We start from the raw sequence: 144179 nt of genomic DNA on the forward strand, positions 1-144179 counted from the left end.
CCACTATTGTGGTGCTTGAATTGTGACAGTCATCATGTGTTAGCAAACTCTGAATATGAAACCAGGGAAGAAGAGAAACAAACCAGTCATATTATTGTGTCATATCTAGGAGGTTCAGCAGGAATACAGCATGAATCACCTAAACAGTGTGGACTTTGTTATTTACAAAGCTATTCCACCTCCAAATTATGATTGGTAACAACTAGATAGAGATCAGCTGTCTTCTCTCTACCTTAATTTTTCATATTGCAACCTCTGTTGTTCACTCAGTTTTCTGTGTTGAAATAATACACCGTGTCCCTTTTTCTAGACTGGGACCCAGAAATGGGTGAGCAGATTGAAAAAACAGTAAAAAGGGCAGCTTGCATGAGAACTGGTGCTACTGGGAAACTCTAGAAATCAGACTTGAGTCTAGACCCAAAAAAATCGTATCTGCAGGTGGCAAATCATTAATTTATAATAGTTTGTTTTGGATAGTGGTGTTGAAGAGATTTCTGCATGTGAGGTAAAAATAATAGAAGAGTTTAAGTCTGAGCTGCCTTTTTAACAGCAGACCATAAGAAACCATCTCCAGTGGTTATGAAAGGGTAAATCTGTCTTGTGAAGCTCAGGAGTGAAACTGTGTGCTCATAAGCATCATCCATTGGCTTTTTATCCATCAGATAGAACTATCTGGAGAGATCTGGAGCGCTTTTGTAACAATTGTTACCAGAACTCGTTTGGGAATGTCAGAGGATGCGTCTGGAGGTTGGAATTGTTTCCATGTGCACAGATACAGGCTGTGGGAGATGCTGTCAGGGGGCTGGGGTACCAATGTTTTAGCAGTGAGCGCTGGATGCCCACCACTCACTCTGCAAGGGAGGCCTTCCCTCAAAAAAGAATCCAGTCAAGGAAATCTCTGAACCTTGCTCTTGATGACAAAAGCTCTGGTGAAGGCAACTCGTTCAATGGTTCCAGCCATGATTCCTTTTCTCTGGGCTCTGGCTATTCCTGGTGCAGCTGTTCACAAGGGCAGTAGATGTTTGTCTTGGAGCTGATTTCCAGTGAGTATTCCTCTGCTTCACGTACTAGCCAATCATCATTTTGGATACTTTTTTTCCCCTCTTTTCCTGAGTAGTCATAAGAGAATTTCCTCTGTTCTCCTTCCTGAATGGTGTCCTGACTGCCCTCCGCAGTACCACCAGGTGCTGAGCTCCTGAGGAAGAATAAATAACTGTCATTAGAAATGGGTGCCAGGAAATAATGCACTGTGTTCCTTTTTCTAGACTGAGACCTAGAAATGGGTGTTCAGGTTGAAAAACCAGTAACAATGGCAGTTTGCATGGAAACTGGTGCTCAACCCCCTGATCTGGTACAGTGAGAGTGGAGCACCAAAATTAGGGTGCTCCCCAATTAGGGACTCATTGGCCTTAGTATTTGGTGGCTGTGGGATGGGTCAGAAATGATTCTCTGTCCCTCAGGCTGAGTAGCACAACAACTGCTGTCCAAAAAAAGGTAAATCCATTGTTCTTCAAAACAGAGGTGCTGCTGAGGGCCAAGTCACTGCTCTGTGCTCACACCTGAGCTGTGCCTGAGCTCTGTTCAGGAGTGCTGCCTGGTTTGGGCCAGAAGGTACCAATAACTGAGCACACTCTGTACAAGCTGATGAAGCTGGGAGTGGATAATTCTCTATTTCTAACCTTCTTGCCATGCTTTGGAGCAGGATGAGCACAGTGCAGGGGAGCTGTGCCATGCCTCACACACAGCCCTCCTTTCCAAGCCCTCAGCACCAGGCTGGCTGCTGAAGCAGGCTCTAGCTCTTCTGGCTTCATGCTAACAGGCAGCATTGTTTCCCCTGCTGGGTAATTAAATAAAGCCTGGGGCTGGAGAATAACACAGGATCTGGGCTGTTGCATACCGTCAATTCTTCACAGCAAGTGTTTGTGAAATAATGGCAAGTATTATGGAGCAATTTGATTTCATGAATTGTTCATACTGATGGCAAAGCATTCCCTAATTGTATAATAAACATCTGTTCTGCTTGATTAAGTACCCTCAGAACAGAACCATTTCAGAGAGTCTTCTTTCACTTGCTTAACCAATACAAACAACTCAGTCTTACTTTTTTAAGTGGTCCCTGTGACTTGTGCTGACCTTCATTTGACAAAACTAAAACGACAGCAAGGAAAACCAATTACTGAAATTAAAAGGTGGCTTTTAAACCCTTTAAGCTGTCCATTGAGCTCAAGCACAAATTGCCAGTAACAAGATTTAGAGTCTGCCATGCAGTCTTATGGAAAAATCTTATGTTCTTGGAGAACTACGGTTTGATTTGTATGCTTCAGTAGCCTTAGTTAAAATGGCAGCAATTCTCCAGCTCTAAATTCCCCAACAGGAGAAAGGGTCAATTCTTTGAGTTTTGAGCTTTTTTCTTTCAAAGACTTGATCCAGGAGAGGAAGGGAGAAAAACAAACAGACAAAAAACCCCAAAAAATAGAGGAGCTGTTAGCAACATTGAAATGCATCGCAGGCATCACTGGACTGCAAGGGGAGGAATCTCTCGTGTGGAAGAAGCCTGTAAGAGGACAAGTCACTGATGCAGCAGGATTGGAGCACTCACTCTTTTGTGTTTCACCAGCAAAGGCCTAAGTGAAAGCCAAGGGCAGTCAATAACTCATCAGGCATGACGTAAAATGAAACTAATGTTCAATCAATTAGGTACCATAACCATTCCATGAAAGTATCAATTGGGAATAAAAGCAGTTTAAGTAATTAAGCAATCTTTTATAGGCATCTGGGGATGGGAGCTGCTCTGTTTTCACGAGTGGCATATTCTAACAAGAATCTCTTGTCAATAGCTGCCAGAGATGCATGGCTTCAGATGCTAAACTGGGTTATTTCCACAAATAGTACCTCTAGCATATTGAGTTCACTGAGATAACGGAGAAATTTTTGTCATTTTAATTTAAATGCATTTCTGCTGTTCCTGAAGGTACTTTTTCATGTGCCTACATGTATCAAATAGACAATGAAGATAGAAGGTATACAAAGATTTATTTCGTAGAACAAAAAATTCTTGGTTTATGCCTTAAGTTCCATTTGCTATCTGCTTCATCTGTGCAATACTTATGAGAATCAATTAAAGATTTTTTTGGCACAGCTGAAGGGTGTATGGTCCTATTTATTATTCTTTTATTTTTTATGTTGCATCTGAGTGATTTTCGTTAAGAAGTTAAACTAATTTCCATTGTTTTCTTTCCTCTTTTTCTTTTAAGGAGAAATCTCCTAGAATTTCTGTAGAACAGAAACTAGAATTTGATCACATTGCTTATTCTGTCCCTTGGACAATTTGTGGCAAAATGCTGTTTTCATTTACTATGACATAAGTGTGTGTTAACAATTCTTTATTATCATTTCTGTGTATTAGGAAACAATTTGTTGTTAAAAGAATAGGATCTGTGGATGAAGTGCATCATTTAATCTAAGGTTATTACAGCTAGTCGAAAATATTCGGTTCAAGTGTGCTGCAGAAAAATGAGTGTTTTCAAAGTTGGGGATTTTTTAATTTTGTTTTTTTTTTAATATTAACTCTTCACGAGTGTCTGAATTTTTTAAAATCAAGAAAGCACAATGATAAATCTGAATATTTTTCTTTTTCATAAAAATAGTTTCATTTGATTGAGCTGTGACAAGACAGCTGTGACGTAGTTACCTTGTCTCCCTTATGACATAAATTACTTACTGAACTTCAAGTATGAGGGAAAAAAAAATCCTTCCTGCCTTAGGAATATCAGTTACTGTCCTGTGATATATGGGGGGTGATTAAGTTGTACTAATGTACTGAGCAGACTCTGTGAATTCAAAGTCCCCTGAGACAGGAGACTTTGTTGTTTAAAATGGAAAATCATGTGATGAAATGCGGCTCCTTTGGTAGTGTTGCCAACAACAAGAATTCAACTACATCTGCTTAGGCCAGCCAAGTCCACCATGAAAGGGAGGTTGCTGAACATTAAAAAAGGAAAATTTCAAGATAACAATCAAGTTCTTATTTTGCTAGAGCTATACTAACATTATATGTCTGTGTACAGAAATGATCTTTAATATCCTGTTCACTAAGTAGGCCTTGCTTAAGTATGGAAAGGACTGAAGGGACACATCTCATTCCTACTGGAGAGCATTATTTGAGTTGTGCAGCGTGGTTGAGCCATTGCAGGCAGTATCTTTCTTACAGAAAGGAAGAATGAGAATTAAAGTCGAGTTTAGCATTTCATGAGCACCTGAAATATTTGGAATGTGGGAGAATTGGGTCCCAGTCTGGGTCCTCAGAGAGGAAGGGCAGTAAAAACCATTTGGAGGTTTTCTCCTTCTGATTGAATACCTGTGTTGTGCATGGGGCATATTGGGATTGTCCTGCATTTTGGAGTAGCCAGCTTCTTAGAGAACATTGCTGGGAGGTGGAAGATAGGAGTCAGAACCCTGGGAGCAATCAGAGCATCAGACAGTGCTCTTCAGCTTGTGAGGTGAATATTTCATGGGAGGAGTTGTCCACACAAACTTTGGTCTCCCTTTCTGAGATGTCTGCTTTTCCTGATGGACTGCATAAGAATCCTGCATCCTATAATATTACAATGCTTGGATAGCTTCCTAAAAGGTCTCCTGTTTCTCAGCCAGAAAATACATTTTTTATGTTTCATGCAGTAAGGAAGATTGAATAACTGCAATGAACTTCAAAGGTACTGAAAATCTTGTATTGAAGAGGGTGGAGGATTTTTTTCAGAGAAAACTACCAAAATAAAAGCTTCCTTAGATGTATTTATTACTGCAGAGAAAATGAGATGTCAAATAGCCAGGGAGTTCTGATAGCAGTGTTTTATTTTTGGGAAGCATCAGAACTGTTATTGCTACTTTTTTTTTTTTTTTGTTCCATTTTTCCCCAAGGCTTAAAGAAAATTTGTTGCCCAGTGAACCTCCCCTTCCTAAACTATCTTTCCTGGAACACTGCATATCCCAGAGTGTGCGTTTGGTTATTTATGTAAAAGGGGCAAGGTGTGCTGTGTGGGCATATGGCTGCTATTCCTTACATAGAATATTACCCTCAGTAGTGTTAACATTCCAGCTGCAGAGATCACTCATGCATATGCATAGCCCTCCAGGTGCAGAAAAGGCAGGATTATTGCATGTGTCTGAAAGTCTTAATTAACAGACTTCAGCAGGGTGAATGGTAGGTAAAACTTATTACAAGCATCACTGTAGTAGTGTGCCTGTGAAAAGGCAGGTTCTGCAGGAGGTGGACTGAATAATTACTGTGGTCTAAAAACTTATGAAAAATGTTATCTGGTATTTATTGGGTAGAGATATATGACATGTGTTTGTTTTTTTTTTTTTTGAGCATGATGAATACCAAGCTGCACTGGGCTTCAACCTGCCTGGAAGCAGAATTTGGGCTTTCTTTTCTTCTTCTGATCCACTTGAATGAATGGAGTCAACAGCAGAGAATATGAGCTTTTTTTAACAGATGAAGTGCAGGAAAGCATTTAATTAAATTAAAGCTCTGGAAATGTTAAACCTGTGAAAGGAAATACTTTTTCTAGTCTCCATGTAATTTCTTTTTGTTGCTCCTTGAATGCTTTTCAGACATAGGTGTATGACCAAGGTAACCAAGAGACAGATTTGTCATCTGGTTTGCAGCAACCACAGTAACTGCTCAAGTGCTGGCAGACTCCTCTCTGGGAGATTTCCTTGCCAGACTTGTCAGATTCCCACAGATTTGTATCACAGAAATGGAGCTGCGGTGTGTCCATTCCAGCTCTTGCTGTGGAGGTCTGTGACACCACTCTGCTCCATTCCTTTTGGCCACAAATCATACTGAGCACCCTTCCATCCCACTGGGAGAAGAGCAGGACTAGCAGAGTCTGTGCCACTTGTTCTCATTTGTTGTCAGACAGGGCAAACCAAGCTTCCAGATGGGCTTTGGGAGGGCAAACAGAATTCGCCTCTCATCTACCAAGGTTCGTCAGCCAAAAAGCCACTTCTTGTGTCCCAAGGTTGCTGTCTCACTGCAGTCAAGACCAGTGCTGTAATCTCATCTATTTGGCAAGTTTTGGGCAAATCGTGTTTCCATGGTTAGGAAGGCCGGAGCTGTGTGGACATTCTGGATGTTTCCTGGCCTTTTTCCTCCTGTGGAAGGCTTCAATTTGAGCCCCTAACTCTCCTCTTTGTCGTTTTGGTTAGTTACTGATTTTTCTTTAGTTCTCACCATCAATCAAAACTGTGGCTTTGTAAGGAATTTCCTGCATCCAAACATCTGGTTCTGAAGGCAGGAAAACTTCCCCAGTACAATTCTTACTTATTGAGCACATGCATCATCTGACCCCTGATGTTCTGATATGCAGAAAATCAAGGATGCATGAATTTGACATGAGGGTAAGAATAGTGCATGTGGGACAGTCCATGCCCAAAGATCACTTGGGGGTATTTATTTATTTATTGGTTCAAAGTAGTCCAAAGCATGAGTGTTCTGTTATATGCTAGAAGATTTTCCCACCAGTTGGAGGTTTTCAAATTTAAGCTTTCATTTGATGTTTTTCCTGCCTGCAATCCATCTGTAACTCCCTTTGGACAGTGCAGATTTCCATGGAACTATCCTGAAAAGCACTGGTGAGGTCAATGAAATAAAATATGCTTTTGCATGCACGACTTACATTCTTTTATCTGACTGCATAATGAAATTCAGCCTTTTAGTGAAGGAGTCTGAAATGTTTCTCATCTTTTGAGCATTTTTCCTGTTCTTTTTCTAGTATGTTGTTAGAAAACTTAGCAGTGAGCAGTTTTTTGTCTTATTTAAATGAAATTATATTTTTCATATGATACTACACAGTTGATTACTGCATTTATCCAGGCTTCAATTTCTGAGTAGCTGGTGGATGCACCCAGGAGTTCCAAGTATCATGTATGTATGAGAGCACTGGGTCAAGAAAAATTGCTTTGAAATGCTGTACAAATAATGATCCCAAAAGCTATATTTCACTGGCTTTATCTGTGTATGTGACAACTGTGCTAAAATAATCTGAGAGTGCTCCTCCGAGTGAAGTTACTGCTCTCAACAGTCCTGACAAACAAAACAATTTCTTTCTTTAGTGGCATATACTCCTGTTTTATTGTGTCTCCTTCTTGGAAGCAGGAATGTGTTTGGAGGGCATGGCACCTCAATGAGATCCTGTGGTGCACATGACATGGTGACAAATGGCTACTTTGCAGAATAGAATATGATAGAGACTGTGTCAGAGTTCCAGGGCCAATTTTGCTTAAAAAAAAAAAGAAATAGACAAAAAGCAAAACAAACAAAAATCCCTTTCACTGGAAACAAACAGTAGTATAGTGCTCAGAGAAAAACCTAGAAAGCTTCAGGGGGACTCTCCATGCTTGAAAGCCATACAAAACCCTTTTCGTGCAACCCTGCTTCTTCCCCCACCCCAGGAGAAAATCTCTCTGTGTCAAACACCCTTCTCTCTGCTGGTGTGCTTGATTTTAGGTGGCACATTGCAAATGTAATGAAGAGGAGCGTTCCTGATGAAGAAATCAGAAAACAAGAGCCTGTGCTGACATTTGTGGAGCATCCTTGCCAATAGGCATATGCAAAGATTTACTGTTTATAGCAGTGGTAAGCTGTGAGGCTGTGCCTCTGACTCATGGGAGCTATATATTTTGTTCTTTAATGCTCGTTGGTGGTGTAGGAGGCTCAGATTTTAAAAGGGGTTGCCTAGGTAGGTTGTCACTTGGTGATGAACATAACTGGTGCAGTGAATCTTTCTGACAGCTCACAATCATCATTATTTTCAGAATATCAACAGAAGAGTTGTAATGCATGGTTTATAGCTTTTAGCTGGTGCTTTGTGCAGTGGTGGGCTTTGTTTTGCAGCTATATCTACCACACCAAAGCAATTTTCTATTCTTTCACCTTCTGTGGCATTTTCCCTCGAAAATCTGTTCCTATTGCACACAGCCAAAGCTATGGGATCTGTTAAGAGTGCATGGATGTAGCTGAAATCTGTAATTTGGTGGCAACATTTTCAATTATAAATTTCATAGCTGCAGCATCTCTCTATAGAAACCAAAAGTTTAATTACAGGAAAGCAATGCTAATTAGGGAGGGAAATACTGTGGCATGGCAGTAAATAAATGTAACATGGAAAAAGTTGTTCACTGTGCTGGCTGCTACCAAGTGCTCAGGAAGGTTTCCATTTTCTCTGGATGGTCTGTGATGGGATCTGGGAATGGTGCTCATGAAGGTTTCCATTTTCCCTTGGTGGTCTGTGATGGGATGCTGCTCATGAAGGTTTCCATTTTCCCTTGATGGTCTGTGATGGGATTGAGGATGCTGCTCATGAAGGTTTCCATTTTCCCTTGGTGGTCTGTGATGGGATGCTGCTCATGAAGGTTTCCCTTTTCCCTTGATGGTCTGTGATGGGTTCTGGGATGTTGCTCATGAAGGTTTCCATTTTCCCTTGATGGTCTGTGATGGGATCTGGGAATGCTGCTCATGAAGGTTTCCATTTTCCCTTGGTGGTCTGTGATGGGATCTGGGATGCTGCTCACGAAGGTTTCCATTTTCCCTTGGTGGTCTGTGATGGGATTGAGGATGCTGCTCATGAAGGTTTCCATTTTCCCTGGATGGTCTGTGATGGGATCTGGGATGCTGCTCATGAAGGTTTCCATTTTCCCTTGGTGGTCTGTGATGGGATGCTGCTCATGAAGGTTTCCATTTTCCCTTGGTGGTCTGTGATGGGATCTGGGAATGCTGCTGCTCCCAGAGCCACTGCTCTGCTCTGGCTTGTGCCCCAGAAGCCTGAGCCCTGCTCTGCACTCATGGCACTTGTTCCTTGTGGATGTTTCCTGGGGAATGTGGTCCTTGTGTGATGCCATCTGTGAGCCCCACAGAGACAGTGTGTGAAGATCACACTCAATACCTAGAAATGAACAGTCTTACAGGGCAATCTCACAGCTCCTGGAACTCGTGCAGCACTTGGGCGTGGGCAGACAGGTCCTGAAAGCACAAAAAAAGGCGTCTATAAAGAAGAAACTTTGTTGCTTTGTATTCAGAAGGAGGTTTTATTCCCTCCAATTTTATTGCTGAAGCCTAAAATATCTTTAGATTGTGTTTTCTGTCCCCAAAGTATACTGGAAAATACCTTTTTGTTTTTGTTTAGAACTGGATATAAAACTGATGTACTTTTAATGAAAAGCAAAAGAGACCACATAGAAAAAAAAAAAGTCAGACTATGAAAAAGCTGGACACAAAATACAGAAAATTTGCAAACTCATCACAATAATTTAATCAATTCTAGTCTCGTGGATTTTGCATTGATTCAATGGCTTAGCACATGACTTTTAAGGCTCAATGCAGAATGGAATTGGAGTGATAACAGTGCACACTGCTGACTTGAGAGGTATTTTAGTGGGCATAGCAGGTACCTGAGAGCACATTCTGAGGTGATATAATTTCTTGTGACTCTAATACATTCTAGCTCTGCTGATTTACATCTGCTGAGAATCTTATCTATGGGAATTCCTTGATGCTCAGTGCTATTATTCTGACACCTGCCAAAGTGTCGATGGAGAATGGACCATAAAAATATCACTCTGTGATGGAAATGAATGTAACTTTAAGATTAGTCATTTGTGCTAGCCAGATTTTGTTCTCATCTTAATAGAACTTTTAAATATCTATTTCATTGCTAGGATAAATGGCCAAGCTTTAACTACTGCAAATGAATGCAGAACTATAAAACTTCAGTATAATCATATAATTTATTTCTTAATTTTCCGTTAGTATAGAGTCAATCTTCTGTTGCAGAACATTGTGGTGTCAATTGGGTGCCATATATTTGACATGCAGAAATGAAATCTGTATTCCTGTGAATGCAGACTTACAATGATTTTTATCATAATTTTAAAAACTATCTCACAAAGAGAAGCTATTCATTATAATCTTTATTTCATAGCTCAAGAATAGGGTGTTTAGAAAGGTGAAGTGACTTTTTCAAGAAGTTCAGTGATGGGAAATAAAATATTGTTAACATGACAATGGTATTTTATTATAAATGTCATTTTATAACAAATGCCATTTTTATAAAATGACGAGATTTCATTACCTTCAGGGAGGCCAAAATTTCCTTTGGAGTCTCAGATATAACCCATATGTCTGGTTCATAACCTTATTTGCAGGGAAAGGTGTTCTCAATCTTTTGCCTAGCATGAAGCACACCTTTTAATAATAATCTCATAACTTCCCTGGGACTGCAACCGATGATTTCATTATAAAACAGGGTTTGAATTTGAGTTCATCTTTTTAGCTGTGAGAATAGAAGACTTAGGGGCCTCGTAACCTCAGGGCTCCATAATCAACCACTGGTTACTCTACAGCTGTTTGATAGAGACCATGCTGGAATTTACTACTTGCAGCAGCAAAATAAGTTGTGGTTTAGGTACCCTTAAAGATTCCCAAGCAGCTCTTGGCCTTTTTTCCCTTTTTTTTATCCCCTGGTGAAGTGGTTGTTGACTCTGCCACAGGAATCGTTTCTGTGTGCAGTCTAACCTGTGAGCATCTGCAGTCATACAAGAAGGAAGAATTTTTCCCTGAAAGGGTTGTCAGTGGAATTTGCTGCCCCAGGGAGGTGGTGGAGTCACAAGAATCCAAGAAATGACTGGATGTGGCACTCAGTGCCGTAGTTGACAAGGTGGTGATCGGTCAAAGGTTGGGCTCAATGATTTTGGAGGTTTTTCCCAACTTTAATAATTCTGTGATAAGGATGTGCAAATTGTGGAGCTATAAATGGGCCTAAATTCCAGCAAGTGTACAAGATGAAACATGGAAAAAGTGGGAAGGTGTAGTCAGCATGGTAGGTAATGAGTGCTCTGTTCTATGGCCAGAACCTGCAGTACCTCCAGAGAATGAGGAGGGATGTCGTAGACATCTTTTCATGAAAAATCCTTTCCTTAGGATTTTTCCTCCTGAGAAGCTGAGACGCCTCAGAAACAAAATGCAAACACTGATTATCTGCTGCTGTGGAATGCAACAGGTGCATCTGTGATTGGTCTCGTGTTGTTTGTTTCTAATTAATGACCAATCACACCCAGCCTGCTCAGACACAGAGCCCAAGCCACAAACCTTTGTTATCATTCTTTCTTTTTCTATTCTTAGCTACCCTTCTGATGAAATATTTTCTTCTATTCTTTCAGTATAGTTTTAATGTAATATATATCATAAAATAATAAATCAAACCTTCTGAAACATGGAGTCAGATCCTCTTCTCTTCCCCAGTCCAAGAACCCCTGTGAAGACAGTCACAGAGGGAATTCTTGCAAAACAATGGGAGAACAAATATTTGAAGGATTTCTCCAAGGCACTGCAAACAGCTCCTGAGTGAACACAAATGTGAGTTGTGAAAGTGTTTTTCAATCTAGTACTTGTACAACAGCCTTAGCCTACTTACTGCACGTTGATTAGCTCTTACAATATGATTTAACTATTCTGAGAAACATCTGACTCCTTGAACAGCTTCAATGCTTTAGTGTCTATAAGATTTCATTCTGAGTATCTGAGCTCGGAGTTTTGCTTTTTTAGGGTTTTTTTCCTCGATTAGCAAGTCTTTTTTTTTTTTTTTTTTCTTTTTAAGAAAAAGTTTCATAGCCAAAACTGAATTTCTGACAAAAATAATTATGAAACGGATACAAGGAAAATGCATCAAAATCAGCCACTTCATTAACAAACAGAACAGCATTAATTTTACAGGAGAATAACTCAATTAGGGAGGAAAGTCGCACCTCTGGCCATAATTAATTGGTGTGTATTGGTTGTGCAGTGCTGCTCTCTGACTATGGATTATTCAATACCATGGAATGATGGGGGTTTTTGAGGAAGGTGGAAGTGTACTTTTCAGGGTCCTTTTGGACCTTCCTTCCCACACTTTCTTTCCCTTCTACTTCATTATTCCTTTTCCTTGAGACTTCTGCTGCTTTTATTCCTTCCATTGTGGAATTGCCTGCCAGGTTTAGCATTGTGCACCTAAAACCTAAAGAATAAACTCAGCATGAACTACCTGAGTAAAGCTGAATAAATTTCTGTTTCATCTCCCCTTGGCTTCTGCATTTCAGAAGTCCTAGAACCATTAGTCTGCTTTGCACCAGACTTGAATGTGAGCACGGGGGAGGAGGAAAGAAAGGGAAAAATATAGAAGAACTGGAGTAAATATTTCTGCTAGTTACAAGTGAAAGTCTGTGTAAGGTATGGGGATCACATCCAAAGACACATAAACCCGTACAGCTCTGCTGCTGATCCACACAGAGTTTTACTCAGCTTTGGTTACAAACTCGTTTATTGTTTCTGCCTCCTGTATTATTTTTTAGAGCTACAGATAACATTGGAGTTTTTAGGCTGTTCTGTCCCTGCATCAGGTCAGCCTTTGTAAGTAAGGTGTTCCTCAGTGGGAATAAAGGAGACAAACATGGAAAATTTCATTATAAAGAAATTCTATGTGTCTGTTTATGCTCAGGTTCTTTAGAAAGAAAGAAAATAGAAACTGTATTTCTTTCTATTAATTGAGGAGAACTGATACCAGATTAGTTAGACACGCTTCTTTAATTACTTATTTTCCATATTTGCTATAGTTTACTGACTACTTGCACCCTCTACAGTGGTTTTTTTAATTTTTTTTTTCTGTAAAAGTTCTCTTTTAAGTTGCAGATTTAGTTATGCAAAAGGAATATAAAAATGTCATCCTAACCACGTTGATTTTGGTGTACTCCACACATCTGATTTTGCTACACTGCTAAAAATATTTTCTAGGAAGTTAGTTCTGTATGCAATGTACCATCTAAAGTATATGGAGCTCTAGAGATGGAATCAATATTAAGTGACTTGATAGTATCTTTATTATGTTTTAATAATTGGGATTTAATTTAATTATTAGTATTTACATTTAATTTCTTCATGTTCAAATTTAGTTGTTTGTTTGTTTTCATTCATCACCTCAGCATTTTTTTCTTACTAATGCCTGAAAATGTTCTTATAAATAATTTTTTTTCCAGGGATTTTGGCTTTTTTGGAGGGGCTGGGTTGGTTTACTTAATTTTCTATGGATGGATGGATGAAGTCTCTCAATGACTAGGATGTAAATTAAAAATAACTGCACTGAGGTCTGTGAATGTTGCATGAAGAGACAGGATGGATTTTACCATGTTCCTCCACAGCTAAGAAAGCTCAATTCAGTTATTATCAGAAAATTTATTCCAATATCTCTTACAAGAAGGAGACCCTTGAGACTGATTTAATTCGATGACTATTTCCTGTGGACTTGTTTGAGAGATATAGATAGATCAACATATATATTAGCTTTTATTTTAGTTTCTTCTCTTTAAGATATATAAGCCATACCATGTGATGTTTACTTTTTAAATGATTTAGACAGCTATAGTATGCAGATCAGAATCAAAAAATCACATCACATATATTCAGAAAAAACTTCATAAATAATCTGATTACAGCAGAGTTCCAGCCTTTTCCCAGGGGACTCCTCATCAGCTGCATTCAGAGAATGTGTAAACACTTCACCTCAGAGCAGGGAGGAAGAAATAACCCCTGGTCACTTGGCCCACAATCATCAGTGCACCATAAACAGCTGGTGGTGAATAACTCTCATCCTTACTGAGAATTGCAGCATGCACAGAACACAACTCCTGCCAACTGCTGCGTGCAGCCCTTTGTTAAAATATAAAATAGACGTTTTTCAGTTACAGCCGTGTGCCTGTGTAATCAGTTTCTCAAATTAAAAATGGACGGAAAAACACAAAACTGGAATGGGTCAAAGGTCAGTAAATATTCTGGCAATTCTGATTTTAAAGGGAGACATGAAATAATTATTTAAAATGCATGGAGGAATAGGAAATCAGAAATAAGGGTGTTATATTTATGCAGGTGGGAAAATTGGAAAGAATTAAAATAGCCTGAAGCACCTTTACAGTTGCAAGGAAAGGGAGAGTGAGATAAAATACTTTCTATGATATTTAATAAAGACAATCGAATATTTTAATAAAATTCTTGGTTGTTATTATGGCCAAATTATCCAATAATTTACTAAACATAAGGAGCCTAATCTACCCCATTTGGTCTTTGTTTGAACATTTATATTATTAGAGAATTAAATTCATTATTTTGTGTTTATGAATTTTTACAGGTGTCATTTTTTTTTGATTATTTTTTCTAATAATATTTTATCAATGTGGGTTTTTTTAATTGGTTCAGAGAAAGAACATGGTTTTATTTTACTGGAAGAGTGAAAATCATCTAAGCAGAAGTGATGTGTGGTAATGTGGTTGAAGAGGTAATTAGCCCCTGATAACTATTAGCATTTTTAAAAAACCGTTAGTGGCCTTTTGAGGTTTTGTTGTTTTTTTTTTTTTTTTTTTTGTTTTGCTGATTTTTGGTTTTGTTTTTTTTTTTTATTTTGGTTGGTTGGATTTTTTTAATTAGTTGGTTGGGTTTGGAGATTTTGTTGGGTTTTTTTGTGTTTTTTGAAATTCTGCAGTCTACATCTTCATGAATAAAAGTATCAGCGCATTGGTACAAGTCTGTTTTACTTTTAGACTGCTGCAGAAAAAGTGTCATGAAGGTGTATTTATATTTCATCTTTAATTTATGTGCTTCATGGACAATGAGTGTGATATGCAGATCTTTGACACATGTCCTAACTTTACTTCATTTGCTGAAAAAATTCTGTAAAGTGAGTAACTCAAGATGGGAATTAGTCAAGATGATAAGGTTCCCATTGTAGTTACAGTTTTTATCCTTCTCAATACATTTAGCCTATTTTAGGGCATTTATATCTTTCTTTTAGCGAAAAAGTGGCGTTTCTCAGGCAAGTACATGTGCAATTATATGTGTATTTTTATCCCTTTTTGTGAGGTGATAAAATATCTTGGGAAGAAATCAGTATTTCCCTCTTTCTACAATAACAATACATTTAGTAGGTTACTTTTCTTAGTTATATGTAGTCCTGATGACAGTCAAGTAAAATATTTTTTTAAATTTTTTTTCTAGCAGTAGAACAATCTGCAAATATGCCTTTCTAATTAAATTTCATTGTCCAGAGAAAGGTCTAGATAAAACAACATTGTTCCATATTATTAATGTTGCTTGTTTGGTCTTTAATTCTCTTGATTTTTTTTCGGTCTCAAACATAAGTCCAACCCCTTTGAAGGGCTGTTTATTAACAGGGATTTGTCAGCTTTTCCAGGTAACTAATTATGGTCAAATGTCTGAAAGGCTCTTTCTAGCAGTCTGTGTTCTCTTGGAGCAAAAGCTCATTACTCTTTGACAAAATCTTCCTGAATCTGGAGGAAAAACTCTTCACAGTCTCAATAAAAACATTTTACTGACTAGAACAGTGCTGTCATTAATCACATCTTGCTTCCCAGCCTGTTCTTGCATTCCTTAAACACGGTAATAGTAGAAGAGTAGAAAAGTAGAAAAATCTATTTTTTTTTTAACTTTTTCTAATGTAGCATCTTTTAAATCTCACGCTCCTGTTTCTTTTCTCTATGCTCCCCTTAATTTGGCCACATTTTTAAAGCATTATCCCAAAAAGACAGACAAGCCTAAGTGCCATGGCAAATAAAGGGAGCAGAATAACAAGCTTGTGCCTCTGACACCAAAAAAACCTATTTAATAGGTCACAGAATGAAGTTTGCTCACTTGTTTGCAAAACTTCCTGCTGCACAAATGGCATAGTCTGAACATTTGAAATGTGTGCTCTTTATGTGAAGCTAAGAGTTACCAGAAACTATTGATGAGGCCTGAACCCAGAGCAGATCTCTGGAGAACCCTGCTTCACGTCAGACTGAGACTCACCAGAGGATTGTCTATGCATATTTTGATCGTTTTTTGGTTCTTTTTTTTCCCCTTTATAAAACATGCAATAATTTCATTTTCACCACGTTTCCCCAACTTCATTAAGAACATCATGTAGTTTGTGACTTCTTCCCTGATGCACTTACAGTGCCAAAAGGGGAAATTCCATTGACTTTACTTCTTGTTATGCTGTTATTCTTTCAAGGCTTTGTGAATGGATTGTTTAATTTTCTCCAGTATCTTTCTGGATACTGAAGTGAGGCTGACAGGTCTATGGTTTTCTTGTATTCTTTTGTTTTGTTGTTGTTTTATTGGGTTATTTTTGTTTTTTTCCCCATCTGTTATAGACTAAGCTTTTTCTTCTCCTGACCTGTGCTGCATCAGCTACACTCCAAGTCACAGGAAATAATCACCAATGACTTGGAGACTGCTTTTACCACTCCTTCAAATTCTTGAGGAAGCCCTAGTTACTTAGATACTTCCATCATTCAGGTATTACTTAATCTCTCCATAAATAGATGAATACTGGCTATAAATAACCATTTAAATTCTATTTTCTGTGCTATGAATGACAGGGATATATTACTGAGGAAGCAGAGACTGAGTATTAAAAGGGTGTAGGGAGGAAATAATTTAGACTTTTAGGAATTACTGGCTCAATTAAATCCAAAGTCATAAAAGAGTTATAAGCTAAGGTCATATGCAAGAAGTTCTCCTTAATTAAAAAATGAATCAGGGTCATTGGTCTGAGCCTTTTTGAAAAGTTTCCTATTGGCCTTTTAATTCTTTTATAATTCTTTTAAGTTCAGTGGTGGATTTAATTTTGTTTAACTTGTTTCTACATGTATTGAATCATGAGCTGGTCTTTTACTGAAGAGTTATGTAAGCTGCAGATTTTTTTAGAATCATTTTGCACAATTCAGTCTGGGAAAAAAATACAGAATATTTTACTTAATTAACTGAGAATTAAATAACATCTTGCAATTTGTATATAATTTCTCCACTGAATTAATTTCTGTAGGCTTTTTCCTAGCAAATCTAAAAGGATCAAATGCTTAATTTGAAATTCCATCTAATTAAAGGAATTCTGTATTTTATTGATTTCTTACCAGAAGAGAACAATTTAAAAGCAAGCAATATTACACTAGGGGAAGCAATAGCCTTTAGCATATTTGATGCTTTATTTCAGTATTTCAGTTTTAGAGAGTTTTATATGACTTTACCTGATGCATTTTATTATCTTTTTTTTTTTTATCTCAGGTTTCACTACCATGTAAATTTTAATGGGAAAGAAAGAAAACTTAGGTTTAAAACCCAAGGAAAAATGTTGTACAAAGCTGAAAACCAGACTAAATAAATTGGACACCCTACACAGTGCAATGTGTATTTTAAACATGTACCCATGATGATATTCTTAAAGGTCACAGACGATCTCAAACTGCAAGTTACCTTTTAGATAAAAATGTTGATTATAATGAAAGTGATTGTAAGTTTGGTTCAGATTGTTCTTTTCCTTGAGAAGTGTCTCTTGCTCTCTCCTCTTTCCTGTTAATTATTGGGTGTAGAAGAGAAGCTTCTGCTGCAGCTGTGCAAGAGGTGACAAATAGTGAAACACTCTATGGACAATAGTAGTGAAACCACCTTTGTCTTATGCATTTATACCCTTGGAAAATGTGTTTGACTTGTCCAAATGCAGGCTTGGCTCCCTTTCCTTGTTAGAAATATCCCTGGAAAGATCAGTGGGCCGATCACCAGTGCCTGGCCTCTGACAGGACACTGCATCAGGCACACAAAGAACTACAAATGTAAAAAGCAGTGATACACTGATGGCATTTGCTGTAATTGCAGCCAGAAAGCCTCTGTCTTACAAAATGCATCAAAGCTTTGGGGAAGTAAAATAAATATTGAACGTGGCAGTCGTGTATAGTATACCCCAGACCTATTACTGTGTGATTTTAACACACAGTTTTTGTGCTTTTCATATCAGCGATTAATTATGAGCCCCACCTTTCGTCCTAAAGGGGAAGTTATTAATTATTACAAATGAGTCTTCTCAAAGTTACTTAAGGTAGGGCTGAGACTGGAATGAAAGATTTATAATTTAGCACAGCTTCATTTAAATTTTTTCCAGCACAGAAAGACTAAGAAGCATTCATATCTGGATGTTGATTATTCTTTTGTAATGACTTTAAAAAAAAAAAAAGAAAAGAAAAGCAGGGTAGAGTTGGAAATAAATTTTCCAGTCTTCACCTGAAATTTAATATCCTAATTTGAAGCCTTGCTGTTTTGGACCAGAAAATTTCTGTAATGTTGGACTATTTCCTATTCTGAGATGGGTATTTTATGTGATATTTGAAACCGTTCCAGGGACGTAATTTTTAGAAACAAAAAAAATTCCTTTGGTTGCCAGGTAGAGTTCTCTAGTATTTCATTTATCTGTACCACCAAAGTCCTCTCACTACAATAAGAATGAAAATAGGCATTCTATGCAAACTGACCATACTTATATGTTTTTTTCATATGGTCTTTTGTGCAAACCTTCCAGGTTTTCCTATATCTGTGCTAATCAGTGGGCATTTCAACTCATTTGTGCTGATGCCCTTGTATTATATCATTATTAAGGGATGGTGTAGAGTGCATCTCGCAGACCTGATGCACCAGAGGCATCCCCATTTTGGAAATAAATTAAATAAGTGGTAGTTGCATCTGTTTGCCTTAACAGTTGGGATAATTTTGGAAAGAAAATCTGAAGTGTAGAGCAGTAGTTATGCTTGTTACTCTGAATCAAAGGCACAGTATGGGAAGAGGAAGGAGCTCTCCACAGACAGAATCTATTCACTGTGCCATAAAAAATCCACCCAGGGTGTGCCCAACACTGCATAAAAGGGGAGCTCCCAGCATGTAAAGTTATACTTCCTATCTATGTTCTTTTTTTAATTCTTCTTTTTATTCTTGTTTTGATTCTACCTTGTTAAAACTGGTGTCACGCCATTTATTATCTGAGATCTAGGAAGAATCCTACTCCATCTCTCTGTTTGTTCCCTGGGATGGTGCCAAGGTGCAGTAAGGTCCTGGTTGGATGTTAGGGTTGTAGGGCATGCCCTGGAGCATTCCTGAGCAATAGTGCAGACCCTGCAGGTTTGTTGGTGTGGGTGCTACGAACCTGTTTACACACAGAAGGGCAAAGAAAACTGAACTCTGCAAATGCAATGGGAAGAACTTTGAAGGTTCAAAACACTCCCCAAAAAAGCGAGATAAAAACCAAACAAAATTAAATGTAGATGCCATAAAATGAGTATATTTTTTTTTATTTAATAGTAAGCAAGGCAAAGAGAAAGCTTTTTCTAACTTTTCTCTTTCTAAGGTTGCTTGAAAAGGCACAGGATGGGTTGCTGCTACCGCATGCTCCCTTTGTTGTTTCTGAGTCACTGTCTGCCCCTCCCTGCAAGTTTGTGCCAAATCTCCCTCCTGCAGGAAGGAACTCTGAGACTTAATGAATTTGTTATGGACTCTTAACCTAATGATGTTTTTGCTATGAATAAACAATGTAAGAGCTGATGGTCTGTGTGAGGCAAAGGTGTGCAAATAACTGAGGCGGGTCTTAGGAGCATTTTCAACTTTTGTTTTTGTATTTGCACAGAATGGTGGAGAACTGAATTAAGATGAATTTTAGAAGATTTGATGTGTGTGTGTGTATATGTATATATATATATATATATATATATATATATATATGTCCACCAAACTACTCGAATCTAAAAGGACTGTCTCATCTCTCCTAGAAACCCACATCCTGTTTCTCCTAAAATAAATAGCTAAGTAGTTGTAATTACGTTTAGGTTTCTGGTTTTTGTTTCATTCCTTAGGAGAAATGCAGAGGAAAATCAGACAGCTAGAACTAATTTAAGATGCCAAGTTTCTGCTTCTGTTCCACATTACTTTGCATTGTATTTTTTGAAATTAAGAAATCGATGAAGGATACAGCCAATATGGTGTTTCTGTAAAAACAAAAATCTCATCTGTACAATAATTAGAATATAGATAGATGTTCCAGATGGTACACATGCAAAAGAAGGCTAGCAGCAAAGCAGATGGTATTATGACCATACATAAAGCAACTGGATAATCATTGTAATATTGTGACATGTCATATTATAAGAATAAATACTTTGTTTTCCTGAGGAAAAAAAGGTAAAATCATCAGTAAATTAAACCACACAAGGCAGATGTGGCACTTATCCAGGAGTTACAGTTCTAAAAGGAGCTTAGAGGCTTTATTTCTTTAATTGATTCCCCTTATGAGAAGGAGGTGATTCTAATTTCAGTAAAACGTCCTTTACACTATTAATTTTAGCATAAGCAACTTTAAATTATTTAGATTATTCTGTATTTCCAAAATGTTGCCAATTCTTTTACTCCCCATGAGAAATCAACCATTGCAAGCAGTTGTATTCCTAAGTTATTTTTCTTTAAATGCAATAAACATTTCTAAAAAATGTGCAATAAGACATTGCAATATCTGGTAAAAGAATGAAAAAAATCCAGTAAAACTGGAAAATTCCTATGATAAGGCACAAGATCAATATGACAAAAAGTTTCTGCATATTGTTTATATTAATAACATATTCAACAACCTAGATATATTACTAAATATGAAAGTGGCCAGCACCATAACTAGAAAAAAGTATTCATATGTTGATACTGCAAAGAATTCCTAGAGCTAATGGAATTTATCCTTTGAAGCTTTTTACCGGTACACAAGTTGTTTCACAAGCATCAGTACAGAAATATGTATATATATCAATCTAACTTTGTGATCTGCAGTAGATCTTTTTATCTATAGTTTCCCTAGGTATACATGTAAGTTTTTTTCAAGATGGAAAATAAAATAGTTTCAAAAGGGAACAAAACAAAGCAACACAGAAAGTGCAAATGTGAACTGGAAACCTTTGGAACCATGAGGAACGGCAGCTGTCTTAACTTATTCTGATGATATTTATTACAAATCTAGTTAAAGAAAAAAGTCAAATTTCTCAGATGAATTGTCTGCTTCCATGTACTTATTCTTTCTCTACCTTTCCTCACTTCATTTGCTTTCTGTACTCTCTTCTAAGGATAATTGCATGCAGTGCACAAGTCACCTATCTTGTTTCTGAAGCTGAAAAGAAGCTGTGTTTCTAGCATTACTCATTGTTAGGAATTATCTCCTCATCTCAAAACCTTATTTCTAGACTCCTGATCTTTGTTTCAATGGCCTCGTTCGCAAATTGATTCATCTCATCGTGCATGGCTTTTTCTATCCTCAGTTATCTTTCTCCTAGCTTCTAGCACCTACCAATGTTCTCAGGAGTTATTCTTCATGCTGACTTGATGAGTGATGTGGTCTAATATTGATCTGTGTGGAAGATTTTAAGCTGCACACAGCCATGGTACCAGGGAAATGCTTTTTTGTTCTTGGTGTTTTTCCCCAGCATCTAGATCCATTGCCCCTGTGGCCACATCTGTAGGAGTGGCTTTGTAGGAGTTAAAAGAGGTGCACAGATAGGGTAACTTCAGTCACAATTCCTGTGTTTTTGCACTTTTTACTGGGTTTTACAAGATGAGTCTCACATAAAAAGTGGAAGTAGTTCAGCATAGGTTTTAACCTTTCCTGCTTTTACATTCAAATATGTTGTGTCCGAGGCACCTGGTATGCTCCAGAAGAGTTTTTCAAAGTCTGTGTTTGCCAAAGGAAAGAAATAGCAGAATTTATGAATAGCTCTGCTTGTTAATCGTAATGTTTCATTTCCACAAAAAGATAATATTTTTTATGTTTTCGCTACAATACTTATTATTACTAACTTGCCAACATTTCCAAGATCAAATTATATATTTTATTTTGATGTCTTAATAATGAATGTATCTGCCTACTATCATCTTTGAGGAACCTGGGCCTGTGACTTGCCTGCAGAAATGTTTATCATACTGTAACTGCTTGTAATCTGCTGATTCCTTATCTTGTAGCTCAGAGTTGATGCAGACTTGACCTACACAGGCATTTAAATTTCTGTTGGACACTACTGATGTTCTGAATCAGTAGGAGACAATAAGATTATTTGCCAGCTATGAGAATTAAGATGAAATGGGAGCCATTTGCTACATGATAGAGGCAGTGACCATCAGAGCAGTGAGGGGATAACCACTGTCTAGCACAATGGTCATTTGCTTTGGGCACAAGAAAAGATTCTTGAAGTCTACAGAAGGAGAAAGATACAACTATATATGAATTACACCTCGAGGAATTATGCCTCAGCTCTTCTGGGTTCATGATGTGTAAACCCACATATACTGTACCAAAAAATATAACATGGAAAACGGCTTATTTTAAGTTAAGAAAAGAATAAACAAAATATAATTAGTGAAGACCAAGGGAGAATGAATCATGATTTTGAAAGAACAATGAAAAAGTTCACCCAATGCTTCTCAGTTAATAGTAGATAAATATATGCATTTGCCCATCACCTATAGAAAATGGAATCTTAGTGCTTTGTATATTCAGAATAAATGCCATGTTACTGGTGCTTGCTCCTTCTGTCCCTTCACTGATATCTAATAGAGAAAACAAACTTTGTTTTGTCTAAGTCCACTAGCAAAAGAAATTATCTGTGGCTCAGCCACTTTGCTGAGAGTTTCCTGTTTCTGTCCACTTCCCTTTCATTACAAACGTTGACAACATCCTAATTTTTTTATATTGGCACCTTTTACTTACTAAGGGATTATGAAACAGTAACAAGCTTATCTACAGAAATAGATACTTAAAGATTCTTTACAAACACCCTTAATATTGAATTATCATCTAGAGAATGACTCACAAGCTGAAGTGTAGTATTGTTATGTGAAAAAAGCCCAATCTGACTCCAGAGCCAGTTAACTCTCAAGCCATAGATCAGTTGTTCTTTATCACAGAGAAAAAGGTACTGGAAGTTTTGCAAGGGATATTCAAGCTGTAGTGAGAGTCATGCAGTGGAGTTTGTCTTGGGTGGCTTTGTTAGGAAGTTTTGGTTGGTTGTTTGTTTCATTTGGTTTGTGTTTTGTTTCATTGGAGGCCTTTTGGGGGGTGGTAATTATGGTCTTTTGTATTTTTACAAGGAGAGTATGAAAAATATCCATCCTGTATTTTGGTTGCCCTTATCTCCTGCAATGCCACACAGGGCGATTTATCCCACTTTAAATGAAGATATAGCACATTGCAGATGATAACCAGGAGATGTCTTTAAAATACAAAGTAATTAGCACTGCCCCCATCCTCCCACCTTGGTGAGTGCTGTTTTTCCCTCGTGGGAGCAGAGGATTTGTTAGCTGTGCCCAGGCTGACAGAGCTGGGCTTTGCAGGCCCTGCCGCCAAGAGCTGCTTTCCAAACTGAGCAGCTGCACATCATTCTTAAGAATAATTCAACAGTTTTCTCCTCATTTAGGCCAAGCAGGCTCCAGAGTTTACTGAGACGCTCCAAGTGAGGGCAGAAGCAATTTCTGTGTGTATGAACACATATCAGACAATTTAGGGCTGCCTTCATTCCTAACCTGACCGTGAACCGCCAGTGCCGGTTCAAGAGCAGCGCGTGCAATGTGCTGCTGGCACGGAATAATCAGCCAGGCACTTACTGTAATAAGTGGAGGCTCGATGAGCACTGTGATGGGAACTCTGTGACAGCACTCTATTGTTAAGGAGGACAATGGAGTGGGAGCCAATGGAAAATTTTCAAAAATCGTTTCTGTGGAAGCTTGACTTCAGCGTTTTTCTTTCGGTCCGATATTAGTAAATATTTGTCGAGCAAAAGGTTTCAGTTCCTACATAAATCACTTGAAATAATTAGAGCATGCATATTTCATTTAAGCCTGAAGTAGTTGCTCTTAAGACCTTGCAATAAGAAAAAAGTTCATTTTTTTTTTTATAATAAGCATTTACAAAACTTCTTGCAAATGGCTATGAATTGAGAGACTTTTCAGAGTGACTTTATTCCCTTCTGAACAGATTACTTTGATAAACTGATGTTTCTTAATCAAACCAAAAGTTTTATTCCTTATCAAGATTGTGGCTGTCAAGTAGAGTTTCATGCACTATACTTGTTTTCTTTATTGTGATTCTCAAGTAGAGCTTCATGCACTATACTTGTTTTCTTTAGCTGTAAACTGATGGCATAGGCATTTAGGAAAATTCCAGTGTTTTACAGATTCTGCCACTATTGCACCAGACTCACCTGCAGTGAAACACAGACACATTGCTCTTGCCCAAAGTCTAAAGTTACTTATTCTGCTTTTATCACTGACTGATATCTGACAGAGACAAGTGCCAAGTGCATTAGCACACTCTATCAATCAAGATTTATAATATTTTACCTGTCCTGTGAACTTCCCAATCATGGAAGGCTATTTGAAAAAAGAAAAATTTTGGTAGGCACTAAAAATTGCATGGTACTAAGAAAAAAAAAAAAAGGTTGGTTTTTTTTTTTTGTTTTTAATATTTGTTAGACCTCATTGTTTTTAATATTTATTAGACCTAATTAGACCTCATTCCTCTGATAAGGAATGCTCCCATTCCAATTCTCTTTGTAGGCATCAAATAGGAAAGCTTAACAGGGTGATTACTAAAACCACCTAAAACTCAACTTTTTTTAAAAGAGACTTAAACTATTTTTAAAATATACTAGTAGAAGGAATTTATTTATTACTTCACTTTAAGCTCTTTGACTTGTAATTATATTCTTATAATTATTATAATTTGCCTAATGGGTACCCTACCCCCTTCACCTTCTCACCAAAAAAAATGATGTTGTCAATAAAATATACATTAAATATATAATTATCAGCAGATGAACACCTTCTGATCCAGATTTTTTTAAAAATTATCACTTCCACTTTGAGGTCACCTGGGCAGTATTACTGTACAAATGATTTTAACTTCTGAAGCACCTGTATTCCTGACTATTCTTCTAATAGGTACATTTTGAGGTATCTTCAACATCGTTGAAAATCTTACTGCAAAATTCCATCAGATGAGCAGTTAACCTCTAGAAAAGCATTCTTTCCATCTATATGTAGTTCTGTATGTAAACTTCTGAAATAATCTCCTGTTCCAGTTAAATATTCTGTCTAGGATACAATTAATGAGTTTTCTGTAAAAAGTATAAGATGAAAATAAATATTTATTTGTTCCAAGAAAAAAATGTTGTTTTTTTTTCCAGAGATTGTGTACACACACATGTTGAATAATATGGCAATAGACTGTCCTTCCTGAAATGAAATCAATGACAGATAACATTGACTTTTGTTCACTGTCAAATAAGCTGTTGGCTCTAGAAGGTCTGTGAGCATGTAAAAGGATATTAGTACACAGTGTTTGATTCCCCCCCCCTTATTCTTCAGTAAGTCAAACATAAAAGTGAAAAAAAAAATAGAAAAAGAAGGTATGAGCTTATGACTATATAAATTCCAGGAGAATCAGAATGTCTTGAGACAATTGAGAGCAAGCTCCTTTTTTCCTTTAGGGCTTAGTTCAGATTTTCCATTGGAAAAAAGGGAAATCTGGAGGATTGTTCCTGGGGGAACTCAGGAAGCCTGTCACATTTTTTGCAATATGTTTCTCTGCAGAAGGGGTGCTGATGCCTTCCATGAGTTATTGTTTTTGGTAAGAATAGCTTAAACTCATCAGAAGCTGTGTATGAATGTACAGCTTGGGGGGGCTGGGAAGAAGGATGTAATTACTTGCTTTTAAGACGTAGGTTAATTATTACAGATTTATTAGTAACTGTTACAGTCATAGTTATAAACACTTGTGTGTATCCTCAGGGAATATTAATTTTCCCTCTTTTACTCAGGAATGAAAAGCTTCAACAGCAAGGGTGGGAAGCAATGAATTCATGATAATTTTAAGCATCAAATTTGTGTGTTCACAGGCAAAAATACATCCCAAGCATTTAATTTTGAACATGCATTTGCCAGCTACAGCAAGCAAACAAAAAAACTTATTAAATTGCATCTGGAAGGCCAAGTAAAGAATAATTTTCAGTTTTTTTAGAAAAAGAATAGATCATTTGTTCTTCCTCTGCAGCTTTAGTTCAGCAAGAGTTCAGCTGAAATCTTCTGAAGAGGTTCTCAGGTGAGTGAATCATAAGGATTCAACCTCTTTAAAGCCTCTGGAAAAAAGAATATTGAAGCAGCATGACCCTCAAAAAAAGTCCACACGTGTTTGTAACAGAAACGTGGAGTATTATTTAGCACAGAGATGAAAAACAGGTGATTTGGGAGTTTTTTATTTTCGTTTGTTTGTTTTTTGATATTATTTTATTTGCATGTAAATATTTCCCTGTACATTTGTAACCTCTTATAATGTCCTATTGGGGTTTTTGGAATCCCAGACATTTTGAGTTACAGTCTCTCATACAGTAAGCTATCCTTACTTTGTATGAGGGAGGAGGGAAAGGGAAAGAACTTGGGAAAACATGAATTAGAGGAAGAAGCAAATTACCCTTTTCCAAAGGGAGGAAAAAAAACCCTCATGCTTTCTGTGTACTTTATCCCTTAATTTTGGCCACATAATATTGGACAACCAAAAGATTGTTTTCTTTTTCTTTATTGGATGTCTTTTGACATGTGGCCCACCCAAGAAAAATGTATTAAATTTTTCATTGCAAGGAAAAAGTACTTGTTTTTAAAACGGTTTGTTTGACCTAACTGCATTCTAACAGCCAAGTATAATGAACAGATTTCACTGAGAATTTGTTCTCAGGACACAGAATCCTTCCACAGCTTCACTCTTGGGAGAAACAAAACTGTCACCAATATCTTGGCCTGATACGTTTGACAAAGAAAAAGTATGAAGGGTTTTTTGAGGGCAGCAAAAAGGAATTAAGGAGACTTTGTCTAACTGGAATGGGTCTCCAAAGCAGAGGAGTGCAGCAAGTAATTCTGCCTTGCTCAGTGCCCTTTAGGCTGACAGACTCTAGGTTTTTGGGACACTGAAATGGCAGGCAAGTTATCAGAAAAGGCAAAGGAAGTAAATTTGCTGGGTTTAAGCTAAATGAAAAAATGCTTTCCAGTAAGTATGCCATGACTGGTTTTTCCAGCTGTGCTGCACTAATAATTCTGTCATGTACAGCAGGGCTGGTATAGAAGTGATTCATTCCACACAGAGAAGGTTGCATCATGACCCTTTCCAGCTCCAGCATTTTTTAGCTGCATTACCCCTACTGGCTGTGAGAAAATCTCTTCTTCCCATTGCTGTTTGATTTCCATGGAAAAGAGGAGCAATATGACTTGTACTCACTCTATGTCTGACTCTTAAGCAAATTATTTTAATATTCCTTTAGCAGCTCACCCCTGCATAATAGTGACTAAGTCTTATGATGAAATATTTATAAAGTCTGAAAAACAGGCTGCTACGTGTGCTCCCATTTTCTTGATCGTTCTTTTGATGCCTGTCTCTTAGTATTCAAAATCTGGTTTTATTTACACTGATGTGTATTCAGAGTGGCTTTTTTGAGGTATATGCTGCTGCTGAAACCCATGGCATGATTTATCTGAAAGGTTGAAATAACAACAAAAAGCTGTAAATATTTGGTTAGTTGGACTACTGCAGCTGATTCTTCCTCTTCTTTGGAATGCATGTAGTGCATAATGAGGTGCAGAGGGAAGACATGGCAACTATTCCCAAGGGATTTACATAAATAAGGAGTGCTGGCACTTTTCTCGGTAATATTAAGTTTCTGAGCAAAATGTTATTAAAAAAAAGTCAAGGAAATGGTGCATAAAATGTGTATGAATCAGGTCCTAACTCAGTAATCTAACTCCTGGGGAACAATTAAGGCATAACAGTCTCAAGGCATTTATCTGTCATTTTTATTGGGACACAGGGAATTTAAAAAAAAAAAAAAACTAATGGAAATCTTAATTATACATACCTAATTATGAAAACTTCACAAAATAGAAATGCAGACAAGGAAAGCTTTCCAACACTAATAATGCTGCTTAAAAAGATGCCATAAAAAAGAGAAGGAGCTTGAAAGGATCCCTGGTGAAATCCTTCTCTAGTCTTCCACAGGATTCAAAGGCATACTTGTAAGAAAAAGGAAAGCAAACCATCAAAATGCTGCAGCCATAATTTTAGTAAAAGGTAAATGTCTTTACCCATAATTGAATCAAACACAATTTACCTTTCTTTAATTGCAGACACTTAGAAGTGTTTATATATGAAGTATTTATATTTGCAAGGAACAAAGAGGTAGAAAATTACACTATTTCCACACTCCCCAGTGTGAGATCCTGGTCAGGTGCAATTGTAATCTTAAGAATTTGAAAGGTTTTGGGTTTTGCCTGTCTGTATAACCCAAAATATCTTGGGGTTGAAACTCTGGGGTGGCGGGTGGGAATGCACATCTCAGAGTAAAGGAATACTGTGGATGAGGGAGAGTAGCAAGAACACTGAAAGCTAGATTAAAAAATATACCTATTAAAATGGCATGTTCCTTGGCAAGCTTCAGTTCATGCAGTCAATATAGTTTGTTATATGCTACATTCCTTGCCTAAAGAATGGCCAGAAATCCTGGCAGGAATAATTAGCATGCATGGGATGTATGTTTTACTTTTTTAAACTCTGCTGTCTCTTGCTGGTTTTGGGACTGGTATTGTGGTAGAAACATTCTATTAGGGCTCAACTTCCATTTATGCACTCAATTATCAGTGCTTAAAGGGGGCATTTGTATTGAGAACCTCTCTTGCCTCTCTGGGATGGAAGGATGTGCCCTGCATAGATCCCTTCGGACAATGGGGCGTTCCCACCAGCTGTGGGCTGAGCTGGAAAGAGCAATCACTCCTCCCAGCTGGAGAGATACAGGCTGGAGGTCCTACAAGCTTTTTGGTACACTAAACTGTTGAGAAATTTGGCCATTTTTTATTGCCTGGCCCAGGAGGATTATGAGTAAATCTCTTTTAGCTCATATATTGAATTTGGAGGAGAAGACTTTGATTTTGGTTTTGTTTTTTTTTTGTTTGGGTTTTTTCCCTGGTTTTTCCTTTTCTTTTCTTTTTGTTTCCTTTTTCTTTTCCTTTCTCTTTTCCTTTCTCTTTTCCTTTCTCTTTTCTTTTCCTTTTTGCTTTTCTTTTACTTTTCGCTTTTCTTTTTCTTTTCGCTTTTCTTTTTCTTTTCGCTTTTCTTTTTCCTTACACTTTTCTTTCTTTTTTTCTGTTCGTTTTTCTTTCGTTTTTCGTTTTCCTTTCCTTTTGTTTTTCCCTTTCCTTTCCTTTCCTTTCCTTTCCTTTCCTTTCCTTTCCTTTCCTTTCCTTTCCTTTCCTTTCCTTTCCTTTCCTTTCCTTTCCTTTCCTTTCCTTTCCTTTCCTTTCCTTTCCTTTCCTTTCCTTTCCTTTCCCTTCCCTTCCCTTCCCTTCCCTTCCTTTCCCTTCCTTTCCCTTCCTTTCCCTTCCTTTCCCTTCCTTTCCCTTTTTCTTTTAGTTTTTAGTTTCATTTTTCTTTTCATTTTTAGTTTTCCTTTTCCTTTTGTTTTGTTTTTCTTTTCCCTTTTTCCCTTTTTCTCTTTCCTTTTTCCTTTCCTCTCCTCTTTCCTCCTTTAAGCATGAAGACCATGGGAGCATATGGTTCTGAATGTCTTAAAGCTCACTCATGGTGTCACCTAAGCACCATCTCTCCTATTGGGAAAAGTTATCAAGCCCTTACCTGGCAGAATTTAAATGTGAAACCCGTAAAGGACATTTCAGAAAACACATAAAATATTTTTGTAGATGAACTTTAAGCCTCATAACATCTTTTTAATAGTGTATGTAGCAAAGGACAAAAAACTTCTGATAACTGGTTTAAGAAGCAAAATTAATACTTTTCCTTAAAGAATTGGATAAACAGTTATCCTTACTCAGGAACTCTGTAGCATGAAACCTTTATCACATCAAACAATAATGAAGGGTGACATTTAAATCCTCAGACTTTCTAAACTGTGACTCTGAAAATGAAGCATTACTGATACCTTTGACAAGAAAAATATATGAAGGAAAAGGAGATGCAGCACAGAGATAAGCTATTTATTTTTACTGACCTCAGTCAATTTGTCCTTGTTTTTTAAATATTTTACCAGTCAACATAATACAAAATGTGTCATTCATTAAATCTGTCAGAGGCAGCAACTTGGATAAATGGATGTGATGGATTAACAAAACTCTATGAAAAAGAGAAATAGTGATAATTTTGCAGAAAAGGATAGACAAATATCGAAAAATTGGGTTTTTTCAGTGTGTCAAAGATATAACAAATTCCAGTATGCTTGATAAGTCTTCTATGAAGTTTAAAAAATTTTTAAAAAGGACAGGAGTTCTAGTGCCATTTAAATATTTCATACTTGAAATAGGATGTTGGTTGGGATTTATATTTGGGAGTGTTTTCTAAGGTAATATATATGTGTGGTAAAAGTATATACCATATGATATTAAATTAATTTTTAACTTTTTTTAGAATAATCTAACTGTATAACAAAATGTGTTAATGAAGATGTGTTAGGTGAGAAGCATCTTGTGTCAGTTTGATAATGCTGGCCATAAAATAGTTACATATGATTCATCTACCCAATAAATACTTAGGAATTCAAAGTTCTCAGTGCACCTAGCACAGAACAGCTCTCCTGCTTGTTTACATCATGGTGAGGACACAAATGGCCATCACAGAAATTACAGAATCCTCTTTTAAAATGAATTAATAATTTCTTATTTTTAATATATTTAAAATTTTATTTCGTTTACTAAATAACAAAAGAAATGTTTGCCTATATTATCCAAAAGACTCTACAGCCTCTTCAGAAACATTCCTTCACAAACAACAAACTTATCCCAGGCCATAGCTTTGTCATTTTATTAGGAGAAATGTGATGTTAGTAATTGATCTGTTGCCTAATTAAGCAATACATTGAAGTATGTGCTTAAGTGATCTCTATTTATTGGGAAGATTAGGCTGTTTTGTATTTTTATGAAAGTTAACACTCATTTAGGAGCCCTGAGAAATGGGAATGCTGTTGATAGATAGGCACCGCAGTGAAATACCTCATGACGCACCTTATTCGAGATACTTTGTGTTCTCTGTGATGCTTTACAACAAATTGTGTGGAGTCACACCAGGAGCACTGAAGGGGAAAAGGTGCAAGACTTCATCTTGAACTCAACTAGTGGTGAGTTCAAGGTTCCATATCTATGACTTAATATGCTTTGTGCTCTGCAGGTGAGAGGTCCAGCTCCTTTCTTCTGGAAACAAGGCTCCATGGATTTAGTTGGGCTGACCCAATGGCGGGGCACAGAATTTCTCCAGTATACAGTACAAATTCTATAGATTTAAATATGAGTCATAAATATGGAATGGCCTGGCTTGGAAGGGGCCTTAAATATTATCTATTTCAGTTTTCCCTGCTGTGGGGAGGGACGACTCCATCCAACCTGGTTTGAACACTGCCAGAGAAGGGGCATTCAGAGGTTCCCCTGTGCCAGGGCCTCACCACCCTCATGGTAAGAGATTTCATCCTAATATCTATTCTAAATTTACCCTCCTTCAGTTCAGAAATGTTTTCTCTCATTTTATCACCACATATATATGTGGGCATGACAAATATTTTCAAAATTTTTCTTCATTAATGTTTTCAAACTTGTTTAGTTCACAATATCCCATTTAAGACATTAAATACCTTTAATTGTTTCAGTCCTCTTTTTCTACTTGAAAACGACTTTTTTATCATTGTACTAAATATATATTTTAGAATGGAAATAATTGTGTCTAATATGGCAAAGAAGGAAAGATCCAAACTATAAAATGAGAAATTATTGCTTGCTGTAGAGTTGCACAGTCTTCAGGCACCAATAATAATAGTACTGATGAATTTCCATGTTTCTCTTGCACAGATAGCTTTAAAATCCATTATAGCATCAAACAATAAAACAATAAAATAATAAAATCAAATAATAAAATAATAAAATTTCAGGGAAGGAAAATACATAAATAAAAGTAAATTTAGAGGTGACTGATCTGGCAGTCAGAACCAATTCTTGGAGAAATTAAGAACTCGTGTTCTGCAAACAGTCTAATAGGATTATAAAGGTATTCTGAAATAAACATCGATATGTGAAGATATTTCAAGGTATTTTCAAACATTTCAGCAGTTTTTTAGGGTTTCTTTTTCTATTCTGCCTGCTTTTGAAGTTTGAACATTATTAGCTTATGAAATTTATTATGTTTCAAATGTAACTGAAGAATATTATAAACAAATTCTTTATTGTGAAAATATATTGGTTTTCTGGTAAGCAAAGCTCAACAGAATTATTTAAGTACATTTAAATATAATTCTTCAAATATGACTTCTATTCTTATCTTTTGGATGATCTGATCCCAAATTAATTGATGAGAGAAACTATATATAATGATCTGGAAAAGTTTCTATTATCTGGGTAACTTCTAAACTTTTTCTGCCTTCATTTCTGATTCATGTCTTGTAGAGAGTAATTTTTGCAACCTGAAGTAATCAGGAGCTTCGTAATTGACTTTGGGATTTGACCCAGCTAAACTTTTGGTTTTGTGTCTGGTATAAAATTATAAATAACTTCATGTTCAACTCTGGTAAAGAAGCCCTAAAAAAACAGTTCCTACATTTCTTGCTATCAGTATGATATTTTTATATAATGGTTTTATAAATAACAAAAATTATGTTCAGGCGTACTTTTTGAGAGTCCTTATCAAAGAGTCTACAATGAGATTATTATTTTCTCTGTGGCATATGAAAACAGTGGCAATAGCTTCACTACTTTTAAATGAATGTGTTGTTGTGGGTCTGCCTTTCCTGGCCTTCAGTTTAACACCCTGCAAGTCTCATTCTCCTCTTCCCAGCAGCACAGGGATGGGCACGCTTGAGGGTTGAGATGAGAACAGTTGAATAAATAAAGCAAAGGTCACACAGAAACAAAACAAGATGAGGAGATTTATTCTCTTATTCCCGTTAGCAGGCAGCGTCCAGCCACTGGCAGTCAGGGCCTCAGTATGGATAGTTGCTTTGGAAAATAATTGGGTTATTAATTGAATCCTTGCCCCCCACACTGTTTTCCTAAGTGTTTTACTGATGAACATGATGTTGTATGGAGTGGGTTATCCCTGGCCAGTTGAAGCCAGCTGTCCCAGCTGTGTCCCTCCCAAATTTTTGCTCATCTTTTCACACTTCTAGCCTGAGAGAATATCCTGGTGATGTGCAAGCACTGCTCAGCAGCGACAGAAACTTTGGCACTTTACCAACACCATTTTAGCCACAAATGCAGCACATGACACCACATAGGCTACCGTGAGGGAATTTAACTCCCTCCCAGCCAGACCCAGCACAGCCATCCTCCAAAGCTGTTCTGGTCCCTTTGCCAAGTACAGCAACGCAATAAAGATGTTTTATTGTTTGCTTTTATTGTTTGTGTCTTTAAAAGGCCATTAAAAATAGCAGCCCAAATGTTTCTGTGGTTTGTGGGATCTATATGTGTCAGTATTAAAGTGAGTCATACCATCACAGTCATGATGGGTTATTGGAATTTTATGTTAAAAGAAAAAGTATGGCTTGCTTGAAGTATTTTTTTCTCTCTGCTTTAGTAGCACCTCCATCCTAGGAGCTGTTATGAATGTTTATATAATAAAATGTTCACAAAGCAGAATTCCAGCCTTTATTAATCACTATATTTCATTGCAAAATTGGTTTTGCTGTGAATTCTAGGAAAATGTGTTCAAAGTGTTACACTGTGTAAACATGTTCTTGGTAATTGCATAACTGCATTGATCTTGGTGAGTCAAATATCAAACCATTTCCTGAAGACATTCCCTTGAACCACATGTATCTGAAACCACACAAGCAGTTCCAATATTTAATAATGTCTGTGGATTTGTTTCATTGCTGAAATGAAAGATAATTATTTTCATGGGCTGTCAGCAGTGTATTGGTCTGTGGTTACTTCTTCTCTTGGAAAGGAATAGTGGCTGGTACCTCCTTTAAACCTTCTAATACCACCAGGACAAGTTAAGTGATGTTAATTGATGGTTTAAGTGATGGATTAACAACTGTCCAGCTTGTCACCATTCATTTTTTACTTACAAAGCTCACTAAAATTTTCTGCATACATATCCCAAAAACTGAAATGCTGTCAAGGATGGTAGAGCCTTGTTACCAACCCTAGCTGAAACCTGAACAAGGTCTCTGGACTGATTCTCCTTGGGTTTTTTCTGGACTTGTCTTGACAAACTTAAAGATTTCTTTATTTTTGTGTAAATGAGAGTAACCACTGAAGATTTTTCTGCATAGAAAAGAAAAACCTCTGTAATCTTCATATAATGAAGTAATACAGAGTATGGGCATGGTATAGCAAGAGAGGCTTGAAATTTGGGACCTGGTGCAGTGGAGAGGAATGTGGTATATATATATACACACATATATATACATATACATATATATACATATACACATATACATATATATATATATATATATAAAAATATATATACATATATAAAAAACATGGTAAGAAAAGTGACACGTGGTGACCCTGGAGACCTCAGGAAACAACTCATTTGTGACTATTTGCTAACAAGTAAAGAAAAAAAAGGCATGCGGATTGGACAGTGCAGATTTTTAGAGTAAGTATCAATTACATGTAAAACACTCCATGTGTACTACATTGAACTGCCAAGTAGAATTGCAGAGCCAGGAAGAAAAGCAAGGTGTGAAAAGTGATGAGATAAAAAGAGATTAAAATACCCCTCATTGGGCCCCAGAGTGAGGAAGATGAAGTTATCCTCCTGCCACCAAAGAGGAGAAAGAAATTCCTGCCTTCAACAAATCTTCTTCTCTAAGGACTTGCTGTCAGATTCTTCCCGCCCCTAAAATTTAGCCAATAACCTCAGGACAAAGAAAAATTGTAGAAGGGTGTGCCATGACAGTAGGGAATGATTTGGCTCTAGGAATTCTCTGTATACATGTTTTATCTCTATTATTTTTGAGACTCTTTCTCTAATAGTAATCTATTGTTAGGGAGGATTTTGGGGTTTTTTCTTTCCTTTGTTTTGGTCTATAATTACTAGATTTGGAATTATTTGATTAGATGGCTAGACTCTCAATTTCACAAGCAATAGTTCTTGACTTTGCTCATTGGGAGTGCTTTCTTTTGCCCAAACAATTTTCTGAGCCTATCAATACCTTCCCAATTTCTATATTATCGAGTTCATCATTAAAGAAGATATTCAATACTTGTTGTAGCAAGTAAAAAATAGCTCAAATTATTACTTATGTGTAATTACATAGCCAAGGAGAAAGTGAAATAATATTTTTCTCTCTTTTCAATAATGCCAGCAACATTGACTTCTAAACAAAATTTTAATTATATTTATTCCAGATTATAATGGCAGCTTTCAAGCGTCTCGCCATGTGAATTTTAAAAAAAAAATAAATAAAAGAATTAAGAAGAAACCCACCCCACCCCAATATTCATAACTAAAGACTTGTGTTCAAAGGTTTTTCTGGGAACTTATTGTACCAGAGCTACATCTTGAGGGATGTAGGGACACAGCCAGCAGTGGCATTTAATGAATTAGTGGCTACAGGAAGTAGAATATAACTGCATTACACTGGGCTAACCAAGCTGAACATATCCTTTCCATTAATTTGCTGCAAGCTGAGGATATCTATGGTAGACAATAATAAATTGAACTCCAGACTTAGCTTCCTTTTACTGTAGGGGGTGAGATACCTCTCAAATTTTGAAGCACATTTTAGGAGGGATTACAGCAAAGGAAGGGAAATAATTGCACTGACTGAAAACATCACTATTTAAGCCTGTGTAGACAAACAGTTGTCATTGTGTGGCACTAAAGCTTTAGTGAGTAGCCTAATTAGAAAGGCAACACAGCCTTCAGTGAAATCCACTGCTTTCTCAGGCCTTATTTTGTTGAGTACTGGAGCAACATGGGTCAGTCTCCGTGGCTGCAGAAAATGAAGTCCTGAATCTCATTCTTCTATGTGTCCAGACTGAAACTGGCCCTCAAGTATTTTTTATTGTTAGGTCTCACAATGAAAAATGTGTATAATAGCACTGTCACCACTCATTTTTTGATTTGTTATTGATATGGTTTTGATATGGTATTGATACTGACCTATTGGATATTTTAGCATGACACCAATTTTTATATTTATTTGTATTTTATAAATCTATTGGCTGGCACAATATTGATGGGCATTACTAAAACCACTTAACTTACTGTTAGTCTGTTTGGTTTCATCACTAACTGCAATGCATGTATACAGTATAGTTTATGCACTTGTAGTTTTCTTTATTCATTTCCTCTGAATTATTACTGAATTAGATTTTTACCTATTTAATACTTGGAATGGAAGATGTATTATTAAAATCTGGTGCAGTGTTAACTCTCTGTCCAGTTCAGCGCACTTGTGGCAGCATTAGGTCATTGTGTAGCTAAGAAAGGTAGCTAGAAAATCAGAGGCACTGACTTACTGAAGAAATGTGGAGATATGAGGTTTTCTAGTGTCCATAAGGCCAAGTAATGCAAGAGATAATGAATTATAAATTTAGTTAAGAATTCTAAGCTATGAAGAGTTTACTGGTTAGCACCTTGAGAAGTGTAATCTCAGTGTACAAGTTCAGTACCCAATTCTAAAAGAATGAATTACTTCTTTATTCTTGTTTATAGTCTAGATGATATTTTCCACTCTTAAACACTTAGCACATATTCTTGCTTCTTCTTCCAATTTGCTCTACATCGTCTGCCAGCATTGCTGAATTGCAAGAGTAAGGTCTAATTCTAGAATGAATGAGAGCTGGAAAATATTATTTCAGTTTTACAGAAGGATAGTAGAGGGTAGTTAAGTGACTTCCCAGAAGTTCCCAGCACAGAGCAGAACAGAAACCTGGGCTGCAATGGTAAATTCTTTCAGTGCTCTCTTTATAAAACGTGCTCTGAGTGTCCAGCACCAAGTGCACCTGGAAAATCCTGAGCATTCATGGTGATTGATTGCATCAAACTCTGCCTGCTGTGGTCACAGTGGACTTCTCTGATTTATATCACTTTAGGATCTACTCAGAGTTCTAGGAAACATTTAGTAGAAACATCAGCTTATAAGCTTCATCACTTTTCTGGAGAAAAGTGTTGTAAAAGTCCTTTACATGCCTGTTTATCTGTTTCTGAGTAGTAGAGTGAGTTAATTTTTTTACCTCATGTTTGCAGGAAAATAGCAGAAATTGAAAATCAGTGGGAAGGAAAATTCTGTGACTTCTGAACTTGTTTCATTATGATTCCTTGAAAAGATAATGCTAATTGAATCCTAAAATTTTTTTTCAAGAGATCTGATATTATTATTAATCTAATTTTTAATTTCTGTAAAGGATATGCTTTTGAAGTAAAACCATATTAAAGCAGGAATCTTAATGCTTCACAATTTCTTTTTTGAATTAAATTTGTCAGAATCAGTACATTCTTGCAGAATATTTTTACTTTGGTGGAAATATGTCTTCTGACAAGAAAATATTCCATTATAAAGATTTTGACCAGCTCGAATTGGTTCTTAGTGTATACCTACTGTGAAGCCAAAACACTGAGGAGTCCTTTCTGTCTTCCCTTCACATTTGACATAACCAATACATGAGAGAAGTTATTAAATGCTAAGGCAAAGCTAAAGCTTGTGCTGTAGAGACATTGCCCAATTAATATAATTATTGTGTTTTCAGTGCTGCTAGTTTTGATAGCTCCTGAGCCTGCAAATCAGCCCCTGCTCTTGCTGTCATGTACATCACCAGCAGATGTAGCATTAGTGCCATAGGCACAGGCCAGATAATCCTGAATTTGGAAAGCAGAGAACGTCACGTAATTATTTTGCAGCCTAACATAATGCGGTCTGTTTGCAGCGACAAAAATACGGCGCGCATCTTTCCTGTTGATGTTTTACAATGAAGCTGACAGCCAGAGAGCAGTAGGGTGAGGGAGGCAGAGTGCTGGGCAGGATGTGCCCGTGCTGGAGTGACAACCCACAATACAGCCCATAGACACAGCACAAAGGAGCTCTAATAGCTCTTCAAAATAGACAAGTTAAGTCAATGGCATTAATGCACACTTGAAAAATGAACAATAGCATTATCCATCCTGTCAATCTTGCAGCAGAATAGAAAAGGTAAGGAATTGCTCGAGGGAAAAGAGTGGGATGGCCTGCTTCCTCTCTGAGGAATTCCAAGGTGGCCTCAGTGCACCTGAGTTCAAAAACATTGGAGCATGACTCCAAATGCCCAACTATATATTTTCAGGTTGAGGTTGGTGTCTCACTGTGCCTTGCCACATCCTCTTTAGTCTTTAACAGCACATTTTTATCCTTTGTTTTCCCTGTATCACATCATATATCATTAGCTTACTGTTTTTCAGCCTTCTCCCCCATTCCCCTTATATTCCCCTTGTTTCCAGTTTTCTCCCTTTACAAGGCCACTCTCCTCACCCCAGTGCTTACTTGGTGTATTGCCTACTTCACATGTAAAAGCCTTTTTGTTCTGAGAAGATTAATGCATCAACCAAAATAGCTATAGTGACTGACTATCCCAAATTGCTCTATTCCTTGTGTATCACTGATTCAGACATAGCTAATTCAAGAATTCTTTACAGGCTGCTTTCAAGTACAGACCATATTTAAATTTTGTGGCTTGACTCCTTGACTCATGTTTCTTCCACACTGGATCCTCTCTTGGCATCAGGGATAAATCTAATTGCCTACTTTTCAGGAAACAGCTTTGGTCTTTTATACTGTCAGTCACAGTTTGGATTCCTGAGTTGAATAAAATTGAGAGGCATAATATTTATCAAATATGTGATGGAGATTGCAGTTGAATGACACCAGGACTCTTCATGTTACCATTTTTCCTCATTTAAGTTAAAAGAAACTTAAGATCTTTTGAGCAGTTGATAATGACAATGTTGACAATGGTAACAGCTATCAGTAATCCTGTTGGTGTTCTCAGGGATATTTTACAGTCATGAATGAGAGGAAATGATAAAGGAAAAAAATTTCACAGAATCTTCTGAGCTCTGAAAAAATTTCAATTTTTTCTGAGTTGTATTTATGGCTTAGATGTAACCTTTCTTCTTTTAAATTCTAGATTTTCCATCTCACTATCAGTAGCAAAAGAAGACTGTTAATTAGGGGGCAAGTTGGCTTGTGCCAGAACCCAGAAGAGAGGATTTTTTTAAAAATTAATAATGTGAAGAATAAGACAGTGTCAGGCCAATAAAAATTATGAAAGAGAACTAAAAAAATCAATAGTACAAAATAACAGTTCTCCATTTTAATGAGATAAAGTTGAAGCATGCATATTGGCACAAAGTAACTTGCTGTTTTACTGCTATCAAATTTTATTTGAGGTCTATGGTCCAGGAAAGAAAAGGTTTAAAAACTTTTATTTTTATATTTATTTGTATTTTATAAATCTATTGACTTATATTCGATTTCAAATTTCTCCAAAAGCAACTAATTTCTTCTGACCTGGATGAGTCACAACAAGCTAGGTTAAATTGATGGTATAAATCGATAGTAGAGTTCAGATATTATTAGAGAACCCTTAAGCTAGACACCTTTGGTTAAGTTATCATCTGGATTCCACAATGATTAAAAACATAGTAACACATTCTTCCTCATTCATTATTTTACAGATAATAACCACATATTTGATTATGTTTGATTACATTATAAGCAATATGCTCAAACTTATCATGTATACAAAAAAAATTAGAAAATATTTGAATGTAATTAAGATGTAAAACAACAGCACAACAAATTTATTCATAAGTTCTAGCACTTTCTGTCCAACAAAAGAAAGGGAAACCAATCTCCTGTGACAGAAATTAAAAAGGGGGGCAGGAGGAACTAGGCTTAGTAACTGATGAAAAGTAATACAGAAACAGATGTCCTTCTTTATTGTTTATAATGCATTTATAATAATGTTGGAAAAAATCAGCCAAGCCATTTTCTTCATGCAGAAAGCCAATTCTTTATTCACAAAGCTCATATTTGTAGGAAATATCAGAAGGCACTGTGTTAAACCTAACTGATCAGCAACACAGTGAAACTCAGTTTATTGGTCAGGAAGAGCTATTGTGTATGTCTATCAAATTTTCTCTCTCTAGATATGTTTACATTTTTCCCTTGTGGGTTCTCATGGAACACATTTTATTGTTTACACAGGTGCATTTGTTTTTCACCCTCAGAACAGATTGTTGTGTTAAACGAACTTCTCATTTGCAAAACAGCTTCACATGGGAACTTGCAAATTGCTTGTTAGCTGCACTTGGAGGAAATGACAGGCCAGCTCTGGCAGTTTTAGCAGAGCAAGGCCTGATTCCATAAGGCCTTTCTTTTATAATTCTTCTACCTGTCTATGACATAATAATTTATTTTTTATTTTAGGGCACCACAGAAAGATATTGCGCTCTCTGGAAAAATCATCTGTTATCTCCTGGTAAACAGCAGAGCTGCTGATTCACAAGCACATTTTTGGCTTTCTCTCCCAGTGTTTTTCTCAAATGTATCTGGATATTTGTAGTACTTTGTATCTGATTTTCTCTGCTTGTTATGCACATTATTAACAGATCTTCCACAGCAGAGGAGGCAGAGAGTCCTGAGATCTACACCTGCCCATAGCATCTTGAGAGACCATTCCCTTGGTAATTCCACATTGAAGACATCTGTCTCACTTTGTCTGTAATTTTCAAAGAGGTAAAATCACAGTGCAGTGTCAAGGGGAAAATAAAAACAAAATGTGAGATTTGAAACAACAGGAAAAAAACCCAAACAGCTGGAAAAATGCTGGGAAATAGCTGAAACTCCTTTGTGAGTGTTAATATTTAAAAGGGTGTTCAGTTATCCTCTAGACTCTTCTGTTCTTTTAGGTCCACAAGCAACAGTAAGAGTGTTTTTACTGTCTGATCTGTGTTTTGCCACTCTCCATCATGTTATCTAAACTACAAACTGCTAGAGTGTACAAACATCTGAAAAGATTTCCCTGAAGAGATTCTCTTAAGTGGGGTACTGTTTTATTAGCTGGTGGTTGTTACAGCTCAACTTTTCTGTGGGGCAGATGAAAAAGACAGAATCTTTACCATGTTTGAATGGCATTATTCCAGCAATTCAAGATCTTTCTGGTAGTGCTTGTAAAAAGCTGAGTTGACAAGGCCAGGGGCTGTAGTGATATTTTAACTAGAAAGGAATGCTGTAACAGGCCTTTCACAGAAAAGACACACCAAGCTCTGGCATCCATCATTTCTGTATGCAATATTTATATTTTGTGTGTCATTATGGTATCTGAGTACTGTTCAAGGATTGAAAATACAAGTTATTTCCATAGCAGGAGCATTTTAACAGCACAGAGTACCTATTTACCATCTCAATAAATTCGGATGACAAAGGAAAGAGAAGTTCATGCATCATAATCCAAATCCTTAAAACAGGTTTGACAGGAACCTGTGTAGTGGTGAAAGTCTGATATCAAGTATTTTTTCACTGCTTCTTTTGAAGAGTTAAATCAGAATTTCCAAATGGAAATGTTCTGTGGTTTAAAAATGCTTTCAGCTGACAAATATATAGTTGAGTAACCTGTAGCCTGCACTAAGCTTGAAAAGTTGTTTATAGTTATAGGAAAATGTAGTATATTACAAAGCCTATCAATTTTAATTATTTCATTAATTTTCTTGGTTTGATTAATTTTACCTAAGAGATATCTGGAGTTGCATATAAACAATGCATAACTTGATAAATTCTTGCGAACTCTCAGGCAGAGAGTTCTTCCTGGTAGAATACATTTGTTACATGCTTGTTCTTTATTAAGAGGATTGAGTGGGGAGTCTAATCTCTGGAGAGGAAAGCTCACCAGCATTTTAAAATAAACAGTATTATATCTTTTTTCTCTCTGGGTACCAAAGCAGACCTCCCAGTTTTCATCCAACCCCATCCCTCTGATATGCTAAGTGGCTGGAAATGTATAAGAAATGATGCTGCAAACCACACATTTAAGTTGCAAAACTTTCCATGTGCTAAGAGTTGCGATGGCACTGAACCCTGAAAGATCTTGTTTGTCATTGGCATGACATGCTTAGGGTGCAAATGGTTCCTAGCATTAATTTTTGGGACAATTTCAGTGAATGATTGATGGCCAACTCAGTGTTAGCCAGAGCACATCATGTATGCCACATTCAGCACTCTCCTGCATGGATGTCTGGGTTTTTTTGCTCCAAGGTCACACAGATAGCCAGGCTGCTTCAGCTCATGGGCAGAGCTGAGCTAACAAACCATAAAAGCATTACACTCAGTGTCTGAGGCCAGCCTGGGAAGGACAAGGAATTTCTCTAAAAACTACATAATGTCTGTAACAGGCCGATATTATCATCCAAGGAGTCCAAACGATTAAAAGGTTGTAGGTTTAGATGGGTTGAGAGCAGAAAAATCTTTTGCATTTCTGAAAAATATGAGCATAACAGTATAAGCATTTGGGTTTCAATTTATTGAAACAAATCCCCTCTCTACTGCCAGTTCGTGTCATGGAACAGTCTCTCAGAGTAAGAAAGCATGAACTGGGTCTTTTTCAGCTGAAATCAGGGGAACAGATGCACTCCAGGAATATACCCAGCATGCTGTGGCTGCCAATAGCATGCAGTTCATAAAACCAGAAGGGAACTGAAGTGAAAGCTCTTGAAGCACAAGAAATTTCAATGTCTCATTGTCAGCAGAGTTGTTTTGCTCCTCAAAACTGCTTTATTTGTGCAGCACTACTCACTCATATAAGCATATTCATTGGCTATTTCCATGTGCAGTTTATTTCTATGTATTTTCACTACCTGTATGTTCAATAGATGCCAGAGCAAGCTGCAGCAGGCAATTGAAAATCTGACTGTGTAGACACTGCTGTAAATTTTCCCAATGACTTTGACAGCTTTTTTTAGTAGTGGGACTGGTAGAGGGTCCTGTAACTCTTGCAAGAAGTCCTCAGGGATTCTGTGGTATGGTCGTGACAGGCGCAGAAACCTGCCATGGCTCTGTCCGCACCTTTTGTTTTCAATTTCAATTCTAGTTGCCAGCATTCCCTAAACTGCTCTCTGTGCTGTGAAAAACTCCCAGAATCCTTGAGAAAATCTTCCCTTTCCAACACCCAACACTTGGCCGTGGGCTGGCTCTGAGAAAACTCCTCTTCTTTAAATTGATTCACAACACCCATGTGCTAAGAACCAGTTCTCAGTGTGCCTGCTCTTAAGTGCAGCTGGGGAATCAGATAGTAGAGATATAACCGTTGTCACAGCAGTTTCCAGGCTTCTTCTTCAGGGAATTCCTTCCATATGTTTCTTCTGCAGGGATTGTCCTTCTGGGGGGAACTTCTGGCAGCCTGCTGCTGCAGGTGAGGGGCGGCTTCTGGAGGCTTTTGCTTCCACCAGCTCTGACAGTCAGCTTTTGTTAGCAGCTCCTGGAAGAGCCTGCACTTTTTCTTTCCAACTGATTGCTGCTACAGGTTGTTTTTTTTTTTTTTTTTTTAATTTTATTTTCAAGGGGTTCTAGAAACTCTGCTGAAAGCTCTTTGAGCCTGCTCATCTGTGGTGCAGGTTTGGCACAAGCCAGCTGCTGTCTGGGAGCATCTGAGGCCCTGACCTGTTAAAACCCATGGAAATTCCTCTGGCTACCCTGGAGGGCTCAAGACCCTGACAGGGGGCTCAGAGACCTTGGCACGGAGTCAAAACACCTCTGCCTTGAAAAAAACAATTGCCAGCCTTATATGAGGATTCACAAGCCACAAGTTTAAGTAAAATGATAGTTTGTTACAAGGTAAAAATGTAGAATGTTGAGTTTTTAGAATGGGGTTCAGCAGCCAAGATGGAGGGATTTGGGCCTGCCTTGTCCTTCTTCTTTCTTCTTCTTAGCCTCATCTTCTGGGTGATGGTGGCACTTTTGGATTGGTTTATAGTAGAAACACAGTGTCTAACACAGGTGATAGGTGTTGGAAAATTGTTGTAAATAATGTACACGTAGTTTTTAGTATAAAAAGACAACACCACTTCTGAGGGTGGTCAGTGTGCCTCAACCTGACCTGCCAGACAGACCTTGGCAGGTTGGAGAAAGAATGTGATAGATAAGAAATAATAAACAACCTTGAAAACCAGAACTGAAGCATCCTGACTCCTTCTTCAGCTGCTGGGCTGGGAAAAGAAACTCCATCAGTTTTTTATGCTCTTGGGCCAGAGGTTTGGATCATTTGTCCTTGGTCTCCAGCTAGAGAAGGAATTGCTTTGTCTCCCTGCTCTGTGAAGAGAGCTTACCTAATCACCTAATATGAAGCTCAGAAGTACACACTAAAGAAGTACAGAATCTGAAAAATATAAAAGCTAAAACCTGAGGCAACACTGGAAATGGCTGTGCACAGAGGAGTGGGTGGAGTGCCATGATGAGGAAGATGGGAATGTGCGGTGTCTGGCAGCAGAGCTGCACTTACAGACCAGGCCAGGTTGGATGGAGCTTTGAGCAACCTGGTCTAGAAGAAGGAATCCCTGCCCATGGCAGGGGGTGTTGGAACTAAATGATCTTTAACATGGCTACTAACCCTTAACCTTCTATGAATATATGAATAATCTGTGATTTTCTTAGCTTTTTTTCAGTCAGAACCACTCTTGTTTATGCAGTCTTTGAACTTCATGTCCTCCAGCTCTACCTGAGCTCTGGTTTGTCTAACCCTGTCCATTCCTGTTGGTACACAGTTTGTGATGATTGGGACTGGGGCTGGGCTGAGCCTCATCCCCAATGAGCTACAGCTGTGAAAAACAGGTGAAGAGCGTTGAAGGTAATGAGCCATGGAATGCCCAGGGCCAATCACAGAGGGAACAGAGGGCACACAGGTGCAATGCATCAACAGGAGGGGATAAAAGGCTGGGCTGAAACAAAAGAAAGGTAAATGCTTGCAGCCTTCTGATGAGGTAGGGTGTTACTCTGTATGGGTTGAAGCCTTCTGTAATTTTATAATAATACTCTTGTGATTGTGGCCATTTCAAATGGGATGTGTGCTGTGACATATTCCCACTCAGATAATGTGCCTGTAATTCTCTTGGGTAGCCTGCCCCCTCTTTCCTTATCTCTGTGCCTACCTGCATCCACAGAGGCCTTCTGTCCCTTTCTCTGAGACACCTGTTCCAGTGTCTCACCACCTTCATAGTGAAGAATTTCTTCCTAATATCTAAGAAAAACCTGCTCTCTTTCAGATTGAAGCCATCTCCCCTTGTCCTGTTACTATATGCCCTTGTAAAAAAATCCCTTTTTGACTTTCTTGTAGGTCCCTTTTGGGTACTGACAGGCTGCTGGAGGGTCTCCCAGGTGCCTTTTCTCAGGGCAGTGAGCCTCAGTTTCTCCTCCCAGCCCTATCTGTGACATCCGCACCTCTGCCAGGCTCACAGGTTTGGGAGCCCAAGCTCGTTGTGAGCTGTTCCCTCTGTTGGTGCCTCTGCTGCTCTGACTTAGACTGCATGGACTCCACACCTACACTGTGAGTAGTTTTGGGTTTCTTTTTTTTTTTTTTTTTTTCAATCTTGGTCCTGTCTTTTGAATGACTGAGAGGTATTACTGTGGTGTTGTTTCCTGCTCTTCCTGAGTGAATGTCCTGGACAGTCCCTGGCTACAACTCATTACCATGACTTTTCTGCCTGTTGGCAGAACTTGCCACTGCCACCATCTTGCTGTAGTTAGGTACAGTGAGGTTGTATGGATTTACCCAGAGAAAATTGTCACTGTTCAATGTATTTACATAGTGTGATGAAAACTTGGGCTGTGTAGTCAGGGAGAGAGCAGTGGAGAAGTGGTTGCTGGTTTACCTTGACATGAACTAGTTAAATATTCATTATATTACAGGCATTTTCTGTGACAAAGGTTGCTGTTGCACTTGCTGTGGTGGTTTTTGTTGTTGTTTGTTTTGGGGGTTTTTGTGTGTCTCTATGCACAGGGCACATAAAAAGATAAAGACACAAAATGATTGGTTAATTTTAATTCTGGTAGTTATCTCTGTTAATTAGAAATTACTTAATCAGATTATGTTAGATGAACCTGAGTGTTGATTGATAGTAGATATGTGCAACACTGTGGCTTGCCTTTCTAAAGGGAAATGTTCTGATAAAAATTTTGTGGGTGGATTATTTTGTTCCTCTTTTGCTGATGGCAAAATCAAGTTTTGTACTGATGGTGTGAGAGCATAAGGAAGGCTGTAGTAAAAACATCTGTGTTGTTCTCAAGTATTTCTCACTGTGCTCTGAAGGAAGACCTTGAGGTATTGTCAGGGACAACAATGCAGCAAATAATGTGATGGGTTTATGAGCACTGTGATTTCTGACTTCATTTTAAACAGCTGCATTGTGGTAAATTAAAAGTGTGAGCAGTGTGTTTTGCTTTTGTCACTATTAAAGCTTAAATGTGATTCTCTGGAGACAATGAACAACCTTAAGTTTTTTGTGTTTGTTTAGGTCCCTAGAAACATGCTAGGTTTCTGCATGCCTTAGGGTTTGTTTTTGGACGTATTTTATTGTTTGAAAACTCTAATGGAACGCCTGATTCTCTAGACACTGTTATAGCTGTATATTTTTTTGGTTTTTTCAATCTAAGATTTCTGCCAGTGATCATGGATGCAGATTCTCATCTAAACTCACTTTATATATTCACGTTATCTAATGTATGAGACCAGATAAAATAATTGTGATTTAAAATAATACATGGTAGATCCAGTACATTAAAAGTGCTTCCCTTTGCATCTTGGCTATCTGCATTATTGTAGCTAGTCCAGATCTTGGCAGATAGAGAAAAAAAAATAAATCAGAGACTTCATGTTTTCTACTAGGTTAGGTGGAATTTTCAGTGTCTTAAGTATTTCAAGTAGAAGTGATTATGTGAAATGTTTAACTTCTAGGAACATGGTGTTCTTGAATGATTCCTAGATGTCTACTTTCTAAAGATTTTGTCATAATTCACTAAAGAGTCTGGTGTTTGCCTTGTGGACCACTGACTACTCTCCCAGAGTTGTTGCTTTAATTTCAGAAGGTGAAACTTCTAAATAGCTTTATTTCTAGAACAGATGGGGAGTAAGGATGAAAACAATTATAATTTGCTACTTAAAACCTAAATAAGAGAAAGACAAACTTTTCTTGTCCTATATTTTTCCCGTGGTACCTTACAGAAATAATTTTAAGTGTTAATCTGTAGGAATAGAAAGCCTGGACTGGAGTACTGTGTAATGCAGAGATGATCGTGTCAGTGGCAAATTCTAGATTTTAGCATCTGAACAACCTGGTCTGTAATCTCTGTTCAGTACTGAGGCACTGCACTCTTCATCAATTTCTGTAGTTATTGGTAGAGACTCCCATGTTGATATGTTAGAGCTCTTTTTCCTCACTTAAAAACAAAGGTGGCTGTAAGAATTTTCTATATACACATTGGCATCCTGCCTTTTGAACCTCTGTAGTTAGCAAAAATAGCCATTGTGCCTTTTAATGAAGGAGGTTTGTGATATGGTGCTCGTCATAACAAGGGGATATTTTGGGACTTGATGTCCACTTTGCTCTGAACCTTAAAAATTATGTCATATACAGTCTTCATAAAAAGATCATGAAAATGTGATCTAGAAAATATTTTCTGTGGAAGCAAATATTTATTTTGAAAGAGTGTGGGATAAATCATATTTCTGTTTATCTATTTTTATTTCACCTATATTGGTGAAATGAGCTAAATGCTGGTAGCCTCTAGCATTTAATTCATAATTAGGATTATATGAGCCTAAATTCACCTGAAAGAGGTTCATGCTCCGGTTAATTCACTTTGGTTCAGACATTGTCTGCTCCGTGAAGAAATCCAAATTGAGGATGAATCTACTACTGAGCTTGCAATGAAACTGAAGCTGAATCATAGTAGAAAAATGTCCCTTGAAAGAGAAGTGGAATATTTTATGGTTTTTGTTATTCAGTGTTATTATGCTTTTACCAGTGACTTCTTTCCTGTCCTCAGTGCAGAGTGCTCTTTGCTTGTGACTTGTAGCGAACTCTGTCAAATACAATATTTTCTCAACTAGTTTATTTATTGATGTGGTTGGATGCCAGGCTGGGCATTGTGGATGTGACTCACTAAAACTCTGTCTGAATTGTAATAGTGGAAGGTTTCATTTCACTGGATACTGGAAATCTGTGCTTCCCAGTCTGCTACCTTTGCCTTTTCCCCCCACCTCTCTTTCTCCTTATATCAATCTCGTAGCTGATGCATCATGACACTTTAAAAAAATAAATTATTAGATGCATTAAAATTTGCAGTACAAATAGCAGAATATAGAATTAAGATAACCCTCCTGAGAGAGTCATATCCCCAGGCTTCCTAATTACTCTATGAAGATGTCTCCTTCAGCAGCTTCCACTGGCTCAAAGAGGTCACGGGGGAATTAGCTGCTGCTATTTTTAAAAGTCAGCAATTACAGTCTCCATCTACATAATCATGAGTTACATCATCAGCATTCTGCCCACTGCCCACACAAGAGGGTTTTCCATCCCCAATGATATAATAGCTGTAGTAAAAGAAACTTCAAATCAGAAAGGGTCAGAGGAGCTTAAAGCTATGGCTACTTAGACCACATTAAAATATCTGATTCTGTCTGAGAGTTGTTGCACCTGGAATTTCAATTTGACTCTTCTGGGTTTTTTTTAATTATATTTTTCAACTTTAGTTTCATATAAATTTATGTGCTGGTAAACCTCCATGGAAGACCTCACCACCTGTAATTTCTGGGAATTATTACTAGGTACATGATTTCAAGAATTTCTCTTGGAAGTTGTATTTATTTCCTCTTCTGACTTCTTCTCTGAAATATATGCGCTTCATAATTTGATTTGGCATTTTACTGACAAGAATTCTTCCTTCTACCGTTTGTCATCTGACAATGTCTTTTGATTTGTTTGCTCCAATGATGACCTATAAAACTACCCATAAGTATTCTACTAATGTAGTATAATAATATAAACAAAAGATCTCTTAGAAGGTATCTTGTATTTACTTTTATGTCTTATTTAAAATTTGCATCATGTCTTATATTTTCCCTTGTTTGATTTAAAGAAAACAGTTTATTTGGAGAAAACAAACAAACAAGCCCTTATATTGTATTCAAAGCCATTCTGCTGTTTTGTCTGGTTTTCCTTTCAGTATTTTGAATCTTTATTCATAGCATACTTAAGATGCACAGTCTGTTTAATATTTATATTGCTTACAGTCCACTAAACAGAAAATAAGCTTGTAAGATTTTTCTTCTGTTGACATCTTCACAGGGTTCAGTTGCTCATAAGAATAGTTTGAAGTGAACAGTAAAAGTTAGACAGCTCAGCATCCCTAGTTAGAAAATTCTAATAGTGAAATAAATCAACAGTGCAAGTATATGGACTGACTACTAAACATGAGATAAAGCCATGAACCACTCTAGGAAATTCTTAGGGTAGAGATTTTTCTTTTTCTCCTTATCTCCCCACCAGTAAAGTCATTGTCTCTTATCAAGTGTACCCTGACCTCATATAGTTTATTTAATATACGTCTTTATAGCTTAAAAAAAAAGGCAAGCAAATAAACCCAAGAAAACTACTCCCCATCACATACCACATTTATCTATTCCACCCAGACAGAGTCACACCCAGCAGGGGCAGCAAAACAAGCTCCTATAGACATGTCAGTGATAAAAGGAGGAATAGGAAAAAATCTGGGCCCTCTTTGTAAGGACAGAGGAGACCTGGTTACCTGGGACATGGAGAAAACTCAGTTACTTGATGCACTTCTGTGCATCCTTCTCCACTGCCAAGTGCTCCAGCCACACTGCCAGAGGAGTGGCTAAGCCACTTCCTACCCCATTTAAGAAGTTGTGGCACCTCGGTGAGGTTCCCACTGACTGGAAAAGCATTCCTTGTCTGCTGTATTCACCCAGCGTTTGTTCACTTCTGTAATGCCACAGCTGCAGAAGCAGTCTTCAAAGTATAAAAACTGGAATCATGCTTACTCCATTAAAGGTAAAAAAAAATAATTGGAGCTGACAAATAATTCATTGTGTGGCTTTTGTTCATGCACTTCCTACTTCTTTTTGGAATTGTTTTCTTTGGAAACTCTAATGAGTGTGCTTCTAATTTGACATTTGAAATGCAAACCTTGTAGGTTTCCCTTTTCTCAGTATTCAGACCAACTTTGTTTTGTAGAGTATGTTTGTGTTTTTTATATTTTACTCGCTAGAATATTAGTGAATATGCATATGCACGCATTAGTGCATAAACATTCTTGTCATGGTTAGAGTGGCTTGAGAAGAGATAATAGAGAAAACTGTAAGAAAATAATCTTAAACTTCCTAATAATGGATTTATGGTTTATCAAGGTCACATTTTCATGTTTGTTTTTTTTTTCCCTCTAGTTTTCTTCTGCTGATTGAACTAAGACCATTCAAGCAGGTTAATATCCCATGTAGCTTGAGGGACATACTACTAATAAATAATACACTAAGACCCCTATTTTTATGGAGCAGGCACAGAAGATTTTAGAAATTCAGCGACAAATGTCTGGATAACTTTATCAACTATATATCAGTTTAGCACAGACATTCTTACTGAAGCCCACTAAAATGGGAAATGACATAGATGATGCTCCTTCAGTGCTTCAGGAAGGATCAGACTATCTTTCCCTGTGAATTTACGAAAATAATTCATCTCTTTTTTTCACCTTTACATTATGAGGAGACACAGCTTCTTTAGATTGTACTCTAGATGAGTAGCTGAAAGAAGCAGGGCTTTATTAAGACAGAATTTTAACTTGAGGAGGAGATGAGTTTCCTTGATTTTATTTCCCTTTCTAGTGAATGACCTTCAGTGTCATTCAAGCATAAGTTTCTCACTCCTACTACAGGGGAAAGAAATTATAGAAGCTGGACTTTTTGGCTGAAGCTCAATAGATTCTAATGCTTGAGGCAATAAAAATATCTGAAACAAGATTATGGGAGTTAGCTGCCACATACAGCTGGACTATGTGTCTGCTTGAGCCAGACCCTGAACTTTTATTGTCTCCATAATGGACTCAGTTGAATGTTATCCAAGAGCTGTGTTGGGTCATTTCTGAATGCCTTTTGCTCCTGCTTTGTCTGCTATGCAATAAATTGTGTGATACCTGCTACTTTTTGCTAATTATAGTGAACTAGCCTCAAAAGGTTAAAAGGAAAGGTTTTGTTTAAAGAAAAAGAAAGAGGGAGCAGGAGGTGTGAACAGATGGTTCTTGGTCAGTAGGTAAAACAATTTGTCTAAAGAGGAATGTGGGATTTGTGCTAGAGACAATGTGATGGTTTTCTTATATTTTTAATTGAAATATGTCCTTATTTTTCTCTCTTTATTGCTCAGCTGTTATAGACACAGTTATATTGTTTTAACCAAGGACTTGCTGGTGGATGGATTAGTTTAACTGTTGTGAATTGCTGAAATTCTCATAAATAATTATGAGCCATATTTTAGTGTATGATTTGGCAACTCAGAGTAGTTTTTATTACTAAATTGTGTAAAATCAGAAGTATTTGATGTCTTGGATGGCATGCAGATTACTTCTGAACTCTAGGAGTCACAGCGAGTCACAAGAAATTGTATTGTTACCCCTGAAAAATTTCCATTTAATAGATATTTCATTCCAGAATATGTATTGGTGAACTGCCTGCTGTACATCTTCTGACATAATAATAGTCAAGCCTGTAGAGAAGTTAAATTCTTATTTTTCCTGTATTTTCTTGCTTAAAAATAATAATGTAGCAAAAATTGTCCTCATCGTTCCATTAAATCAGGCCATGTTTAGAATCAGGGCTCTTGATACCTGAAGGTTTTTCAGTGTGTTAGCATTGCAGCAAACCAAGAGATGCATCTGGTAGCATCTCCAGAAATCAAAAATATCCTGAACAATCTCAAGAAAATGCTTCCCTGTTTTCTTCACAAACCCCTTATTTCATTTTACTTGCCCGGTAGTGACTTGAAATGAAGGAGGTTAAATGGAAAGACATTTCTGGATAAATGACAGCATTAACTGGTCTGAGTAATAAAGTAGGTTTGTTTTTTTGTTTAAGAAAAAATATATCACAATAGTAGATCACATAAAATCTTTCACTTCTTAAGTTAATTTCTAAGTTTGCTGAAAATTGTCATTTTTTGACCTTCTAATTTAGCCAACAATGACTCTTGCTTTTCAACTGTTCATTTTCTGATTTTGAAAAAGGATCTGAAAAAGACTGGGAAAAGTTTGAGATAGGAGTTTTCTTAAAACTGTCAGTCTGATTGTAATGTTTGACCCGAAACAAATTTCCTTAGGAACTTTAGGTGCTTAAAATATTAAGAAAAAAAAAAAAAATCTCATCTGAGTTTGAATAGGAATAGTATCCCTTAAAAATATCCTTAAATTTTCTGTTCACAAGATATATTTTGGGAAAAGAAGAAAATGGGAGACCTTTCATTTTGGAAATGAATTACTTATTTTATTCTCCACCTTTTTCCATTTAACTTTAAAAATGAGAAAATCTGGCTGACTTTCCAGTAGACAGTAAAATCTTTGAGTTGGAGGCATTATTTCCGTGTGTGCTTCTCCTGCTGGAGTTCTGCTCTGACCAGACTGTTGTAGGAATTACTTCAGCAAGATATCAATGAAACAGTGTTAAATAAAACATTTAAGGTTAGGTACTTTTATGTTTATATGTATATATATCCTGACATATTCTACTTGAAAATTATTAAATATTAACTAGCTGTGGGATGTATCTATGTAAAGAGAAAAAAAACCAGTCTGTAAACACTGTATTATTTGCATGTTGTATTAGGATATACCTCTGTTTCAGCAATCATAAAGAGATGGCAAAATTTCAATTTTTTTTTATTATTATGTCTGGTATAAAATAAGTGAATGACTGGTGATTGAAATTGTTATTGTGTTTCTAAGCAAGAGTTTAAGGCCTTTTCATTACTTCAGTTGGAATGCTATGCCAATTATGACAGGTAAAACTAAACTATATTGTGTTCCTCCTGCGCTCCCCTCCAATCCTTAGAGGAGGAAAATTTCCTGAGCTAGAATGAGAAAAAAAATTCTTTATATGAGAACTTTGTGCCAACAGAATCTTGCATTAACTTTCATAATTTTCAGTCACATATATCCATTTTAATATGTACTTATCTGTGTGATAATGGTGGCATGGAATGAAGCAACTGAACTGACTGTTCAACTGATTTTTGTGGATTTTTTTGTTGTTGTTTTTTTTGGGCTTTTGGGAGGTTTTTTGTTTGGTTGTTTTTGGGCTTTGTTTGTTTGTTTTGGTTTTTTAACTTTCCTCTGTGGGGGTGAGGTATTTGGACCAAGGTATTAGGATCAAACAAGATTGGAATGTTTTTTTCTTCACTCTAGTCAGGGAACCCTACCATAAGAGAAACTTTGGATGGTGCCTTTGGCCTGATGAGTCAATGAGTTTAGCAGCAGACTTGTTAATTTTAAGCCAAGATAAAATTTAAAGTACTTTCCATAATTTTTTTTTTCTGTTTAATCTTGTTGTCTCTCATAATAAGTACAAAAATAAGGTTAATACTTAAATTGTAAGGTAACTTTTCTCTATCATGTCTACAGTAAGAATCATGTATTAAAATGAACACATCTTAAATATTTAAAGGTATAACCTGCTGCCATGTCCAGAAAGATAAAAAATGCAAGCAGGAAAAATAGAGTAGGAATATTAATATTATAATACTGAGTCTCAAAGTGTAGAGGGAGTATTGGGACCTTCGTTAGATCAGTTCTTTATGTAGTCCAATGACTCAGCATTCCCAGAATTATTCTGTCCTAATATTTAATATGCAAGACACATGAGCTCATTAGTAGAGCTCAAAAATCTATCAAATTACCTTTAGTAAACAACTTGAGAAAGACTCTTCATCTCTCATGCTTTTGAAGGCAATTGGATGGAGGGGGGGATAGGGGAAGAGGAGCCCAAAGGTCTCAAAAGCTTTAGTTTTAATTAGTCCAAAGAGCAACCTTCCTGTTGCAATGTTATTGGCTATCATGGCAATCCTATTAAATAAATTACTTTATTTCCCATGACAAGCCTCTGATAAAGCAACGTGTTAAAAATGTGTTGCCCACTGCAAGGAGCTCTGTTGTGGCTGAACTGTAGAGGGAGTTGAATAAATTTAAATTCTTGTATTCCACATACTGAGGTAGATACCTGATTTTTACAAAGATTTTAAGGCACAGAGGATGATAACAGAAACTTCTGATTATTTATTAATCGTTAAAATAGAAGCTTCTGGTTTTTGCTGAAGTGTGCAACATCGTGATATGATGTGCATGGCCTCATGTGAGCTCTGTAAACCTTGTACATAATTATAATTCCCTCTGGAGTGGTTTGTGTGAGATGACACGGACTGAACACATGCAGGGTTTTGATGGCACTGGATGTCATTTGCTTCATCATTTCTAATAGAATTCCTAACCTCAGAGTTTTAGAAGGCTGTTCCAAGGATTGGCACCACTTTGATCTGCTGTCTCTCTATTTGTCTTTATAACACTTGGGCTAGTTCCTATATTTAAGATGAGTTTTTCTGTGAGATTTGCTTCAAATTTCTATTTTCCAGATGAAGTGATGATGAATGTGCCCATATTCATTCTAGTATAGAAAACTTTCTGACCTGAGCAGGCATATTTTCATAAATATGCCCAAGACTAGGGTGCATTGTAGGACTTAGCACATTGGTTACTGTTGGCAATATTTCCTAATTTTTTTCCATTCATTGAAGACAGTGTGTAATCCCCACACACACAACAGCAACAATAAAAAGACCTAGTGCTGGTGCTTCTCACTTCAATTTTGGTAGTGCTGGAGCTGCTGGGGTTCTAGGATGTAACAAAACTTGTGAGCTTCTGAAGGCTTCACACTGAGGTATCTCAAGTTATATTCACCAAGATAGGACCACCCCAAAACAGAATTACTTAATTTTTCTATATCTTTCTTCCTGTTAGTAAACTAGGGTGTGAAAAGAAAGACTTTGCCAAGTGTCAACTAGGCTTGGTAGTTTAACCCTCCAGTTCCCTTCAGTCTCCAATGAGGGTTCCAGGGAATGGAGATGATTGGAAGTTGCTCCCTGCTGCTCCTCTGACAGCTTTTGCTGCTTGGCTTGCCCCACAATGTACAAGGCTGAATGATTTCTGTGGTAATTTCCTGCAGTAACTTCTTGCTGTAGAAAGGTCTGGGCTATTCTTGCAGAATTTCAATCAACAGGATTTTTTCCTCTCAATTTTTTCCCCTTCTTTCCTGTAATTTCAGAACCATGGAAATACATTTAATGCAATTAAAATTTGTCTTAATCAAGCAGTTGCATTTTTATAGTCTTTCAATAATTTGAGCTGCTATATAGAGGATCTGGGGTGCTGAAAAAAATTGTTCATGTATATATATTTGAGGAGAGAGATTAGAACAGCAACAGGAACATGGAGAGGTGATTTAAGGGTTTTCAATCCTTTTCTTTCCTGCAGTTATCTGCAGATAGAGATGGGCAGAGAGAGACTATCTGAATTTTAACAAAGGTAAAGGCAGGGTGCTGCACGTGGGGAGGAATAACCCCAGGCATCAGCACAAGCTGGGGCTGACCTGCTGGGAACCAGCTCTGTGGGGAAGGCCTGGTGGACACCAAGCTGTCCATGTGGCAGCACTGTGTTCTGGAGGCCAAGGCGTCCTTGAGTGTGTCAGGATGAGCAGTTTTAGCAGGTCAGGGAGGTGATCCTGCCCCTGTCCTCAGCCCAGCCTCATCTGGAGTGCTGTGTCCAGTTCTGGGCTCCTCAGCACAGGAGGGACTTGGAGCTCCCAGAGCAAATCCACTGGAGAAAAACAAAGATGGTGAAGGAAGGGACTGGAGCATCTCTCCTAGGAGGAAAGGCTGAGGGAGCAGAGCCTGTTCAACCTTGTGAAGATAAGACTGAGGGGAGCTCATCCATGTCTGGGAGTGTCTGAAGGCAGGATGTCCAGAGGATGGTGGTGGTGCAGACTGGTGCCAAGCAATGAGGCAGGAGCTGATGCCTGGAATGTTCCATCTGAACACAAGGAAGGAAACTTTGATTCAAGTGACCACACACAGGAACAGATTGCCCAGAGAAGGTGTGGACTCCCCCTCTATGAAGATATTCAGGAACTGTGTGGCACCAATTCTGTGCCTTGTGCTCTGGGATGATCCTGCCTGAGCTGGGAGGTTGGACCAGATGGTCTGGTGACTGTGGTCCCTTCCACCCTGACCCATTCTGTGATTCTGTGCTTGTCAACAGCTTACAGAATTAAGCAAGTAAAATAAGAAGACACAAGATTTACAATTCTGGTTGGTTTTTTTCGTAGTTCATAGTCTTGCTTTTGTGCTTTTCCTGTAGGATTGTTTCAGTGTGCATCCTCTGATCTCTGTCATTCCTTGAAGCTCAAAAAGACTGCTGAGTGGTTTCCAGGTGCTTCTGTACTATTTTAAGAGCAGCTTATTATTCTTATTCCTTCATTGAAATAATATTCTGTCACTTCAAATTTTTCCTGCTCCTCCTTCTGCTATTTATCTTTAGGTATAATGGTGAACTCTCCTACCTCTTTATTACTTTTTAGCTTCCTAATTTTTTTTGGTTGTTTTTTTCTGTTTTTAATTATTTTAATTCAGAGACTTAGCAACTGTTCTAAGCAAGACAATGTTGAAGTACAAATAGAACCTGAGATGTGTTGCTAATCTTAACTAAAGTTAAGTTAAATGTCTGGTCAGGTACCTTGGATATAACACAGTATTAGTCTGATAAGTTGGCAGGGGAGGAGGGAGATGAAAAATGGAAGTGAATAATATAAGCATAGGATAGCTGTGGAAGAACAGCAAGTACAAAGGGGTATTTTACTAAGCATCTAAAGCCACGGGTTGATTACAGTTTGGGAAGGAAGAGAGGAAAAGACTGCACTGCAGCCATTAGATGTAGTTTGAATCTAACAATTAGCATCCACTGAGAGAAAATTATCTATTATGATCTATTATGTGGTAAGCTAGTTATGCTTGTTGTGGTAGGTATTTGTCTGGTGGAATATGCTTTCAGGCCAACTTATTCCCCATTGAAGGGTGTCACAATTCTGCTCAAAACCCAAGACATGTTTCTAAAGGTTATTATTGAAAACTTTAAAATTCAACAGTTTTGACAACAGGGTTCAGGCCTTGCATTGTTCTGCTGCTGTTTTCTGATCCATTTTCCCCTCAGTGGTCTGTCTTGCTTGGAATATTTTTTAAAATTTCCCTCTTCCAGCTGCAGAAGATGCATTTTTCAGTTCTGTATTGCATAGGCGTTGTTAACATGAGAGTAACATTTCCGTCCATAAAGTAAATCTTCTGAGCCTCTCCTTTGCTATTTGGAAAGCCATTGACTTGCATCCTGACCACAAAGTCACCTAGGCTATGAATTAATTTTAAATGTCAAGAAATCATTCTTGGTTCAGTTTTTCTTGGAATGAATGTAGATAGTGGGTGATGATTTGGAACCCTTGAGTAGCAGCTGGGGCACTTGCTATTTCTTCACATCTATTTAAACACAACCCTACTGTTTGAAGGGTCAGCATATTTTAGCAGACCAGACAATATTCTAATTTCTGCTTCTTCTTTAGAATCCTTATAATGACACCATCATGTAATAATCCTTTCGTGGGGGATTGTGTTTGGTTGGGTTTTGTTTTGTGTTTGGTTTCTGGAAGGATTTCTTGGGTAGAAAGGGTGTTTCAAATATGCCAACCAAGAGGTTTATAGTAGCTTAAATGTAAGCATATCAGAAATTCCTAGATCATTTGAGAATCTATACTCAGCTTTTCTTAAAGGAGATCCATTTTGGGAGCGGGAAAAATAAGACAGATCAGCATAATGAAAGTGACTGTAACACACAGGATATTTATTTTAGAAATTTGATTGACAATCTATTGGTGACTTCACAAGGGAAACACTTCATGATCTAATGCTGCCAAAGTAGTGGATGGGGGATAAACAAGCCATCTGAAATATTACTGCTAATTCCTTCTTTTATCTGTCCTCTTCCATGTTTTTCAAATAGGTAATCACATTAGGAAAGAAATCTTAGAGTGCTGAACATGGCAAGATTTTTTTATATGATTGCATAGAAGCCAGCTATATAAAACAATACAATACATTATAAATGTTTGGTAAATGAAGGCTTTACAGTCAAATCCACTGCAAGTCTAGCATGTGCAGGTTTTGTTAGGCAACAGAACAAGGTTGAACAACGAAGAACAGGTTGAAACCCTGATTCTTTTCAGATTCATCTCTAAAATGTCTTTTTAGCAGATCAAAGCCTCCCAGTTGGATAAAACCTTTAACTCCCCCACTGGAATTCTCCTCAGATCTCAGAGATCACAGGTAGCTGATTACAAAACAACAGATAGCTTCACTGCTGTTCTATATCAAGCCACAGCAGTTGGTAATTTAAAAGTTGCCTTAATGCTGCTGCATTTAAAAACATATCATGGATTCAGGAAAAGACCTGCTGAAGTTGGTTAACTTGATGCCATTCAGCCTTTTGTGAGACATGCACATACATATACAGGTTTTTAACAGTAATGCATTGATATTTTCCCAATGAAGTTGATAAATTGTCTTGAGATGCATTGTGTGCTCAACTTTAAAGCAAGGCTTATGGCTTTGAAGACTTTCCATATGCACTGCTGCGCTGTCAGCTGCTGGAGGGAATTCAAGCTCCTACTCTGCAGCGTGTTGCTGCTGCTGGGAGAATGCTGATGGCTCCTGCCTGGGTACTGAGATGTTTATGGGTAGTGAGATGTTTATGGCTTGCTCTTTAAGCCTCTGCATGCTAAATTTATGTAACTAAGGATGCACACATCCCATAGTTTGGTTGATGCTTCTCGGTTCTTTGTGTCATTTCTATTCATCTCTGTGTATTGTTGAGGAGGAGAGGCCAACCACTTTTATAAGACCTGTATAGTTTTGCAACTGTTTGAAATGATGAATGTCACATGTTTGTTCATTAATAGGCTTGAAGGATCATTTTATTGCTTTTTTCAGGGTTCCTTGCCACTCTGGCCACCAGGTGTTTGAGTGTCAGATCACTTTGGTGTGTTCTGCTCATTCTGACGGTCGCCCTTTTGGTGAAAGAGCACCTGGCAAAACACTTTGCCTTATGGTGAACTTGGGTAATCATTCTTTCTTCCTCCTTCTGCTTTATGGTGAACTTGGGTAATCATTCTTTCTTCCTCCTTCTGCCTTATGGTGAACTTGGGTAATCATTCTTTCTTCCTCCTTCTGCCATTAATCCAGCTCTGTCTTCCCTCCCCGGCAGCTCAGGGATTCAGTGTGATGCTGGGAAGTTAGGTCATGTTTGTGACATGTGACTGAGAGCTTAGAGATGCTCTGGGGACTAAAGCTGGAGCTTTAGGAGAGCTGGCTTAAAATCTGTTGTTGGCACCCTTTCAGGTAGGTTAAGGGAGCTTTTGAGGAGAGAACTGCCTTAACCTACCTGAAAGGGTGTCCACAACAGGTTGTAAGCCAGCTGTGAAAGGCTGGGCACTGAAGACAGCCTTTTATTAGGTAAAGCAATTAAAGAATGACAATTTAGGCTGAATAAGTTATTGCTGGTATTTCCCAGATGAGTTAAGCTAATGGAGTAATAGCCTAATTAAAACATTTCTTGCTTCTTGCCTTTGTTCTTGCATGTTTGGGACAGGTCTTCTGGGAACAGCATGAGGGAAACTTGCTTGGAAACTTTCTTCTGTGATTATGCAGTGATTTGGTTGTAATGACATTGTTAAAGCATGGACTCCTGAAAAGTCTAAATTCTCACTTGAATGCCTTCCAGCTCTGCACTTGCTTTTTCTTGTTCTTTGTAAACCCCCTACTTTTTCTGTCTTAAGATTATTTATGCTGTTCCTAACCAGTCTTCTACTTATGTGGTTTTTAAATAATAGTTATTGAGTAATTTCTCATATTTATCATTGAGAAGAGTTCTTTATTGTAAAGGTGAAATAGTGGAAGTTGGAAGAAAAAGCCTGCAGGGTGAGGGTGGCTATTAGCACATATACAGAAATAAAAATAGCACTGTTACTTTTATTATATGTATTTATTGTATTTTATATTTTTATTTATAACAGCAAACACTGTTTGCTCTGGAATGGTAGCATTCAGTTATTAAGCCAGCAAGATGACACAAAATGTGCTCCAAGGCTGAGGTATCTGGACAATATTGTTCTACATTTACTCATCCATTCTGTAATGGTGGAGTGTTACTCTTCTCCTAAATGTTGCCTTTTATAACAGAGTGGACCTACCCCTTTTTTCTCAGTCTTCTAAAATATGATGGACTTCCTTTCATCAGAAAGTGAGGGGAGAGGCTGATCCCTCACTCCTGTGCTTCTTCCCTGGGTCACATAACCTGTCCTAACATGCTTATCTTCCTCCAGCCCAGCTAGTGCTTGTATAGCTTAGTTATCTTTTCCCTCTGACATTTTTGCTGCTGTAAGACAGAAGGATAATGCACACAAATGTGCTGTGTTGTTCTGTTCCAAGTCTTTGTCTTGAGATTTTTCTAAACCTTTGATTCTCTGCATTTTTGTGCGCATCAGGTTTTTGAAAGCTGTGATGAAAACAGGATAGAACAGGATTTGACTGGGTCCTAGACTTCTCTTAAAGGAGAAAATAACCTTGTTAGGTGCAGAAATGAAACTGATATGATTAGTGCTAAGTATGACCTTTGTTTCTTTTTATGAGGAGGAAAACAAACTGCAGTCATAGGACAAAACACTATACCATAAATGTTAAATCTGCCATTTTCGGGAAGATATTAAGTGTGTATGTGACACTTGAGATCATTATTTAATGGTAAATGTGGTGGTGGTGCTGGTTTGGCAGCTGGGCTTGATTTTAAACATGTTTTCTAACCTCAACAATTCTGAGATTCTATGTGAAGGCAAAAGAATTTGCTAAATTGTTGGGTTTCATCTGGTGCTTTAAGTGGGAAACCAAAGTGAATGGACATTTCCTTGTAATTGTTATGTAATTCCATGCTGATGTTTTTCTGTCAGTTTTCTCATGCTTAGGGATGATATTCTGCATGGATCTGATAACTTCAAGAACATTATATTGATTTTTAAGTGAGAATGGGGGAGATAAGTACAGACACACAAACAAACACACAGAGAGAAGTAAGTTACTATCTGTTCATTGCCAGTATTCTCTGAAGATCTCCAAGTTGCAGGTGGTTGGTAGCTGACACATCTTTAGTTGCTGCTTGTTCCATATCAGCATTCTCTTGGGGAAGAAAACATGAAAACAAAGTGTTTTTCTGTTAAACTTGTGCTAGCAAAGAATATTGGTTGTATGTAATGTAGGGCATCTCTGTTCCTCTCCCTCGTTGCTTCCTCTTTCATTTGTTTTCAGTAAATGAGAACAAGCTCTATCAAAGATGTCTTACATTTTGAAGGTAATCCCTTTGGAAATGAGCAAATGAGACATGCTTTCTTGGGATACAAGGTCTTTAAAGCTTTTTCTCCGTCCTATTTTCAACCACAGTACATTTTAAAGAATAAGATCAACATTTTATCTTTCACTGTTTGGCAAATACTGAGCTTCATCTTTTGTCCTCTGATTTCTGACAAGGTCTCAAGGTGAGTAACTCGGGTTTCTGTTTGTGCACACTCAGGTATAATGATGTTTTCTGCACAGTTCTGAGAACAAAAGGCTGTCCTTTTTAAATGGGACCGGGGTTGCAAAGCTCCTGAGGTTAAGTCTGTATTATGAGTGCAGAATGAGAAGCCATGCTTTTGCTGTGGCTAGCCAGCCTCTGTAGGTAACAGCTTTAGCAATTTCTTAGACACCTCTATGCAGCTGCTTGAGGAGTCTTGTCACATCTAAATCTCTGTAACTAGAGCTGGTGTGGACAAGTCCCCTTATTCACCAGTTGCATTAAAGAAGGTGGATGTAACATTTAACAGGACCAAGGAAAAAAAAAAACCAAAAAAATCCAAAAAGTACACCTTCCACAGCAGCCCCATCTCAAAGGAGTGAGATGCTTCTCCACAAACACAGCTTTCTAGAGAAACCTCTCCAACATTCCTTCTAAAACCCAAAATCCCTCAAAACAGATGTAATTCTAAGGTGTACTCTAATATCTCACATATGCTCTTTTCTGGGAATCTGTGTGCTATGTTCCCTCTTCAGTCTTTGATGCACCAAGGTGTGCTATCCTGTCCCATCTGCAGGATAGGTGTTTCAGCATGGAACCATCACTGAAAATAAAATTTTGCCATAGAATTTGTCTCTTGTAACAGAAAGAAAACCAAATCTGTATATGAACAGTATTTTTAAAATTAGGTTTTATTTTAGAGTGTTTCTTGATAATGAAAGTGTGTTGGAAGTTTAGAGGGGGGGAAAAAACCACACAAATATTTACTGTAATTAAAAAGTAGACAATCCAGAAGCCTGTTGTTTTAGATCCCAATCAAACCTTTTAAGAGTAAAGGAATGATATCTTGCACACTTTCCCTGTTTCTTGCACCAGTGCACCAGCATTGGGAAAGGCAATAATGCAAAAGAATGTGAGGCCAGCTACATGTTCAGTATTGTTGTTGAATTAAGCCCTCCACTTTTGAATGAATGATTTAAATTGATTTCCTTAGTAATCACAGAAAGCTTTAGGTTGGAAGGGCCCATAGAGGGTCAGCTGGTCCAACCTTTTTCCTGGGTTATAAATCCTTCTCTCTTTGGCGGGCACTTCTGCTCTTCTCAGCAATCAAATACTTTTTTTGTCTGAAATATTCAAAATAATTCTTGCTATCTTCAGAAGTGGTCCAAAAACAGTTCAGAGAATTCTGGAGAAGGTATATACATTTCACCAAAGGGTGCATGATTTATCCATTTTTAAAGGGGATGCAACATCCACTCTATATTTAAAAAAATGTAGATGTGTGTACCTCAACTATTTTTGTGCTTCATGGGCTGTGGTTTTAGCTCGTTACCACAGGATGTGTATCTCAGACATTTTTTTCATGTTGTTTTAATGAAAAATCTGGCAGATGGATTACAAAATGATTGTCTTGATTCAAGAGATGGGCAAGTAATTCCTTAGAATTCCTCATTCATCCTCCTTTAGAATAAGAAGCTCAGATCTGATATTCATGCTCTAATCCAGCACTATGAAAGAATGCAGCAAATTTTCCTGTGTTCTTTTGAACTTTCCACACAGTGTGAACTGATGTCACAATTAGTCTGTTTCTTCTTAAATGTAGGTTTTTTTCTCAAGGGTAAGATGCCTGAAAGTTTCAGCATGCAGCCTTGAAGCCTGTGAGGCTTCTTCCTTTTAGTGTTTTCAGGAGCCTTAATACAGATGGCAAGCATTGCAACTTCATTTCCTTGACCAATTTCTTAAAAATAAACCATTAAGCAGCAGTTCTTTCGTGTCCCTGAGGTAATCACCAGTGAATTTATTAAATGACTTTTGATTTGCAAGTAATGCTGTTTGATGTTTTGGTGTTTCATAACAGCAGTAACTTTTGTGCAAATCAGGCAGAATGTTTTTTTACCTTCTTGGAGCATTAAGTAAATGTAATTCTATTTGTTAAGAAATTGCTTCTTTTCATCATTTCTGGGTTTTTTAAGTGGATACTCCATACATCAACTTGAATAACAGCTCTGGAATAACAATTTTACTGAATGCTGCAAAAGCAGGTGGAAATGTTTTTTATACTTGTCCCCTTTCTTTCTGTGGAAGCGATCTGGAAAAAGTTTTGCCTAAGTGCTCACAGCTCTAAACTGCAGAACAGTGTAAACTTAAACCCTGCTGTTGACTTGCAAATTACAGGCCTAAATGCTATAGATAAATGTAAATATTTACAGGCCTGGTTTGTTCACTGGCAAGTCTGGCACCTTTTCGGAGCAGACATTTGCAGAATGGTCTAAGCAGGAACCCCATGTTGCAGCTCCTTGTCCTAATGACTCCGAACATTATTTCTGATGGGCACCCCTAACTGTGAGGAAGAGGAACATAATGGTAGTTTTTGCTATGAAAGGTTTAAAAGCTCTGTTCTAGGCCTTACTGAGAGCAGGGAGATACACATATTTACAGCCCATGGCCAGATGTCATCTTTGTTTTCTTTCTGCCTTGTGATGACAAACCTTGTCTTTCTCAATGTTTTGGTTGGTTGGCTGATGAGGAATTTTTCCTTCTGGTATGGAGAGATATTTGAGGAGGCCTCAGTCAGCTTTTTACAGTGGGATGCCAAGCTGGTGCAGAGGGGAGGTGGGTACCACTGTCAAGTACCTGTTCCTACAATGTCACATGGGAGATAAAGGCCCCATGAAAGGCCTAGGGAAGAGGAAAACCACTGTTGGCAGAGTTGCTCTAAGTGCATGGCTGGGCTGTCATTCTGATGTTCATGCTGTGTTAAAACAATACATAACACTTTGTCAGATACGTCAGTCTTCCATCAGCCATGGATGTATTTCTCTCTTTCTGTTTTTCTTTCCTCCTTTTGGCAGTGCCTCTGTCTCCTTCAGCTGAATTTGCTTGTAGGTTTTAGTATTACCTGGAAAGAAACACTGACCAACCTACTGCCTTCCTTCTCTCATTTGGCCTGAAGGCTGTGGACACAGGCATCAATATTTGTGTTGGATCTGGCTGAGATGGACTTAATCTTCTCCCCAGCGGTGCTCATTTAATTGTCTGCATAGCAGCACTCACAGAGCTGTGCTTTTTATTGGTATTTAGGAAGGTGTTGGTGGCACACCAGTGTTTTGACTGCTGCTGAGCAGCACTGGCACAGCATTATCACCTTCTTTTACTTTCCTTCTCACAACTAGGCTGGGAGTAGGTAACACCTTGAGAGAGGACCCAACCAGGACAGCTAATCCAAACTGACCAAAGGCTATTCCATACCATAGGACATTAGCTTGGAAATAGAAGTTAAGAGAAATGGAGTGGGGAGGGACATTGGATCTTAAGATATTTGTCTTCTGGAGCAGCCATTATGTCTGTGGAAGCCTAGGAAATGGCTGGACATCACCTGCTGGTAGGAAGTAGTGGAAAAATATTTTGTTTTCCTTTGCTTCTCTGTGTGGCCTTGGTTTTGCTTTATTAAGCTGTTGCTGCAAGGTTTTATTTTGACCTGCAAGGTTTGTTTTTTTTTTCATCTTATGCCACCCCCTGCTGCCTCCTGCTGAGGAGGGGAGTGATAGAACAGCTTGATGGGCTGCTGATATCCAGCCAAGTTCAATCCATGGCAATATTGTATGTCAGAATAAGAAGCTCAACAGTAGCAGAAAGCCTGGAACAGCCATTGTTGCTATAGTGACAAAATCAAGCTAAATAATTAAAGTCCTTTTTTTCCTCAGTATGCAAAGATCATTCCCACAACCTCTCCTTCTTCTTTGTGAGGTTTGGAGATGTCCTGTGAATTTGTATGTTATCTTTCTGTGAATAGGACACCTGTTCTTAATTTTGAGTTGTTAAGGTGATGGATGTCTCAGATGGGACTGCATGTTCAGTAAAGCCTGGCATTTTATGCTGTTTATGTCTCGTGTAGGGGACTAAATAAATGCTAATTGACTTCCTCACTCTTTCATTAGAAGGTATTACTTTGAAATAGGTAAGAAGCAAAATGTCCAAAAGGACGAAGGATGAGTGGAGTGGTCAAAAGGTGCAAATGCTCTGCCCTACAGGGTGCTGCTGGCCTGGGGACACTCTGCCAATGGGACATACAGCAAGCAGGACACAAAAAACACCTCAAACAAAGTGACTTTTAGATTGCCTTTCTCCTGATGTCTTCTGTGTTTGAGCAGGCTGGCTTTAGGCACTTCCATGTGTGACCACATTGCAATGCAGCATGGAAGAGGCAGGAGTGGCAACTAAAGGATTAACCTGCAGAGAGAATTGCTGTGACAGATGTCACTGCACTGGCTACCCCAGAATGCTCAAGCACAGTGTCAGAAGCCATATGGGAAGCGGGTCTGATGTGGATATTCATGAAACTTCTGCCTTGGGTGCCAAAATCCAACATGTGCTTTCCCAGGTCACGAAATTACCGAACAAATTATTTTTCGTGGGAATTTTTCATTAGCTTCATGACACTTGCCATGAGTCTCTTGGCAGTGTAAGTTTCCATGGCAGCAACCTAAATAATTGTTGCACTTGTGTGAAGCCCTCAAACTAGAGTCTCAGTCTACCTCAGAGTGACAAGCTTTCAGAGGCCATTAGCTCCTTGTTTTCTTTGAGAGGTCTCAAGTTAGCATGCTATTTCTGCACTTGTAGAGAGAGATTTTTAGGAGAGTGACTGCTGGTCATTGCCAAGTTTTTACTTGCTGTCTACACAAGTCAGTCCTGCTTTGCTGAGTTAAAAGGGAGCACCATTAAAATGAAGACATTCCTGGAAGCTGACAGCAAAAAAGGACCAAGGAATCTCTGCTCCTACTGGTCAGTGGGGCAGAAGACATATGACAAATGACAATGCCAAAAAGGCTGAGATGGCACTGCCATGGATTGCCCTGGTAATGCAGCACCCCTCTTTTCTAAGTCTCCAGTGTGATGCCTCCAAGGGGACTCAGGAGCTGTCTGATGTCACTGCAGGACATCTCCCTTCAATTTTTGCAAGATGTCGTCCAGGGAGAGGTTCCTTATTGCAAAAAGTAGGTAAACTTCACATTTCTCTTCAAAACTCATTGTATAGCAGACCCATCCAGGAACACAAAGGACAAGATGTCTGGGAACAATCATAAAATCATAGAATATCCTAAGTTGGGAGGGATCCAACAGGGATCACTGAATTCCAGCTGTTGACCCTCCAAGAAGCACACTTTGTGCCTACTTCTTGAACTCTCTCCGGTTTGGTGTTGCAATTACTTCCAACCCAACCACCCTCTAGACAAAGAACTTTTTCCTGATATCCAGCCTAACCTCCCCTGACTCAGCCTCAGGCCATTCCCTTAGGTCCAGTCCCTGGTCACAAACAACAAGGAACGTCTCCATGGACATCACCTTTCAAAAATCAGAGTTCCATCTCTGTTATGACAGAATGATCAGAGTATATAGAACCTTGTTGTTGTTGCCTTTTTCCCAACCTGGAAATGAAACTTGAGATAATTTTAGTAAAGAGGTAATATAAAAGGGGATCTTTATTTGAAGGCATTCCAGGGACAGTTATGGGAAAATGCCCTCAAAAGCCCAACCCCCCCCCCCCCCCCCCCAGGGGTGAGTATGTTTTTATAGGTTTTAGAAAATCAGCATAATTGATGAAAAGCACCAATTAGGAGGAAGTGGTGATGCAATTCCCCCTCAGGTCAAGCCCCTTTGCAGCCCCCCATTCAGCACTGGCTGTGCTCTGTCCATGAGGATGGATCTCAGAGAGTTGTTCTCAACCTTGGCTCCCAGGAATAACCAAGATAGCACTGGAGCCTTGCACCTCCTGGGACTTGGGGCTCTGGAATTTGTTTTGTCCTTCTGCCTACAGAAAGGCCATGGAAAATTACTGGGAAAACTAGTCCCTAATGCTACAGGTGACAGAGTTACAAATATATGTGTGAAGAATACATAGAACATATCAAAGAAAAAAGACAAAACCCAAATGGTATTATTGTCAGCAGGGCAAGCATCCCCATCTGTCTGAGGGAAAAAATAAAGCAGCTGCATGTCAGATGCTTGCATGGCTTTCTCTTGTGTTTTCAGAAGACTCAGAATTTAGGGCTAGAATGTATTCAAGTCTTGAGATTAGGAATTTATTTTCTCAGGATCAGATGAAGTTTAGTTGTGATTCTCATAAGGCTCAAAGAGAAATTCAAGGTGTTTCCAAAGTTGATAGGAATGTTAGGGGCAAGATACTTGGGAGTAGATTAATCTGGGTAAGTAAGGAATAGAAGAGAGAAAACATTGTATAGAAGAGCAAAAGGGGTCCAATGTAAACAGGTTTTTCCTTTCTGCACACTTTTAGACAGCAGGGAGAAGCACTTTTGATTATTTTTTTTTTTTAATTTTGTTCCCTTTACCCTCTTCAGGTGCATTTTCTGAAGTGGTAGTTTTCAGTCTGCCTTCTTACCTGCCACTCTGATTGTCAAGGTCTCTTTTATAGCATTACTGTCAATGTGCCACTAAAAGAGAAAATGATATTTTTTTATAGAAGCATGGAGTATTTTAAGGCAAAATTTGCCTTCTGTTTGGTTCTCCTGGAGAATAATTTGCAGGAATATCATTGAACAGAGACATTCTAACTCATTATAATTACTCTGGAAGCATCATGCTTGAGGGGGACCCTGGGGAAAGGAGGAAGATGTACAGTACACGGATATGTCGGAAATCACAAGAAAAATGTAGTTCTGGCCACCAATTAATGCAGACTAATTGATTATGCTTTAGTTGACCTTGATTATCCATTAGAGAGTGTCAAATGGAAAGTCAATATAAATGACAAAATGTAAAAGTGCATGTACTGTAAATCAGGTACATTAGTGACATCTGTCGAGAGTTCAAAATGCTGCTCTAGAAGAATGTTCAGGATTTTAATGCTTTTCTCTCCGATAACTCTTTTATGCTGTGTGACGAAGTGCCTCTGGCAGGGATACAAACCACATCTTAAAAGGTAATTAGAGTCTATGTATATTTTTCTTTAAATAATTCCTTTGAACACATGGGTGTGCTTTTTTGGCCCCCACAGTGCATAATAATATCTTGGTGGTGCATCAAAGTTCTGAACAATGGCGCCTCACAAATCCATGTCCTTAGTATCAAAATTAATGCAAACTATATGTTGAAATTTAATCTAGTAAAGAAGTTTTGTTAGCTGTGTGAATTTTTATATCAATAGTCTGAGAATCCATATCGAAAAGCAGGAGAATTGGAGATGTATTAAAATCAATTCTATGCAGAAACACAACTTACTATGGAGGTATTTTTTCTCCCAAGTTCACACCTCTGTAAAGAGAGAGGGAGTTGTTGATGAAGTTGTTAGAGTAAGGTAACACAAATACCAGGAGGAAAGGAGACTGTTTTCCAAACAGCTGACAGTCAATCTGCCACTTCTTCTCACAGTCTGGATTTCTTTCCTTCAGGTAGCAAGCCAAATTTGTGGTGTTTGCTCCTGAACCATGTCTTGAATCTGTACAGAGAAAGCCCAAAAACTCACAATTTGCTCATCTTGCCTTGGGCCAAGCTTAGTGATGCTGAAAACAAGCCACGGGACGTGGATGCTGATCAGAGTGGTACAACTGTGTGGTGCATCTCTTGGGCAGCCCCTATGCATCATATCTGCACAAAGCTGATATGATTTAAATGAGTAATTATGTCCACAGAGTAGTTTTTAGATAGAAGTTACCTGATGATTTAGTTGTCTCTGGGATTTTTGCCCAAAGTTGTATTTCACCCTGAGAAAACTGTGAGCTAAGATGATAGCAATCTTCCTATATATTAGGATTATATTCAGACTGTAAAACCTAGATGATTTCATGTTTCTATAATGGAGGTGCCCAAAACTCTCATTTGTAACAAGAGGTGATGGGAAAGGAGGGAAATAATAAATAATAAAAGCAATCCTCTCTGCCCTGAATACTAAGGTGAGCTCTTGCCTTTCTCAAAACAGCTGTTCTATATAATATGTATTCTTAGAGAAAATATTTAAACTGTGATTTTAAATTCATAGTATCTTCCTTGCATGTGGATTGATGAATTGCAAGTTCATGATGCTACAGTGTTCTAAAAGCACTTTCACAGCATACTCATTTTGAAGTAATATTTATATTTACAATGACTTGTGTTATTACAGCTCAACTGTTCAAGTATTGCAATGGTCTAGTAAAGCACAAGGTTGAACAGTTGGTCAGTTGCTTCATATCTAAAATAATAGTAAAGTGGTATGTAGACTATTTTAAAATTATCTCCAAAATATTTATTTAAAACCATTGAATAAATTTGCTGGTGCCTGTGGATTCAGCAGTTTGATATATTGCTCATATGGAAATCCATTTCCCTATAATTCTATAATTAATTTGGGGATTTAAATTTAGTAGCAAGCCTTAAAAGGGAGAAATGTAATTATTTTGCTGCTATAGCAAATCTACACATTTTTTTCAAGTCTACTTTTAAAACATCTTTTTTAATTGATTAGGATGGATTATTTGTGGACAGTGCCCACTTAAATATATGATGTATGTTTCCTTTTAGAGTTTTTCTGTTTATCATTAATGGAAAAGTATAATTAAGCAGTGGTCTAGCAAATTCTGAAATATTCCATCATGTTTACTTGACACAAAATAAAAATGAGCGTGCACCACACGCACCCTCCAAACAAGCAGAAAAAACTCCCCAAACAGACATGTTAGAGTGGTAAATTTAATTTACTTTATCACAATTTATAAAATAGTCTGAAAAGAACATTTATGTACTAAACTTTAATCCATCTTAAAATCATTAGCTAAATAATTAATATTCTGCAATACCTTCATAATTAGGTAAATTACTACAATGCATCTGGTTTAGCTGTTTCATGGTTAAATGGCTGGTTTTATTTCAAAATACAGATTTTTTTGTTGTTGTTGCTTCTTTGTATTTATTATTAATGGAATGCACAAACAGGCTTGGATTATAAGCATTTAGGTTTTAGGTGTTTATTAGGGTATATTTATATTAATCTAAATAAGACATAATTCTTATGTTAAACTATTATCACCATAGCTGCTGTCATCATTGGTGTTAAAAAGGCAATTAGATTTTTTTCTTTCTCATAGCACCAAAATAAAAATAATGCTTATAGCTAGCTAGATTATTATACTCTGCTTATTCTTGAAATATAAATATATTGAAAGTAAAATGAGAGTGAATATTTGCATCCTATTAAAACTCACTTTGTCCTGAAGAATCAAACTTAATAATCATGGTTTTAGTTTCAAAATATTTTGTCATGCCATTGCATGCATTGCTTTAAGTAGAGTTTTAATGTCAAGAGACAAAAATGTCCTAAGTGTTGCAATGGTTCTAAAAGTGCTTCTTTAAATAAACAATCTGGTCATAAAATAATAAACACTCTGACACATTGCAATTGCTACTTCAACGGGCATTAATGCCATTATAGACCTAGGAAGTTATTTATGACACAGAATGTTGTATTGAAAAGACTCTTGCCTGCATTTATTGAAAAATCTCTCTAGTGTTGACACACAAGATTTTTACTACCTGCTTTGCTTTTGATCATAGCAGTGGAAACTCTTTTTTATATCTATACGTGTACATATGTATATGTTTGTGCACCTTTATACAAATATTATAAACATTTACACATAGATATGTGTACATGAATATTATTTTTTTAGCATTTTCTGTCTTGAATGCAGTCAAAGTGTCAGACCTCAATACCTTTGGTTTCTGTGGTTTTACTTCTTGTAGTACATAACCATTTACCTTTAAAAAAATTACCACAAATTGCTGCTGGTATTCCCTTTTGTGTGGCTGCACATGATCCTGGCTTGGTTCAGAGGAGCTCCTGTTCTATTTTGAGAGATAAGGATAAACTGATAAGCCTTCCAGCTGTTCTGGTACAAATTTGTGCAAAATCCTTCTGTAACAAGGACATCCTCTTTCTGCTGCAATCCATTTAACTTATTGTAGGGACAGCTAAAAGGTAATTTAATCATCTTCTACAAGTACCTACACAGGAGGAATGCTTTTGACAGTGAAGGACTCTACTAAACCCTTTTTCTCTGCCAGATTTATTTCCATTACTGAAGCTAGATAAACTAAAATGTAAAACGAGGTGCAACTTTAAAAAACAAAATATAGTCTTTAATATTATTATTTCTTTTAAGCAATTAGTAACAAGGACAATTAACATTTGGAATAATTTTTCAAGTGAGGTCACGCACTCGTTACATCGTGCAAAATTTACAAGGCATTTGGACAGCTTCCAGAAGGTGTGGTATAATTTTAACCACAAGGTTACAGGTTTCTCACAGACACCTGTCTGAGTGAGGTTCAGTAGCAGGAGGTCAAACTGCTGGCTCTCGGTCATTGCTGCAAGCCCACAAATATTAATCTTTCTCTCAAAATTACTCTTGACAGATGCTGTCATGAGCTTTTCCATGCACTTACATCCTGAGGCAAAACTCACAGAAGACTTTGACATCAATGGGCTTTGGATCTAATCCTCAGACAGCTAGTTTCTTCTGGAAAACCTTGAGTAAAGTCGCAGTTAAAAGTTTTCTACAAGTATTACTGCAGCAGCCAAGGTATATTACAGCTGTGGCATTTTGACAGAAATAGAGGGACAAAATGCGCATTGCATGAAATTATTCAAGTCATCTTTATCCCATTGTGTAGGCTCTCAAATTCAGCAAGTGACAGAGTTTGTGTTTTAAAATATTAAAAGGCATATCTTCATAATGCTGTAAAGGAACAGATACATGCTTGTCTCTTGAATACAAACCTTCACTACATTAATCATGGCTTGTTGGCTTATCCAGTCATGTTGAGCAATCTATTGGTCAAGATAAAGGTAATTTTTGTATCCAGATTAGGTTTATGGTTTTATTTTGTAAATGTAAAAGAATAAAATCTAATTGAGCAGACATTTTAGGGAAGATTAATTTCACTTTGGTTAAAAAGAAGATAAATTTAGTAAATTTAATTTAGTAAATTTAGTATGCAGATTATTTTGAAATGTGTACAGTGGCATTGAATGTCAAGAGCACTTTGTAAGCAGATAGGAAGTTTGTGGGAACATTATTACCAAATATTAGTTTGTACTCCTAACTCAAAAATTCAAGTTTTTGCAGTCTGGTAGAAATAATGGCGAATTGAAATAAGCTTCCTGAAATGCAGGATTCATGCTTGGCACCGCTAGGCTGAGCCTCACATGCACTAATCACTAAAAACTCCATGAAAGTAGAAAGAAAAGGCAAAGTGCCTGCTGAGCACCATGAACTTTTGAATCCTTGGAGAATCATATGCATTGCTCTATACACACACCTGAAGTTAAATCTTCTCCTTTCCTGCCTCTTCAGCTTTGTCAAAATTCTTGTGAGATTTATTTCTCTTTTTCTACATTCAAAAGTTAATTTCTGCCTTTTGCTCATCTGGCCACTATCTGTCACATTAAACTTTTCATTATTATTTCTGCAGGTCCTAATCTCGAAGCTCAGCCTGACTGTGTCTTTGCTCACGTCTCCTTGTATTGACTGATCCTTCTTTTAGGAAGCAATTTTCTCTGTTACACTTCTCTTTTACATTTTCTTATGCCACATCCCTGAGAGTCCCACCACGTGTGCAATCCCTGTGATCAATGTACTTATGTGGAGCTCGGGGTCAGCTGAGAGGTTTTGTTTGTGGTGGGTGGGCTGACGTAGATGCGTCTGTGGCACCATTCATGTAATTCCAAAGTAGATGGAGAGCTTGTGTGGTGTGATCCTGAGCATTAGATTTCTGCTGCCCTGATCTCACTATCTGCAGAATTCTGTGTTTCACAGGTCTGTGTCAGAGCTGATGAAATGACTCTTGTAACACCAAGAGCTATTTCCATGTCTTGTGCTGCTGACAATGTTCTTATGAACCTTCATTCTCCAAAAAACCTACTTTTTGCATAGCTGAAAGCACTGGCCAGTGACAGCATAGGCCCATTAAAAAGGTCTTATTTTCCTTTACTCTTCATTAATTAGGTACCTTGACTGATCATATGCTTTAAACATTCTGCTAAAAACAAGTGTTAGCTAGTTCTCACAGCCAAGACTCTTATTGAGCTTTGTTAAAACTCCTGAAAGAATATCCAGATCACCCATTTCTAAATGAACATTTTTTGCCATGTATTCACCATGGTTTTTTCAGACTTGGAGGGGGAAAGGTATTTATCCTTTCATCAAATGTTTCATTTTGGATGTTCTTGCTGAGATTGCAATTCTTTCCCTAATAATCTCTTCTGATGTATGTAAAATAACTTGTCAGATTTTAAATTTTAGAACACTAATCAAGAAAAAGTGTCTCTATAGCCTGGGAAAAATAATCCATCCTTGATTGACTCTTCCAGTAGGAGCTATTTTTACTGCAACAGCAGGTGGTTTAAGATTCTTTACAAAATACAATATCCAGAGAAAAGCACTCCCCCCATCTTCCTTCACAGCACCAAACAAACCCATATAGCCAGATGACTCCAGTCCCACTGTGAAATAATTTTAGCTTGTCCACTTGTGATCACTTGAAGTTTTCCACTGATTTCACAGCTGCATTCCTTGTATCTCCTCCCTGCACGATACCATAAGGTCTGCTCCAATTTATTTATTTAGATTTTATGCACAGGGATAAGTTACAACTCTTTGATACAAAGCATCTCATTTTCCAGGACACCCCACAGATATTAGCAATTACACTGGAATACAAAAGCTTTTCATCCAAGCAAATAATTTGTTTTCTACTGAAGAATGTAAGATCTCACCTCTGAAAAGGAATTTTTTTATTGTTGTTTCTCTCATAACTGTGAATGACCTGTGAGACCCATCTGGTCTTTCCACAAATGAGAGAAAGAAAGCCCTTCAAGGGTAAAATATTATTTATTCTATGAGAAAACAATTTTAAATTAGAAAAGGAAAGTGTTTGACTTTATAACACTGCGTGTGTCTGATTTGAATCACTCGCAGCTTGTACTAATACACCCTCTTAAAATGTTATATTGCATAATATCTATGTGGAAAGTATAAAAGCCTTTCTCACCAGTAAGCAATTGCATATGGTCTGAAAATTAATCCCTCACTGCCAGAATACATAAATAGAAATCCAGATTTGTTAGTGGGCTCCAGCTGCTTTGTGCTTCTCAGACAGTGCAGAAATAACCACAGACCCAGCTTAAACGTTCAGCTAAAGTGGGTTTACGGCTGCTTTCCATTACCAAAGCAGCGGAAAGCAACTGGAGGGGGCTCGTGAATCCGGCCTGTTCTGCAACCCAGTGCCACAGTCCATGCAGCACAGCACTAATAGCCTAGCCAGGATGCTTCAGTACTTTCCAGCTGCCGACTGCTGGGATACCTGTGTGAGCCGGGAACCTGTCATTGCACAGATGCTAGGCGGGAGGAAAAACAGGAAATGTCACAGTGTTAATGTTCTGACACAGTGGAAGTGCGTGTCCTGAGGAAATTTGTATGAATAAGGTAGTGTAGGTCAGATAATGGTCAAGTCCTAGAATGAATATACGCAACTATTCTGGGAACTGGGAAGTTTTGCTCGTGTTCTGTCTTTGCTGGCTTATCCTGATCTGCTTTGTGTGTTTTGAAATTGGCACAGAATTTACAAGGTTAGTTATTATCTCACAGCTGACACCTAAAAATTTCTTCATCAATTTATTTCATTCTCACATCATGCTATGTATGTCTCTGGTACTTGTAGTTCTGTTCTGAGACCATTTTGGTTTTGAAGCCCATTTTTTCTGTAATCCCAATATTAAGTTACATATTCAAAATAAGGAAAGAAATCCCAGTTGTCCATGTGAATCACCTATAAATGATACCAGAAGAAATCTAACAGATGGGGCATTATTTTCTCCATGCAGGAAGAAATCACTTTTGGCTTTCTTCCCAAACTATCTGACGTAGAGATTATGTAGAGGTGGAGGTTATCACCTACAGCAACATAAACTTGCATTAGAATTAGGGGTGTTTTAGCTAAAAGCATTCAAGCTGTGATGCTGATATACCAGCAGTCAGGCAAGACACCATGCCAGCTGTCCAGATAAACTGTGGAGTGAGTTTGCATCAAGGACCTGAGTTCATTACCTGGATCTGCATCTTTTTATCACTACTCCTATACATTAGGTGCCTGTGTTCAAGGTCAGCTCTCCTATGATGCTTTAGAAAACATCAGAATGGTGAGAGCTGTGAGAAGCCTTGTCTGAGGCCTCTCTAGTGGAAGTTATGAGGAGGCAAAACTGAAAAAAGTGGTCAAGAGATGGTGGCTGGAGCAGCCAACACTTGTAGACATGTAGCATCTCCCTGCTGTGAGCATAAGGACACACAGCACCCTTATTCTGGTTTTATAGCCTGGCTGATGCAGCATGGACTGCACTAAAATAACTTGGTTTCATTTTATCGTCCTAAAAATCTCAGTACACAGCAGCCTGGTACAGTTGACACAAACTGTTATTTTGGATGTTTTTCCACAATGGTCTATTATTTTTAATGACCAACTGTTGATGATCTTATGGATATTTCTGCATGACTGGGTACAGCTTTTGATGGAAAGAGGTTTAAGCTGAAATGCAGTACCTTGCCTCAGTCCAAGACATCATATGCAATTTCCACATTGAGCTGATGCAGGGAACCTTGACAATATGTTGTGCCATGAGATATATCAGAGCCTCTAGGAAACAATAAATTCCAGAGTTACTGATAAAAGTATTTTGAGCCTAATAGTCTGTTTGCAATCAGGATCCTACTTGTGTGACAATCTAAGGCTACTTAGAATATTGTAATGACCAATAACTTGGAAGAGAGCTTAATTTAAGTTCAAAAAGAATACTTACATTGAATTTAATAACGTGTTTGTTTTCATCAGTAGCACTTTGTGTACATAGATTCTAAGAGAAAGGATTACATTTTTTCTGAGGGCAAGCTTGTAAAATACCTCTTTTTAACTCTTTTACATGTAATAAACTCTTATGTACTTATAGTAGATCAGCCATATATTATCTTACTTCAAATAATTGTTATAAAAACATTTTATTTTTTGGGGACATTGGTTAGAGAGTCTGTAACTCAAAGAATGATTTGTCTGCAAGGGAGAGCAAGATACCTGAATTGCTTAGACTGTACTACCTGTATACAGGTGTAAATTTCTCAGAATAAGTACATAGTAAATTCTTTAGCACAGCCTTAGTGTTAAACTTTTTATATAGGACTAATTGGGTTAAGCTAATGCCCTGCAGCATCCAGACTTGTGGTCTCTTTTATTCTTTAATACTGTAAAATATTAATTCTGCTTGGAAAATTTAATCATATGTGAATGAAGCAGCCAGAGAGTTGCAGCAGCCGTACAACCATGAATCCACAATAGTAGGGCTGGAACCAGAACAGCCTCAATAAGCTATTTTTTTTATTTTTTTTTCCCCACACATGGAATGCTTGCTGATGTTTCTAATTAAGACAGCTTCATCCTTTATGTATCTCTTGCCCAGCTCTTTTGACCTCTGCTTCAAGAGCAGACTGCCAGAGATGGAGAATTTGTGCCTATGTCATCATCCTAATCAGGCTAATGCATTGCAAGGAATTAAGAACTTTATCATTGCTCTGCTACTTTTCAGCTTACTGTTATCGATATTTAAAGTTACTGGAAAAACTATGAAACTCTTCCTTAGGGAAAATTGCTTATTTTTCTCAACTCTTTTGAGACAAGACTTGCATATTTTGTAACCCACCAGCTCTTTCAAGACGTGTTATCTGTTTGCCCTGGGGGTTTGGTTCTGGAATCATTTATGTCATTTTTAAACAGAAAATAAGTTTAAAATAAAACTTAAAAATACCAGCAAATCAGTTTACCATAAAAATCTGAATCAGTCTGTATTTCTTACTTAGTCTTCAGGCTTCACATTTGTTTCATTAGTGCTCCCCTTCCCTTTTCTAGAGAGACCTGCTTTTGATTTACAGTCGTAGCATTCTGTCCTGCACCAGCTTAGCCTTTGAGCCATTACTTTTTCATTTTTAGCCTTGGGCCAGCTGTTTGTAACCTTTGTGTCTTGCATCAGTAGTGTTCAGGCTCTTGTAGTTTACAGCAATCATGTAGCAATGACCTTATAAACTTTCTGTACCTTTCTCCTTCTTGAGTGTTCAAATTCACATCTAGCCTGGCAGTGTATTGTTCAGGTGCTGCTGGGCTCTCTGTTTTCAGCAAGAACAGGTTCTGCTCCAGCAGTTGCTGGCCTCTTTCACTTGGGTTTCCAAAATGTGTTGGAAATAAAATTTCTGAGGTAGCTACCTCAAACCACTGCTTTACATGCAGGCTATGCTTATCCCCTTTCTATCATGACATAGCATTTATAGGGAACTGCCACCAGCATTCATAGAGATTTTTTTTTTATCCTTTCTTTTGTTTTGGGCCTTCTGTGGTCTATATCAAGTGGGGAAAAAGTGGATGTTTTTATCATAAAAAAAAAAAAAAGGTAATAAATAAGTTCAGCCTTTATAAGTTCAGTCCAGAAAAAAGCAGCTACAAACTGATTTTCTTTCATGGCTTTGCTGTCATTTTGTTAACTCCAGACTGTATCAGGTGCAGGTTTCTCTTTTTCTAACTGATGATGAATTCATTTAAATATCAGAGAACAACTCAGCACCTGATGGACTGACACCATATGCTCTTATCTTACTGATAGATGTTAGAGAAATAGGTTTTGAAGCAGCAGCTAGAGGGATGATCCGTAGAATAAGGCCATGAGGGTGAAAATGCATTCCATGGCATGCCCAGGTGAAAGGATTTGCCCATTTGTCCAAGAAATCTGTCAGGGATCCGTCATACTGCCAGTAGAATTTTACATTATAAACAGCATATCAGGCTTGAAGGCAATAACAATGCATCACCCTTGTGGCTTTACCGCTTGTTTAAATCTAGAGATCTGTGATAAAAAAGAAATCATTAAAGAAAAAAACCTAAGGCAACCTAATTTCTTTTAGCATAGGTGTTATATCAACAATTCATATTTAAAGATCCTTCAAAATTTCTGTTATAAAAGGAATTATAGTACATGGTTTATAAAATTTTAAAAAATCCTTTAGGTTCCCTTTGCCTTAATAAATTTTCTGTAAAGTTATTTGTTGCTATTCTTAATTTAGAATTTTACTTTTGTCCTAAAATTCAAAAACTACAGAGAAGTTTTTAAATACCTTCTTGTGTTTCCTGCCTGCAGTTTAGCATCACAATTCAGAAAGTTGCCTCTTTAAGGTATCTGTAATGTAGTAGGTACTAAGGTAACCTACAGCTTTAGAAATCCATTATTTTCATCTGAATATAAATTTCCATATTGCTCTTCTCAGTTCATGATTTTAAGAATGGTCCAAGTGTAAAAATCCTTAACAGGATCCTGTTCATCAGATGAAAAAAACTTGGTTATAATTTTGTGTGAAAAGATTAAAATAGGTATCCTTCTTCCCCTCCCTGTTTTGTAATGTTTTTACTAAAAATGCACTTACTTCTAGTAGTCTGAGTGAACATTTACTCTCATGAGCTCACAACACTTGACTTAACATTTCTTTGTTGTAATTTTATTGTGGATTTTTCATTTCCTCAATGTATGTTCTTGAACTGTTGTACAAAATCTACTGATATTTTGCTTCATAGAGGAAGATTTTCCTTTTTAGTTACTGCTTTGTATAGTTGATAATGTGAAAAATACTGTAATTTGCTGTGGTTCTTCTTGTGTGACGTTCTTATTAATGTGGGTTTTTTTTATTTTTATTTTATTTTTTCTCAGTTTTCATTCTTTGGAGAAGAGTCTTTTGTGTTCCCTGGTTTCTGGGCTTTTTGAGTTAAAAAAAAATAAATCACATGATCTAGTGATACTCAAATAATTGGATTTATATGAGTTGCAGTACATTTAGTGTGGGGGACTAAATCAGCAATACCCATGATATGAGTCTCAGGGCATGGTGAGCTGTATACAGAAGAAATCAAAGTCTGTGGTAGAATGTTTGCAGTAATTTCTGATTGAGCTATTCCTTTTCAGACTAAATGGCAAGAGTGAAGTGAACCACAGACCCCAAAATTTCTGTGGAAAAAAGAAATGCCATAAATATCAAAAGTTTTTGATACATAACGAGTCTAGTTTGAAGTCTCTGCTAATTCTTAAAATGGCTACTTTTAGGTCCATTATGATGACACACTTTTAGCACCGGTGGCATTTTTTGGGCATACACTGATGCTGTCCATGGTACTGACAGGAGGAGCATAGACTGGGTATCTTAAAATGCTTGTTGCTGATCTCTCTCCTAGTCCAGGAAGATTGATAAATCATCATGAGTGCTTCACCAGGAGGAATATGGTCTTGAGGATGAAAAATTATTAATTCTAGGATATACTGGGACTTAGTTTGTTTTTCCATAACTGTATAATTTGCTATTCCTTCCTTGGTCCACAATTCCACAGAGGCAAAATTTGCCCGACATGAAGTGTTTTGACTATGTTGGATGTATGTTCTTTAATATCCCTAAAAGTGGTTTTGTTCAGCTCCTGAGGCAGCTTTCCTTTAATGAACAATAATGGGCCAGTGAAGAATTTATCTGGCTGAGGTCTTCTCGTTTCATCATCTGCTGGTACTTTCAGGGCCTTTGTAATTATCTAAGTGCACATCTCTGTTGCTCATTTTTGTCGAGGGTCAGAGTTAACTCTGCACAGGAAGGCTACTTATTATTGCTATCTGTTAATTACAGATAAGTATCAAAACTACCATAACAGTGGGCTTCATGCAACACAACTGCTCAAAGCTAAGATAAAACTAAAAGTAATTAGGTAATATTCACCTGGTCATTAAACAATTGCTATCACAGCTCAACAAGTTTAAACAAAAGCCACGGGCAAGTCAAGCCAAATGAAGCCTGAGAAATCCTAAGGCTGAGACCTTGCAGGACTCATGCAGTCCTAGAATCCTATTTTTAACCAGAATAATGCTTTATTTACTGGACTTGCAGACTGCAATGCTGTGTGTGAAAAAAAATGGGTGTGCTCTTGGTAATAATAAAATTCAGAAGTAGAATATTGCATATAATCTTGTCTACAACCCTTTGGATGCGTGGAAGGTGCAGCAGGTCATTCAAAGTGATAAAGATTTACACATGCTTTAATATTGATACACATTTTTCATCTTGTTGTAAAGATGCTTTCCTGTCTGAAGAAAATGCACATGATGCCAAAAATCAAATAGTGTATCATGTTCAACAGATGTTTTTGTAAACTTATTTATTTACATAACGTGTATTGGTGTAGTCTCTCAAAACCCTTTTGTTTTTAATTTAACTGCATTTTGCTATAATTTAGCATAGAATTTACTGTCACTTTAGGGAGGGAAAAAAGTTACTTCTATAAGTCACTTCTATATCAACATAAGTAATTATTTAATAACTTGTGACTGAGTTTATTCAAAATATTTTTTCTGAATATTCAGAAAGAGTTTGATTGCCAGAAGAAGCACAAGGCAGTTGAGCTGCTATACAATATTGCCTTTCTTCCAAATCAAAAGTGTGTGTAATAGGAGACTTCCCACTTTCCTTGTTCCAAATCCTAGAGAGTTTTAAAGATGAAAGTTTTAGTTGTTCATGCAATACTTGCCTCCCACCGTTTTTAATCAGATGATATAACACCAGTACTTGTAGAATGTAATTTGATAGATGTGTATTTGGTTATTTCCCTGTATGTGGCATAAATATAGTGTTGCCTCACATTTAGAAGTATGTAACTTGCTACTCTAATGACCAGGGAGTCACCCATGTTTGGAAAACATATTGCAATGGGATTATATGTGATATACAATTAAATGAGATCCTTTTCTATTCTTTGGTAGAGAGTAGCAGAATTTTAAAATCTGTGTAGATTAGAACTGAAGTGTCATCATGCTGGAGAAACTTTTGAGATTGTATAAGTCATATGCAGTACAGAAGTTACTGCAGAAGAAATATTCAGTGTTAGTAGAATCTAAATCAATATTCATGGATTATCATGACACTGAAAGTGCTATATTCTGTAGAAGTTTTTAAAGTAAGCTGTCTGAAAAATAGCTTTTATTTCCTACTGGATGGGTATCTGGTTCTTATGACTACTTTGGGTAATGTTGCCAGAGCTTTGGTACCAAGCACTTGGGGTGGGAGCCCAGATGGTCACGTGTAGGTATTGAAGAGCTGTCCACTGAGCAGTCACAGCTGGGATCATTTTTCCTGGAGGAAACAGCAGCAGCAGGAAGAAAAATTTGCTGAAATTTGGTTTCAGTTAGCAAATTAACTACAATTTTATCACCTCACTCTTTTGAAGTAAATTAAGTGACACCAAACACAGTACCATAATTTTACTGTTGTGCCTGGTATGACATTTGCTTCCAAGAAGAGAGGAGAGCCTCATGATGGTGGCTTCTGCCTTTGCCTCAAATGTGTGTCCTTAGTATTCTCATGAAAAGAAATAATGGATATAAAAAGGGAGGTACCTGGCAAGTGCTTTTTTAGGGAGTTTAGAAACCTGCAGATCTCCTCACAGAAAATTATAGTGCCCACAAATGTTAATCAGCCTTGAAAGGATATTAGCTAAAAGTTATGATCCTCTCCATTAGTTCGGACAAAACAAACAGCCCATTTCTCTAATAATCAGAATAGTTAAACTTCTGCTAAATTTGTCAACAACTGAAGTACCTGTTGATTCTTGTTTAAGAATGGTTTGCAGACAGGTTTCTAATTAGTCAAATGCTGAAGTAACAATCTTCTAAAACACATACACTACGTATACATGCTTTTTTTCTTCCTGGTACACACCCTTGGATGTGCAGTCAGACATACCCAAGTTTTGTATCTACTGGATTTAATTCATCGAATACCCAAAGGACAACTGGCTTAAAGATATTTTTTTTTTATCCTAACAGAGTAGATTTTTAACTAGGAACAATGATTGCTAAATTCATTCACTGTGATGAAACTACAACAGGAACCAAGTATTTCCTGATTATCTCCTACACTGGCACCCAATTTCCTAGGTAATCTGGATTCCCAAAATCATATCAAAGCCTAATAGAACTCAGAACACCTTAAAAAGAAAAAGGACTGTATAAGTCCACGTTAACTGGCAGAATATAGTTAAATCAGACATTTTTTATGGGCATTTTTTATCTTTGCCATTGAAGTGATAAAAAGATGATGGTAAAAGAACATTTGGGGAATGAAGGATTTTTTCTGCCTCAAGATTAGAGTTTTCATTATGTTGCTCTAGGTGGGAGAAATTTAAATGCAGATGCCATTGCAGACTTAATCTTTGCGAAGACTGGATCAAAGGCAAATTAATCTGTTACACAAGAATCACCAGAAACTACTTGGTGAAAGGATCAGTGCTTAGGCCTCATCTAGTCAAGTTTTGAATACCTCTAAAAGCAATAATTTCCCAAGCACTCTGTGTACCTGTTTTAGCATTTGACCTCCTTTATTGTGAAAAGGTTTTGCCAAACAGCTAGATGGATTTACCCTGGTGGTGACCTTTGGGTTCATTGCCTCTTATTCTCCTCCTGTGAAGAGAGAGACTCTGAGAAGAGTCTGTCTTCTGTTTCCTCTTGGGACAGTGTTACCCAGGCCCATTCGTGACACTCCACTGCACTCACTCAATGCCAGTCATCTTACTGGGGAGCCCAAACTAGTGACAGTAATTCATATGTGGCCTCACAAGTGCTCAGGAGGGGAGGGATCACACTCAGAGACCTGCTGCCTACAGTTTTGGTAATGCAGCCCAAGATATGCTTGTTTCTCTCTTTAGGAGGGGTTTTCTTAAAGACATCTTCTGTAGTCCAGGACCATGCTAAGATACATCACACAGGCTGGAAAAAAGCCATCATGGCTGTGTCTATTGTGTGTCATCTAGGTTGTCTTAGCTTTTTTTTTTACTGGCTAATCCTTTCTGGCTATTATATTCACTGGAAGTTGCCATTCATAACTGTGTATTGCTGTCTCCCCTAGAGCTTCAATGTTCAAATAAATTATCAAGTCAGGTCTTGCAAATTCCTCAGAGATTTCATAAGTTGATGTATGGAAGGGAAAGAGGAACATGCAAAGAAAATTTTGTTACAGAAAGAGGTACTGATGTTCAGTACAGTCTAATATCTGAGTTTGTCTTTAGCTTTCCAGTGGAATTTCTTGAGATAGAATGTTTCTGAAAGCCTTGTCCTTCAGAGAAAGTTGGAAGTCATTCTGCAATTAGGGGTATTTGTTATTACTCCAAGTTCTTTTCCTTAGTAGTAAGGTTATCTTTTATTTGCAACCTGCTTACTTAAATCCTTTTTTGGGTATATAGTATCACAGCCTTTCAATCTTTGCTCTGATGGTTTCTATGCCCAGAAGATTTTGTCAGAACAGAAGGTTCAGTGCTTTTACTAGCTGCAGGTTACTCTGAATAGCTCATGGAAAGCATATATGTGATATCTGTCTCACAATGAATAGGCTCACTCAGAATTATAAAACAATTTTAATTCATTATTTTGCATTTTTTAACCAGCATAGCAACTATGTTAAGTATCCTTATAACCATATGCTGGTTGATGGCTGTTCATTCTTGAAAGGGGATGCATTTTAATGAGCGCTAAAATAATTTGTGCTCATAGAGGAGTTTGAAAATTTGCCTAGCTCTTTGACAGCAAAAATACTCAATAATAGAATCACAAGGTTGGAAGAGACCTTCAAGATCATTGAGTCCAACCCATTGCCTGACACCACAACTAAGCCACGGCACCGAGTGCCACATCTGGTCTTTTTTTAAGCACATCCAGGGATGGTGACTCCACCACCTCCCTGGGCAAACCATTCCAGTACTTTATCACCTTCCGTGTGAAAAACTTTTTCCTAATATCCAACCCATATTTCCCTTGACGCAGCTTGAGACTGTGTCCTATGGTTCTGTCAGTGCTGCCTGGAGAAAGAGCCCAACCCCACCTGACTACAGCCACCTTTCAGGGAGTTGTAGATGGTGATAAGGTCACCCCTGAGCCTCCTTTTCTCCAGGCTAAACACCCCCAGCTCCCTCAGTTGTTCCTCACAGGGTTTGTGTTCCAAGCCCCTCAGCAGCCTTGTTGCCTCCTCTGGATGCACTCAAACATCTCAGCATCCTTCCCAAACTGAGGGGCCAGAACTGGGCACAGAAACAATTGTGCTGGCTGAGGTAGAGTTAATTTTCTTCACAGTAGCTAGTAGGGGCTGTGGTTTGGATTTGGCCTGGAAACAGTGCTGATAATGGAGAGAAGCTTTGCTTAGTGCAAAGCACAGCCTACACAGAGCCGAGGCCTTTTCTGCTGCTCCACCTCCCCACCTGGGGGTCTCCTGAGGAGCTGGGAGGGGACACAGCCAGGACAGCTGACCCCAAGTGTATAATAATAATAAATAATAAATAAAAAATAATAGTAATAATAAGTGTATGAAGCTGGAGGAGGCAGCAGGAAGGAGAGCAGGTTTAGTCATGGCATTTGTCTTCCCAAGTCACCACAGCGTGTGATGAGCTCCTGGGGATGGCTGGACGCCTGCCTGGCCATGGGAAGTGGGGAATGAGCCCCTTTTCTTTGCCTGCCTTGCGTGCCTAGGTTTTGCTTTACTTGTTAAACTACCTTAATCTCAACCCATGAGCTCTCACTGTTAGTCTTCCAGTTCTCTCCCAGACAAAGAAGGAGCAGCTTCTTTGTTTTAAATATAAGTTTTAAATGCTGGGTTAAACCATGACAAAGCTTTTTGTTGGTTTTTAATGTGAAATATATGTGGTTTATTGAATGGGCTAAATCAACACAGGTGCTTTATTGAGTGACCCTAAGTTATTTTTATACATTATAAAATTAAGTTTGAGGTAAGAGTAATCTGTTTAATTGAAGAAAATGGCAAGGTAGGTTTTTTTCATCATGGACAGCGTACCTTAACTATTCTTTAGTGTATTAATGGAATTATCTGTGTCTTAAAGTAAAAGGGAATCTATATATTTCACCCTGAGCTGAAATAATAAGCCAATCAACTCTAAGGAAAGGCATGTAAAAGTCTAAAAATAGGCTATGCAGTAAACAATTATTTTTCTTTTATTTTTTTTGAAAGGCAGAACAACTGAATTAAGAACTACCTCTCTAAAGTAGAGACAATACGTTATCTATGGATTTATCCCAATTAAGAGGATTGGACTGTATTAATGTGATAACCCATTAACACTCTTATATGATTTTATTTTTAAGGACAGCTTTCATTTTCCTTTAGGAAACAATTTACTTCCATTTCCTCTGGGCATCTTCAGTTGTGTTTAACACACTCAGTATCAGATTTCACATGCTGTTCTTGAATCTAATTTAACATATATTTTAGTTAATGTAAATTCTAAATTTGCTGCCTATTCCCCTTTAGAATTTTCTTATACTATCTTCATGCAAGAAACAAATCAAATTCAGTTCCTCTTTCAGTGCTCATGCATTTTTTTACCTGGAATAACCCACTTTTTGTGTGTGGTTTACACTCTAAACCAGAACATCCTGGATTCTTTGCCTATTCCTAAATCCACAAAAAAATTAATCTGCTCCAGAAACATCTACCTGATATCTGCTTTGCTGAGTCAGTCTTTAGAGCAACCATAGCTGAGAATCCAATAAATCTTTTCAGGCTGTAAAAATTACTTTTCCCTTCATATGAGTATTTAACATATGAGAGTTGCTCGAGGCATATCCTGGAGCAGTTGCTCAAATAGAGCTGCTGTGTGTCAGAACTGTACTGGCATAAACTCCCTGCTCTCTTCCCACACATTTTCTGGTGTACAACTAGGGCAGGAATGTGACACTGACCCCAAAAAGAAAAAAAAGACCCTGATCTATTTGTTGGAGATTATTAAATGTCATGCCTAAAGATATGTAGACCCCATCTGTCTCATATGCAAATCAAGATAAAAACCCCAGTAGCCTTTTTGCTTTAGTGAGATAATATTAATTTGATATCATTGTTTTTTATTCTATTTTAATTTGCTTCCTCGTTTTCACCAGTATGGAAATATTAGTTTCTCACCAAAACCTCTTACATTTTGCTTTTTCAAGGAATAGCATATAAGAGCAGATATGCAACAGTGTCAAATTCAGAAGAAACTCTTCACATTTTCAGCCTCTATAAACTCTTCTTATAGATTGAAAGTGATTTCCAGGGGATGTGTTTGAATAGAACTGCTCAAATTCAGATTGTTTGTTGGACTGTGCATCATTCACTTGTGTCTAAGGGTTATTCTTCTGTCCCCTTTTGTATTCTCTTTAAATGCATTTCAGATATTTACTACATCAGAACCAAGCAAACAAAACAGAAAGACAAGGTTTGCAGTCTTTTCACTCGTGTGGTTATTTATTTATTATTTCTATTTTTCATTTTTTTTAGTACATTTGACTCAAAACTGAATGTGCATGGAAAAAGCTGCTTTCTCACTGGATGTGCTTTTTCTGTCCAGCATGGTCACTGATTTCAGTCTTCAGAATGAGTTAGACAAACATAAAATTCCTTTGTCATTTTTTCTCCTTCTTGCTTCAGGGAAATATAATCCTGTTTTTAAATAGTACTGAAAAATACGGATGAAGGAACAAAATATGTGAATTCTCCAGGTGCAGAAACCAACTGTAAATAACGTGAAAATACTTAGATTCAGGAAGTTGCTTAAAATAAGAGAAGTTAAATTGAAGGCGATGAACTGCTGATCTAGATCTAAGCTAATGATGTGGAAGTTTTTGTTCTGAGCAAAAAAATAAAAGGGAATGAAGTTGTCCTACAGACATAATTTTTGATTTTGTTGTTCTTAGAGAGCTGAAACTGACAGTTCTCATGACAAAGGTATGACATTTTTTTGCATTCCAATATTCCATCTAGATTTTTTTAAACTGCTTTGAGGATTCTTAGGGATGTTTTTCTTCCCCAGTCTTGCTCGACCCTGTTTTGGTTTTAGTTTTTTTAATGGGTTTGGGTTCGGTTTGTTTCCCCTCAGAAGTTTCAGTGGGAAGTATTCTTAGCATCTTCAGTTTCCTGTAATGATTTTGTTCAGATGTTCAAGAGATTTCTACTCAAACTTAGTATTACTAAGGTGAAACTTCCTCACTGCATTGCTTTGGCTTTTATAAATGTTAAGATTTGGGCCCGAGAGAGAGAAGAAGTCACCAAGCATTATTTATTCAGAACCTTATCCAGGGGGCTTTCAAGCACCTCCAAGCCTTAAAGCACTGGAGGCTGGAAGAACACTAATCACATATTTTGGAAACAGCAATGAAAATAAAACCCACAAAAAATAAACTGATAAGTTGATAATTGCCGGGATGAGTTTCATTAGCGAAATATATTCTCCTTCACACCCCTTGTTGTTTTCTGCTAGCTTCCAAAGCAACTGAAGTAGGTAAAAAATGCTGAAAGAATGCTAGGGAATAAAAACCAAAACAACCAATCCATGACTTGATAAATAGGCTGGGGAAAAAGAAATTACTTGGAAAATAAGTAAGGAAATGATAATACTCCAGCATTATCAGATTCAGGAATTGTTCTGGATTATACTCTGCTTCTCTCAGTGAGTGTGGGATATTTGGTTTATTTTATTTTTCTTGTATAATTTTTTATTTAAGAAATAATGGAAAGTGCTAAATATCCCAAAGATGAGTAAATTTCAGTAGATATGTGCTTTCATGGTTAAATTAGCTTGTAGGTTGTATGTAGAAAACCTTTTAATATCAATTTCTTCATTTGCATTCTTAGTTAAGTGTGCTGGCTCATACTTCTGTATTTATTAAGGCTTTTGTTATGATTTATCACAAAGAAAAATCCTCTGACATAGGAATGCTGGAATAGGTTGTGTTGTGTCCCTGTGTGTAATCAGGGTTCAAGTTAATTGAAGAAAAACTAACAAAACCCCCCCTAAAACTAGTAGATGTAAATAAAATCTTTCCAATATTGCCAGGGTACTTTGAAGAACGAAACTTTGAGCTAGGGATAGAGTAAAACACCTTTTGGTGAGAACTAACAGATGTTTTATTTGTTTCATTATTTTATGCAGACCTTTATGTTCAGGACAACACAATATCGAAGCTTATCATGGACTGACTAAACAGTAGTTATGTCATTGGGAGATTATTATTTTGTAATAAGTGGACTTCTGGGTGGTTTTTATTGTGGTTTTGATCTGTTTTAAATTTGCTGTATGATTGGCATAGGTAATGCTTAAGGAAGAACCTGCTGATTCACAAACTGGTCACTTTACACTGAAATTTCCTTTTTCCTGCTTACTGTAACTACAGGCTCACATCTCTAGATTTAAACAGTGCAATGATATTAGCTTAGCTCTCTATACTGCCAAAATACATTTAACAATCAGAAGTGAAAAAAAAAGAAATGAAAAATTGTGACCATATGAGTTTCTAGCATGCATGAAAACAAAAAAAATGCAAAATATTATCAAGTAGGCCACATGCCTATACCAATTCTGTCCCATCTGAGTGGGAAAGATTTGGAGCACTGTAATTAGTGAACTCTCAGCATACTTAATTTTCCCTTTGCAAAGATAAATACCAAACCAAGCAACAAACCAACAAAACCCCCTCAAAATAGAAAACATTTTTCTCATTGCTGAATTAATTCTGTGCAATATTGCCACTCTGATGTATCTGTAGCCCTTATCTGAAATGTTTTAGAGGGGAGAAAAAGAGGCCAGCACAGTTAAAAATGAACTTAAACACATAAATTGGGCACAACTGTGATGTACTGACAACTTTAAGTGGCTGATTACAGCTTGCCTGCCTAATAAGTGCAGCAGCTGTGCTAGGGTAGAAAGAGGCTGGGATGATGCTGCCACTATTAAAATAACAGAAAATAAACTAGTTTCTCACTTGAATACTATTCTCAATTTCTACCTTCCCAAACAAGGGTTTATAACATTCGTGTTACAATAGTGGCCAGGTGTACAGTTAGGAGAAGTGTGGCTTTTTGTAAAGGCACATTATGGACCCCTTTTTATAATTTTACATCCTAAAGAAACAAAATTGCTAAATTAGATCAAGGCACAGAGAACCCAGGTGACTTACACAATGCCAAACCAAAAGTCATCCCAGACTAAGGAATTCAGCTTAAATCTCTCATCCTTTGCCTTTACCTTAAGTATATCCAGCAACTGGCTTATCTCTAAAAGCTGGGTAAATTAAAGAGGTATTGTAAAGTTGCTAGACTCCCATTAGAATGACTTTTTTCTTATATCTATCTATAACCTCAGTGTAATCTTTTATTAAAAATAATTCATTTTCCCCCAGATCATTATATGAACCATTATCAGCATAGAAAGGCTCATGAGATTACTGACAATAACAAAGCAGAACATGTGAGCTGTGAAAGAAAACACTTCAGAGCTCAAACAGATTTCCCTTTCAAGCTTCTCAGGCATTAGAAACAATGGGAAAAATTATAAAAGTCTTATTTTAAGAGGTCTTGAGCTGCCACATCTGTTGGAGATCAGTGAGAGTTACAGATGCTGTGTGCCTCAGTATACCAAGACAATAATTTTAAATATAGTTCAATCATTTTCATCTTTAAGATAATAACAATAAGGCAAATTATATCCTCCTTCCCCTCAGCATTCGATTAACCAAAGAGCATCGTCTTTGTTAGGGTGCAGTATTCAGAGGTGACCTTACTTATGGCCAGAGTAGCAATTTAGATGGGAGGAACCCCCCCAAATCCATCCTGCCGTACAAAGGTTCAAATGTCAGGAGCTCCAGAGGGAAACTTGAGGCACGTGGCAGTATGTGTGAACACTGACATTTAGAAGCACTTTGATCTTTTAAAGCAGCAGCAGCTGAAACTTGGGCTGTCCACCTGGGTAATGTGCGTTGATGTTGAAGCATGAGTAAAAATGATGTCTGGCATGTTACAGGTGCAACTGCCTTGGAGCTGGGGCAGACTTTGTCTGAAAAAAATTCTTTAAATCCGCTGCTGTTTTCCTTTAGGATTGCTTTACCTTTTGGCAGAACCACACAGTGGATGAACACATCTTCACAATCTCCCTGTTGAAAAGAGGTGATGAATCTTCTATTGTAGCAGTTCCAAAGTGGTTCACTTTGAACTCTTTTGTAGCTACTACACAGTATTTCCTTTGCATGACTTTGTGTTTTGTAGGTGCAAACGTCAGCATATTCAAGCTCTGAGGGGTTTGTTTGGAGTTTTGAAAGACAGGATTTCTTTGTCGCTTCTCTCTCCCCTTTCCTAGCAGAGTTAGATATTTGTGTGCATGTCCTGCACTTCTGTTGGGGGAGAATTATATTCTCATAGTGTTGCAATAATTTTCCTTCCTCCTCATCACCCTTATCTTTGTGGTAGTTTTATCAGCAACATCAAAATATTAAATAGCTTGATCACCAAATAACATAAAGAGCAATTTGTTATTAGTAGTTCTACATGTACAACAGTATTATCTTCAGACCTGCAATGCTCACTTGAATCTATCCTCTTAAGCAACTTCACAACAGTTTTGAGCATTTCTACCATAATCTTTTCTTCCTACCAGTGGGTTCTGGAGAGCAAAAGTAAGAGCAATTGCTATGGCTAGAAGTGCTCTCAAGTTTTCAACAGACTTATTATTTTGGCATTTAATGAAAAGAATATAAAGCTCAAATTCATGAAAGAAGAATGACATAGAGCATGAGGCAGGAGGCTTGAATACTCTGGTAAAGGGAACCAAAGAGAAAGGCTGCTACTTTGCACAGCAAAGGTCTGAAAAACTACATTCTGCATAAACATTCTTTCCTGTGTCCCTCACCTATCATTTCTCAATTGTTTAGGCCTAATTATTCTTTTGAAATGTCTGAAAAAAAGGAAGCTAAAAAACGTTATTGTGAATAGAACAGAATGTATTCTGCTCTTGAGTTAAGAATTATCATCAGCAAAGGCACTTGTCACAGAATCAGGGTTAAGACCTTAGAAACCCATTCAGGAGGAGGGTTAGGAACTAGATGGGTGCTTGAAGCAGGCACTCTTCTTAAAGAAAGCACTTGAGTTTACAAGTCCCTCTCTAGACATTGAGAAGATGTAGCCATTACCACCAGTTAATATTCCCTTTATTGCCTTCTGTGATAAACCTTTTCACTATTTTTTTTCTTGACATGTTAAGTACAGTTTGAGTTTTGTTTGTTTCATGTTAAAAATATTTGTTTTGTTATTTGTCAGACATGTCTGCAAGAATAATGGAGCTTGACATTGAGAAATTGATCTGTTTTTACAGTGTGAAATTTGAGGGTTTCCATTCTGTACATATTTGAGTAACAAATTTTTACCATAAAAAGTCTTTGAGAAGTCTCATAAGGGAAAGTTGCCATGGAAACCAAAAAAAATTGTTCATTTTTATTCATGAGTTATAGTAAGGGAGGGATAGGCCTAATTAAAGCTGCTTCACTCCTATTTATCCACAAATATCTACATGAAAAAATCTTGCCTCAAGTGAAGTCCATTCCTCAAAAGCATACTGGTTTTCCCACGTACTCCAAAGAAGTAGTCTGTACTTTTCCACGACAGCAGTGAATACTAAATATTCTAAATTAATTAGTCATTTTTGCTGTATATTTGGTGAAAAAAAAATTAATCACTGTTGCCCATGAAACAGCATTTCTGAATACACTATGGAGAATATATACCACATATGAAATAGTAAAATAGTTCATACAAATGAAAAGAATGAGGAAAAGTACACTTCCTTTTTGTGCAGGTGTACATGTGTAAAATATCAGCCTAGGGTTGATGTGACTTGTATTTCAAATTATTGAATAATTGATGCTGCCGTCTTTCGGGTTTTTTTCTAAAGATTGCTTAAAGATCTGCTGTTTCTATCTGTGTGGAAGATGCTAGTTCCAGCTTTTGTCTTTATCTACTCTATATCTAGTCTGTTTTCTCTTTGTCCTCTCTAATCCAGCATTGAAGCATGTATACCTCAGCCCATTTTGTGTTGGGTAAATAACATTCCTATGGTTTAGATGCGACATTGCACAAATACTTCATTACAAATATGAGTTGTTCTGCTACCTGAAGTTTGCACTGAGGTTTTTTTCCCCTTCTGCTTCATGTTTTGTTTTCTGATGGGCAGTGGGATTGTTCATGTGGCCTTATTCTGCCACCTGGACACACTGTCAGTGATATTTTCTTCCTCAAATAGAGTTCAGCTACAGTTAAACCTGAGCGCTGTGAAAAATCTTGTTCTCATACTCATCTCCCTTTCTTGTGTCAAGGAGAGCTTCCATTTCTCATTTCTGAATTAATGTCTTTGAACATGTTGTAGTTCACAGTGGGGCTCCAATGGGTTGCAAATTTGGTTTAAGACATAAAATTATATTGGGGCTTAATGGATTGCATGAGGTTATTATTGCTGTCTAGATAACACAATTTTTTTTTTCCTGAGATAGCATTTGCTATTTGCACTAAGCAGTAATTCTCTGAGATTTCCTTCAGATTATACACCTTTTTGACATCTGAATGGAACCAAGCCAAGTCAAAAATGTCCTGCCTATTGAGAGATTTTTTTCATAAGACTCACAAAACTGGATGTGTCAACAAGGCATTTAGCACTTGCTCAAATTTGTTCTAAAATATATCAAAGTTGGTTTGCAGAACAAGATATTGCCTAAAAAAAAACTTCTCACTTTTTTTCCCCAATTCTTTATTTGTTTAAAAAAATCTGTCAGCTTTGTCCTGCATGGAAACAGACAAAAAAGAAATACCAAGTGTTCCTTGTATTATAGTCTATTTGGAGTATAAATTTTTTTTTTTTAAATTTGCAAGGGGGATGCATCTAAGGCTCTGGATTAATATTATTTGTATTGTGAGGTCCCTTTTTTCACCTTTGGAAACTTCAGCTTCTACTCTCTCAGCCTGGGACTCAGGTTGTATTTCATATTCTGGTGAGCTGACTTTCAGACTGACCTAATTCCTTAAAAATAAGAAAAGCAGAACAGATCATTTGGGCTTCTGTTTCTTTGCTATAAGCATAGCTTCACTTTTCAGACAAAAATAAAGAGCCAGGAGTGAAGAGCTAGCCAAAATCACAATAGTTTTCGAGCATATGCTCTAAAACTGCATATTCTTTGTAATATAAACTTTATAAATTATAATGCTTCGACTTTTTACATTTACATAAGCCTATTTTAGTACAGCTTTCTGTTTCTGCATTATTTCTGCTCAATTGCTATGATATTTGGCAAAAAATACAATGTGCATTTTGACTTTTATGCAGGAATTATTATTATTAGTATGATTGCTATTGAGTGGAATGTAAGTAATCCACAGGTGAATAAATGAAAGGGGAGGAGGAAAAAAAAAAAATCTTGGTGAATGTGCATGGGTTTTGAAGCATCACTAACATAACACTCACTAATATTTACAATATGTTGCACATAATTGCACTGCAATCATGTTCTATTATAGGTAGAGTGCTTGCATATTTCTTTTTGCTCTCCTGTTGCTTTGCAAGCAAGCAAGATGAATGCTACTGCTTTTAGCTGGAGTTTAGCCCCTAGAAATATCCAATAGCAACATATAATTCCGGATCTTAACCTGAGTAGGTACATTCAGAATATTTCTGTGTTGAGGGAAATTGAAATGGACACAATAACTAACTTCAGAAAAACAGAATTACAGCCAGTGTTTAGTCAAGATGTAAAATAACAGAGGGAGTTTATTTCTTGAATGGCTTCTCTGACTTCAGTGAGACTGCATGAAAAGTAAACAGTTGCTTTATTGAGAATTAGAAGTGTCTTCCTTCTTCCTGTCTCATCTACTAACTGGAAAACTCTGGGAATCTGACTTCAGTGAGCTTGATACCAAATCCACAGCAAAGAAAAATAGAGAAAAATCAATTTGCAAGATTTTTTTTTTTAATTGCTATTGATGAAACATCATCAGCTTAATGAGCCTTAAGATGAGCTTCCTGTTTCTGGTCTTAGGCTAATTTGGAATTGTCCAATTGCATAAGTAACTCTGAAAGAAAAGCAGGGTAACTTTGAGTTTATGCCAGATGAAGCTGCCATTAGTGCTCCATGTCTGTGCAGTGCTGCTCAAGGGATAAAAGGGAAGTGCATCTCTAATTTTTTAAGCATTAGGAAAAGACCATAAAGGATGTGTATATTTAGATCTTGATTATTCCAGAAGTAAACCAGGGAAACAACACAGCCCTCCTATTAACCAGGCAAAGATGGTTTTATTAATTATCCAAATGTTAATTAGGTCTAGGAAAAATGAATATGTATATTAAGCAGTATATATCTTGCCTAGTATAAACTCACACAACTTGAAATGAACTCTGCTGCACTATTGAAATCCAGTGTAAATTTAATATTTTGGTTTTTTCCCCCTGTCATAAGAAATATTCATCAAAAGAACATGATTCAGGAAATAATAACAGTGATCGAGTGCCATATAGAAATTCATAGTTCCCCTTCATTTTATTCTTTCAAATTCTCTCTGTTTTCTCCTAACTATTGTCTGGTTCGCCTCCATTTTCAATATTTTTTTTTACTTCTGTACATCAGGTGAAAAGTTTCATAGGGCTGTTAAGTTCTTTCACTTTTCCTACGAGAGAACATTTGGAATCTTATTCCATCTCTGGTAGCACTACAATGTGCTGAGTCATATTCTCCCTCCACCAAAGCACACACAAAGATTTTCAGGCTAGTCTCACTTTTTCCTTGGTTAACATGCCAGAGAATAGTTGAAATCTAGATTAATTCAAACATTTCAAGAAAATAATAAAAAAAATGGAAGTAGCTATAGTAATAAAATAATAATAATCTCCATTCAAACAAAAGCAGTTATGCCCAAAACACATGCATCTCACACATGGCATGTTTGTTGTTTGTTACCTACAGCCACACCTGAGAATTCCTGCCCACAGTTGCAAGGTGCACCTGCCTGAAAGCTCCCTGAGAGGGGCTCAGATCACTGATAAGGAGGACATTGGGTTTATCACAATTCAAATCATGTGCAGCATGTGCTTTATCTTATCCTGGGATGCAGCCTTGAGGATGAGACTCCAGTGCTTCCTCCCAGGAGAGCTCAATTCTTATTGCACAGCAGCTGAACCCACAGGCAGGTGTTGCTCTGGGATCTTCTGAGGATCCTTATGATGCGCAGCAAATTCTCTTTTTCATGCTGTATTTCTGTCACCAATCCCCTGCTTTGAACAAAAAATTTTCCATTATTTAATCCAATCATTATCCCTTTTTTTTCCTCTTGCTGATCATTTCCTGCAGATAGTTTTGGGCAGTAGTCTCCAGGCAGAGTTGTTTGTCTCTTCATCTTACTTTTGGGTCATTTGCATCAATCCTCTCCAGTCAATTCCCCTCCTTGCACCAGTGAACATTACTATTTCTTTTAGTCAGTAGCCTTAAAGTCCTTTTGAAAAATCCCTTATTTTCTTTACTGTTTTCCACATATCTTCATTCCCGCTTGTTAATAATAGGGTAGCTCTTTCTGCCATAAAAGTCTTTCCTCCTCAGGAAAGGGCAGTGTACATGGAATTAGCTTTAAAGTCTCTCCTTGTTTGTGTTAAGGGAATTTAGTGTATTTTTATTAGTATTTTTTTTTAATCCTTATTGTGAGTTTCTTTTTTTCCAGAAGCTTTCAAAACTTAGTTGGAATTGTGGAATCAGGCTGAATTCTGAGTAAAGTTGAGAGTTCTGGTTGTGTTCTTCAGTTTGCTGTAGTTGATGCTTGCACTGTCAGGTCTGCAACGTGAAATGGCAATACTTCTTTGGAATCATACATTTCTGTAATTATTGTTTTGTTCAGCTCACAGCAGTGTTGGGAGGACTTCATCCTTCTTGTGAACAATACCTTTAGCAGAGTGGTTGCATGTGAAGTTAGGGTATGATTCTATTAGCTATCTGAACTCATACACCCTTCTCTATCTGAAAAACCTATTTTTTCCCATTTCTGAATTCAGATTCCTGACAGGACAGCTGGAAGAAATTGGGGGTTTTTTTGTTTGGGTGTTTTTGTTTGTTTTTATTTTTGTTTGGTTTCTTTTATTTTGGTTTTCCAGAATATGGAAACTAGCTTTAAATGCCTCACGTTTCTCAGGCACAATTTCCCTAAGGGAGGGGGACAGGGCCACAGAAAAAATATATGGACAAGTTAACAAGAAAAAAAAAATTAAGCTCCAAAACAACAACAACAAAAAAAGCCCCCAACAAAACAGGAAACTTACAAGGAAGAACAAAACCAAACAAAAAGAAACAAATACCTCAAACCAAGATGAAATATTTCTTGACTAGGAATTCTGGGCAGGAAAGGAAGGGAATGTTTCTCCAGTGATTACTCTTGAAAGTATTGTATAGAATTTAAAATGGGTAAAGAATGATATGTGCAAGAGTAATTTTAAAGATCTAGGATTTTTAATTTGTTTTCAAAAGATACAAAATCTTTTATCACTACCTTGCTGAAGACCACTGAGTCTTAACTGAATCTGTTAATCAAGTCTGGGATCTGAGAGAGACACAAGTCATCCAAGACAGAGTTAGTCAGTTCTTATTGCTTTCTCTTCAATTTAAACATTTAAACATCCTTTGGTGCCTTGGGCATTTCTGAAACCAAGCAACTACCAAGTTGTTTCTTTTTATTTTTTTGTAGACCACTCCAAATGCACTTGGAATGAAATGGAATGGAATAACATAAGTTCTATGTAAATTTAATAATACATTTATTTGGTTTGTATTACTTCCATCATAACATCCTAAAAGACAACAAATTTTATCACAGGTTTTAGATGCATGGAGAGGTTCTTTTACAAAATATGGTGGCCTATAAGGAGCTTGCCACTGAGTTTTGTTAAATCTTTCTTCATTAGATGCAAGGTTTGAAGAGCTAATTAGTATATAAGGCAGAGTTTTCTTGTGGATTGAGAGGTTTTTTGTATTCTGCACAAAGCAAAAGGAACGCATGGGTTCTAATAATTTAACTCAAAATGTAGTGGAGGAGAATAGCCCTGAAAATTGTCCCTTCCTCCCTTCCTTCAGTAGCCCTTTACATATCTTCTTTCAAAGTACAGATTGTTTTGTTAAACTTGAAACTATTATCCAGGGAGAAAAAATAAACCAGCATAAAGAAATTTATAGCTTTAAATTAGTCAGGTTTCTTGTGTGATGGTAATCTAATGCTGTTAACAACAGGGAAACAGTCTCTGATTCACTGGTTTCTTTCCTAAGGGAGAAAAAATTCAACTTGCTTTAACTCTAGCTTAAATTGTAGTATCTGACAAAACCCACAGATTTTTGTATGCTGTGTACATCTAGTATAGTTAGGTACACGATGAAATAGGAATCAGCAGATATATGGAAAATGGAAAAAGAATTTTTAAAAGCTTACTCTGATAACACCTTCTGATAGAAGTATGCAAATTGTGCTATGACTTCTTTTTATTGTGACAGGAAATGGTTTTCAGGCTGTGTCAGATAATAAAGCATAAAAACAAAAGTAATCCTTTACTGAGTGGATTTATGGTACTTTATTGTTCTGGTAAGGAGAATATCCTTAAAAAAAAAGCAACACACATTTTCAAAAATACGCTATTGATGAAAAAACAGTAGTACAACAATAGGATGCATATTCTTTGAATTTAAATCAGAGACATATGAAATGATGTGTCAGTGCATTCAGAGATCAGACATAACATAAAAAGGGCCAGGATCTATAAACCTCTTTTCATCAGGAGGGTGGGGAGAAAAAATGGTTTAATTTTACCCAGAACTTTGTGCAGAGAGAGTTTGACAAGAGCAGTAAAGGAATTTAAATAGTCAAGAAAAAATGTGGTTTTAGTTGAAGCTGAAATGAGGGAGTTACTGAGTAATATGTGCTTCTCAAATCTCTGTCTTGACTGCATGTTCTGATGTAAAATGAACTTTGGACCAAAATACCACCTTCTTCCCCCACCCCCCCCCCCTTTTCTTTTTTTACTCCTGTCCTCCTGGAACATAGAAACATAAACATATAAAGCCTTTTTTTAACTTGAGGGAGTCTTTCAGGGTCTCATTTCTAGGTTTATTTTTTTAAAGTGAACATCTAAAAATTTGTGTTAGGACAAAAGGCATTCAATTCAAAATATTTGAGTTCTTCAGTGCAACCTCCTGTTGAATGAGGAAGTATTGCCATATATTTTTTACAGTATATAGATTCAGCTGGCAATACAGTTCCAATTTTAAATAATACAAAAATCTATTAATTTGGTTTTTGTAGTGCTTTATAGTTTATTGTTGGAGTATTTTTTTTAGGGAATGAGGGGTTTTTTTTCCCCTCAAAATTCTCTTCCTCCAAATACATATTTATAAAGGGCAATCACTGTGTTCTCCCTGAGACAATTCCATGTTCTGTAAGTAAATTTCTGGGCCATTAGACGCCTGACTTGGTCCTTCCAGCTGCCAGGTTTCCAGTTTCCCATTACGGATTCTCTGAGGAGTGGTGCTCCCTGGTCACAGGAGATGGTTGAGTCCCCCAGGGCCGGCTGCAGCTTCAGCGTTCGGGGCTGTGCTCCCGCTCGTTTCCCTCGCTGCGATATTTCCTGCTCTTGCCCGTGCCCAGCAGGATTTACATCCTCAGCTGACTGCCGGAACATCTAACCTGGTTTGTATCGAGCCTCGAGCGTTTCGCAGCCTGAGAGTGACCAAGTGGATTCCCAAGCGTTAAAAAAGTTGGTTGATTGACTGTTTTTTGTTTTGGTTTTTTTATTTTTTTTTTCTTGCAAAAGTAACAAATCCCCCAGGTTTTTTACTTAGTAGTTTTCCCAACTTTGTGGTGAAGTGCTATTGCATGTCTGGTTAAAACCACATATTATAAGCAAGATAAAAAAACCTAACTGATTAACTTGACATTTCACTGACTACTCTCTCTCTCATTTGTACTTCCTTGTGCTGTACAGGCCAAGCTCTACAGCTCAGTGAAAAAAGTGGAATCAGTTGAATTTCTTAAATGAAGAATACAACAGTGAAAAAATAAAATGTTGAAGGATCATTGTTAGTTTATACTGATTTACCTAAGAGAAAAAAAAATCAATTATTTATTTTATAACTGAGAACCCCGAGGAAAAAAATACACAGTGTTTAGATGTCCCCTTTTTAATTTTTTTCCTTATTTTATCATCTCTAGTATATTGAATAGGTCTCTTTTTTTTTCTCTTCCCTGAAGTGCTCTGATATGTTACAACTTATCAATGTGTAATAGCAGAAATCTTTTGAATATGCAACTCTTCAACAAAGAATTTCTTAATAGTTCTTGGTCTTTTTACAGAATATGTTACAGAGGTTTGGAGTTTGGAATACTCCCTTAATAAGTTCCTCTTTTATAGCCCAGGTTCTTTTTATCTCCTAACATTCTGTGCAACATCACTTGTTTTTAGCAAGATGATTTCATCACTACTTTTACTTACCTGAAATATTTCACAGCTTTCCTCTCTGTTTTGGTTTGTTGTATTCTCTATATTCTCACTTCTATGCATTGTTTTAGAAGGATCATCTCTTTGGATGTCAGCAAATTCAAAACAAACAAAAAACCCAACAAAAAATAAAAGTACCTTTTCAGTTGGAAGACACAACATAAATACAAGCAGACACTTGAGCTACCTTGTATTGAAGGTTTCACACTTGAAAAAAAATAAATCTGGATGATGACTTGGACTGTAAATAAAGACAAAATATAACTTTACCTCAGTGTCAGGCAAGACCTGAAAATAGATAACCTGAAAATCCCTGAGTCATTCCTCAGGAGTTTTCATGGGACTTTTTGGGAAAAGTAGGATGGTTGTTTTTGAGGATTGGTTTGGGATTTTGGTCAGGGAAGGTGTGTAAAAAATCAAGATCAAAAAGATGCAAACCTCATACACAATTAATTTAAATATTAAAACCACTAATTTTCTTTCTGATTCTTATGATTGAAGATTTTGGAATGCTCAGTCTCCAAAAATATGCCAGTAAGAAAATAATTAAAAAACAGCTACTATATACACTAAAGTCTAAGTTAACAGTAAAATAATATAGGGGTGATGAGTACTACTATAGGACTGTAGCAGTGGTCTCACAACATTTTTGATCATATTCCTCTATCAGTAAAATATCTTTAAACATACACCCTGGTTGCATATATATATATTTTCTTAGTTATTTATATATTATACGTGTATCTAGTAGCAATAATTATGTATATTATAAGCACAACTCAAAAACAGAAGTTTAAAAGACACGAGGTAAAGATTAAGGATATATTAATGATTCTATTAACAGTGCAAAAAAACTAATTGAAAAATATTTAATAATCAGTATTGTAAACAATATGGCTTAATATGCTTAATTATTTTTTTGAATTCTGGTGTAACATCTTGCTGGAGCAATTTGAAACTCTGTTTCTAAATTTTGATATTTTTTAATGACTGCCATAGCTGAGAAAAGATAGCTCAGAAATGCATGGATGCATCATTTTTCCATGCTTGCTAAATAATGACACTCATTTTTCAATCTCATTCAAAAATTAATCAAGTTCATTATAAATTTCATCTAGTAAATGTTTATCCACCACAATGTAATTCAGTTTTTTTGCAATTTATTTGAAAGGTACTGCATTTTCATATTTTTAACAAATGGCTTCAAGACCTTTTGACACTTTTCTCTTTGAGAAACTTTAAACTTGTAGAAAATTCTGTTTCCAGCTTTTTTATGTATACAGATATGAGAATTTTCATAAACGACACACTCTTTTCAGCAATAAAATCCCTTAACAATGGAATTATTTCCAAACTTCACTTGTCAAAATGCTCTCTCCATAGCATGAAGTTTTTTGGAAAAGCAGTTAATTTTTCACTCATTGTTAAGGCATCACCTTTACCTTGAAGGTACACATTAAGTCTGGTTTTTGTTTTTTTTTTGATATCTGCCATGTAGCAATCTGCTGATAACCACTTGTCAGCACAGAAAAGCTCAGCAAATGCAGAACACTTGTCCTTTTTAGAAGAAAAAATGAATAACTTATCTTTAATTTTGACAACTCTTTTAAGCACTTTGATGTGAGATGACAGGCAAACCAATGTATGGTGCAAAAGATTTTCATGGTCACTCCCCACCTCAATACAAATATTGTAAAATTTGTGTTATTTACATCTCTTGCTAAAATTCACCACACTGGTGGCATACTGTAGAATTTTGTGCATTTCTGGCTATTATTTGTTTGCTGCAGCAATTTCTCTATAAATTATGTGGTGAGTGAATTCTATGGGAGGTGCTCTTTTTGTAACCTTACTCTGGGAACTTTTTTATTTTAGTAGTAGCAGCCATTCCATCAGTGGTTTCATTTGCAAAGTTTTTTCCATAGAACATTATTTTTGTTGAAGAAGTCACCATGAAGAATATATTTTACTCTCTTTAGTGCCTCAAGAAGCAGTGGCTCTTAATGTACTTCAATACTGAAACAGCATCTAGTAAATACTATAAACTGAGATGTGTTAGAAACTAGCAATTTCAGCCAATTGTATAGCAAACTTATAAAAATCAGCAATATTTTGCAGTATTTTCACCAGTATATGCTGAAAAAAGAGAATGCTTCATAGTTTGTTGCCATATTATTTTCTTTGTATTTCAGCCATTTCCATCATGCAAGATTTTTGCCTTTTGCTCTTAAGAAGAGGCCTCTGAACATTTATTATTAAATTTAGGCAAGACCAGGGTTAAAATCACATGACTACAGACTTCGTTGATTACATCATTGTTGCCTTCTAGAATGATTGAGAAAAATCTTGTCAGTTACTAGGAGTAGGAGAACTGTCACCTCTGCCATTTCCTTGTCATCACATTAACGTTATTTTCATTGTGAGAAGCGTGTCCATTTTGTGAGAGTTGGTTTACTTTAAGCAAGAAAATAGAGTCTGAAAATCTGCTTAAACAAGGGCGTGTGAACTGCAACGTGTCACAGTGTGCTGAGAGCGAGCTAACAACTGAGGGCACCATTGTTAATTAACATTTTCCCTAGTTCAAGTTCCAAATTGGAAAGCCTGTTGGATCCTGTGGGGACAGAAAAAGGGTGAATTGTTAAAAATAGCAATAAGCAGATTACCGCTATGTTTTTTTCCATTTATTTGGCTCTGGTTTTGGGCTGCAAGGCTGACCTGAGTCATGACTTTCCAAACTTGCTTCCTTACCTAGGAAGGATTAGTAAAATATGAATATATGGATGTGAAAGTGCATATATATATGTATATATATATATATATGTATATATGCATATATATATGTATGTGTGTGTGTATATGCAACATATCTTTTAAAATAGATAAATATATAAAATTATATAATTACATATATTTACATATAATTATACAAAAATATAAGATATAATTATGTATCTTATATTTGTATATTATATTTATATAATTATATATAAATATATAAAAATATATAAATATATATAATTCATATATATAATTATATATCACTATATATATTATTTAATATCTATAATAATATGTAAAATTTTATATGTATAATTATATCTTTAATTTTATATATAAAATTTTATATGTATAATTATATCTATAATTTTGTATATAAAATTATATATAATTTTTATAGATAACATATATATAACTATATACACTATATAAAAACATATATATGCAGTACATAAATATATATCTATACACACTTGTGTGTTCACATAAGAAACTTTATGTGTGTGTATATATTGCTCTACTTTTATGTATTTATGTGTGCATGCATAGAGAGATACAGGGGATGGAAGCATTCATAAAATACCTCTTTCAGAGACTTGTGGTTTTTAAGAAAATCAGACACCTTGAGACTCGTGATAAAATGGTGATAGTTGTCAAGAGTATGTTTTGTTTCTTTACATGTGAGAGTACAAAGATTTTTTTTTCTTCATGTGGAATGTGAGGAGATCCCTAATGGATGATGTCTAACGCAGTTATAAATGCTCTGAGCTTGCTGTGAGTCGTGGTTCTGGCAGCCCCTGTGCCTGTGCAGAGCCCCAGGAGCAGTCTCCCTGTGCTAGAGGGTTTAGGTGCCCTGTTGGATGCACAGGACACCTCATGCTCTCCAAAGCTCTCTCCAGATGGGCCTGATGTGACATTTACAAGCATCAATCTCTTAAGGATGGTGGGTCTGGTTTTAAAAGCAGCTTCAGAAGACTCCATCAGGTCTGTCTGAGCACAGAGCTGCTTACAGCAGGTCAGCACAGAATTTAGGATCTAAAATTCATTCACAGTTGATTGTAAAAACACTGTAAAAACTGCCACAGTTGTTCAGTGTGCAGTGATATGGACTTCTTTTAGTACTTCGCCGTTTATCTAGTAACACAGAAATATTATTAACTGTATCTTTCTTAAGGTTATCTATGCAGCTGTAAGGTTTGGATTTGAATGCTTTAAGGTCATTGCTTATAGCTGAGGATGTTCTTGTTAGTAGGAGAAAAATTTGTTTGGGCTGTTAACAAATTCCAGATATAATGGTTTTAGAAAGGCCAATAGTCTATTGGAATTCTAAGAAGAAACAGAGAGCTGAGATTCTTTAGTCTGGAGAGCACTCAGAGGGATCTTAGCAATGTGGGTAAATATCTGACAGTAGTGAACTGATATGAGGGAGAGATTGTCTTCCCACTGACTCCCAGTGACAGAACAGGAGGTAATTGACATAATTTAAAACACATGAAATTCCATCTGAGCACAGAAAAACTACAAATGGGAGGTTGGTCAGACATTGCCTAGAGAGGTGGTGGTGTGTCCACCCTTGAGGATATTCAGAACTCAGCTGCCTGTTATGCTGGACACCCTGATCTATCTGACCCTGCTTGAGCAAAGGAATTTTGTCCTTAATGACTTCAAAAGGTCCCTTCCAACCTAAGTGATTCTGTAAATTATTCCTCTCTGCCCCAGGCAAAATGTTAGAAGGCTGTCAGATATTAAAATATTAGGTGATGAAACACTGTAACCTCTCTCTGAAAGAAAATAAAAATCACTAGGAGTAAGAAATGAAGAAATGCTGAATTTTCACATTGCTGTTGTGGGGCTCCACTATCCCAGATGGTCACCTGCAGTGTAATTTTTTGGCAATCACTGGTAATGCACTAATACTTGTGTGCCATAAACTTTTGTGCATTTAAAGGTAAGTTAATCACACTTAAGCTATCCTGCTACACCAAATGAAGGAGAACAAGTCCTGAAGAATCTTTGTCAGAACATGGTGACACAATTTCTATTCATTGCTTCAGTCTGGAGGGCTGACACATGCTGATTTCTTTAGGGAAAAAGATATATCAGGAAACAGAGTGATAAATGTGGGCATTGAGATGTAAAAGGGTATTTTTTCAGACAATATCACCATTTCACCTTTTGAGATAGTTTGCAACCCTTTTTTATCAACATGAATAATACATTGCAGTGATGAATTTCTCCTAGACCGATTCATATTAGAAGAAACATTGTGGTGAGAGCAGATGCTGTAGTCATGATGGCACATTGAGAAATTGTCCATCAGATGGCATGGTAACAAACAGCTTTTGCAAACAATCCAAAATATATCTACAAAACAAAAACCATCCCACAGCCCACCTGCTCAACAGAAAATTCAGGGAAAAGCTTTCAATATGTCTTTTTAGAGATACCCTCCTAGGAAGATGTTGATGAACTGGGGGAAGTCTGCAACAGATTGTTTCATGGAGGAGGAAGATATAAATATTGGTTGTTTCAGCACTCCCAGAAGTGGAGTTATCCCAGCTTGCAAAACAATTCAGTCCTGATTACTTAGCAGGCTTTAAAAATGTTCTAAAATATGTCTGTCATAGCTACTGATAAGGAAACTATCAAGGATCATGTTTTGTTATCCTGAATCTTTTCCCTAACCCAGAATTTCCCTTAAACTTTTATTTACGAGTTCCTTTTTCAAGGGACCTGATGCAATGCAGCATAAGTTTCTCTCACCTGTATTATTTGGTGTAATCACTAATTTGGTCTGAAAGCTACTGTTTTGTTTTGCTGATGAGTTGTTGTAAGGGGGGGGAAATGCTTTGGGATGGTGGAAATGTGGGTAACAAAAAGAGCACAATCAATAAAAATTGTAAGTGTGTGGGAAGTGAGAAGCACTCAAATAAAAAGAATTGAAGCAAAACATAAAACCTACTTCTCTCAAAGTATACAGGCATGGAAACTCAGGGAAAAAGGAAGGGGCAACATACTGAGGCATCAAAGGGCTGGAAAATAAATGTCAAGGCAGAAGAAAATTCAAATAAAAAAAACCCTGCAAACAACACCCTTGCAGAATTGTAAGCTTACCAGAAGGCAGATATTTTAACAACAACAAAAAAGAGCATCAAACCCAAGGAGCCAAAGGAGTGTGTGCTGACACACACTGTAATGCTGGTGGGTCTGAGAGGTACATGTGCCTCTCCTGACCTCCAGCAACACCCTCACCTTCATTCCTTGAAGTCTGCCTCATTGTGTTAGGAATAAAAGTAGTCTGAAGGAAGGCTGGAAAAAATAGACATACACTGTGAGATTTTACTTATTTATGCCAGCAAAGCAGCAAAAAAATGATATTGCAGCTTGAATAACAACTCTACCTTTCATGCAGGTTTAGTAACACGTTCATCTGTTGGAATACAATGCAGAACCATTGCAATATCTGAGCACTGTCACAACCTTGAATCAGCCAGAAAGCTCTATAGCACCTGAACCATCTCTTACAAATGAATATTTCTTGAGGTAATGTTTCTTGGGGGAGGCTATGAGTTTTATTTTAGAACAAAGAGAAACTTTCTCATGCTCTAAATAAGAGCTTTGCTGGTGTGAGATTTTACTTTAGATTAAAAAATGCATTCATGAGGAACTTTAAAGGCAGCACATCAGCATTTGCCACATGGATGAACTCATGAGAATCATTTGCAAATATAGATCAGATAATATTTAATGTGTGTCTTCAGAACTCCCTTGCTCTGCCTCTCACTTTATCTCCTCACTTTCCCCTAAGATTCCTTTTTGCTCCCGTTTTGCCCCCGTTTTGCCCCCGTTTTGCCCCCTTTTTGCCCCCTTTTTGCCCCCTTTTTGCCCCCTTGCTCATGCAAGGTTCAGGGATTTATCGTGTTCCAGGTTTCAGCTGCAGACAGGTGCCAACACAAGTAAGTAAAGCACCATTTTCAATTCAACTCTGCCAGCAGCTTTATGAAAGCGTTGTGAAGCTTTTTGCTTCAAATGGAAAGCACTGAACCCAACCATGTATTTCAGAGGGGAAAGTACATTTCAATCTTGGTTCTGGCTGGGATGGAGTTAACTTTCCCTATAGCAGCACTCATGGTGCTGTGCTTTGCTTTGGCAGCTGGAAATGTGTTGGTAACGCATCAATGTTTGGTGCTGTTGGTCATTATTATGACATTTGTCTTCCAGAGCAACCACAAGAATTTCCAAAGCCCAACTTCCTTGGAAGTGGCTGGGTATAGCTGGTGGTTGGATGTAGAGAATAAATACCTGTAACTGGGGACCTGCAACTGAATTGGTATTAAATTGGAATGGGACTTCTGAGTCAGGATGTTATCTTTATTTAAACCAAATTTAAAATTTGGGATACGTCATATTTCTATCCTACCTCCTGAACCTGAAACAAATTGCATGGGGAAACAAGGTCGACTGGTTAGCACAGAGATTCAATTCTTATATTTAATGTTTATGTGTGTACTTATATATGTATGTGTGTGCAGATACATGGGCTTAATGCACACATTAAAAAGGCATTAAAGAAAAATAGGAGAAATCCAAACCAGTAACAATAAAATCTTACACTCTCTTCATACTTTCCTACATTATTATGGCTTCATTTAGCAAATGGGAGAACATGCTGAAGTTATTAGATTTGTTTAAGCAAATAATCCTCAATAAAATAGTACATTTGCAAAAGGCTTTCTTAAATTTAAAAGTTTAGGAATCAGATATGCGTCTTCATTTGAAATACATAGTTTGCATTAATGTATTTCGTTTGGCTAAATCTCAAAGCGGATTTGAGCCAGGCTTGTGATTACAAAAGCATCCAACTGATAATCTTTTATTTATTTATTGATGTTTCCATGATAACTGATCTAAAGTTTATAGAATGCAACTGAACTGGGAATTGGTTTAACCTATCTGTATGCCTTGGTATGGTAAATGGACAGGTTAGCAGTTGTGTCAGGTCTCCTATATTCCTTAAATATATGATTTGTCCTTTAATTGCCTGCAAATAAGAGCTGTGAGGATCTGTGAGGCCTTGGAGGAGGATCTCTCATGAACATTTTGTAATAGGTATGTTCTGTGGAAGCTCACATTATACAAGGCTCAGAGTCAGTGTTTTAAGAATTTTGCTTCAAAAAGAAAATAGATCCCATTGAAATTTCATTGTACTCTTAAAAAAAAAAAAGTGCCATTTCCTATGGTTGAAATTACTTTTTCTTTATTAGCATGTTGTCTTTGTGGTGTCAAGTCAAATTAAGGATTTTTTAACATTTATCTTGAGTTTTAAAGAACTTCTGATTTAATCTGTTTTCTGATTTCTGTTGTGTGTTGGTTTGCAGCTTCTTCAGTCAAATATATAGATTCCCTTCTCTCCATGGTAGCAAAAGTTACTTACAGAAAAAAAATATATATGTGTGTCTCTGCATTTTGAATATTTTAAATTTCAGGATCATCAGAGGATAAAATCCTTAGATGTTCTTCTATATCATGTTGTTTTGTTGTTTCATTTTTTTTTTGGTTTTTTTTGGGGTGTTTTGGTTTTAGTTTTTGGTTTTGTTTTTTATTTTAATTCTATGTCAAGTATTCAGTGGCAAACAAATTCAGAACTAGCACCAACCACAGCTAATAGGGGAATTCTTGTTGCCAATAGTAAATTCCATTTTATACCAACTGAGTGCCCTTCTGGATATGCTCTATGGATGGAGCAAAACTGTAAGTGGAAGGCTTCAGGTGCTGGAGTGGTTGGTATGGAAAGAATTATAAAAGACCTCTCAATTCAGCTATTTGTGCTGCCCTCAGTAAAAGTGATCAGAAAAACAATCTCAGAAGAAATTGAGTAGGGTTTTGTTTTAGTTTGTTTGCTTTTTTTCTGACAGGAAAACAGAAATTATTCTCCTAAATATGCAGCAATGCAAGCCACAAAACAGCAAATGAAATAAAACCATGAGTGAACTGCAGACACAACATTCTGCAGGACAAATTATGTCTCAAATATAGATTAAATCAATTTAATGCACAATTTATTAGGGTTGTCACGGATGGCCTGCTCTAAGTCAGGGCCTAGGTGAATTGAGTTGTTCACCTAAAGCAGTATTTTGTGGTCCTTTAGAGTAGAAATGAATTTCCATAGCAAAAAAAAATAAAATAGGATAGGTTAGAGAGAAAAGGGAGAAAAATATGTAACTTGAGAAGGGCATTTTTACTTTGGAAACTGCAGATTAGTTGCCTATAGATAAACAACTTGCTGAAATACTGATGGTAAACATTATTCACAGCTTGCAAATGTGGCTGTTGTAGCAAACCTGTTTTCTAAAAAGACCATCTACTATATTCAGAAAACCTCCAAGATTTGTTGTTTGAAATTATTTTTAATTAATTCCTGTTTAATCCCTTCAAGTAGCAGAATTCAAAATTATTACACAAAAGAAACAGAGGTTTGAGCTGTCTTGAACCACAAATCAATGTAATTTACTATATACCATCATGCTTTTGCCACAACAGAAACAATTCTCTAAAGATTACATACAGCACTGATTTTGCATTTGGTTTATGTCATAGCTAAAGTGAGTTTTACTGGCATCATTCCACTCTTTATCCATTTCATATGGACCCCTCCAGGCCCAGAATTAGATGTGGCAGGGAGCCTCGCCACTCTAGAGTGTCCCAGTAATGGCCCACAATATTTATCACTGTATATAAGCACCAAAACAAAGCTGGCACAGACATTGCAATAAATTTAAAAATAACTGCTATGCCAGTAATCATATGCTGGAAAAATTATACTAAACTTACTCCCATCTTTTTAAAGTTCTAAAAAGCATGCAAAAGTAATAGAGGGCAAATAGAGAATGATAAAAGTGTCTTTTGATTTCAGATTCAGATTCTCAATCGGCCAGTGCAGCTTTGGTTCCTGCACCCAGCAGCAGTTTTTTATCCCAGGGTGTGTACATAAAAGACTTCAGTTTCCAAGATTGACTTCACTCTCCTGAGCACTCAAATCTAGCAAGAAAGGGTTTATTCAAGGTAAACAAAAAAAGCACTTGACTGAAACTAAAAACTGGAATCTAACTCTTTCTGTTCTTTATTCTCAATTCATTCCTCGGGAAGGTAAGTGCCTGCGTGTGTTGAGTGGTTTGGTTTTTGTTGATTTTTTTTTTTCCTTGCTGCTGCCCTACTTCACTTGTTGTATTTCATGATTAGAAGCTATTGAGGCAGCCACCAGGACCTGCTGTCATCTGCTGGCAACCTAGGGCATAATACTGAAGCAAAACTTGTTGTTTTGCTGAATTACTTTCATTTGTCCTTAGATAAGCCAGTCGATTACATCCATGCTTCTTCAGGTAGCCCTCTGTGCTGTGTTTAATGCTATTGACCGCTATTGCATCCATCTTCCCTCTGCCAGGCCTCCTCCCAGCCTGGATGTGGTTATTGTGTTGTGACCTGTGGTCCTGACCACGGCTGACTGTCAGCACAGAGAATGGCAAATTCTGTTCAGTATGGTTCATGTCTTGGTTTTTGTTCAGCTCTGGGCCTGTGTGGCAAAGGCTCTGACACCAGGTTGTCCTCCAGAGCCACCTCAGAGGGTACATCGTGTCTGGTGAGATCTGGAGGGCCATGGGGATGTGCAGTGGCTTCCCTTTCTGACCAAACCATTCCCTCAGCCATGATCAAGGACAGCCAGGCTGGGCTGGGGGTATTAATGGAGGTCAGGCACAGCCTGGCACCCTCAAGGCACCTCCAAGGTCTCAGATCCTCCTGGGAATGGGAGCAAGGAGATGTTTGCTTGTTAAGGTCAGGTCCTGGCAAGTATTCTGATTTAGTTCTCTTCCAGGCACCTGCTTGCCTTTTATTTTCCATCTTCACTCTGCCAGGCCTCCTCCCAGCCTGAATGTGGTTAAGCCACATTGTGTTGTGACCTGTGGTCCTGACCATGGCTGACTGCCAGCACAGAGAATGGCAAATCCTGTTCAGTATAGTTCATATCTTGGTTTTATGTAGTGCCCTCCCTTCCTAACCAAACCATTCCCTCAGCCATGATCAAGGACAGCCAGGCTGGGCTGGGGGTATTAATGGGGGTCAGGCACAGCCTGGCACCCTCAAGGTCTCGGATCCTCCTAGGAACAGGCTCAAGGAGATGTTTGCTTGTTAAGGCCTGCTTGCCTTTTATTGAGAGGCTTTCTTACTGGTTTGGGAACTGGTGGATATGTTTGAGGAAGGAATTCAGAGTTGAGGAGCTCATCCTGCGCTCGGGGTGGAGCTGCAGATGGAGCTGCAGGTTGGGCCGAGAGGGCTGTGAACTGCTGCTGACCCTTTGTGCAACAAAGGACACAGGGATTTGTGGCACAGACAGGTGAGGGACACTGAGACACACAGCAGGAAAGGATGGCTCCAGATTATCCCATATTTAGATTCTGAAGATATAAAAACCCAAGCGTTGCTTTGTTCTTGGTCCTCCTCAGAGACACCAACTCGTGCTGTTCTTCATTCATTCACTTATTTATGTATTTGTTGATTGATTTTTTTTTGCACCAACAGTAAATTATTTTAAGGATCTGGATTTCTGAGGCTCTGCTGTGGGACGCCTGGTGTTGAGCTGACTGTGAGCTGGACTGACTGTGAATGCCATCTCAGGTGGTAAGGATTTGGCTGCCAGAGTGGCTCCTGGATGTTCCAACAGGAGAGTTCTCCCAACAGTATCTAGCTGTGAGAAATTGTGCCTTCATAATGGCAATACTTAATGCTTTCTGTATATGTTCAAAATTTATAATAACTTAAAGAAGAATTAATTATTTTGGTTTTTCTGAAGTCATAGACTAAATGTATTTCGGTCCCCATCATGGATTCGCTGAATATTCTGTTTTGCAAATCCCATTGGCATGGAAAGGATTTTTATGTTGATATATGAAGATTTTCTTTTCATTATATATGTATGTTTGTTTATTTTTTAGAATTTATTTATAAGTGTAATGACTTTTTTGGGGGCTAATCTGCTTCTGAAGATTGTGGGGCTGGATGTTCCTTCCTTAGGGTATAGTCAGGCAATACTTTTCCTACTGCAAATGGCTACTTTTACTTCACAGAAATTATTAGGCTTTTTTTACAGTAAATAAAAATGGCAATCAGGTATTGCTGGACTGCCAAGACAGCCTGGGCAAATCCTGGAAGAAATGAACTTGTTTAATTACAATCATCAGGAACCTTCTTATTTGCCTTTGTGAGTCTGAGCTTGCTTTTTATTTAACATAGTAAGGTATTACTACAGCCACAGTGAATATCAATTAAAAAAACTCCAGGTAATATATATTATGAGAAATGTCATGTACAGAAAACTGTGGTAAGCAGTAGATAAGTAGTGTCATTATCTGAACTTCTAGATCAATAATTTGATAATCAGAATAACAGCCATAACCACCTATACTAATGACAAAATAATGGCATAAAAATTATACATAGAATTTTATTTTCCTGCCACACATTTTTGCATCCTCACCTCTCAGTGAGAATGCATCACCTTTTAATCCTTTTTATTCCTGCTAAACAAATTCATTCTCTGTTGAGGAAAAGAATGAAGGCAGAAAGATATCCAGCAAACTTTCTTCTTCATTCCTACCCTTGTGTAACCTTTCAAGATTCCAACTTCTGTCTTATTAATGCTTTCAATTTCTATAAATCATCAAATTTTTATTTGATGATAGCAGTACTGAGACAGACTGTCAGGGGAGAGCAGCCAGTTTCTTCTAAAAACAAAATTACAAAAAACCTGTGTGAAAGCCCTTTGGTTCTCCTTCTTGAAGTACAAATAAAAAAGTCCATAAGGACCCAAACAAAACCACCAAAATCAGAAAGGAAAAAAAAATCCCCAAACAAACTACCAAAAGGTCAAAATATCTCTGTTAGCAAATAAAGTTCCAGCACACAGAAGAGTTTAGAGATTGAAGAAACTAAGAACACAAAATAAACTTCTCACAGTTCACTTACAGCAACCAATTTTCATGTGACAGATCCATTTTTTTTGCCAGATTTTGCAAGCCAGAAATAACTGGGTGAGAATGAGGCCCTTGTGCTTCTGCGTTATTTTAAAGGCAGATGGGTTTTTTCATTGTGTTCATAATTTCTCAAGTTAATCAATAAATAATAGCCACTGTTGAATTTTATTCAGAAAATATTTTCGTTGAGTAAAGGTTTTAAGATAAAAAAAGTCTAAAAACAGCATTCTAGTTATAAAATAATTCTCTAATTTTGTTATGGCATAGTACAGAAAGAGAATGTATCAATTAAGTTCAGTTAAACTGTACATAAAGATACAGGCACAAGAGCCGCTCCTTTAACACTTTTCTCTCCAAAGGTGACATCATGAAAATTATCAAAAAGGAAAAGAAACAGTAGAATTACTCTGTGGTTATAAATTTCCTTTAATTTGGATTTTTTGATACAAATTTGCAGCACCCGGCTTGGTGAGACTGAGTGAGAAAAGACAGTTTTTACTTTAGTATGTGTTTTGCAGAAACAGATTGATTTTATACCATTTTCAACATTTCTGCTCCAAGTAAAGTGTTATAGTTGAAGAGTTTGAATATTGCATTTTTGAAACTTCAGCTTCTCTCTTTTTTAATTTTTTTTTTTATTTTGCAAATCATAAAAAAGGCAGTTGAATTTGAGCTCCTGGGAACTGAGCAGCACCTCCTCTACTGGTGAAAACTCACACAGCTACAAGGACTTCAAGCTCTATCAAACTCCTCTGTAAAGTTACTGGGTTAATTTTGTGAATTCAGCAAAAACTGAGCTTTGCACGTTCCCAGACGGAATATTAATGCTTCAGGTCTGTTCCTGGAACCCTTGAGATCAAGAGGAAGTCTAAACATGCCAATCTTAACTTGCGTGGCTGTGCTTTTTATGCTTCTCTTTCACAGTGATATATTGCAAGTTACAGTTACAAGGCCAGCTTGGATTTTTAATCTAAAACCAGCCCAGGCAGAGCATTAGAAATTTAGGATGCTTGTACAAACATACTCTTAAACTTTGGAGAAGTGTTTGCTTTTCCTCAAAACAAAATCACTCTGTGACAAAAAAGAATAAATGTTAAAACTACAAGCTATAACATACTATTTTTTTTCCTTAAATTGTCCAGAGGTCTTAAAGCAGCCTTTCTGTTCTGAAAAGGGAACTGCTGTAATGGATTATTTTGCATTGTGAGTATCTGCATCGATGCACTTGTATATGTGTGAATGGTTTTGTGTGTATGTGTACATATATATATATATATATATATATGTATATATATATATGCACACACACAGATTAAGTCTACAAAGTACCCTTTAGAATGAGTGGCATTTTTGCAGTGCTTTAAAGGAAACTGGAAAACAATTTCCGGGTTTTGTTTTATTCCTGTGGAGAGAGTAAGACTAATTTTTTTCAATAATAATAATTATTATGACAAATTAGAAAAGGGGAAATGCCAGAGACCAATGTTACATTTAATTTTTGATTTTTCAGCCCTGAAATTTCTGTCAATTTTTTCTTCCTTCATTTAGCTGTCATGAATAGTGTTGCTACTTGCAAGAAACATCCTGAGTTTTAACGCAGTCGCCTTTCTCTGATTATTTATCACAGCACAAAACCTGCAATGGTGGTGAGTCTTCTGTAAGAATCTCTTTTTATTTTTACTTTTTTATGATAAAATTATAAATCTCTTTTTTGTCTTGCCTTAGAATCCAGGGTAATGTCACTTGGGCCTCAGGGGCTGTTGAGCAGCAGCAGCAGGTATAAGCTGAGCAAGTCAAGGTAGCATTAGCAGTCGTGCCTGGCTTTATAATAGCAGCTTCTTCCTCCAGGATTTGTCAGTTTTGCTTTTGCAGTTCAGTCAGCAGTGGCATGTGCTGCTTGCCTCCTGTCTGTCCAGCAAAATAAAGGGAATCATTTTCTCTTGCAGGTGACAAGGCTGAAAAGGAAACCTCAACAGTCTGTTTTGGCTGGCTGTGCAAAGCTGGGTTTGTTGCCCTGCAGCTGTGATGACCTTTATGTTCAGGAATAATTTGAGTCCTCTGGATAATTCAATAATGAGCAAATCCTACTCCAACCTCCTTTTCTTTATAAAAGTTGCACTCTTTCTGAACTTTGCTGCTTTTTTTTCACTCACAGTGAAGCATAGTCTGAAGGAAAGAAAAGTAGGGAGAAAATAGGAGAAATGACAGATCTCATTTCAGACTTCAGGGAGAAGTCAGTAAAGAAGAATGAGTTGGAGGATACAGATGATTTTCTTGAGATCAAGATCACTAGACAATACTCTTGTCATAAAAGGGAAAGGAAGGTGAAAACAGAAAGCCGCCATTGCCCAGAAAAAAACCCCAATTGGTAAATTCCAAAGTTGCAGTGCAAGAATGTGAAGAAATTGTTGATTACTGAGCCAGAGCTTGGAGAGAAAATAGACCCTAGTACCAAAATCTGTCACCCACTGTGAATCTTGAGAGTTCTGTATGCCACAACATATCAGCACAGCTTTGCTTTTAATCACTGCACCTTTTCCAGAGAGCTTGCAACAAATGAACTTGCTTATTTAGCCATGGGATTTCAGTCAGGGCTTGTTTTGAATCCTCCTTGTGCAAACAGACTGTAAATGCATGCCAGACACTTTTGGCTGACTGAAGATGTTTCAAAGATGTGAATAGTTTGCCTGAGCTGCAGGGAGTTTGGTGTGGGGTTTTTGATTTCAGTATCCACAATACAAATTAACTGCAGAACACTTGCCCTGAGAATGCAAATTGTAATTTTAGCTCTGAGAATATTTTCATGTTGGCCACTTCACACAGTGTGCAATGACTCATCAAAAATGAATTGTGCTAGTAATTTGATGCTTCACTTAACAAATATGAGAAAACATGCATTATTTTAACAATGGTTAAGCGAACATGCATAAGCTTTTCTGTAGGAAAAAGAAAGTTTTAGAAATATCTTGTTATATTCCTTTTTGCATAGACAGTTTAAGACTTTATGGCACTAGGGAGAGATCTAATTTTGTGGGAGAACTGCAAAATGATTTTACACTGTCTTCAAATATTTTTCTACTCTTGCAATATAATCTATTCATTCTTTAGGCATTTTCTGTTCTCAAAACTTCTTGTGTTTTATTGTGTATATGAAATTTCTTAAAGGAGGATAAAATACTTGTCTCTTTGTAGAGTTCTGGCAAAAATATCAGCACAAAGGTTGGATATTACTTGTTATTAATAGTAAATTATTGTTTCATCTTTATCAGTCTCTCTGTATTACAAGTTAAATTCTCCATAAATGCATATCTTCAGTATACTTTTTATATTGTGCAAATACTTCAAAATTTAGGGGGAAAGTGCATGAAAAGATAAGATTGTTTATAAGATGAAATTTCATGCAGGGAAATCTTCAGTCCTGACAGAAAGGCATAGCTGATGGCACCATGCTTTTAGAAAAGTTGAAAGGTATTTGAATCAAACTAGTGCCTGTAGGGCTTTGTCTTTATTGAAAATTAAAAAACCCAAAAGTTATATGGTATATTTCCCAGGGCAGATTAATTTCAATAGACCACCTGCATTTTGCTCTGAGAGATGTGTGGCAGATGTAAGATAGAAATAATCAAATTCTAATCCAAAATGCATCGGTGTAGGTCCACATAGTTCTAAAATAAAGAAATGCCTTTCATTTTCAAACAACTGAAACCCTAATGTGGCCTTTTAACTGTAGGAGTTAACTAAACCTACTTGATAAATTAATCCATCTCCAGAAGAGCTCTGAATTACTCTGGAATAGAATTAAGACTTGTCTTTTTCAAAAGACCTAAATCCTTCCTGGCTCTGAGATGGGAATAAATAAAGAAATATCTGAGAGGTACCAGCATGGATGTGTTTGTACATCTACAAAGCATTACAACTTTCTGACCAAAGAAAGGGTGAGCACATTAGGGAGGTGTCCAAGGTGCTGGGAAATAATAAAATAGTATGTTTATGAAATCCCAGAGATTTCTGTAAGGTTTGTTTCTGTGACAATTGTGTTGACCTAAAAGTGTGCAAGTAGAAAACAAGATCTATCCTGTTCCAGCACACACTATAAAAATGTAAATGCAGCTTGGAGCATGCTTTATTCATGAATGTTCCAAACTACTGAGACCTTAAAGGAAAAAAAAAAAAAAAGATGAAATAGTTTCCTCTTTAAAAAGCTTGAAGATAAAATATGTATTTAAAATAATAAATTATACATACATCTGATTTATATTTCATTGGCTATTAAAGTTTTATCACAGAAAAAAGGAGAATAGAATATATGTAAATAGAAAAATAAGTAAACATAAGCTGGATGCTTGTGTGAGAAAAGAGTGAAGTTTGGGGTTTTGGTTTTTTTTAGTTTTGTTTTTTTAAATATAGCTGTAGTCTGAATAAGACTGCCATAGACTACTACAACTCAGAGTATTTTTTTCCAAGAGAAGTACTTTTTTTTTCTGTTTTGGTTGTAAACCCTGATGCTCTCTGGCATGCAGGGCTGGTGTTTATCCAGGTCAGCAATCTTCTGTAAGGCAAGGCAATGGGGACATGTCTAAAATAGTCAGTTCCCATATTTGTTGCAGTCAGTTAGCCAAAGAATCCTGATTTCACCCTGTGATTGTTATAATGTGTCTACCTGAGCTGCATGTCAGAGGCTTGACAGAGCTGCATATTTAATAAAAAAGGATGTGAGAGTCAGAGGCCATAAAAGAAGAAACATTTCAAGCTTTCTAAACAAATCCTGCAAACCTGAGCAGGGCTCATGCACAGTCTTAACATCACTCGATGTCTTCCCCCTACTTCAGTGCAGTGAAAATATGGGCTACATCCAGGCCTGTTTAAATGTATGTACATATGTATAATTAGGAATTTAATGGGCTGTGTTGTTCTGATTCATTCAGGATTAGTTGTTAACTGTAAGAAATTGGTTACAGTCATGACTGTACTGCAAATTGATTTGGCAGTGGGTATAGAAAACAGACCTAGCAAGCTTGTTAATAATGCTATCAACTGCATTCCAAAAATATTCTGATTGCTCTACTTTATGAAACCTTCCTGAGCTGTGCAGCTGCCAAGGCCACGCAGAATTAAAGTAATAAAAAAGGGTTTCCACTTGGAAGTTTTGCTGTCAGTTTTGCTCATGACTGTTTGAGACTCATACAAAGACTGCCAGCTTTTCCATGCTTGCCCACTATTCTATAAAACTATTAGAAAACAGGTTACCAGGCTTTTTTTGGGGTAAGTAATATGAATTACTAAAAAAAAACTCCCAAAACTTGATATTCAGACTTAGAAGAAAACAAAAAAAGCTTAATACTTGATTTCATAGTTAACATTTTTAATAGATAGTTTAGATTGTAGGTTAAAAGAGGAATTACTTGTACTTCTTCACTACATTGAGGTGATAATTTTTACCAGAACAATGAATTGATGATAAAATATCTTGAAAGCACCTTTATATTTTAATTGTGTTAAAATTTAGTGTAATTTTGCCTTTAGTAATGAGTTTAGTAAAGAAAATTGGAGGAAAGTAATAAAGCAGTAGAACTTGAAGTAGTTATTTTTATAATCCCCTAAGGTATTAGAGTCCAAAAGAAAGCAAGCATCTTAATAAAATATCCTTGAAAATAAGTTGAAAACTAGTAAAGAGTACTTGTCTCTGGACAAGGGTAAATTACAGCAGTGATCTTTCTCTGTTTTTTACTATATCAGCTTTTTTTTTTCTGTGGCTGAACCAGAGGGAAGTATTTTGTATGCAGGACAGCTTGATTAAGGCTAAACTACTGGTAAATCATGAGAGTACTTGAAATATTTTGTGCTTTTCAAATCACAATGGCACAAAAAGAAAATCACTTAGCAACATCTAAGGATGTGAGGCCAGACCCTGAGAGATCATTGGAATGTCTGCGCTGCTTTTGTAATTTGGCCAGTTCTTTCACAAGTCTGGTCTCTTTTTAGCTATCTAATATTTTCCCATTAGTGTTGCTAAACAACCTTTTTCCTGATGCACTCCTCAGATGCTTGTCTCAGACTGTATTTAACTTCATTCTTTCTTTGAAAGGCTGTAATCTTGTTTCTCTTTACTCTGTTACAGCTGTGTAAATTTAAATTATTTTGTTTTCTTCTTAGGTTTCTACAGCCAACAAAAGAATTCCATCACCCTGAGATGCTCACTATCAAATATTTGAGTGTGGCAGCCATAAAGTGTTGATGAATTCCAGGTAATTCTTGGAACCTGGATCTTTCATTTATGCTCTTGAGTAGGAGTGGAGCTTTTTGTAAAATTTGGTGACTATAGCTAGGACTAGTAAAAGTTGAATTACCCTTGAAACTTTCCTACTTTAATTGTTATGGATAATCCTCTCAAGAAAGCTTTGTCCCTCAAGAAGAATATGAGTTTTATGTATCTAAACTGTGCCTTCAGTGAAACGCCATGTGAAGTATTTTTGTTTTCTGCAAAATTGTAAGCCTCTCAAGGAAAGATACTCCAGAATCTTTCCAAAAAAATTTCTTCAATTTATTGTGTTTTTTATTAAGGAAGAGTGCAGGAAAGGACCTGGGGTTTTTAATTTGTTGTAAACTTCACTTCCAACAGCTTTCCTATGAGGAAAAAATGGGGGTGACTTTAAACTTATCCCAGTCATTACCCAGGATTAATATAGGAATTACTGAATCTTCACATTTCTTTGATGTGCTAAAAATAACTTAATTTCTCTATGAAAATATTTGTCTCTTCCCTCCACTGATAGTTTTATGCTCCTGGCTGTTGTTGTTACCATTTACCAAGGTAAGACAAGCCTCCTGTTTGTGAGGCTCTGAGCCATCAAATTGCTACAGAAAGATAAAGGAGATTGGTTTTTAATTTTAGAATTTCTCTGGTTTAATCATGTTTAGTTTATTGAGAGGTTAATACTTTGAGAATTAGATAAAGAAGTGCCAAGGCTGAAAAGTCAAGTGATCCTAACTATTAAGTTAGAAGCATGACACTTGTTCTGCCATCTTTGTTTGGCTGTATGTTCATAGTACCCAAACCATATCCATATTGTTATGTATTTTTATGTATTATTTTATTATATTATAATTATTGCTCATTCTCTGGTATTTTTAGGTACTTTTTTCACAGATTGCTGTCATTTAATGAAGGGTATTTAAGGGCTAGATTTTTTTGAATTTATGCTCAATTCTTTTTGTGAATTAATGCTTAACTTTTGTGACTTGATGCTTAATATCAAGAGGCCTGCATGAAATAGTGCATTTCATGCAGGCCTTGTGATACTCTGAGGACTACATGAAAAAGACAAAGAAGAATTGTATATGAACTGAGATTTACTAAAATAGGTGTTTAAAATATATATATTTTACTCTTTAGACACAGCCTTTAAATCTGGGAGGCAAATGTATTGAAAGCAGGTAATTGATGTTTACCAATGTTTTTAATTACTTTTTTTGTTTTCAATTTCAATCCTCCAGTATAAAACTTTCAGATTTCATGATTATCTATTTTGTAAGCACCTCATCTTCCAAATCTCCAGTCAGGCAGTACTTGCCATGCCAGCAACACTATTCTAGTACCCATGCTGATTTCTCTTTTGTTCTATTTTATGAAACATGATTGGATACTCTAACCAAGCGAAGTTAGGTTCAGAATTGCTAATGCAATTCTGTGATCTAGTTTACTCATAATTAAAGCTGTTGTATAATATTACCTCTTCAGAGTTGCCTGCAAGGCTCTGCCAGAGAAGCTAATTGTTTGGATTAACTTAAAGTAAAAGTCTAGCTTATGATCTTAAATGTGCCCCACAGGAATTTAGTTACCTGGGCTGGGGCACATTACAAACTGTGGTTGAGGAACAGGCACTTTAATGCACACCTATTAAGGCTCATTCTTTTCCCATTTACGCTGGTATAAATCACATAGGAATTGCTAGAACTACACTGCTTTTACAGCATTATACTGGGAGCAGAGGAAGGCTGATTAAATTTATGTTAATTGACACTAATTGGCAGTAAGGACTTGAAGAGGATAAAGTTTTTAATAAAGCATTAAATAGACAGATGATCTGTCTAAACCAACCAAAGGCATTTTCTTAATCTAAAAATCCTACTGCCTTATTATTCATGTCCTAAAGCTAACTTCTAAACCAAAAGCAGCTTACCAGTCCTGGACTACATGTAGTCCTGGAGCATTGTCATAATTAATGCTGGTTTGCTGTACCATGCTCAAATAATTTTCCTGTTGGTGACCTACCCCTCCAGTGTCAGGGCTAATTCAACACCAAACTTCGAGGAACATTTCCTGCCCCGCTCTGTTGCCTCATCCATTGCTCCTGACTTTTGGAATCTACTGAATACTCTATTCCTTTTTTCAGCTGCAAACCTATGTTTGCCAGGTTACGCTTGCGAGAACCTTTGTCCTAATTCTCTATCCTCAAAACCTCCTGGAAGTGATGTCAAACTTTCTCAAAAGTTGAAGGAAAAAAAATGACAGGAATGACAGAAGCTGTTGAAGGAAATAATGGCTCCTTGTAACCCACACAGTCTTCTGCATTTCCTTCTTCCTGTGGATGTTACAGAATCCTACTGAATTGGTATTCAGTAGTTTCTCTGTGCCTATAAAGTGCATATAAAGTGGTTAAGAGGAGGCAATGTACCCATGTGTGCATAATATATATATGTATGTATGAAATATAGTGAAACAATATATACAAAATACATATATATGTATTTATATATATACATATATGTATGTATATATATATTTGTAGTATGTACAGAATACTTTATATATAGATATCATATATTTGTGCATAGATTTGGATTCACTACTGATATCTGGTGCTACTGATACCTGGTTCAAAACACATATCTCCAGATGTGTGATGTGTGTTACTGCTCTGTCCAGTCAGTGGCCATCAGAACTTCCCTGTCCCTCATATGGGAATTCTTAGGAGCTCTATACAGGAGTCCAGTGAAAATAAAAAACTGAATTATTCTGAGAACAGTCCATTCCAAATCCTGCAATTGTGGTTAGTCCTAATTATGTCAAGTAAAGGTGGTCAGTAGAGACTGTGTTGGGACCTGAGGCTCTCAGGTTTGTGGTGTGATCCTTCTGTAATCTGGCCATTCTGCAGACACAGTGCTCAGCTGCTTATTTGTCATTTTTTGAAATATTACAAGTTAAGGTTAAACCGTGAAGCAGTTTTGATTTTGTTTGGCTTTACTGATGAACCATCTAAAACCTAAGTGTACATTTTTTGATACTTATTCATGATTTAACCGTGTTAAAAACCCTGGTATGACACACATATAACTGCCTCCCTAATTAAATAAAATGACTTTAAATGATTACTCTCTACAGGGTCTGGCTAGACTAGATACTCAGAGCACTGAACAGTGACTCTTATTCTGCGTTCCAAACTGCTGAAAACATTCCTTTTCATTTAAATTGGGACTATGGGTTTGCAGATGTAATATTTAAGATGTAATTAAACGCAGATTAAAAATTTGATTGCAATTTGCTGTAATTTAAACACCTAAGTCCCTGATCATGACCACTTATTAAGGATTTAGATGTGTGCATACAAATTACACAAAATTCTGTCATAATTTTTCAGAGTTGAGTATCCCCAGGGCTAACCAGTGCATGAAAACTAGTGCTTAACATAGTCACTTGGTGCTCTGAATATTTTTTTTATGGTTATTGGATTAGTTCTGATAATATTTAGATATTTAAAAATCAAAAGATGGAAGGAAGAGGGGGAAAAAAACCCTGCTGAGCTCTGGTTTCTTATTTATTCTTTACTATTTATATGCATCTTATATGTGTGCATTAGAATCAAATCCATCAGCTCCTGACTAGAAGTTTTAGATTAAAGTTTGTAACAAAGCAACTTTTCCCTTTAGTTTAATCACACCCATTAAATTTAAATCCTTTGGAAGATGACTGATAAAGAAACCCTGACACACACTCTCGTATCTGCAGCAACATGAAGATATTGCCATACTAATGAAATTCCAGCGTTTTCTTATTAAGTGAACATTCATCCCTCTAATTCGACAGCTTATTCTCAGTGGATCCTTGCTAATAGTAACCACAGGAAAGGGGACCTGCAGGGAAGTGCTGTATTCCTTTTTCACATTCAGCTACTGAGTTCTGAATACGTTACTTTTCAGAAAAAAAATGAAGCGATTTCTCCCTGGTGAGATTTTTAGCTTCATCCTCTGTAAAATCTGTATCAAGCAGCCAGGTAGAAAGAAGGATCAGTAATTTACATTACTGCTATGTGTCAAGCAATGCTGCTCCAAATTTAGGAAACAAAGCTCTGTGACAGAGAGGAGGGAGGTAGTACAGGTTTTTAAGAAGCACTGATTCCCTTGGATGTTGGTTATGCATCACTTGTCTTACTATTTCCACCATTGCTTTCCCTATTGTCAGCCTTCCCAGCCTTCCTGCACATTTTCTCTGCCATTTATTCTTCAGAAATTACATGACACTTAATTCTATCTGATCTGAAGTATAACTCTTCATTTTCTTCATGGACCACTTCAGGCTGTCTGCACACTTTGGCACACAAAGGAAAATTCCCTGGTGTATATGAGACATAAATTTTTACAAATCTGTGGAGAGAAAAAAAATTTGGGAGTAAATTAGTTTTCTGCTGCAATTCCAGGATCAACAACAGCTACATGTACTTGGCTTGGGCAAGCATCCAGTACAGTGAATGAGTGAAGCCTGAGTTGCAGCACCTGCAGACTGAGAAATACTGGTTTTTTGAGGTATACTTGTGATGTTTGATGATTTATCTTTTCCTGGACTGATTCCAGGTATAATCTGATTTTCTCTGTTGTTTGTTTTCATGTTTGTTCACAGACTGCTGTTCTATGAATAAGCTAACTAAGGACTTGCTGTCCTTTCCATGAATCTGTCAAGCTCTATGGTCTCTTCAGTATCCAAAAGATCTTAGGGATCAATTCAGCAGAATAAAAAGTCCATTTACTTCTCCATGAAAAATTCTTCTCCCTTATTTTCCCTATTATTACTTATGCAGGAAAATTTCTGATCATCAATGAAAATTATTTGTAGATGAAATTCTTTAAAAAGACCTCTGTACTTTGAACCAGGCCATTTACTGGTATGTTGTTCTGATATCTTAAAAGTCTTTACCATTTATTGATGGAATCTCTTCCTTGCCCTGATTTAAAAGGAAAAAAAAATTGAGATATCCCCAGGATCTAGAAGGCCACTTCCAATTTAGAATTATCCCATATCTAAGTCTGTGACAAAGATGGATAACCCCACCTTAATTTGAATGGATTTGGATCTTTTTAATTAAAAAAAGAGGCAAGAAAAACAATAAAACAAAGCCAATACCTAGTATATACCACAATTTCTGTAGCTACCTTGTGTACCTATAGGCCCTGACGTAGTTGTTCAGCAACAATCATTAAAAAAATTATAATATTGCAAATGTCAAATTTCATACAAAAATGAAGTGGCAGCTTTGTATAAATTATATAGGTAGATTTCACTCACTTGAACCTAATTGTTTTTTATTTATTTAACATCTTTTCAGATATTTATAAATTGGAAAAGATCCAGACATGAGACTTCAGCATCCAGAAAATCCAGATGAAAGGGAAACCAAAATGAGCACTATTTTTGTTTAGTAGTAAGGATTTGAATAAAGAGCACAGAATTAAGAATATGCTAAAGGAGTATCTTTTTTAGCGTTCTCTAGAATAGATAAAACAAAATTACAAAGTAGGACTAGCAGTCTCTGTAACCTGTAGTCATTAATGTCTGAACAGGTTTCAAAATTTTAAAGATTTTGTGCTGGTACAAGCATTTGTGCAAATAAAAACCCTGATGCAAAGACATCGGGTGAAATTACAAAATTTCCCTTTTGTGAAATAGAGGAACTTCCCTTTCCTAGGCCCTGGCAGTTTCAAACTCAGGGAGAGAGAAATTATGTCTGCATCCCTTTGTGATTACAGGATGGAGATTTCAGCAGGAGCCCAGACTTATCCCATGCAGAAGAAAATAGATGCCAAATCTGAATTTGAAGTCTGCAAGGATTCTGAGTTGGTGCTTTTCAGAGAGGAGCTCAGCAGAAGGTGGTAGCAGGTAAGAACTACTTTCACAGAAATTATATTGCATTTTTGAGAGGTATGGGCATAAGGCTCCCACAAGAAACCACAGGAATCTATTCAGACATGCAAATTTCACTGGGTTGTGAATGTCAGGTGATGGCAACTACAAATACAACTTCACTTTCTATCTCGCTAAATTGCCTTCTCCACAGAGAATCTTGAGATTGTTCACATGAAATTAAGTACAGTGTTGTCAACTATAAAAAAACCCATAAACTCTCCAGCTCCTTTCATTTTTGGGTCAAAGTTTCTCTATCACAGTCTTAATAATGTTATTTCTTTCTTAAGATATGTAATTGCTCCTTTAGAGAGACGCAAAGGAAGTGGAAGAAGAGATTTGCAGGGAGTTGTTTCAAGGTCTGGGTTTGTTTCTGTGTTCTGGGGGGTTGAGGAGAAGAGTCTTACTGGGAATAGAGAGAATTTTCAGTTGAGGCAGTATCAAAGACTATCTTCATAAACCTCATCCTGAATTAGTGATATAAAATGTGGCTGTCATATTTATCAAGAAGGTAAACCTTTCCTGTTATTCCTCTAATCACCAAAGATTATATTCAATGTGAGAAAGTACTACTAAATTATTTATACTACTGTGTGTGGAACAACTTGTGTAGAACTGCCATTCCATTTTTGTAACATCATGATTTGGAGATCGTACTTTACCAAAAAAACCTATGATGTTCAAAGTGACTTAAAAATGTAAATTACACTTTATTATAACATTAAAAGAGCTCCATGTTATATATTTTTGACCTGCCTGTATGTATGTTTGAAGTTTAAATGATCATAAAGTATTTATTGATCTGTATTATTTATACTGTCCTGCCTGGTATTTAAAATGCCAAGCATGAACCTAATTTCATTGTGATAAATACAGACTTTGAGTAGCATAAATTAAACAACAACAGACATTTAGTATATAAAAGTCCTTTTTAAAGACATAAAATCACTGATTAGTTAAAAATTACAGAGTGAAGACAGTTTTAGTTTTGAGCTGATTTCTTCTGTATTGTTACTGCTTTTCTTATGTTTCCTTCTGTTCCTACAGTAGTATATTTATTTCTCAAAACAGATATGCCAATTAGGGAAGATTTAGCCACCACTGAGCAAAAATCTACCCTACTGAGCTACACTGGTATTTCTGTTGTCATAATATATCAAATATGCAGTTAAACAATTAGTAAAAATTGCAGTAAACATTTTCACTCTTTTGGCTTATTAGATGTAAATTAAGAATACACTGGAGTAGCAAAGCAAAATATTCAGAAATTAAGAGAACCACAAAATTAGGTTGTATATGGAAGCCTTTTTCTTTTAAAATTAAGTTCTTAAATTCTAAAGACTAGAAGAGAGTTTGCAGTGCACTAGAAGGAAAGATAGTAGTTTAGATTTTTCTTCTGTATTTTGTGTACGTTCTTTTTTTCTGTTCAACCCATCAGACAAAAAGACAATAAAATGATACAAACCTGCTGCTTCAGGTCAGCTTATCAGATGAAAATTGAACTCGGGACATTAAGAGGAATTTCTAAATATGTTTTTGTACATCCACTTAAATTGTAGTTTTGGTACTGCGGATGGAAGTGACCAAGAGTACAGGTAAAAAAGCGAGCTAAAACCAAACATAGGAGAGTTACAAGTTTTCTCTTCTCTTGGAGAACTGTGAGTGTATGACTGAGAGGTGATTGATATAAACTCAGTATTTTTCTTCCTTTTCTGAGTGCCTGCCCTTCTGCAGAAATTTTCACCTTTTTCCTTCTTACAGAGAAGTCAATCTCCTCTGTTCAGATGTTTTATGAATAATGGTTATTAATACCTACACAAGCTTATTCTACAGTATAAGTTTTCGGTTTGTTTTTTTTTTCCCTTGGGAAAGACTCACCTTGGAACCACAAAAGCTGTCCCCAGTTAACAGCAGAATTCTCTCATGGACCTGTATGTGACAATTCTGTGATAGTTTAATCCCAGCTGTCAACTAAGCAGCAAATTCCCCTACCCAGTGGGGAATCAGAAGGGTGAAAGAAAGAAAATTCATATATTGTGATAAAGATGTTTTAATAGGGAAAGCAAAAGCTGCACACACAAGCAGAGCAAAACAAGGAATGGATTTACTGCTTTCCACGGCTGGGCAGGTGTTCAGCCATCTCCAGGAAAGCAGGGCTCCATCACACATAGCAGTGACTTGGGAAGAAAAATCACTCCACATGTCCCCCCCTTCCTCCTTTTTCCCCACTTTATATCCTGAGCATAATGTCAAATGGTCTGAAATATTCCTGGAGTCAATTCTGGCCGTCTGTCCTGGCTGTGTCCTCTCCCAGCTCCTTGTGCCCCCCAGCTCACTCACTGGTGTGGTGTGTGAGAGGCAGAAAAGGCCTTGGCTCTAAGGCCTGATCAGCAGCAAAAACATCTCTATATTATCCACAGTCATGTCAGTACAAATCCAAAACACAGCTACTGTGAAGTAAATTTACTCTAAACCAGCACAAACACATAGAAATATTTGTCTGATGCTTTAGTAATTGCAGCTCTTAATCATTTTCTCCCCCCTCTCTTTTTTAATACAGTGGGCATGTAGCCTTAAAAAAACCAAAACAACAACCAACCAAAATCAACCCAAACAAATCAACACAAAAAGCAATCCCCAAAACAAAAACAAGAAACCTGGCTGAACATCCAGAGTGCTAGTCATTAATTAGAGGAGCTCACAGCAGAGCAGTTAAAATGCACCTGTGCCACACATGTGGCCTGGGCACGCTGGGTATATTTTTTTAAACAATTACAACGTTAATTCTTAACAAAACAGCAGACATCTGGTCCACTCTGAACAAAGAATCATAGAAAAAAGCCAGATTGAAACAGACTATCTAGTCCATTACTCTGTATTTGGAGGTAATCTAAACCTGTTGCTTCTAGAGAAGCCAGGCAGAATCTCTCGTGTATTATGGCAAATGAACAACTGCTCCACTCTCTGCTTGCCCTTGGACTTCTGTCAGAAAATTCATTTTAAATACCAGGCAGGAAAGTATAAATAATACAAATCAATATATACTTTGTGATCATTTAAACTTCAAACATACATACAGACAGGTCAAAAATATACACCATGGAGCTCTTTGTCATAACAAAGTGTAGTTTAGGTTTCTAATTTGGTTCACTTTGAACACCATACGTTTTATTGGTAAAGTACGATCTCCAAATCATGATGTTGCAAAAATGGAATGGCAGTTCCACACAAGTTGTTCCACACACAGTAGTATAAATAATTTAGTAGTACTTTCTCACATTGAATATAATCTTTGGTGATTAGAGGAATAACAGGAAAGGTTTACCTTCTTGATAAATATGACAGCCACATTTTATATCACTAATTCAGGACGAGGTTTATGAAGATAGTCTTTGATACTGCCTCAACTGAAAATTCTCTCTATTCCCAGTAAGACTCTTCTCCTCAACCCCCCAGAACACAGAAACAAACCCAGACCTTGAAACAACTCCCTGCAAATCTCTTCTTCCACTTCCTTTACATCTCTCTAAAGGAGCAATTACACATCTTAAGAAAGAAATAAAATTATTAAGACTGTGATAGAGAAACTTTGACCAAAAAATGAAAGGAGCTGGAAAGTTTATGGGTTTTTTTATAGTTGACTGTGGCTTATGTGATCATCAGAACAATTTGAACGATGCATTAAAGAAGTGTTGACATTTTTAATATGATTGTTTTCTTTCAATGTGTAATATCTGCAGGTGTGGTAGCTATTTCTGAAAATATGAATGTGAGGCTTCAACAAGTGTCAGTTTGTGAGTTTGTCATATACTCTTCAGGCATTTGTTGCTTATGTTACTCATTGCTTGGTTGTTTGGTTTTTTTCTGTGCATAGTAGAGCTTAAATTGCTTCCAGGAATAAGAGATGGTATGTCTGTACCTTCAAACCCTTGTGATTTCAGATGTAGGATGGTACTCTGGAGTCCTTGATCACAGACAAACCTGTTCAGGTAGGGACACAGAGTGGGTTCGCCCTGGCTGGATGCCAGGCACCCACCAAAGTCTCTCACATTATTCCCTGCAAGTGGAGAGGGAAGGGAAAATATAACAAAGGGTTCATGGGTAGAGATAAGGACAGAGAGAGAGATCACTCAGCAAATATTGTCATGAGCAAAACAGACTAGAATTGGAGAGATTAATTGAATATATTTATAGCAAAATCAGAGCAGGACAGTGAGAAGTAAAATAAGACCTTAAAAACCCTTCCCCCACCACCTCCTTCTTCCCAGATCTACCTCCTCCCCTCCAAGGGCAAAGGGAGACAGGGAATGGGGATGATGATCTGTTCCCACTCATTGTTTCCATTGATGCTCGGTTAGAGGTGTCCTTCTCTTTCTCCAGCGTGAGGTCCCTCAGAGAGGAGACACTTCTCCATGAAGCTCTCCAAGTTGTGAATCCCTCACACAGGCAACAGTTCTCCACAAACTTCTGCAATGTGGGTCACCCTTCCGAGGGGTCATTCCTTCAGGCACAGCCTGTTCCAGCCTGGGTTCCCTGCAGGGTCACAGGTCCTACCAGGAAAGCTGCTCCAGAGTAGGCTCCTTACATTAATGCAACATTACTTTCATCCAGATTTCTTCAACTCACTTAGCAGCTAAATAATTTCCTTACTACCTCTGTATCATCCTGTCTACTATATGACTCAGTCTTTAGATTAAGATGTCCCTTCAAGGAGTAATAATGAAGAATACAGTAAAAAAGAGATGGTTCTGGTCTGTCTTCAGCTTGCTTTCTTATGGTTTCTGTCTTAACATTTTCCATTGGCAGAGTTTTGAAAAGACTCAGGTGTTTATATTTTCTTCTGTCAAGACAGAGTAGATGAAAATGTTTTCTCTCAGACAAGTAGAGAGACATATTCAGTTGGCTGTTTCCCACTTAACAGTAGAAAGGAAATTAAAAGAAGAACTGGAAACTGTATTTATTCAAGGTCTGGAAATGCCTAAAAAGAAAAAACATTACCTCAATATTCTATAGTGCATGTACAGTGCATTCTAAATAATAGCTAATTGCATCACTTAACCAAGATATTGTTAACAAAACATTTTTAAGCTCATGCTCTCTAAACTGCACAGTGAAATACATGGGTATCTACATATGCCAGCAAAATGTAAATATTGTCAGTATCTCTATAGATTTTGCTCTCATTTTCAAAGTAATCAGCTAAGCTTTTGCCACACAAGGCAATTTTGGAGGCTTTATGTAGAAGTCCATGAAAAGGAGAAAAAAGATCATATAATGAAAAAAAAGTATTAGTAAAACTCCGTGAAATACAGAGTAGTAGCCTCATCATGCCGCATGCATCCTTCTGGCCCGCACATTACTCAGTATAATGGAAAAAGTCCAAAGAAATATTAACTGGGAGAAAAACAAAATTGAAAAACAGCCTGCAGCTGATGGCAGAGGTAGCTGTGGATGGCAGCATATAGTTCATTCACCAGTGTCTTTGAAGGAAGGAGTAAAAGTGAAATTTTAGCATGGAGGTAATTGTCAAGGAGAAGAAGAAATTTCCATTAATGGAGAGCTCAAAATTTAGCCTCAGTCTCTGAACTTTCTCTTTAATAGAGATGGAGTTAAATATGCATTTATGTCTCACTGAAAAAAAATTCTAGGCTCTTGTTCTGATATCTTTGCTGTCCCTGTTCCCTGTGTAATTGGGACTACAGATATGCTGCATGTTTTGAACTGAAGCCTCCCCAAGAGTCTGGTGATTTCTGCGTCCAAAAGCAAGGGCAAACTATAAAGGATATCCTCAGATCAAATGGATTTCTTCCCTACTGTATACTTCGAAAATGGCCAGGGGCTTCAATGGTCCTATCAATGTGTTCTAATGTTATATCTGAAAAACCAGGTTCTTCATTAGTATTCTCCATTTTGAGTATTTCTCTCTTTTCCTTTTGGCCCCCCAGGGGTAAAAGCAAAAAAAAGTATTACTCGATCTTTTACCTTTCTGTTGTTTCGGTATTTTGTTTTGGGTTTTTTTTTTTTTTATGTCTTTCTTATGATGCAGATTTCTGCTGTGATATGTGTGTGCCGAGATCAGGTAACTTGGTTATCAGCCATGTAATGACAACATGATTCTTTTCACATACCATTCACAGCAGTGTAACTCAAGATAGTTTATTTCTCCTCCTGTTTTATTGGGGCAATCACAGTCATTTCTGTGTCATTTACCAGGTACCTCTGATCAGGTATATCCCAAAACTGATATGAAAATTGTAATTGCCTTCTTCTATTTTCCCTGTGAATGCACCTTCTCCATTGTATTTGCTTTAAATCAGATTCAGCATCTGGCAGCCTTATTTTGTATTCCAGCTCAGACTGTAAATGTGGATAGAATTTATCTAATTGAAAATGAAGTTAATGATAGACCACTAAATTCTATCATATGTCCCTAAATGTTGAAATTATTTACTATTGCTAATGTAGACCATAAACCCAAATTCTTCTACAGTCATCAATTCTGGCTAGAAATTTATTCAGGGTGTCATCTTCACCTCTTCACTGTTTGATTAATGTGCTCTCGTGTGCTATGTTTGAAGAATGTAGAATGGCTGAGTTGGTTGAGTCCTGCAGGGTCTTTGCCTTTTCAATTCCTTCCATCTCTTTCAAATTCCAGAGCATTCTCGTGCCACGTGCCTTTTGTTTGTTCAGAACAAAACTTCTCCTGCACAATCACCCAGGAGAGGTCTAATGCACAGACTAAAATTCATAAAAGCCTCTGAGATTCTTGTTTGCCAAGCACAGGAAGAAACCCAAACCATTGGATCATCTCTCAAACCACTCAGTATTTCTTTCCTCCTGTTCTTCCCGCTTTACCATCCCATGCTCAGATCCTTTCTGAGTTATGAAAAAGTGTGTTTTAAAAACATGTCAGAGATTGATGTGGAAATGAACAGTATGAACATTTGCATGCTGCTTCCAAATACATCTTTTATGCTCTTCTACCATTTTACAGGAATGAGTGTGGTCTGAGCCTTGAGAAATTAAAGGGGCAGATTACACGTGCCAGTGTGCACAATGTATTATAATGACCTTTATCAACTGCAACAAAACAAAGAAATCTCTGAGAGGACAGGAAAAAAATCTACTTAACCAACCTTCTGCAAGTTGTGATTTGCATCCTCTGAGCACATTCATGCCTGTTCTCATCACAGATTTATTTTTTCAGTTGAAGGAAATTTTAGTTCTCACTACGCACTCTTTTTTCTTTGCAAAAACCAAGCTCTGCACAGTGGGCACTGTGGTAGATTATCTGGTGGGGTCTTTGTCATATTCACAGATCTTAAAAAGTGTGTAGGTATCTCTGGGTTCACAGAAAATATATATTTATCTCATTAATGAGCTGTCAACACGTTCTGTTTCTGCAATAAATATTCGGGTGCTCATCTTTGCAGCGTGTCCCAAGGTACAGCACAACCAGCAAATGTATTCTCAAGGTTCCACAGCAGATGCATTGCTCAATGTTTCATACAGGACTAGTAGCAGGTCAATTAACAAGTGATTACCTGCTTTACATGGTTCTTTTTCGGGTCATTAACTTCTTGAGGAATGTTTAGGGAAAGCACTATCTCTTGCCATTTAAACTGCCAGAAAAACCTAGTCAATTACTATGTAAATCACTCATTCTAAGTAACTTGGTGTTACTGAGATTCTATTAGAGTTGCTCATTACTGGTTTCTCAATCGTTGAATATAGAAATATAAAATATACATAGAAATATGTTTTGCTCTGTATGATTTATTGTAAACAGTAAAAATTGCTGGCAAATTATTAGTCCTGCAGTGAAGTAGTATGTTTTAACTTCAACTTTTTTTTTTTATTCACACTTGCTATCTTTTATTTAATACATAAAGGAAAACATAAATGATTTGGGTTAACAAATGCAATCTCCATACGTATTGGCGAGTCTCAGTAAATATCTAGATTTCAAAACATAAATGTAGACACACCCTGTTTTTTGGTCTATTTTCTGGGGCTTTTTAGTTATCTGATTTGGTTTCCCTTATAAGATCAAGACACCAACAGATGAATCTGAGTGACTCCATTTTGGATAGGCGACCCAAATAATTATGTGTACTTTTGATTACAGTGGGTTATGTGATCAACATGTTAGAAATCAGAGCATTATTAAGCACTTGAGTCTTGGCTACCAAAAAAGTAGACTTTAACATTAAAAAAATTAGAATTAAAAGGTTAGTAAAGGAGACCACTACCATTAGTTCAAGTATAACATACTTAGTGCATATATATTGCTGCCAACACTCTCTTAAAACCTCAGATTAATTATCATTTTGATATCTTTGCCAAGCAATATATCTTTGATTGCAGTTAGGCTGTTACAGCTAATATTTCATTTAAATCACACTCATGGCAGATTAAACTGATTGTTCTTGCCCTACACCTGACAGAAATGGTGAAAAGTACCTTGTCCCTTTTTGTGCATGTTTGTTTCCTTTTCAAAAACCAATTACTTTCTCTTTCATTTTCAAACTTAAATTGTTTGTTTAAAATTTCCTCCTATATTATGCCTTCTAAAATGTCATCAGTCTTGCTGCTTTTCCTTGGTTTCTCTTCAGGGCATCTATTTGTTACTATGTATCATACATATGTATATATTTAAAATGATATCATGGTTTGGACTAGAAAGAACAGTAATTGCTCCGGAAGACTTGGGAAAGGCAGGACCTGCTACTATCCATGGTGCTGAAAAGGCTCCCGTAACAGGGAATAATTTATACATAACCAACTACCACAGATCTGCAGTAAATTTTAGAATTCAGAGACAGTAGTAGCTCCTATAGATACTGTGAGTGTGATATATTGCAGCACAGGAATCTGGTTTGAAACAGTTATTGGTGGGCTACAAACTAATTCTCTCTCCAAAACTCACCTTTTTGTGCTGCTTTACCATAAATTGCTCGTGACCCAAAGGGACATTTTGTTCTTGTAGGTTTTGCAATGTCTGTAGTCTACTAAGCTGGAATTTCAACTAGCATGAGATGACATGTACAACAAGAAGAAAACATAAAACATTTTTGAGTGCAGTCCAAAAGTGATGGGTTTTATTAAAATAACTGCTTCTGCTCCTTGCTACCAAAAAATAAAACTAGATTGGAGGGAGGGGAGATGTTTTGCTATTGTTAGGTTTGTTTTGTTGGTTTCTATTTTGGGGGGGTGGGAGGGGGGGAAGTTTTTTTGTTAGTTTGTTTTAAAAAAATACTTTGAATTAAAGGTTTGGTCCAGAATTCCAATGACCTGCTTTTAATCCATAGCAGATTCCTCTGTGAAACTCACTGTGCCGGTTTATTCCCAGGTCTCTTATTTTGGATAAATATATTAGTGGGTATTTGTTAACATACCAGATAAATTTAGACTTAAACCTTGTCTTTAGAGATAAAAAATCTAATTCAATGTGTTTTTATTATTTGCTTTATGATTGCCAGTATGGTATATCAATTACCATTTTTAGCATTTTTCATGTCAAATCCAATGCAAATTAATTAGGTTGTGCATGTTGCTTGCACTTTAAGAAATGATGCACTGTGATAAATTATTGAGGGAAAAGCAGAAAATATAGCTGGCGAGTCTTTTTTAGAATTCTATCTTTAGTTAATCAGCTTTATTAAAATGCCAGTGAAAACACATCACTGTAAAGTGAAATCTTTTCTCTAGTAACTCATAGCTGTAAAACACTGGTGCAATCATTTGTATTTACAGCATCACATCCTAAATGGTGGGTCTCTGATAAAAACATAACTCAAAAAAAACCTCCAAAACACTTTGTCTTACCATGTAGTATGGCATATTAACAAAATTAATAACAATGACTTTACCAGGTAGAAAACCACCACTTTAAAATGCAAAATAACTCCAAACTATTGTGCAAGATAATGAAACCAGAACTTGAAGGAATAGGGCAATATGATTGTCCCTTATAAATTACCACAGTTAGACCTGTTTTGCAAAGTATGAATATTTCTGTCCATTTCTGTGGGACCAGAAATATAATTAAATTTGCCTTGAAAGAGGTGAGGTTTATCTGCTATCAGTACACCCTTTGTAGATTTGCTGATTAAATGCCCACTTTGTTATAATGAATGATAAGCTTATATATGGTTGTAAACTGCAAATGAAATATGCACCAAATTAGATAATGGTGAAACTGTGTATTAGTTTGTCATGAGGACACATGTTAAGTATTCCCCTTTGAAATGTTCCCTACTTATGTTGTTGAGATTTGGAAATTATATATCCATTTTCAGAACACTGAGTTTCTATTAGTTTTGTTTTGTTATGCTACAGGTCACCTTGCATTCTTAACTTGTTACTTTGCATCTACAGAGAACAAAACATTTAAAGTATCATGAAGGCACTGGGGGAAAAAAAACAAAAACAAAACCACCAGTAGTTTAAATAGAAGCTTGAAAGCATCTGGAGATGGAAAAAGGATGAATGTGTCAGGAAAGAAAAAAAGAAAAAGAAGTGAAATGAGAGAATTACAATAGGGGGGAACTTTCTGGTCTCTGACCATTGCAAATTTTCCTATGCACTCACATAAATCACAGAGAAAGGAAGAAAGAAATATTCAACCTAAGAAAATTCCCCATTATATCACACGCACATCTTTGCTCTTTTCCTTTTCAAAGTAGGCTTAGAAAGAACAAAGGGCTTAGAACTGCTCAATGATATTATGCCAGGAAGGTACTGTACTTGGGGTTCCATTTTTTCACCTCAAACAGGATTTAATTCAGCTGTCAGAGAGGGCTTTTTAGTTTGTAGACAGAGTACGGGCAGGCAGAATTCTGTTTGTTCTTTAAAAATAGTCCAAAATACTCCAGTCTTTGTGAAAAATTCTTGAAGCTTGAATAGGAAATAAATTCAAAGTCAAATTCCCTATTAAGTTAGCCATGATGCTTGTTTCTTATTCCTCAGAGAGCAGTATATCACTGTTCTACTGAGGCTAAAAATAAGCTTCATATAAAAGTGAGTGCTCACTTTATCGAAGATTTTCTTTTTTTTTTTTTTTTATCTGAAAGTCAAAGAGGTCTTAAAGTTATACCAGGTCAGTTATTATTCTAATTTCATTTTTTTCACTGGTGCTATTCTTTTTTTGATCTCAGGCTGAAGTTACATAGCTGGGCTGTGATAGACAGGTACAATAGGAATTGAACTGACCCAGTAATGCCTCCTCTTTTTTTAAAGCAGTGATAACACAGACAAAGAGCACCAAGACAAACATCTTTCTGTAAGTCCTTTTTCTTTGATAATTTAGAGAAAGACAGTCTATGATACTTTCTAAATTAATGTTATGGTGGCCAAGAACCTTTGTTTAATTTTTCTATCTTCACCTTCCTATGGTGGGGAAAGAATAATTTTTTTGTACCATCCTGCTAGAAATTGTACGTACATATAATTGAATATAGCTAGAACTGTGCAAATACTGTATTTTTGGTATTGTAATGAGAGGCTAGATTTTAACCTGCGTCTTCCATCCATTTGTGTTTCAACTTTTGTGGAAAAAAAAATTCAAGGACCAAAAAAAAAAGAAGAAAGTGGTAGATTTCAGCTTCTGGTTTATATAAAACAAGTGTTTTATTATGTAACACAAAAAAAAAGTCATTCAAGGCCTTGGGTCATCAGTTTGGTTTACAGCACTTCAACACATTCACTTTGATGACAAATTCAACGGAGTTCTCACTATGAAAACAGTTTTTAGAAACCACGATTAAACAGTAAACTTAGTAATTATATCTGTGGGCTTGGACTTAGCGAAATACAAGCAATTTCCTATATGTGCATTTCTATTTTTACTATGGTTGATGACACCATATCAGGCTAAGCTCACTTAAACATCCTGCTTCCAGCTATGATAAAGACTGAGCAACTCTTCACACATCACCAAGAATGACTAATATACAAGGAAGAGTCACAGAAAACTTTGTTACACCACAGGTTTTACTTATTTTGGAAGGAATTAAATAGTTTCCTTATTTATTTTGTCTCTCTATATTGCTTTAAAAATAAAAATTGTCACATAAAAAATAGATTTTCACTTTCCTGTGTAGGAGGTAGAAGCAGGCACCAAGGCCATCAGTGATGACAAGGAAGGTGTACTCAGCAGGACATTTATAGCTTGGATTCAGCTGAATGAACATGCTAAACTAGATCCTTCACTGGTGTAAATGGAATGCAGTTCCCACTGATGCTGAAAGAAATCACACCACCTGAGAACCCCACAGCAGAATTATCTGAAATCCTGTAGGGAAAAGATTAGGATGTGACCCAGCACTTCCTTCATCATACAGGAGCAATTTAATTCCAGTAATTCTTACGATGCAATTTTGGAGTTGTAAATATTAGCTTTCATTTTTTATTGTGTTTATTCACAGGTTAAAAAAAAATTACAGTTTATTCCTTCCACTAGGGAATACTCACAGACACATGTATGACACATATGTGTGTTACAGGATATATGATTTCAAGTCCAGCTCTAACCCTATGCTTTTGATAATATTGGGGTAAGACTTTTATGTAATTATTTTCAAATTAATGTGTTATTACATTAATTTTACACTGGTTTAACTAAGTAATCTGGGCATCAATATACTGTTTATGTAGAGGAGAATAACTAATCTGATTTATTCCTAATAAGAGCCTGGTTCTGTACCTTATTGCTGAATTTGTTGAGGGGTTTTTTTTTCCTTTCCCAAAAGACAAAGTTCTTGTTTGTCTGGAAGGGTTTTTTAACCTCTTGGCTGAGTGATACATTTCTGTTTATCAGCCACCTGCATCTCCTCAATGCATTCTGAGGCAAAAACCAAGGCATAAGAAAGTCCAATTTTAAATTCAATCAGTTCCCAAGTTGTCTGATGCAATGGTTTCCATTTCAACAGCTGCCTCTGTCTACCTCACCCACACGGAGGAACCAGCTTCCTCTGGAGATCTCAAAACGTACAGTTGGCAGCTAAAATTCAATTTAAGCCTGGCCAGGTACAATTTTATTGGCACTGGTCCCAGGTCTTGCAATTGACTTTTAACCCCCTCAGAGCTTTCCTTGTGTGCCTGATAGAGCTGTGCGCCGCGTGACAGCTTCAGTGAAGTCCAACTGCTGCCTTTTGTTGCTCTGTGCAGCAAAATATTTTGAGCTCATAAACCATCAGCTCTGCATTTTGAGTGGCATTTGTAAGAAGCCTTCATGTTAATTATCCTCAAAGAAAATAGCGAGTTGTATATGTTGTTATCAACAGCTGCTTTCCAAAAGCTACACTACAGAACACTGCTCGCTTTCTTGAATGCCAGTGTTTCATGACCCCTAATGTTTAACTTTTTTACTTTGAAAATACTTTTCTTACTTTATGAACAATTTTCAACACTTCCAGTTTCTCTGATAATTGCTCCCATAACTGAGCATTCAAAATGATTCATAGGAATAACAGGATAAACAGAGTTTATCCCTCAGCAGAAGAAAAGAGTAAAGGGATTCCTTTTGTCCCTAGAGTTTGTTGTTCTTATAGGTAGCATATTCTGATTACTATGGACTAATGTGAAATAGTAAAAAATTTCTCTATCCCAAAGTCCTTTGTCATGTTAGGGCTGTGCTTCATTTTTTTTTTTTTTTTTTAGGCAATTCAGCAAAAGGAGCAGCGAATCAAATGCAACTGAGAGCAAAACACTGGCCTTCAAAAATTCAAACTGGAAACATCACAGCAGAAGAGAATTTTTATATATTTATTCCCTAGTCTTTGCAATAGAGTTCAGAAGATCAATTTTATCATAGTTCTGGGTACTAGAAACCATGAAATTATTAACTAGAGTCATATGTTTATTTGATTGGTAAAAAAAAAAAGGATTGGTTTGTGCATCATCTGTGACAGTAACCTAGATTAAAGGGTAAAAATTTGATATACGAGAAATCTTTTACGCCTACACATGGTCTTGGGTTCATCCTTTCACAGCAGGCTACCAGCTAGCCACAGGTAATGCAAGCAGTTGAAGCTCACAAAAGTGTTTTAACTGCCCAAACCTATCTCTGCCTAGAGAGCTACTCCTCACATCCACCAGTATCCTGCAATGTGGAACAAGAAGGGAATAAAGCAACAGGGGGAAGTTACTAGCAGCAATTATTCATCACAGCCCTTCCCATTCTGTCTTCTGTGACTTAGAGATTGAGAACTGGCAGATTTAAAGGCGGGAGAGAGGGGAAATCTGTTTTCTCAGATGATGTTCACGGGTCTTTGCCTCCTTACTTCTCACTGCATAGTACTATTACCCTGGTGGTCTGAGGTATTTCATCAGATGAAAGAAAAGAGGGAGCTTTGAGTAACTAACTGAATTCCAGATCACTTGTTTTTCAAGAAGACAGTGGGCACACATGTATAAAATATGAGTATCTGGGAACAAGTGAAATGAAAGAAGTTCCTTCAGATTATTTTTCACTGTGAAACTGAGGTCAAAGATTGAGGCTTTGGTTTGAAGACCAAGCATGGCTGAGTCAGTTTGGATAAAACACAAGTATTAGGAGTTTGTATTGTTTCTCACATTGCCTGTGGTTTTGACTGAAATATCAATAGAATCTGATCTCCCTTTTTGTTCTTAACATTGCAAAATACTATGTTTTCTTAATCCTTTCTAGCACTGAAGAAGAAAGTGAGGAGTCTCTCTAGATTTTGGGCTGGAGAAAATGAAATCTTTATCTTTGGCCACCTCTGACTCATTTTTAGTGAAACTGAAAGAGTTCAAGTCAGTGTTAGAAACGGTAAGAATTTACAGGCACTTGTTTTTCCCCAAATATCAATATTTTCTGAACTTTTAAAGTCTTTCCTGACAACAGTAAATGGGAGAAGAAATAGTGTTTGGTTTATTTTTAAATGGGAGAGGGGAAAAGAAATAGAGAAATCAGTTATATCAGTAAGTTATTGAGAACTGGGAATTTCTTGTCAGAGGAACTGTGGTGTAATTGAAACACAGCTCAGGGACCCAGCAGAAGTGGGTGCCAAGGATCCACAAACTTCTGTTAAGGAAGAATGGATATGGAAATAGAGAGAAATGAAGTCTGCTTTAACTGTTTATTTATGCAAACAGCCATCTCCTGTATTGCTTGAGGTTAATTTCTCATTACTCATGATTCAGCAAATTCTTTGTGCAGTGCTTCACCACAGTGTTTTCATTTAGACATTCAGTGATAAAAGCAAATTATATTTTCTAACATGGGGAATATTTTTCTGTTGTGTTGGGTTTTTCCATGCTGTGAATGTTTGCGAACAAACTTCACATCCAGAAAATGGCGATGGCCAGCCAAGGTTGTGACTGATAAAACCGAAGCTTAATGAAGTTCATTTGCTAAAATTGTCCTTCAGGATAATTGAGACACAGCACCTTGAGCAGTGGGCCATATCTACTGCATCAATTTGGAAATGGAATTCTGTTTGTATGGCAGTTGCTTTTAGATAATGTGTGCAATTGGCTATGAAGTGCAGCTAGATAATTCCTGTGAGTGACTCATTGGGTAGTTGCGTTCAAATAAGTACTGTAATAAACCTTAAGATTGTTTTCTTCAGCAATTCATCAATAATTTACTGTATACAAAAAAAGTCAGTACTGCTCTAGAAATTTCTACAGATAATTTTCCCATCTAAAACACTATCACAATCATGCTAAAGCATATATTGAGGTAGCTGGAAATTATGCATGCAGATTCCATTTACAATAATGTAGGTTAGGTGAATCATCATTGCTGGGTTGAGAAAGCTATGGGTAAATATGCTGGTGAGTGTCTAGAACTTGGGGAGAATAACAAGAGAAAGGAGAAAATATTTAACCAAAAGAGGAATTACCTAAGTAGGAAAGTAGAAACTCTGAAACCATGTGGTCTTCATTTACTAAGTGAGATGTGTGTGTACTTACCAGCTTTAATAGCAAGCTCTCTTACAGGGATATTGGTGACAAACTGGAATATCCGTGGGATATCTTACTGGGATATCAGCGATTGAAGAATGTTATTTGGTGGTTTAAAAGGAGTTACTGCAGGTTCCAGGTAGAAATGCAATTGAAGAGATGAGCACAAATACTGTGTATCTCATGGGCTGGCTAAAAGAGAAGGAGGTGGCTTCACAGATTGGAACGTTTAACTGCCAGGATTGGTATCCCCGTAATTTCGAATGACCCAGGAGATGACATACATGTGCAGGGAGAAAGAGGAGAAGAAAAATTCCCCAGGCAGAATAGTGTGGACAAGGAATAGGATTGACATTGCTTTGTTTTCAGTGACTTGTTTGCTGTACTTTAATTCCATTTATTAGAATCATAAGTTTCTGTGAAACTGTATAGTCATGCATAGAGAGTGAATGTGTGTGTTTGTTTCCAAAAGAGAAGCTGGCTATATGTGGTATGGCACGTGCTATGCAGAGACTTTCTCTGGTAATTTTCTCCTCAGATAACAATTACCAAGTGTTTTTGTTACAACAATTTCCAATAGTCTTTATAATTTCATTGTTCACAGGTTTTTAACTATGGCATTGTACAGTACAGCATAGTGAAATTTATTCATAAAAGTGGCTCCAGTTTCCCCATGATTATCATTGTCTTCAAAAGCAAAGGCTTCAAATTGTTCTAAAACATCAACAGTAAATATTTTACTACTGAACTCAATTCACTGTGATTAAAGAGATTAGCATTATTGAGTACAGTAGTCATCTCTCTTAAAGTTTGAGTTTCACAAAAAATAATGAGAAGCCCTTGATCTCTTGCCCGTTGATATAGCTTGTGGGAGTAAACAGAGCTAACTTTCTATGTTGAAAATAGGGAATAAAGTGTATTACTTCAGGCTAAAATGAATCTAGGATTTGTATTTGGATAGCTTTTTAAAATTTGGATATAGCTAATTGCAACACTGCCTGTAAACTCTATTAAAATCTTGTGGTCTCAACCTTACCTCCCTAGATGTTGTGTCTGGCAGTTTGCCTGGGTTGCCTACAGAGTGAAAAAACAGAAATATTATATGCAAGAAAATACAGAGGCTGTAAAACAGACTACCACAGGCAATGTCTTCAGTGTCATCCAAAAGTTTTATTAATTGTTCAAAATGTTACCTGAAATAACATTTTTTGCTGAAGTGTCTTTCCTGAGAAGGATTTTTTTTACTGAGACTAAACTTACTTTGCACTCTAGTGAAGTATAATGGTGTTCAATTCCTTTTGCTTACCCTGTCTACAGGGTATCCTGCCTCAATGAGTCCTGTGGAAGCTTATCAACCAGTGTGTGTCCCTTCAGAAGATTACCTCCGTGAATATTTAAGGAAATAATTCTGTAGAGATCCATCACATTGTTACTGCTTTAAATATTCCTTTGTAAATAAGCTTATGGGTCCCAGAGGAAGAAAGCATGCTCAATTACCTTCTAGAGTGCATTTTTACTAAATTCCAGGGTGAAGAAAATGATGGTCAAGAACAGGCAAGACTTTTATTATAAATGGGTCTCAGTAGAATTTAATATGATTTTTAGCAGATTAGGCACTTATGGTTGCATTCTGCATTTGAGCACTTAAATTTCTGTGCATATTGTTTACGTATATTTCCTTCCCTTCCTAATGGAGATCCAAACTGCAGTTTTGGGTTTGGGGCTTTCATGTATTTTTCATTTTTCTCCTAAAACGTTCAGTTCTGACAGTTCTGGTGCACAGTGATTCACGGAGTTTTCTTATCCAATTCTCAGCTACCCATAGATATAACACATTTAGTCTTCTCCATCATTCTTTGCTCAGTCCCATTGAAGCTGCTGTCACTGCAACGTTTTACTTTCTTCTATCAAGGCAGGCATGAAATTTCCAGTGGAGCGAGTGCGAATGCTAAGGCAGCTGCATGGGTCAGCAGGCAGATGGAAGGGGGGAGGGATTGGGAAAGCTAAACAGTCTGCATCCTTCTCTAAAAGACAGCAAACCACAGGGCAGGGATCTGCAAGCTGATGATTTGACAGTGCAATGCCCTTTAGTTGTTTGACTGGATTTACAAGTTCTGTTTAGCTGACAGATATTTTGGCTAATACCCTTCCCTAGTTTTTGGTTGTTTTTTTTTTTTTCCTTTTGACTATCAGAAATTCTGTCTAAAAATTTAAGCAAGCTCTTGTTGTACAGCAAAATAAACAGATTTCTCTTACAGATAGGAGACACTCTCTAAGATTTTTGTTTCTATAAATACCCCAGCGAATACCAAATATTGACCTAAACAAATGCAGTTTACTGAGAGTGTCAGTAAACAATCTGGAAAATAATTCAGAGGATGCAGCTTTATTTGGTTTGGAAACTGCTATTCCAAGCTTACAGCACACGGTCCAATATATTTTTCTCCTCTGTGTATTTTTGTAATTAGTCACTGTCCTGACTAAAAATCAAATAATTAACTTTCAAGGACACCAAATTAAAACCAAGCTAAGTAAGAAAAGTGTAGAAATACAAAGGAATTTGTCGTAAGTGAAATTTTAGTGATTAAATATTTTTGAGTTTCTGAGATAATTGTTAGTAAATATTTTGAGTTTCTGAGGTAACACAGTTTTAAATATACTGTGTCTAAAAATCCATGTGAGAATCAAAAGGTAACTGTTTTAAAACAATAGAATCAGTGGTCCTGGACAGAGATAGACAGAAGTTTGTAATGGTAATTACAATAATCAAGGGAACGAAAAAGAACTTTTGCTGGGATCACATGTTGACTGTACACTGAATTATGCCTTGAAATCATGTGCAAAAATAATTGTTTCATTGTTTCATTTACCCAAGGTCTCCCCTTGAAGCTTTTGAGAATGGACCAGCAGTACTGGGCATGTCCAGAAGTGGCCAGGGACGAAGCGCTGAAAACACAAACTGTCCATTCCCTCCCCTCCAGTTTTTAGTGTAAATCTCAGGTATCTGATGCTATCTGTGGGAATGTGGTTATGAATATGTCAAACTCCAAAACACTGAACAGCAGGAAGTGTGTGGGATGAGCCACAGATGGAGAGGACGAAACCAGGAACATTGGCTGTCAAGAGGAAAGCAAACAGCG

General features: G+C 37.0%; 1 long non-coding RNA gene across 1 annotated transcript; it reads left to right on the top strand.

The window, feature by feature from the left end:
* The first annotated feature begins 45292 nt into the window (after positions 1 to 45292).
* On the top strand, positions 45293 to 111700 carry LOC132070145 (uncharacterized). Its single transcript, XR_009417889.1, has 4 exons — positions 45293 to 45472; positions 106322 to 106452; positions 109823 to 109971; positions 111484 to 111700. It is a non-coding gene; the product is annotated as an uncharacterized LOC132070145 (long non-coding RNA).
* The last annotated feature ends 32479 nt before the right edge of the window (positions 111701 to 144179 follow it).

The sequence above is a fragment of the Ammospiza nelsoni genome, chromosome 2 (assembly GCF_027579445.1).
Source record: "Ammospiza nelsoni isolate bAmmNel1 chromosome 2, bAmmNel1.pri, whole genome shotgun sequence".
NCBI lineage: Eukaryota > Metazoa > Chordata > Aves > Passeriformes > Passerellidae > Ammospiza > Ammospiza nelsoni.